The 144,179-nt window shown below is 38.9% G+C and overlaps 1 protein-coding gene and 1 pseudogene across 2 annotated transcripts; both read right to left on the minus strand.

Annotated features, from left to right (window-relative positions):
• Nucleotides 1-1,274: 1,274 nt before the first annotated feature.
• IMPG1 (interphotoreceptor matrix proteoglycan 1) lies at nucleotides 1,275-112,609 on the minus strand. Of its 2 annotated transcripts, XM_033103444.1 has the most exons (17): nucleotides 112,543-112,609; nucleotides 89,918-90,151; nucleotides 82,848-83,014; nucleotides 82,565-82,593; nucleotides 79,058-79,122; nucleotides 78,376-78,455; nucleotides 74,727-74,879; nucleotides 68,970-69,028; nucleotides 65,795-65,815; nucleotides 64,168-64,415; nucleotides 62,719-62,795; nucleotides 61,772-61,854; nucleotides 32,511-33,039; nucleotides 29,512-29,731; nucleotides 11,538-11,737; nucleotides 5,017-5,090; nucleotides 1,275-1,350 (listed from the first exon to the last, which is right to left on the minus strand). In XM_033103444.1, exons 1-17 carry the CDS (start codon nucleotides 112,607-112,609, stop codon nucleotides 1,275-1,277), a joined length of 2,382 nt encoding a protein of 793 aa, XP_032959335.1. The 2 variants fall into 2 exon arrangements, with proteins under 2 accessions (XP_032959335.1, XP_032959336.1); XM_033103445.1 differs by lacking the exon at nucleotides 89,918-90,151.
• Nucleotides 112,610-117,429: 4,820 nt separating this feature from the next.
• Nucleotides 117,430-119,410, minus strand: LOC117020653 (E3 ubiquitin-protein ligase TRAF7-like; annotated as a pseudogene).
• Nucleotides 119,411-144,179: the final 24,769 nt, after the last annotated feature.

Consider the following 144,179-nt stretch of genomic DNA (forward strand, 5'->3'; position numbering starts at 1 on the left):
GGATGAAATTTATGCATTTGTGAGACCAACATGAGTGAGTTTTCAAGAGTTTTATGACGAGAGGGCAATATCACTTCCCCAGAGATTGTCTCTATTGGAAATGTTTTGTTTTTATTTTTGAAATTTACTGCTAAAATGTTGCTGTCAGTGTTTAATATTTTGCTGTCTTGGCAGTATTAAAATCGTCGTATTATCATCATAATCCACAAAGCAAATCCAGGGAATATCTATTGAAACACAGAACCACCTTACTATAAATTGAGGAATATATTTTATTGAAATTAAGATTTTTGTAGCAAATACATTTGTGGGACATTAGAGATACAGAGGAATTCATTTCTCATTAAATAGCACATTAAAACCTGGCTGAATTGGATTACCTGGATGCCAGTCTACCTATGTACACACCAGAGTTAGTGTAAAGAAGCATTCAATGGAATTGTGAGATTATAGGAAGGCATAGTAATCTGGGGGGGAACAGAAATTGGTTATGTCACAAAGTACAACCTCACACTTTTTTCCCCAGTATAGTGTCTTCCTTTAAAATAGCTTTATGCAGTAACAAGAACAGTAATATTTTCTATTGTATGTATATCTGAACCTCAGTTCCTCTTTCTTTTAAAGGAACAAATTAGAAATTATTGGCAACAAAACAATCTGTGTGAGCAGTAATTTCTTGTAGAACTAATGTGCCTAAGAACTGAAAGTGTGTGTGTGTGTGTGTGTGCGCGCGCGCGCATAGCTACAAACATTGAAATGTGGAGCATATATACCCTCAGCAGTGTTTACATACTGTATACATCCACACATTCAGAGACCTGCATCTCCTTGCATAAGTGGTCAACTTTGATGTGCATTCTAGCATATGAAGAGCTTTGCTACCCAATATTGTTCACCACGCCATCCCCTACCCAACAAACAGTACGTTGCACTTGTGTAAATTATCCATGAGCAGCTGAAAGCAAACCTGCTTTACTATTATCTTGACTATTACCCAGGAAATGGCCAAACTGTTTCACTGATGGTGTTTGGGTTTTGAAAGATAAGCATCTTTTTCCTCAGAATATACCAGTCATCAAGTACACAATTTTTCTCTATGAAACATAGTGTGTGCTGCTTCTCAGGGTTGACTATATATATGCCTGGCTTCCGAAGACCAGTGAATATGCCTGCCTATGTTTTCAGAATTTTGACAGAGTGGATGCAATTTTCTTTGAGAAAGCAAGCCATCTCTCTTGAGATAGATTAAATGATAATCTGTACATTTTCGGGTTTTAATTTCCTTCCCAGTCTTGATGGTTAAATTCTTCATATCCTATAGTCAGTAATTCAGAATTTTTTTCCGAGTTATCTGGAAGAGAAATAATTTTAAGAGCTTAAGAAATGCCATCCAAGGTCAAATCATTGGTTCATTTCAAAAATTACCTCGGCTGGTGGATGAGAGAATTATGCTTGTTTATTTGAAAGATTGAAGATGCCCCCCAAAATAGTCCTAATCTTTTAACCTAATAGAAATGTATTCCATTTACTCTTTTAAAAAAATATTTTTATTAAAATATAGGTGACATACAATGTATTAGTTTCAGGTGTACACCATAATTATTCAAAATTTATATAACTAAAGAAGTGATCACCATAAGTCCAGCAGCCATCTGACACTGTCCCACACTATCAGAATATTATTGACTATATTTCTAATGCAGTACATTACATCCCCATGACTTACTTGTTTTATACCTGGAAATTTGAACCTCTTATTCTCCTTCACCTTTCCCCCCTTTTTTTAATTCTTCAATTATAGTTGACATTCAGTCAACTATTAATTTCAGGTGTAAAGCATAGTGGTTAGACATTTACGTAATTTAAGAAGTGATCCCCCTGACTAGTGCTCACCTGGCACTACATACAGTTATTACCGTATTATTGACTATATTTCCTATGCTTTACATCCCCATGACCATTTTGTAACGACCAATTTGTACTTAATCCCTCACGTTTTTCACCCTGTTCCCCAGCCCCCATCCCTTCTATCACCCGATAAATCTAGTACCCATCTAACACCATGCATAGTTCACCTTGCTCTCTCTTTGGTGAAGTTCTCACTAAGTTCCTTGAGCAACCATTGTTTTGAACTCTGTATTTAGTAGGTTGCTTGCCTCCATTTTTGTTTAGTTCTTTTTTTCTGGAGTTTTCTCCTATTCTTTCATTTGGGGGTATTTCTTTGTTTCATCTTTTTGGCTGCCTCTCTGTGTTTGTTTCTGTGTGTTAGGTAGATCTGCTTTGTCTCCCAGTCTTGGCTGGGTAGCCTTATGTAGTAGGTGCCTTGTGGGGCCCAGTGCCACAGGCTCCCTGGTCACCTGAGCCGGGTGCTCCAGACGTGTCCCTTGTATGGGCTGTGTGTGCCCTCCTGTGCAGGAGGCTTACTCCACTGAGTGGGATCTGCCCCAGTGGGCTCTGGGACCTGTTGAGACTGCCTTTTGTGTGTGCCACTTGTGGGGCTAATTGGGCTATGCTCTGGTAGGGTGTGAAGCCAACCTTCAAGTATATTGGTTCTGGAGCCCCTTGGGAGGGTCTCTGGTATAGGCCCAGGTCACCCACTGCCTGTAACCACCTGGGGACTACCTGGTAGGAGCTGCAATGTGATCTGCAGTTGTTCACTGCCTGTGCTAAAGCTGGAGGCACATGGGAGAGGCCACACTGTGAACTGAGGATGACTGCTACCAGTACCAGACCTGGGGTAGCTCTGCAAAAAGCCAGGACATTCCAAATCCTGCTGCCATCTGCCTGCTCCTGTAAAGCTCAGAGGCTGATAAAGCCTCGTGTGGTATGTGAGTTGGGTAGGCGGGGTCTCAGAGAGTCACTAGGGTGGGACAAGTAGTGTTTAGGTGGTTAATGTAGACTCTGGTTTGGTGCCAGTGCTGAGTCTGGAGCTACTCAGCAAAAGTCTTGGAGCACACCGAGGCAAGTCACTGCCTGCGGGGGCACATAGACCCTTGACAGTTGTCCAAGAAAGAGTGCAATGAGGGCAGGGCTGGCTGCTCATTGAGAAAGTGCTTCTGGCACTGGGCAAATTGAGTGGAACAGGGTGCCAGGGAGTCACGAGTGTGGAGGTAGCGGAGCTCACCAGACCAATTCAGATTTATATTTGGCCTGTGGGGAAGGGCTCAACACAGGAAAGATGGTGCCCACCTGCTGGCTGCATGAAAGGAGGCATCCTCAGGGAAAATGGCAACTGTCCCTCCAGTCCTTTTTCCAAAGCCACACAACTCAGTCTCTCTCCATATGTCTCTGATGCCTCTTGAGTCACTGTCCCTCTGCCAGAGCCCAGGGTGAGTGGCTGTAAGTGAGGCTCTGCTTGGATCCTTTAAAAGGATGTCTGAGTTTTCCACAGCCTTCCATCCCACCCTGATGGTCAGATTCCCCAGTTTTTCACAGCCATAGCAGACATCATTATGTTGTGGCTCCACTTCCCAGAATGAGTACTCCAAGTTGGGGAGCCTGGTATGGGGCTGGGGTGCCTTGCTCCTTCCAGGGAAACCTCTGTGGTTGAGATATTCCTCCCGATTCTCAACTGCCCCATGGAGGTTTCGGGGTGCCCGTTCCATGTCTCTGCCCATCCTACCAGTCTCAATGTAGCTTCTTTAGATCCTTAGTTGTAAAATTGAAACTTCTTTTCAGCTAGACTTCAAGTGGTTCTCTAGGTTGATTGTTTGAGAATTTAGTTGTAATTTTAATGTGGTCACAGGAGGAGGCAAGCAGAGTGTTTTTCTACCCTACCATCTTGGATCTCTTCTTCCATCTCTTCTTAAACCTATTTATATTCTCAGGTTGGACCATCTCTTGAAGCAGGGAAGACAAATAGTTGGTAAATTAAAGTCACCATGTTCCCTTCCAACCATATCAGACATCAGTATTCCATGCTGCTTCTTCATTTGAATTGTGGTCCTTAATTCTACTGGATACTTCAGGATTTATTTGGTGTCTGCCTCTCCTGGGCATTTTATTAATATCATATAGTGTGTGCCATTGTCATTTTATGGCTTGAGTCTGAACTTTTTCTGTCTTTCCAATGATCTTTGCTTCAGATGTCAAAATAGCTTACGTTATTCCCAGGTTGCACTTGGATACATGATATGATTAGCAAATGGTGTGATTGCTTCAGACTCCTTCTTGATTGTATGTTAACTATAATAACTTGTTTCAAGTGCAAGCTTAGGTGTGTTTGTTTCCATCTAACACTACAGATCTCAGGTAGAGTAGACACTGGCTGATTATCACTCAGTTTTACCATCAAAGACTAGGTAGAATTTTTGAAACTAGATAATTTTAGGCTAAAAATTGTCCAAAGTATTTCCCCAAAAGTCATTTTGAAAAAGCTCAATGCAGGCTACATTTAACCTGGTTATAGATAAGTTATTTCCCTTTGTAAAATAAAATTATTTTAGTAAAATAAGTTGATCGAATGGATGAATGCTTTAAAAGAGATATCTAGGACTGGAAGGAATATTTATCTGAGGATGAACTTAGGAATTTTTGAAGTTACTCTTCACGAATCATTTCTTCTACATATTTTTCTACATATTTTTGCTTTAGCCAATTATTTGAAATCAAAGAAGATATTTTATAAGAATATACATAAAATGATTCTGCTCCAGGAATGTAAATTATCATGAAAATTTCAACCTTGTTGAAAGACATTTGATAAATCACATGTATATTTTTATAAGAATATTATATGAAACTTAAGGATATTATAAAATACTTGGATTGTTTCTGTTATTTTATTGTTTTGTCTAGACATTTCAATTAATGCCAGTCATCTGTATTTCCCCCTCTTACACCAGGAAATGCCTCCCCACCACCTCCAACCCCTTAAAATACTAAATTAAAAAGCCTGGCTAGTAAAAGAAAAGTGCTTTTACTTATCTCTATTTAAAAACAAGAATCAGGCTCAGAAATGATTTAAATTTCCTTCAAAATTCAATACTTAAAACCAACATGTGAAAGTATGAGTTTACCTTGTTATTTTGCTGATGTTGGAACTTTTCAACACTACTTTTGTATGCTTGCCTTTTAGAGTGATTTAGTGACTTACAAAAGAAAGCAAAAAGATGATATCTTCTTTCCTGGCTTATCAACATTAACAGCAACTACAACTTTCTACTGTTTTGGTTTTAAAATTATTCTGACAAGTGAGAATGGATAAGGCATTTTTGCAGGTGACATCATTAGAGTTGGAGGAACTATGTTTTCTGCATCTCCCCTCAGTTTTGCCTTCCAGTTGGCTTACTGTTTCTTAAGCTGTGGTCTCGGAAGGATCAAACAAAGCTCATATGAAAGATGAGTGATAAGATCGTAGTGGAAAGGTGCTGGCTCAGGTACTAAATGGCCATCAACTGTGATTTGATGGTCATCAGCTGTGGCTAGTTGGCTGTCAGCTATAACCAGTGAGCCATCGGCCACTAATATAACTGCCGTGGCTATGCTAGCAGAAAAATGGGGCTAGCAAGAAGATGGTGGCTGAGGTAGCAAGAGCGGATTGCTGTTAGCATGGTGGATTGCAGCTAACAAGTGAGGTTGGTTGGCAGAGAAAGAGGGGATGGCAGGTTGTGGATCGTGTGGCTCCTGCTTCCTGTGTCTCCAACCCAACTGCCAGCGAGAATATAATGGTATGACTCCCCTATCTATGGCTCCATGGGTGTTCCTTTTTGGCCTCACCATGTCCTGAGTTCTTATGTGGGGAGTGGGACCAGAGACCCCGCATGGCACCCTGCATGACATTCGTCTTGCAAGAAGTGGAATTATTTTCAAGTCAAGTTCTGAGTTGTGGTTACTAAAACACAACTCTGTAATAACATTTTGTTCATGAAATTTAAAAATACAAATTATTTTAAAACTTGATGTACATAATTCCAGACTTGTCTATATACATATTAAATGATTTTTTATGATAGTGTATACACATTTTGCACCTTGCTTTTTCCCTCCTTACATTATAAAATGGGTATAATTTTTAGGGGTACTTTCTGATATATGCTCCCTTATCAGTAAACTGTTTTCTTTCTCACAACATTCTGTCTATTACAATTTCAGGGAAAGGGGGGAGGTGGGTATAGGAAGGAGGGAAAATTTTATTTTGGCCCAGTGCTTGATGGAAAGAGGCAGAAGAGAGAGGAGCGAGTTTCAGAAGGTGGAGTAACAAGTTCCTTGTTCCTCCTACCACAAGCTAAGGCAGCGTTTTTGGTTCCTGCTTATCCTAGTTGGGCGATTTAGGGGCTCTGAGAATACCAGGGTACAGGCAGATTCCTGTGGTTAGAACCAAGAGATCACAGGTGCGGGTAATACAGGAATAAAAACTTTCCAAAGGACCTAGTGAGATAAAGAGAGTCCCCCACACTCGCATACATGCAGATACCACCTTGGAGAAGAGAAGGGAAGGGGAAAGGATCTTTCAGTCTGGATATATATGTCAAGAAAATTGAGTTGCCTAAACTGGATATACTATGTTAAACTCCAGCCCCTTTCTCCTGGCTCCCACCTCCCCAATACAGTGGATAAAGGGCTCAAAGTGGGAGTGAGGAACAGCTACTAGAGATAAAAATGGACCTTTCCCCACTCATCTAAGGTGTAGCATGTAAGTAAACCTGTGATCTTACTGTAGTTAAAACAAGTACTTCCATATTATTAAGACCTCCTCAGAAGTCACTTTGTATCATAATTTAATTAATCTAGCCCCTATATTTGAAAACAATTTTCATTATCATAAATAATGTCATCGAGAACAAATTAAGTCTATTAAATTCAAGGACAAAGTGAAAATTTTTAGATCTGAAGAGGAAAAGTCAAATAATTTACTCAGCTAGCTCTACATTTTTATTTTCTCTGTATGTGTAATGATAATTGTGATTAATAAAAGTAAAAATCATTAAGCCAAAGCAGGGAACTTTTAAATGGAAAATTTGTTTATTCTTGGGAAAATTTTGCCAAGTTCCTAGTACAACTGAATCTATGTAGAGAATATCTGAAATTGAGTGAAATGAAAAATATATGGACTATGTTCATAAATACTGAATGGAGGAAAAGAATAGGAGGAAAAATAAAGGTGAAAATATAACGGATGACAATGAGTTAGCAGTAGAACTACAAAGAATTGAACTGTGGGGACAGAGCCCCAAAAAGCAGTTTCCAGGCTCTCGGCCTCACATAGAAAGGTGCTGGCTCAGGTAGTAAATGGCCATCGACTGTGATCAAATGGCCATCAGCTGTGGCTAGTTGGCCGTCAGCTGTAACCAGTGAGCCATTGGGCACTAATATAACTGCCGTGGCTACGCTAGCAGAAAAAGGGGGAGCTAGCAAGAAGATGGTGGCTGAGCCTGCAAGCGGCACAGTGAGGGTTGAGAATTGTGTTGCTCCTGGTTCCTGTGTCTCCAACCCAGCCGCCAGCGAGAGTATAGTGGTGTGACTCCCCTACCTATGGCTCCGTGGGTGTTCCTTTTTGGCCTCACCATATCCTGCATTCTTATGTGGGGAGTGGGAGCAGAGAACCCGCAGGCCGTCCTGCATGACAAACCAGTTGAAAATGCTCATTGTGTGTCAATGGACTCATCTTCTCAGTAAGGCCCTTTCCCTCAACATGATTTTCCTATCTCTTTCTTCACTTTCAGGTAGAATCACAGAAATGCAGCCGACTTTATAATTCTTTAGAGAATGCTGCTTTCAAAATTACAACATTGAGTATCCTCAGCTGATTTGCTTCTGAGTTTAGGTTTCAGTGCCAGGTAGGGAATCTCAGTTTTTATATCCTTATTTTTTACAGGGCTGCCCTTTGTTTATAATTATCAAACAGCTCCAATAATGCCAGCAGCTGAGAGTTTACACTGAGGAGCATCTGATTCATTCCTTACATAAACTTGTGACTTTATTCCTATTATCCCTATTATGAACATGAGAAATTTGAGACTTAAAGGGGCGGGGAAATGTTGCTCAAGTTCACCAGTTAGGGGTAGAGCTCGAATTTGAACTTGGGTCTCCCGTAATTTTAAAGCCTCTCAGCTTAATCATTGTCTTAATCTATGGTTGGTTAGGTCTTAATTTGTCACCTGATCCTCACAGAAGTAAATTTTCAGCGTCACATAAATGATGGCATCTTGTGAGGAACAGAAATAACTGCTGGGAGGGGGAGCAGGTGGCGAGGGATCCAGGCCCAACTCAGCACCACTGTGCTCAGGTTTCTTCTCCACTGAGAGGCCTTCTGAAGCAGCTCATCGGGGTGATGGGGTTTGTCCCAGTGCTGAGGACATCAGGGTTTAACATTTGCCGTTTAGAAAGAAATCTTTAATCAAGGAGTTGGAAAGGGCAGCCTTGAGGTGGTGTGGGGATATTTCTTTTCTCCCCAAAAGAAATTGAGTATCTTTCTCTCCCTCCGTCTTTCCTGCCTTCCCATCTTCCTTCCTCCTCTTTTCCTCCCTTCTTATCTATTGCCTAGCATCTGACATAGTGACTGCACATGGGTACTCAAGAGTGTTTGTTGAATTGGTGGAAGGAGCATCTTATTCCTGTGTATTTGAGTACTGGAAGTCCATAGTATCCCCCCAAGGCGGGCACAGGTGGGGGAGCAGAGCCCCGCAAACTGTCATAAGATCTGTTCATTTCCTGATCATCCTGTGCCTTGCTCTAGTGTTCTCACTTATGACAAACTAGCATTAAAGTGATACTAACCAATGTCACCCCAATAAATTTGATAAAATTAAAAGTGGTATTTCTTAAGAAAGACGGATGTTTAAAATTACAAATTGTACAGCCATCTGAAATAGCAAATAGGGCTGATTAAAATAAAAATAATAGATTGTTCTTCGTAAAAGCCACATGCAATCCCATTCTCCTTACTTATTTTACTAGGACCTTGCTTTTTCACCCTTTGTTCCTCCCCTCCCCCTTTTCTTTTAAATTACATAAGTGATACACGAACATACTCTCATTATTAATAAACTAGGACCCCACTTCTACTCTTTTCCACTGTTAACTGGAAAGATAGATGACTGTACCTTTCATTCCAAAAGTAGTACACTTGTGCACTAAGATAGCTGTATAATGAAAATGCACTACTTTTGTAAGAATAATTGTTTAAAAGTAGAGTATCTGAGTCATATTAAGAGTTTTATAGATAGTAATAAATATTTCTTGAAAAAAGGTATTTCCAGTTTATACACCCACCAGCAGTACTTGCTAGAAATAGTTTTCTCTGATGTTATTGACTTTCCTTCTTTTGCTAAACTCATGAGCAATAAAATATGTCTCCTTATTGTCTTTGATTTCCATGATCACAGTGAGATTGAGCATCTTTTCCTATGTTTTATTGGTCATTTGGATTTCTTCTCTGAATTGCACCTGTGTATTTTCTTTGCTCATTTTAGTATTAGTATGTGTATCTTATTGATGTGTATGAACTCTTTTTATTATGGATGTTCATCTTTTAAAGATATGAATAGGTTGTAAATATTTTTCTCTTACCTTGTTGTTTATCTGTTAATTTTATTTATGGTACTTTTTCCCTTATGGAAGTCCTCTTCTTAATGTCTTCTGGGATTGGTGTCTTAATTTTGAAAGGTTTCTTTTTTTTTAGCCCAAGACTATAGAAATATTGTAAAAATATTTTTTTCTCATACTTTCATAGTTTTGCTTTTAGGTTTGACTCAATTCTTTGGTAGAGAATTGACTTGAGCATAGTAAGAAACTAATTTTATTTTTTTCTGAAAGGAAGGCCAGTTGTACTCTAACCATTAGTGACCAGTCCATACTTTCCCTACTGACTTGAAATGCTTGTTAAAATAAATTCTCTAATATATAAGGGTCTATTTAGGGCTTATGTTTGTTCTATTTACCTATTGTCAATCTCTGTGTCTATCTTAATGTTCTAAATATTATTTTATGTATTGCTGTCTTACAGATCAACCTTCCTATCATTGTACTTCCAGGTTTTCTTTTGTACATTTTCATTTCCAGAGGAACTTTAGAACCAGAATATCAAATTCCATAAAGACTCTTGTTGGGATTTTAATTGGGATTAACTTGGAGAAAATTGATAGTGTCATCATAATCCTTACTTACCTGAAAGGATACTCTGTGCTTTATGTTCATTGTAAAGATGTTTTATAAACATAATTTCATGTACCCCTTGTAGTAGTCCAGCAAGCGGCTTTTATTAGTCTCATTATCCAATGACAAAATTAGGTTTAGAGGAGTTAAGGAATTTGTCCAAGGCCACCTGATTAGTAAATTGCTAAGCCAAAAATTTAATCACACTTTGTCTGACTAGAATACTGTTTCTTAAACACTATTGGGTAGTTTTCTTCAAAGTGTTAATACATTAAAGGAACAGGGTATGTTTCATCAAGAAAAAGGCTAAATCTCTCTTGCTTCTTGTTGATTGAGTGTGGAAGCAGATTGCCACGCATCCCCTGATGGGAAAATAGGGACTGTGGCCACTAGAATCAGTAAGAGGACAGTAAAAAAAAACCGAAACAAAACAGGATGATCTAACGAAGACATGGTCTGAGGTGAACAACACTGAGGAAATGCTCAGGTGTGTGTGACTGGAAGCTCATGACGGGGAAAGGCAGGACAGGCTCAGGCGGGAGACTTGTCTACAGTGTGGATCTTATTTGGGTGTCACAGGATGTGTGGAAAAATTAGGAACCTTTGTCTTCCTTGTTTGTTCATAGGGCAACCTATACTCTAAAGTCTGGTTTGTGAATCGAAGATCAACTATATCTCACCTTTTCTTCCTCCTAAAGTGCTTCTCTTAACCTTTCTGTTGGAAGTAAAAGATTGATGAACTATATCATAGCACATCTATGGAATGGGCTACTACGTAATCATTAACTATGATGCTACAGAAAATATTTAGTGACGTGAAATGTTCTACATCAAAAAGCTGAGTACGAAACAAGAAACCTGGGTGATTCCCTTTTGCTTTAGAAAATTCTATGTGAAGATTCTACATAAACATGTACACCAAAAGATAATAGCAGTTCATGTCATGAATTGCACATGACTTTTGTCTTCTTCTTCATAATATTCTATATTTTCCAGTTTTCTTATGATGAAAGCTATTGTGTTTGCAGACAGGGAAAAAACCAAGTAACACACACACACACACACACACACACACACACACACACACACCCCACAGCAACTAAAGTAGACCATGTGGTATTCTTTCTTAAAGCTAACACAAGCTCTTTTTTCTTCACTTATTGGCCTTAATTAAATATTATAGAAAGGCTTAGAGAGGTGGACGCCAAGGGTGGTCCTTGGACCAGCAGAATGAGCCTTACCTGTGTCCTACCCAGGTCTACAGCATCAGAACAGAGCCTAGCAGGGTCCAGCCATGTGTGTTTTGACAAGTCCTCCTCTGGGAGATTCTGATGCTCACTGAGGTTTGAGAACCATGGGTACTGTAGGAATTCATTCTAATGATAGGTTTCTCAGAATTGTGAGTAACAAATTCTTGGCTCTATAAAGTTAGTGTGCTTGACGTACCTGCACGGAGCTCCCTTTCCCTGGATGACCTTACCTTCCTCTCCAGGAGCACAGGGGCCCAGCTTCCGGAGGTCCAGGTGCTCCTGGCTTTCATACCCTGGTCTGCAGTGACACTCTGCTTCCTCAGTCCCTTCATTCTTTACACACTGGGCAAATTCACCACAGGCCAGGTATTTGCAGGGATCTGCTTGATCAGCTGGAAGAAATGGGGCAGATTTTAATGAACGCATGGGTGCCTGAGCAGTAGAACTGGCAGACGTCAAAGGCAAGAGACCAAATATATTTGCTATCACCCCATTTTGGAGTGGGTTGTACAGTAGTGATAGCAGACTGACGTGTAAAGAGAATGACACATTTCTGTATCTTGGAAAAATGAGTTTATAGACACAGGTGATAACATGTTTAGCTCCAAGTGTAATTATAACTAACTTTGTTGGGCATGAGCATCACCTAGAGGCCTTGTTAAAACGCAGTTTCCTGGCCCCATCCTCAGAGTTTCTGAGGCAAGCGATTGGGATGGGGACCAAAACTTTGTGTTTCTAAGGAGGTCCTCAGCGATGCTGATGCATCTGATCTGGCGAGCACATTTTAATAACCACTGCATTAGAGAATTAAGATTTTTTTTGTCTGCTATTTTTTAAGGTGAGTATTTTTTGCAGAGATGAGCTGTAAACATATATATTTAAGATCAGGTGTACCTCATAAAACAGTAGTCATTTATGTGGACAGTTTTGAGAACTCAGGATGATTTTCTTATTTAAAAAATATCTTTTTTTTAGTCACTTGCTGATCCCGAAGGCCCTAATGTTAGAGAGTCTTTCTTTTGGATTAACTGTTTTTCCTGTATTAAAATTCAAATAGACCTCTAGTTGGTTCCTTTTTTTTTTTTTTTTGGTCATTAATTATTCTCTTTTACTATGTTCTTAATTGTGTAGGATTGTCTGAAATTCTTTGTAAAGTGGATTATAAATCAAGAGAATCTCAGACTATTTAGCTCTGGGAGGCCTGTGGCTCCTGCCAGGCTTTCTGTCTTTGGAAAGCCGAGCACACTGACCTCTCAGGCAGAAACGTGAGTGGCCTGAGTCCTCACATGCTGATGACAGAACCACAACAGGCCTGTGGTCCTGAGACCATTGCTGTTTCTGCCCTGGGAGGGTTTGCTGTTGAATCACATCAGCCATTTTTCCTTCAGATTATTCTGTCAAAGAGCACTTATTATGTGCAAGGAACTAGGGGACAGGAAGCCGTGTATAAGGCCATTCTTCCAGGAAGCCTAGGGGAAGGGACAGAATACTCCTACACAAAAAGCCCAGTACCTTATCTGGCATAAGAGCCCTAAATACGAGCTGGAAATATTCGTTAGAGAAGAGATCACCATGGAGAGGATTGTTTGAACTGAGTATTTAAAGTGAGTTGCATTTGTATGAGCAAAGACTGAAAGAGACATTCCAACTGGATCCAGCAGCATGGGCAGAGGCACAGAAATAGGAAATCACAGGTGTGAAGATGGAGCGGGGGGAAGCCCAGTTTAGAGGGAGCAGAGAACAGTAGACAGAAGGAAGGGAAATAAAACTGGAAAGGTCAGTTAAGGCCAAGCTCAGCTAGGTCTTGAAAGCTGTCCTAAGGAATTTGGACTTTACAGGTAGTGGGAGTCACAGTGGATTTTTGGGTGAGGGAGGGGTATGACCGAATTGTGCTTTAGGAGATATGGAAATAGAATTTTCAGAATTAGGATAATTTCAGGGATAATGTGGTCCAGTATTTCCCAAGTGGGAATATTTTCAGAGCTCTAATTCAGCAGGACTTAATAACGTTTATACTGAAAAGAAACTTGGTAGCTCAGTAAGTTAAAAAAAAAAAATGCAGGGTGACATAAATATAACAGGTTTCTCTCTCTTTCCTTTGTTCTCTTTCTCCCTGTCCCTCCAACCTCACCTCCTTGTCTTTTTATTTTTAAACCTCTTAGGGTCATTAATAAGCTAATATCTATTGTGACTCTTCAATCAGAGAATTTAGCTGCTTTGCCAAATTTCCTGACCAGAGAAGCTCTGTGAATCGGTTGTCGTGGGGCATCTTGTGCGGGAAGAACTCCAAGGAGCCTCTATGTTCAATGACCTGATCCAGCGCCTCCTTGTGGTGGAAGAAGCGAGAGTGCGGGGGCTGAGTGAGACCAGGAGGCAAGAGCAGACCCTTGAAAACATTTTTTGGGGTTTCCCGGTATGGTAGGACTGTTAAAAGTCTACGTGAAGTTGTATTTCCCTGATCTCTGCACGCTGAGATTCCCTGATGGACAGCCAGCCTGGCTAATGTGAACGGGCTTTTCTTGACTCAGTTCGTAAAGCTGGCCATGTTACGGAATCGTTGTCACTATTGGGGAAATATCTCATATTTTCCCTGATAACCCAGGTAATTGATGCCCAGTATCTGGTTTAATAAATCACAGCTGTCAGAAAATTTGCGCTCAGGACTTTAGTCTCAAAAACAGAAGCCAGAAGAGAACAGTCAGAGGCTCCATTTCCCTCTCTGCAGTGGAGAAGTATATGTACATGGAAAGCTGACAATGCACGGATTATGCCCTTTTGAAGAGTAATATGAAATGTGTGATAACCAAATATGAGTTTCCCATTCCAAAAAGGTTTCTGCTCATTGTAATTTCCTTCAGCCTAGCCAGGCATGGTCTAAGCACCAGTAAAGCGAAACAGAACACAATCAGGCAACATTGCAAAACGGACTTTATCCAAATTTGGGAGCCCTGAACCAGGTATATTTGAAGAACCAATGGACCTATTTTATCAATTATTTGCTTTTCTCATGTTATTTATGTATTCAGGACCAGTCTACAGATAAGAAGTAGGAGACTTCAAATCACCTAGATGAATTTTTGGTTGCTGTGTACCCTTCCTGGTAATTAAGACAACATTCATTCATTCATTCATTCATTCATTTAACTAATAACAACTTGGCCTTCAAAATCTTTAGCGCTGAAAATTTCAGACTAATGGCTTCAGAGTTTTATTTTATCCATAAGTAAGATTTTACATTTTTGATAAAATTTTAGAGCCAGAACATATTTCATAGACTTTCTTGACTAATTTGCTCACTTTGCAGGTGAGGAAGCTCAGTGAAGCTGAGTGTTGCCAAGATCATGCCTGTTTGTGCCCAAGTCCTCTGTCACCCCATCCCCTTGTGGTCTGTGTGAGGAAAAGTTCCAGGGAAGGAAAGAACCCCAAGGAGGAGCTGTTGGACCATGGCCTATAAAGGTAATTGGATTTAATTAGAATCAAAGCAGAAGAGCCCATATTTGCAACAGTTTGTGAAGCAACTCATGCTGCTTCGTCTCTGATACCTTAAAAATATTTTCCTTAGGTATGTTGATGACCCTCTTTACTCACATATCGTTGTTTGAGGGCCACCTATAACTTTGGGCTTCAGGCAAAGACTGAGAACTGGATTCTGGATTCTGAGAACTGAGCTGATTCTGGGGAGAAAGCACCATGTAAGAAACGAGAATGACTTTCTGATGAATGAAATTTTATCTAGTAGAAATTTCTTAAGGAAGCTTTCCCTATGTTATCATCATTTTCTTCTTTGTCATATTCTAAAGACATTTCTCCTTAGAATGATAGACACATTCACGTTAGGCCATACAAGTATTTGCCTCTTCTTTAACACATCCCCAGGAATTTGCACAAATCAAATTAGTCTGAACTTCCCACTCTTTGCTCTTGGTTTGGTCAATATGTAGCAACAAACTCAAATGCTCTGTTCTGAATAAGATCTGTAGCTTAGAAAGAGGAAGGACAAGAAAACTTGAGATCAACAGTCAGTTAGGAGGAAAATAATTAGGTGCCAATAGAAAAATATTTTCAAATCATAATCAAGTTGTGTGTGGATTTGAAGAGGTGAAGTCCTTATGATTGATGTATAGACTAATTGGTCTATAATAACCTTAATTTATAATTGCCTTAATTCCTGGATTTGCTTTAATACCTTTTAAACAGATTATTTTTATAGTGGGTGCTATAAAACGCTTTCTCCATTAGCCTTACCACACTCACAATACACTCGGAACTAGTATGTTAGGGGAATCCTCTGGGCTTACGATAATTGCTTGCTGGCAAAATCATAAATTAGGCACAGTAAGAGATTAACAACAAAACTAATAATAAAATAAAACAATAATATACCGTAATAAAAGTTATGTGAATGTTGACTTTGTCTAATGGGCAGGGAACATATATAGTACGGATACATGGGATGATTCACATCCTAGGCGGGGTGCAGTGAGATGGCTTGAGATTTCATCATGCTATCAGAAAGATGTATAATTTAAAACATGAATTTTTTATTTCCAGAATTTTCTATTAAATATTTTCGGACCTCAGTTAACCTTGGGTAACTGAAACCGCAGAAAGAGAAACCGTGGATAAGGGGGTACTACTATATAAATAGGGAGCTCATATTTATTGAAGGCCATTTTATGTTTGGTAGTGTACTGGACGTTTTAAACAATTCTTCATTAATATTCGCAAGAACCTTCCAAAGTAGATATCACTGACCTCATTTTCATAGATGAGAAAATTAAAGTCCATTTTAGCTAGTAAGTATGACCCAAGATTAACATCTGTACATCTGTTTACAATGTTTGGCTTTTGACATCATTCTAGCGTTTTTCAAATATGGGCTTTTCAGGAGACACCTCAGGGTTCTCAAAGGCTAACAGAGGATGAAGACAGTGAGTGGGGAGCCCTGCCACTGCCAGCATCTCCACTCTCACTGGTTTGCATATCAGACTTCCACTAATGCTTTCCTTTGAACAAAGGCTCTCCCCACTAAACAAAAGCTCAAACCACTGTCTGCTACCACTCCTTCACGAGGCAGAATGTTTCCTTGTAGAAAGTACAGTCTGACACTACAGTAGCTCCACATTTGTTTCTGTTCAAGTGTGACATCAACAGACATGGCTTAAAGTAAGTGAGCTGCCATGTGGCACTTGGGAATATTTGTATCATTCTGAGATTTTCAATGTAAGCATATTTTCCGTATCAGTTTCTCCCTTGGATTTGCTTATATAGTGTCTTTTGTATGCATTCCAAAGAGTGTTCCCAATTGGCTGACTGTTTCTCAGCTCTCCATCATGTGATCACATAACATTCAAATGAATGTCCTCTGCCAGCAGGGAACACTTTGAGACATTTTACAGTTAGAGTTAAAAAGATTATGGTCCTGATCATCAATAAGTTTATAAATTCACAGAGATCACAGGTCCCTGATGGACTACGACTATCTTTTTCAAATCTCCTGTTTCTGGTCCCAAGTGCACTTATGCTTGTCAGGCCTGTAAATAGGCTCTCCCTCTCTTTCAGGTCTCTGAGGTTCCCAGGTCTGCATTTCACCAACTCCAGTTCCTTTCGCCCCACTCCCCCTTCACTTGACCACATCCTTGGGGCTGTGTATTGATTGCTTTTCTGCCCTATTCTTTATTATTTCGTTGTCATTGTTTATCATCTTATCATCCCCTTTCCTTGTGCTGTCTCAACACTCATGTGTTGCCCAGGAAGTGAACCATCTCCTTTGACTGGGCAGGTTCTAGCTCAGTTAGCCTATAACTCTGTCTTCACCTGGGCTGCCTTGAGCTGAGTGCCTTTTAGGTTTTTTGGCACATTTTTTTTTTTTCCATTTCAATACGATGAAACCTAATGTTCACTAGATGGCGCTCAATAGCAAAAGAAGTAGGAATAGAATCAGGATGAAATTTAAGAGCTCGAACTGATTTCTGTCTCCTTAAAAATCACCGTGCGGTGCATTGGTGAAGGAAAGCGAGGTCTGGAAGGAATTATCGCGGTGGCAGAAGCAGCTCCAGGGGACCGCTGATAGAGCCATTATTACTGCCTGATTACCGCAGCAGATCCGGCCTGACTGGTCGGGGGAATGTGCTGGTAACTCCTGGATCTTTTCCCGTTTCAAAAAGGCAGAGTTAGGGCTCTGGAGTTCTGTGGCAGGCGGACCCGCCGCCTCTAGCGCCCAGCGTGATGAAACCTCATGCCAGAATGGACCTAATAGATTTCCCAGGAGTCAGAGCAAGGTGCACCTGCCAAGTGCACCTGCCTATTACTACGGGAGGTGTCTGTGTGTCTAGGGGGGAGAGCAGCCGCCTCGCCCTTCCCTCGCCCACTTACAGCCAAGGCTTTTCGGCCCCAGTTTTGTCGGTGGGGAGAAGGGGAATGGTCATTCCTTTGCCCTGGGCATCAGAGAATGACCAACCAACACATCCCAATCAGTGGTTGTCTTCAGCTCTCAGGGCACAGGGCCTTACTTAGCCCTCCATACTTTTAGGGGCTCACCAACAGGTTTTAAATGCTTTAAAGTCAGAATAAAAAATAATAATATAATCCAAACTGGATTATATTAGTCTCTATGCCAACGTAGTCATAAAATATGATTTTTAATATTTTTATTAGTTAATATATTAATGAAGGCAAATGGGCCTAGAGCCCAGGGTATACTAAGGTGGCCCTGGTAGTCTGTTTCCTTCTCAAGTGTCAATATCACTTTAATACAGTGCTTGGGGCTAAGTGCTTAGTAATATGAATAAATATGGCCCTCTACTGAGGGTTCATCTGAGATGTACTGCAGAGACCGTGCCTTCCGCAGAGGCCCATTGGGCTTGTTTTCCCAAATCCTGAGAACATTCTGAGATTTGGCTGCACCTGCAGAGGGGGTGAACCAGCTCATCCCTGCTGTCAAAGCTGAAGCTTCCAGGAAAGCGCCCTATGAAGGAAGGACTAGTTCCCAGCAATTGTGAGTGGCCTTGGCAATGTAGGTTAGCAGCTTTAGGTCTCATTTTCCCCTTCTATAAAATGGGGTGTTTAAACCAGTTGATCACTAATGTCCCTCCAGCTCAAATATAAATCTCCCATTTTAGGTGTTATACCACAACGCAAACAGCAGGAGAGTTGGCTGGACATGCTGGCACACACCTCCAGAGCTGTTGATGCCGTACAGTGATTAAAAGAACTTAAAAAAAAAATCTATATTTAAGTTAATGTTTCGTTGTTTTATGTTATTTTATTATTGGCCAAAATGTTTTGTGTATGGCTTATTGCTGACGGGTAGGATTAGAGTGAGAATAATTATTCAATGATAACTAGCACACGGCATACATGGCGCCATGCATATGGTTGGAGTTAATACACATTTGTGGAATTGAATAAGGTATTAATGGGAGTTCTTTCCGGTTTAAAGGGGCATGCAATGTGCGAAAATTTGGGTTTCATTTCAATTTCATTGTTAAGAACCACCACCACAAACTGTTTATAGTAGGCTCATGGTAACTCTTTCTTACATGAGTGGGTGTGTGAATGACCATACACATCTTGCCCTGGATGGGAGGCAGAAGAATTATCTCTGCTCTCAGTCATTATTTGTATCTGCCAAACTGAGGTGTTTGGGTGCATTAGTGTTAGGGCCTGAGTGTCCCTGGATAAGCTGTTGGAGGGAGAACTCCGAAAGAAAGGGCTGCGGGAGGTGGCCCTGCAGCTGGACGGAGGCCCTAGTTTGTGTTAAAGGGTTGGATGAAGGGCCCTAGCAATGTCTTAATGAGACAGGTTAGTGGGCATGTTGATAGGCAGACAGGAAAATCCTTGGTAACAAACAAAGACAGCCATATCCTGAAACTTCAGGTTCTGAAACAACTCCTTCACTCCATGACAAAATGTAACAGTGCCTTGAGGTTCATAAATTGTCTCATAAATCCCTTTTGGCCTGACAAACAGAGCAAATCTGATAGGTAGGAATGGGTTATTTTGTTAATCCCCTCAGGATGGGCTAACACAACAAACCTGGTAGACGGAGTCCATTAGAAGGTGCCAGCTCCCTTTCCCCAATCAGGCAGGGCAAGGTATAAAAATAAGAGCTTTTGCTTCAGTCAGGGGGCACATCATTTGGGAACCCCCTCCCGCTCGGGAGCTGCATTTCTTTGCTTTTTAATAAACTATCCTCTTCTACAACTCCTCGCCTCTCCTTGGTCGGTGCTTCCATTCTTCGGTTTCAGGAGACATGATCCCTGCTCTCACTTACTCACAGGAAAAATCCCCTACATCATTAAGAAAGCTCCATAAGGTGGTTCTGATGTGGGATGACAGGTTGAAAGTCTGGAGAGTGGTGAAAGGTATCTGGCAGTACAACTGGTATTGGGGTTCCCTACTGGAAATAAGCATTAACAGTAGATTCCCTAATGGTGGCCCAGGAGCCACAGGGCAGCAGCATTGTAACCCAGGAGACAGGGCCAGACATAGGAGACTGGGGGGAGGGCAAAAGAAGAGGGGGCTTCTCAGGGAGGAGAATTCCTGTGACTGCCCCCAGCTGGGACAGGGCACTCCTAGTAGAGCTACCGGAACCCACAAAGGGGACATTTGAAAGTTTAGGACTTGTTTCTAAGAGAGAAAGTTGTTTTTGTTTGTTTGTTTGTTTGTTTGTTTTTTTCCCATTCTAAGAAAATGACAAAATATGATGGGAAAACTTACTTGCTGAACTGTAGAACCTAACAATTAATTTAGGATTAATTAAACTGAAATGTGTTGTCACTTTTTCTAAGTAGATTAAATAGCCTCTGTATATACCCAGTGGGGGGGTTGATACGACTCCCTTTTATGAAAAGGGAGCAGGTAGAATGGAAGGAAGCACAGAAAACTGCCTCTGAATTCCAGCTACAGCACTTGGTGACTGTGTAGCAGGTAAGACCGAAGTTACTCACGCTTCTCTGAAATGGTTTCTCCAACTCTGTAATGGGTGGATTAATAATACCTACTTTTCATAGTTATTTATTAAGATTGAAAATAGTGTTAATTAATAGCAGCTCTTACTGTGTTTATTGTCATTGTTGTGATAAGTGACGTCTAGCGCCTTTTCAGAGCTGGTGACTAAATGGGAGTCTTACAAATTATGCAACTTTCCAGAGAAAATGATTGATTCACATTCTGGCTGGAAGAATCCTGGATGCCAGACTGTAATTAATTTCAGTGTTTACCATTTACCAGCCTTCACGTCTGGCTTTTTTTTTTTTTTTTTTTTGAAGTCTACCCATTTTTGAGGTGGCTTCTTAGGAATTTAAGTAAGGCGTGAATAAGTTAGAATAAGTGGTTTTGCATATTTGAAATCTTCAACCTGCACAGCTAACTGGAATAAAAGCCCTACATACTTCTGAAGAATGTTCATTGCAGCCTAAAGGAAGGACTGCTCTAGTTGCTGGGGATGCTGGCAGAATACTGAGTGAGCCGTGATTTATTGGGTTTTTCAGTTGATAAATCACAGATAGTTCTAACATTGGTTTGTACTTTTTATATCACAGATTCATTTATTCAGGGAGTGTTCAAAAGGTGAATAGCAAACCACACACAGTAATAACAGTGTGTCATTTCTCCTTCATGTCTGTACCTCTGCAGATGTTATTTGGTCTAACTGATCGCTGACCCTCTTTTAGAGGACCCGTCCAGCAATTCAGATGCTGATGTGAATGTGGAATGTCACTCACCTAGAAATCTCATGAGAATTTTTAAATTCTCTCTTCTTCTCGTTAGTCCAAAAGTAGTAATGGAATACTATTTCCCCCAACCAGCATTACTACCACAAACTACTTTTCCACCCTGACATTAGGCCAAAAGAAAAAAAATGAAAAAGACTTGATTGGATTTCGTTTTGAATTTTGCAAACGGAACTAAATAATTGGTCTGTCTAGGCATTGCCTATAAATAAAATAAAACTGGGGCATAGAGAATAAATGCTAAATCCTCTGACCAAGACTGTCTTAAATCCCCCCTCAGCTTGACCAAGTTTTACACAGGCTTCTTCCCGACTCTTGTCCCCTGACCTCTCTAGTCTTAGAGGAGTTAGTGTAGAAACCTTGCAATTGTAAATTCATTCTGTGCCCCTTTTGGGATGTAAATCTCTTTAAAGCTTCATGACAGTGTTACAACTCAGGACTGTCTTTCTCCAGGACCTGGGAGCCAATCCTTTGAAATGTAACCATCAAGGAAAATAGTGCCCCTCGCTCCCAGTCTCGGGGAGGGTAGAAGCCTTGCTCCAAGTTGTAAGACGGGAGGTAGACAGGGGATGTTGACTTTCTCATTTTTCATTTCATCCCAATCTCACTGAAATCTGGCCTGGGCGTTTGCCACTCCACTAGATTACTTTTGCAAAGGGTTCTAATGACCTCCGAACCATCAACTTAAATGACCTCCATCCACTGCTTACTCACAGCTGCTGAAATTGCTGACCTGTCTCTCCTGTACTTTCCCTGGCTCCTGCAACATCTTCTCCTGGCAATCCTTCTCTTTCCCCATTAAGTGTTAGAATTTCTCAGGGTTCCATTCCCAGTTGTCTTTTCCTCCTACCCTACACATTGCCCTGGGCCATTTTGATTTTTTTTAACCTGTTCTCTGGTTTAAATTTGTATAGTGGAAATGTATACTTTCCCAAATGTGTACTGTCAGCACCGGCCTTGTCCATGGCCTTGACACCTACATCATAGGCTGGAGGTCTATTCGGCTAATACCCATTTCGTTAAAATTGGTTTGCCCAAAAAACATTTTGAAGTATTTTTATATCCTTGAGTTAGCTTATTAATTTTTGTTTTATTTTTTGTATTAAAAATTTTTTAAATGAATTAATCTATGTACCCTTTGTAACTATTTATGTATTTTCACTAAGTATTTTCTATAACATATAAACTATATGTTATTTTTATAATCTTGAGACTACTTAAAGGACTGGTTAGTATTAAGTTGGAAGACTTTTTGAGTTTTACAAAATTTTATTACAGTTGAACTTTAAAAGACAGTAAGTCACAAAAAAAAGAAAAGATAAGAAAAAATAGAACACCCAAGTAGATGCAGATAGATTGGACAGGGGCTCCTGGACAACCTGGCTTTATATGAACTGGCTCAGCATAGCTTTCCCTTCCTTCCAGGCTGAGCTCCCTTCGCTCCCTACTTACTATCCCTTCCTGAAATGTCTGCATCCTCCTCCTGCCCTTTCTGGAATAGCTTCTCCCCACCCTTCTCTGACCCAGCCCACCAAGGTATCATACACTCAGTATTGCCACCTGTCTAGGAAGCCTGCCATGACATCCCCTCGCCCCTGTAGGATTAATTTCTCTGTCCTCTGTGCTTCATAACATTTCATATCCTGATGATTGTATTCAGCAGACTCTATTGTAGCTTTTTGTGTATGTGTCTATTTCTCTTGGTAGGCATTTAGTTTCTTGAGGGCAGGGATGGGCTTGATTCCCCTTTGGATCCTGTGCCTAAAGTAGTTCCTTTACTGGTGGCAGATAATCCCTAAGTGCTTACTGAATGTGTGAATGAACAGAGCCCCAAATCATGACTGCATTATTATTTACTTGTCTAACTTTTCTATAAGAGCAAAGATAAGGGCCTGTGGGAGTTGGAGGCTTGGACCTCTTTGTTGGTTTAAGAAAAATCATCCATCATTTGGACGGGAGAAAAGCTGACCATATGACTTTCGATGTCACGCTAGAGCAGTAACAGTCCCCTTAGTAAACAGAGATCACCTGTGGGCCAACCCAGCCACCCGTCTGTACTTTTACAGCTGGCAAGCTAAGTATGGTTGTTTAGGTCTTTAAATGTTTATATAAGCGCCTTCATAGTGTCCTCGATTTTACCTTTTGTCTCACAGAGCCTAAACTATGTACTCTCTGGCTCTTTAAGAAACACTTTGTTGAGCCCTAGGAGGCAGTAACTTTGTTTGACTTATCGTTTACTATTGATTATGGCATTTTACAACTCTGTAAAGGTAGAAGTTGTAGTATAGAAAATGGGTAAGATACAATGATTGTATTTTTTTATTTTGTATTTAGCTTACTCTTATTTTATCATTCTTCTTTGTTCTCTGGCTACATAAAATTCCTGTTTCCATATCCTCTTTAAACCAGATTTGTCATTTTAGCAATTCTCTTATCAATTACGTAAATAAAAATTTGACACATTCTCACTATCCGTTGGCATAATAATTACGTTTTTCACATTTTGAGGGTTATTCTTTGACAAGGGTTGAGGGAGGATGTGGTGGGAAGGGACAGCGGCCCCCAGGCTGGAGAGACACCCCCTAGTGCTGCATAGCCCTGGTTCTACTCTCTTTTCTTCAAGAAGGTGGGACGTGTTAACACACCCAGGAACTCAGTTTTGCTTTATGTTGTCATCCTGGTTGGGAAAAGGTTAAAATTATAGAATGCTTTCTCTGTTTTCCAAGGATAGATTTTTGAGATTCTCTCCCATATACCAAGTATTTGACAAACAGTATTTCCAGCAGCTACCCCCTTTTTTGCAAAAGATTTCCCCTTTCTCTTTCAAGGAGAGTTTTTTCAACCTAGTGGACTCATGCCAATGAGTTCAAGCAAATAGTGGCAAGATCAAACCTGAATTAGAGAGTTTTCTTTTATTTGCTGAAATAACCTTCTGGTATTATTTGTGGTTTTGATTATCAGTGCCCCAGTTATCTTACTACACGCTGGGAGACGGGCATTGCCGTGCATCAACCCAAGCCTTAGATGCTGGAAAAGATCATGCCAGCAATAGTGCCAGGGGCTTTATAAACTGGAATTTGAGTCCTTGTTCTCCAGAAACCTGAATTACCTTCATTTGGGGGCTAGGGACCTGAGAAGCAGCACAATAAGTTGGTTGCACTGGTTGGTTGTATGAGGAGGACATTTTAATCAGCTCAACTGTTAATCACCATGACAGCTTACACTCAAGTATACCACCAAAAGGAGAAAATCTGGATCATTCAGTCCTGCTGAAAATCTAGAAGCAAATAGCTGTCATACTCTGAATTTTTTTTTCAAAAAAAGGACAAAATCTATCTGCATATTTTCCCTTAATTGTTTTAAAATCTAGACACCCATTTCTTCTATTAGAATGGTGCAAAAGTAATGCGGTTTAAAAGATTAAAAATAATTGCAAAAACCGCAATTACCTTTTACACCAACCTATTATGTAATCAAAATATCAATTTTGTACATATTTCCCCAAACTAAAGTTGTACAGGAGAACTGATGCTAGAAACACTTTACTGTAACTGTACAGGTTTTTATAGAAGAGCATTTTAAAATTCAGTTTCAAGAAGTTTTATAAGATATGCAGATTCACAGAAGTGAGACGGTAATTAGCACTGTTCAAAAGCTTGGGTATGTTTTGAGTTTTGGGGCTATCTCCACCCTGGTTTTGGGACAGGGAAGACGAGCTGTGAATAATGTGGGTCTGCCTGAGTGGGTCCGTAACCACCCTTGCTCTTGGGTAGCCACGTCTTTCTGTGTAGCAGCCTCCACCCTCCAATGGTAGCTTGTACTGCTGTCACCGCCTCCTGTGTGGCTAATGTCCTGCCTTTCCAGCTCTGGTGCCAACAAAAGATTCTCTTCTTGACCAAGTTCTCCTCAGGCTCCACTGGAATTTTCAACTCATCTTCTACTTTTGGACTTCTGTGTTGTCTCTTGATTGTACAGGTTTAGCAAGAATCCTGCTCAGTTGGTTTAGTTAGAATCCCGCATCCTCCATATCTGATCACTCGCAATATCTGAGCAGGTTCCTCATCCTCCACTGTCTCCCAGGTGATGTCTGATCACCCTGCCCTGCCTTTAGCAAGAATCCTTTTAGGTCCGTTTAACCACCTAAACCCACCTCTGATGTTTCCTCTTAGTAATTTTCCATTCACAGCCCCCTACCCTGCTGCTTAGCTGTAGATCCCACTTGCCCGTGCTGTATTACTCTCTCTCCCTCACCCCAAGGCCCCATTGCAGTGGTCCCTACACCCATCAAGATGGTCCCCCTTGAATGAAATCTTCCTTGCTGTCTTTAACAAGTGGCATTGAATAATGGTTTCTTTAATAGTCTGGTTGTCTTTGTGGCTGCAGCAGCCTGCTCAGGCCTCGCCACACCAAACACCACTGACCATCTCACTGCCCGAGACCAGCTCAGAGGGACTAGAATTCTCTACATTAATCTCTAGCCTGACATTCTCTCTTCTGTTCAGGCACCAGGCCTCAAGGAAATAGAATTTAAAGGAAAAAACTCAGAGCTTTCCTCATTATGGGATCTCACCTTAGTGATTCCCAGACTCACAGGAATTTGCAACCAGTTGTAGCATATCAGAAAGTGCTCACTAACTCTTTTTGAATGAACAAGGCATAGCTTTGATCCCAGCATCATTCTATGGTGTCCCTCTTTGTCCACATTGGAAGATCCTTTGGGAAGGGGTTGACTTCCATGCTTTAACATGTTATTCAGTGGTGGATGACTGCTTATTTTTTGTATTAAGCATGTAGAAGTTGGTCAAGGCTGAATCATCAAGCACTTGCTGGTTACAAGTGGGTGAATCTACCCTTTGCCTTTGGTGAAATAACTAAACCAGGATCCCTAGTTGTGAGTTAGGAAGCCCCCTCTACTCCTTCCCTGTCCCTCCCTGCTTGCTCATTATACCCCCCTGCCTCCCTTTACCCACCCTTGTTGATTGGGGGCAGCATGGCGTAGTGGCTTCTCACTCTACATAGGAACCCTTTGGGATGTTGGATTTATTTAGATTTACATAGAGAACTTCATAAAGTCCATTGCTGTTTATTTTTAACTTTTATAAAATCCATATTTGGGTTTCTAATTCTGCTGTCCTCAAGCCTTTGGTTCAGGCATGATTCACGTCCTAGCTGGCTCACTACAGTCATTTCTTGGCAGACCTCTCCTAGTCATTCATTCACTCATTCATTCCTCTATGCATTGTCAGTGTATTAAGAATTCAGATTTTCTCACTCTCCAAGTATCTGGTAAGAAAGAGTAAGTGTGGGGACAGAGGCAGGAGTGCAGTTTCCAGGCTCTCGCCCTCACGTGGAAAGGTGCTGGCTCAGGTAGTAAATGGCCATCAACTGTGATTGGATGGCCATCAGCTGTGGCTAGTTGGCCGTCAACTGTAACCAGTGAGCCATTGGCCACTAATATAACTGCTGTGGCTACGCTAGCAGCAAATGGGGGCTAGCAAGAAGATAGTGGCAGAGCTAACAAGAGCAGAATGCAGAGAGGTGAATGCTGCCAGTGAGAATATAGTGGTATGACTCCCCCATCTATGGCTCCGTGGGTGTTCCTTTTTGGCCTCACCATGTCCTGCGTTCTTATGTGAGAAGCAGGAGCTGAGAGCCCGCATGCCACCCTGCATGACAGTAAGGTAATTTCTCAGGTTGTCTGGGCACTCTGGCTTTACCGTATTAACCCGCCATTAAAAGATGATTGGGCATCCTACTCCACAGTACACTAGGTAGTCAGGGACACCTCTTGGGCTGCTTAGCATAAATTTGGCTCCAGCAAAGACTAGGGCTGTTGTTAGCACCATCTCTTTCCTACTGCCATTGGCTTCCTAGAGGAAAGCTACACAGCTGATCTCTCACAAGAAGTTAATGAAAACCTCCACATAAATACCTTGTCACAGTGCTTTATATTGTTCTCACTGGTACCCTATGCAGGTCACAAATTATTAGTCAAGTTAATAATGACCATGTTGCGATATTAACTAAACATTTACTAGTCAACTACAATATGTTGAATGTTATGTTAAGTGTTGTCAATACAGTCCCTCCTCATCCGCGGGTTCTGCATTTGTGGATTCAACCAATCATGGACCAAAAACATTCCAAAGAAAAGTTACATTGTGGCTGATGTGTAACCTGTACCTAGGCCTACCATAGTTGTGTCTGTACCGAACCTATACAGATTTTTGTCTTGTAATTATTCCCTAAAAAGTACAGAATAACAATTTATATAACATTTACATTGTATTAGGTATAATAAGAATTTTAGAGATAATTTAAAGTACACAGGAGGATATGCAAGGTTACATGCAAATACTATGCCGCCATTTTACATAAGGGACTTGAGCATCTTCGGATTTTGTTATCTTCGGGTTGCGGGTGGGATCCTAGAACCAATACCCTGTGGATACTGAGGGAAGAATCTGTTATTTTAGTTAATCCTTACACCTGTTACTATCTCTATTTTCCAGTTGTGGTTAATTGAGTGCTGACGATTAGCACACAGGTTTCACGGTCAGGACTATGACCCTCCAAGGTCAATGCTATTCTATTTTTTCCCACATCACCATGGTCCCTTCTGCATCCTCAGCAATGCACTACCAGCTCCATGGCCTCTTTCTAAGGCCGTACTTAAGTGGCACCTGCATTGAGAGGCCTGTCCCCGCAGCGGCACACCCAATTTCTCCCCTGCCTCAACTTGCTCCTTAAATTGACTTCCTCGTGTTGTTGGATGGGTCTCTCAGTAAACTGAGCTCCCTGAAGGAGTGAGGAAGGGAGTGGATTGGGCCCTCACCTCCATTATGCTTTCCAAGTTCTCCCTGTACACATCCTGTTATTGTTCTCAATCAACTAAAGAATTGGTCTTCTGAGTTCAACTGGCAAGGACCGCCCCCCCCCCCCTCAGTCTGAGGAAGTTTTCAGGGGAAGAGCCAGGTAGGTATCTTACTAGCATTTAGGAGGTCTTTGATTTCTTGGAGGAGCCCAGAGGGCTTTTGCACTCCCCCCACCCCCACCCCTTTAGAGCTAAATATTCCTAGGCTCAGTGCCTCAGGCCCGCTCACATTTTAATGATCATATTTACCAGGTAGGAGGCAATTTCCTTAAAGTTGCTAAAAGTTCTGCTCTGTCAAAGATAAGTGTCTCCCAACTGAGTCTTTTTGTTTGGATTTTGCCTTAGGCCTCTCCCTCTGCCTTCTTTGTTAGTCCACAGAAAGCCAGAGAGGATGTTAAAAGATTCACTTCACTAATTCATAGCGAATTAGGAAGCTTTGTTTTCAGCCTGACTGGATGATTGCATTGGCAGTAGATTTGGAACCTTGGCCACTTGCACTCCAGGGAATTGAAAAAAAAAAAAGAAAAAAAAAATTCCTTCAATTGGTTAGAAAACAGAATTTTTAAAATAATGATGGGAACAGCTCCCAATTTGGGCACAGCTGGTTACAATGGTAATCCATTATGCTTTATTATTTGAACAAATGCTCACTTTCTATTGTGTAGCTTTGGGCTGAGCCCCCATATCTTTTGAGAGTTTTCTTCACATCTAACTCTTTTTTGTTTTAATCTGCACATGGAAGCTGATCTATAGTACACAAATGGGAAGGGACATTATCTTCTTTCTTTGGTAAACTGGCTTTTCTCCAAGTTTGAATTTGGTCTAATGATTATTTTTCTTTCCTCAGGATGCTGTTTCATGCGGAACTTTGTTATAAAGAGGTGATTCTCATAGTTAACTGTGACTGGCAGGTTTCTAAGGTAGGAACCCCCCAGGTTGTTGCAGTTCAGAGAAGGTGCTTTTGACTTCCAGCAGAAGGTTAATTAGTTTGGCTGTGGGCTATATTTAAAAAAGAATCTCTTAAGCACTGCAAAAGTTTTGCTCTCAGGGGAAATTAAAGCTCTCAGATGGTGAGGCAAGAGGTATGCTTGTTCTTTGCTTTTCGTTGTAGGAAACCTAACTTTAACCTGAATGTGTTAGAACCCTACCTTTTGAATAAGGTGATCCATAACTTCCAAAAGGTTATTTTATCAAGTGTGATTTTAATTTGATTTTCTTTTTTAAATTAAATGTATTGGGGTGACAATGGTTAGTAAAATTACATAGATTTCAGGTGTGCAATTCTATAATACATCATCTATATATCTATCACATTGTGTGTTCACCACCCAGAGTGAGTTCTCCTTATCACCATATGTTTGACCCCATTTACTCTCTTCTACCACCCCCTCCCCCTTACCCTCTGGTAACGACTAGACTATTGTATGTGTGTATGAGTTTCTTTGATTTTAATTTGATTTTCATGACCTCAAGTTGAGCTGCAAGCTTAAACAAACCAACCAACCAACCAACAAACCCCGAAACTCTGGCAAATTTATGGTTTGAATTCTTTTACCTAGTTCAATGTTGAGAGAGGAGCTGTCTATTTCCAGATCAAGTTGTTGAGCTGCAGCAGAAAGAAAATCCTCCAAAACCCCATGCACAGCCTTAGTGAGGTTGTAGGGCACTGACTTAGCAAACCTCATTTTGCTATTCACGATGACACTTCCATTTCTGAAGTTAAGTATTTCAAGTTGCTTAAATCCTGTAAGATTGGATCGTAAATATGGAACCAGCTGCAAAATAAAACATGGTTTACTTTTAACTGTTTTCTAAGCACTCAGCTGTCACTAATTCCATTTATTCTCACTTTTCATTATCTGAGGTATAAATTTCAGTGCCTTTTTATTTATTTATTTATTTATTTATTTGTGTATTTGGATTTAATGTGAGATGAGAACACCATTATTTAATGATCTATTTGCAGTGATTACGTCTCCCTATTTCCATATTTCTATTTGTATATTGAGATGGATGGGCAGTGGTTATCTTCATGATAAATTGTGAGAACAGAGGATTCACAAAATCCAGTCCAATGCTATCAGCAAAGCAGCAATGCCAGGTTCAGTTTTTTGTTTTTAAATCCAAGTAAATAAAAACATGTTCCAAAGTGAGTCCAGGAGCTGACTGTGCCCTCTGCCTGTGTAATTGGAAATCTGTTTGGAAGTAACTAATTTGAAATGACCTACTGAAATAAACAACAGCTTAAACATCAGCTTGTCTGTTTATGCAGGAAATGTTTCACAGTCAACACAAAAGCAGTGATATGGAAAGAGCAGGGAACTGGCAGTCAGTCCTGGAACTGTCCCTAAGTACTGTGTTTCCCTGAAAATAAGACCTAGCCGGACAATCAGCTCTAATGTGTCTTTTGGAGCAAAAGTTAATATAAGACCCGGTCTTATTTTACTATAATATGAGACCGGGTCTTATAATAATATAATATAACATAACATAACATAACATAACATAACATAACATAACATAACATAACATAACATAATACAATACAACATAAGACCGGGTCTTATATTAATGTTTGCTCCAAAAGACACATTAGAGCTGATGGTCCAGCTAGGTCTTATTTTCGGGGAAACACGGTAGCTGTGCCACCTTCACTGACCTCCTTAACCACTGTGTTGTACCTCAGTACCCTTATCTGAACTGAGGGACAAGAAAAAGTGGTTCCCTAAGGACCTTTTCCAAACTACAATTTAATCTGAAAAGTATGCCCCACGGCACTGGGCTTCAGGTTACCACACCTGCCTCTTTTGAGCCACAGCCATCCTTGAGATCACTTATCAGAAATGTTTAAAAATCAGCAATGTCTGCCTTGTTCCTGGCCCCGAAAGTGAGCCCATCGTTCATGAATTGACGAGCCTAGGGAGCACTCAGATGCAAGCTGCAAACTCCCAGGCTTGGCCCAGACCTGCTTCATCTTTGTCCCTCTCCCCACCCTTCCAGAATTTTGACTCAGATCTTGACCCACATTCTGGTTCTGCCTCCCGCCCTCAAGATTATTGTGAAAATAAAATAAAATTTTATACAAAGTGTAGAACTTCTTTTTTCCAATCTGTTCTTTGCTGATTTCTCCTACTTACTTTGGGCTCATTCTTTGTGTCTTAGCATTGCTTTGGACTCTAGTGGGAATTCCTGTCTTCACCTACTGTGTAGACGACTAGCTGCTCCCTTCTTCCAAATTCATTCTCCTCTTTTTCACAGGAAGCCGACTGCCTAGCTAGAGACCACATTTCCCAGCCTCCCTGGCAGTAAGGTGTGGCCATGTGACTAGTTCTCACCAATGGAATATGAGTGTAAGAGATGTGGGCAACTTTGGTGTCACTTGCATAGGAAATTGCTTGCTCTGGGCTTTCTGTCTTTCCCCTTCTTACTACTGAAAGCAGGATGTACCAGTGACCTCGCTTTGACTGTGTGAATGAAGAAACACCCTTGGGGTTGGCAGAGTTACATGATGGAAGGAACATGGATCCCTGAATGACACTGAGCAGATCTGTCCGACTCACTAAGTGACAGACAAATAAAGTTGTATCTTATTTAAGTTACTATATTCTTAATCTCTTCATTATGGCAGCTTAGCATGTATCCTAATTACACACACTAGGTGTGTGGACTAGGTGCTCTGGGACTCTGTTCCCTAAAATTGTCTCAATTATCTACTCTCCTCACTGTGGGTGGTGGGGGTGTTAGGCTTCCTTTAAAGTTCACTTGAAGTATTAGTTTTTATATAGTTTTAATTTGCATAATGATTTAACTTATATGAAGCTTACAAATATTTTTCCTGTTATTTTCAGAAATTCTGCAATCTTTGTGATTCTCATATTGGCCCTGACTGTGTAGAGTTCCCACATGATTCAGCATTTCTTATTGGATGTGGATTTCTTATCGTACATGTAGAAACAAAACAAACCTGTGAGTTTTGGGGGTGTTTTATAATCAAAGACATACTATCATGATAATCTTCTCATTTTCTTTGTTTGGGATCAGGAATGGTAAGCCATTTAGACATTTTTTTAGTTTTACAAGAATGTAACAGGAACTGAAAAAAGAATCTTTACACTTGAACTTTTGGCCTCATCTGTGCTGGACCTTTCTAGCTTTGAGCCTTTCATCAGATGGCTGGAAAACAGCTTATGGCATTATAATTTAGGAAAAGTCTGCTCATATTACTTTTAAATCCCAAGTTCAGTATTCAAGGGGCTATGTATTATTCCTGGGAAAACTAAACTTGGAAGAACTGTAATGAAAAGACCATAAGGATAAGTTTGTTCCCATTAGGCTGGGCAGCGGTGTCTGCCTCGTATGTCCACCACAGAACTTAATTGCCTATTGGACCTGAATCCATCTCAACACTCTAGCTGAATGCCTTCAGCAACAGCCATCTCAGAGACTTGTCTCTTCCAACCTGAATTGCTCAAGGAAGCCAGTGATTATATTATAAAGTAATAAAAAAAAAAGAAGAGACACACAGAGAATTAATTGTAAGCAGTGACCACTCACCAGCTGTGTGAATCGGTGTTCCAGAGCTTGGTACTCCAGAGAGCTCTTGTTGAACAGGTCATTGGAGAAGGGCATGTTAGCAACACGCAGACTGAAGAATACCACCAGCTCGTGGCCCTTGGTGGTGATGGTCATAGAGCTAGTGGTGATATACTGTAAAGCTGGGACAGGAGTGGTATTCTCCAAGAAACGGTCTGGGATGGAAACATATCCACTGAACCCTGGTACCTCAAAGGAGATGGGAATGTTAGATAGATCCATTCCATCTAAGTCTCTGACTATATCTTGGCTGCTTGTACTCAACCTGCTGTTTTCTGAAGATGTAGACAAATGTGACATTTCCAGAGCTGACTGGCTGATGGCAGAATAATCATTGGTGGGACTGGTTAGACCTGGGATTAGTTCAGTCTGGTCAATGGACATTATGTTTGTGGCACTTTGATCAGTCAGAGAGAAGATACTTGATGCAGTGAAGAAAGGTGAAGTTTCTGACAGGGTGGTCGAGGCTACAGCAGGTGGAGATAAAGACCTGTCCGTGGAGAAATCTCCTGAGACCAATTCATTACGTCCAAGCATTCCCCCAAAGAATAGAAAGAGAAAAAAATCCAAAGTTAAATTTAACTTAAAAAAAAAATAACATTTACATTGATTATTTTAATGTCATGTTTTAAAAACAAGAAGTTTGTACAGAAAGAGCAGGCAGACCTGTGTCCAAACCGGAGACAGAAGGTAGATATTGTACCCATTTTATTCAGGCCCAAAACTTCCGGATATATGAAACTAAAAGATTACAGTTTACCTAGAATTCCTGGAATTACTGCCCAGCCCGACATAGCACGTCTAGGAACCAGTTGGTAAAAACTGACTAGGTCATCAGGTGGTGCCAAACCACTGATGGCATTGGAGTAGATTTGGGTCTCGTATTCCCACCTAGAACTCCCAGCCAACTAGCGATACAGTTTTGGCCCAGAAATGTTATTCACCTTCCAATCATGCATGCCTGCAATTTTTTTTTTGCAATTGGACTTTTTTATATTTTTGGAATCCCAGTTACTATATTTTGGTAGTTTTACTAATTAAAATTTAAATTGTGCTTTTCCCAAACTGAATAATCTGACTGAATAACTTGTCAATTTGCAAAATGGTATTGAGAGAATAAAGATGAGGTTGCCTATATAATTTGAAATTTATATTGACTATAAAACTTGCTAAATATTTGATAATATTTAAAAGTCTTATCATTTACAGGATTATACTTTCACAATTTCTACCACCATTTGGCATTGCTTTCTTGGATAAGTACACAATGAACTACTGAAGTCCATTCTTATTTTGATGCAAAATTAAAATCAATAAGCATTTAAGAAAGTGGTTATATGAAACTATCCGATAAAGAGATTGGTGTGTTATTAAAATATTCTTATAAACCTAAATATAGAGCCAGTGACAATATCTAAGGCATTGGAAAGCTCAAAACAGGGTTCTTCCTGTGATTGCTTCAGTGGCATTTTGGCAAATATATGGGAAAGCTGTACTGAAATCTAAATGCTAAGCATGATGAATGAACTGTCTGGATGCAGATATAATCTTTGGACTCTCAGTCAGCTAATTTACTAGAGTGCAATCACCCAAACTGAAATTCCAAGTGATAAACAGCTCTGAAAGATGGAATCATATTAGTTTTATTAGTTTCTTAGTTTCTGCCTGTTGGTGAATAGTACCCGGATTTCAGAGAAGCACCCTCTTTTCTCTCACCTGGGGAGGATGCCTAGGTATGTCTACCCATAATTCCTTCAACTGTCAGAAAGGATATTTCCTAACGTCCAAGATCTCTCTGGATATACACTTGTAGTTTTACTCAAATCTCCATTGCCATGGCCTGAATGTTTGTATCATCGCCAAATTCATATGTTGAAACTAATCTCCATTGTGACAGTATTTGAAGGTGGAGTCCTTGGGAGGTAATTAGGTCATAAGGGTGGAGATCTCATTAGTGGGATTAGTGCCTTTATAAGAAGAAACAAGAGAAGTGATCTCTCCTCTCCCTTTCCTACCCCTCCCCTCCTTTCCCCTTCTCTCTTTCTTTCTCTCTCTCTCTCTCTACCATGTGAGGGTACAGCAAGAAATCATCTATCTGCAAAACAGAGAGAGGGCCTTCACCAGGAACCAAATTAGCCATCAACTGGTCTCAGACTTCCCAGCCTCAGAACCGTAAGAAGTAAATTTCTGTTGTTTAAGCCACCCAGTCTATGCTATTTTGTTATGGAAAGGTCTGGGATGAGTAAATTGAAGGGCTTCAAGTGCTATCAGTAACTGGATTTGACTTCTTTGTGTCATGGGGAAATACATATGTATCTGTGTTCCTGTGATGTGATCTCTGTGCTCCCCAGACGATAAAGGTCTGGGAGGAAGCACAGTGACAGATGTTTTGCTCCTGGGCCAGCATCTCATTACTCACACCTTTTCCACTATATAGACTTCAGCCAGATTAAAATAGTCTGCTGGATTAGGTCATCAACCAATAAAACTGAAGTTCTACCTCTTTTGCTTTGTGGCATCTTAACATTAATCATTCACATTCGCAATAAACCTATCGAAGTTATTACACTGATAAGAATAATTGGATATTTAAAGGTAGGGTTGCTGGATAAAATACAAGATTCTTATTGGAATATACTAAAAAATTAATTGCTGTTTATCTGAAATTCAAAGTTAACTGGGTACCTTGTATTTTCCTTTGCTAAATCTAGCAGCTCTATTTAAATGTGATTTGAAAAGACTCCTACTCTTCCTTGCCTTGATATTGAAACTACTAAGACCATATTCCTCTGAAATAAAAATGTTGTCCAAAACTCACCACTACTTATAAGTATATTTTAAATAAGTTTTCATCAGATTCATATGTAGAAATTAGACATGGCAGTGGCACAGGTCATTCAAACATTCAGTTTTTCACATTACAATGAAACAAAAGCCAAGGTCATTTATTTCATCATGAGGTGTGCAAAGTAAATAGACTCAAAATAACTTGACTTTATAGCTGTTGTGTTTGAGTGTGTGTGTGGGTTCCTGTGAGGGTGTGAGGTATGTTTATATGTATGTACACATGGTGGAGATGCTGGTTAGAAGCCGAGCTGCTGGTTGTAGAGTAAAAGCCTATTTTGGTCACTTTCTGCGCAGGAGACTTGTCAAAAAGCAAAGACTGCAGATGAAATGGTCCAAACCAAAGTAGATGAACTCAGGTCTAGCTAAAGTCCAAAGTCAAAGTGATATAAGCTAATAATGGGTGAAGATAGGCTCAGTGGGGCCAGCCAGAAGCCCCATTAGTAGCCAGAGGGAGGTCAAGTAGAAGATGAGGAAGATGTCAGGGGCAAGTGCAGATGAAAGACTATTTTCAGTGCTGCTAGAAAGGGTCACATATATACACAGAGACACTAAATCATGAACATCAAGTGGTCACCTATTTTATGTTTAAAAATCTAAAAAGTTTCTATAATCTCATTTAGATCTTCAAGTGGAATGATCAGCAAGTTTTTAATTCTATAGCAAAGAAATCCACTCTTATCATAACAAGAAAGTTATTATCTTCTTTTTTGACATATTATAGAGATGAAACATAAGTGTTTATTATTCATTCATTCAACAAATAGATATTGATAGCTTAGAATGCGCCAGGCACTGTTCCAGGTGTTAGGATAAATCAGTGAATAAAACAGATAAAAGTTTCTGGCCCCAAGGAGCTTACCATCTAACGGAATAAGATGGAAAATAAACAAAATAAACATAGGGAGATATATAGTATACTAGATGGTGATAAGTGCTATGGAAGGAAAATGAAGCCGGAAAATGGTTGGAAATACTGGATTTGCAATTTTATCTAGGGTGGTCCCTGAGTATATAGTATTTGAGCAAGACCTGAAGATGGTGAGAGAGTGTAGCCATGCGGAAAATGTAAATGGAAAAGCTAAAGAAGGATATTTTTCATGTTCCAGGAACAGCTAGCTGGGAAAGCAGCAGGACTACAATGGAGTTCTATACTATCAATCAAGTGTAATGGTGACGAAAGATATTTTCAAACACAAAGTCTCAAAAAATTCCTCCCAGGCACCCTTTCTTAGAATGTGTTTACTTAAAATAATGGGGTAAACCAAGAAATAGGAGGAAATGGGTTACTGAAAATAAGTTAGGGAAATCCCCAGAAATATGGTGAAGGGGTATCATCAGGCGATAGGTAACCCAGGTGTAAAAGGCATCCAATTAAGATTCGATTAGTCTCAAGACACAGGTATACGGAATCCTTGTATCACCAAGCCCTCTGCCATTGTACCCAAATTTTAACTTGACAAAACTGCTGAAGGATGTGGTCTACAAAACAAGAGAGTAAGCCCAGAGAGAGAAGCCCTGAGATCTAGGGATCAGGGAATCCAACTAAGGAGAAAGGCCAAGGAAATTCTAAGGATGATAACAAAGGGAAGTGCCAGGTGACAGCTGTCCAGAAGGCCTAGAGAGTAGTAGTCCAGTGACAAAGAGAAAGCAGTGTCTGCAAACTGGAAGTGGTAAGTTACTTGATGTAGAAAATTATACTGGAAATTTTAATGGAAAATTTGGGAAGAATTGGCATTAAGAATAATGAAAACTAGGCAAATGAAAAAATGTCAAAGAAAACATTAACTCCAGGAAAACAGAAAGGAAACAGAGCAAATAGTTCAGCTCAATATACAGAGGGTGTATGCACATTTTAAGAAAGGAGAAAACTGAATTAAAATTGTAATAATATATTCCAATAACAAAAGATAAATACAAATCATGTATACACATTTTTTTTTTGCATCCCTGGTATACTGTAAACACTGAATATTGATTGAATAATAGTTATCACCATATAGAGAGCGGATAATATTGTAAGAAACTTAAATTCTTATTTACAATAATAGAAAGTCAATAAATGATATAGAAAGTTGATGACTCAAAAGTTATATATTATTTATTTTTATTTTTCAACTTTTTGAAATTTATTTTAAGTGTGTTTTTCTAGGACCCATCAGCTCTACGTCAAGTAATTGTTTCAATCTAGTTGTGGAGGGCGCAGCTCACAGTGGCCCCTGTGGGGATCAAACCGATAAACTTGTTAAGAGCACTGCTCTCTAACCAACTGAACTAACCAGCCGCCCCTGAAGTTATATATTATTTAAAAATATAGGAAGAACAAATGCCAGAAGAAATAGCTAATGGGGTTAAAAGGCACTACTTTTGGTAAGTGGGACTAAAGAGTGGGGAGGTATGAGATAGCAAAATGCTGTATTTGTCAGAACACTTTAATATGATTTAACTTTCAAAAAAATTAAACTTCATTTTGAGACAATTTTATATTCAAATGAAGTTTTAAGAACTAACAGAGAGTGGCATCAGTAAAAATGTCAGAGTAAGAAGCTCCAAAAGTCAAGTTATCCTTCACATTTGAAAGTTACAGATACCTAGTAAGTAGCTCTGATTTAATAAGAAATACACATTTGGTCTCTGGCTCCAGTTCTTGACACAGAGCTCCTAAATTTCTGACCCTTGGGCAGCAGCTGGGAAAGTGTGCTATCAAACCCATTCCAGGGGGAAGCTGGGAGCTGTGCATTTTTGATTGCTGCCGTGCTGAACCTTGTGGGGTAGCCATAGAAAGTACTTGCATTCCCATGTAAAACTGCCTCTTTGTTTTCTGTGGTTCCAGGGGACTTGTGAATGCTGAGCTGTGGGATTTGGAGCCATAAAAGTTGGGAACCCTCAACTTATAGTTGGTTGATCAGAAATGTAAGTGACAGCCTGGGACTTGTGACTGGCACGGGGTGGGGGCAGCTTTGTGGCACTGAGACCTGTACCTGTGAGGTTTGCGCCAACTCCAGGTACTGTCATAACCAAATTGTAGGACACCCAGTTGGTGTCTGGAGAATTGGTTGATGTGGGAAAAAACCCTGCACATGTCATATCAGAAGTGTTGGGAATAGAGAAAGAATTTTCCTTTTAGTAGCCAAGTCCTCGGGACCTTTGGAACTCATGAACCCTTCTTGAAACAATGATCTGATAGTATATTCCAGCCAACTAAAAGATAAATCAAAGCAGAAGACTCAGGAATGTAGAAGCAGTGGTAGAAGCTTTGAGAGTGAGCCCTAAATCCATTGAAATACAGAAATCAGTTCAAGAAGCTGAAGAGGTTGTGGTTACAGAACCAATTTTAGATTTATAAACCTTGACAGTGGTAAAATACTCACCTAATTACCAAAGCTTGGGGTGTGGGAGAGTGAAGATGCTGGATTATAAGTGTTCTGATAATTTTATCTTTCATAGCAATATATCAAAAATGCTGCCTAATGTTGATACATATAGTGTAAATGATAATGACTCCACATTAATATTTTAGGTAATCTTTCTTCTTAGCCTTTAGGGATCTTTTAAGAATGAATAGCTCATGATGTAAGGAAACATTTGCATGAAAATCAGAAATTTCTTGAGTGTCATTTCAGATGCTTTTTCTTCTGTTAAAAATCAAGTAAAATTAAATGTAGTCCATTTTATTAAAATGGCTGCATAGAAAAATTCTGTATTTGTGAAACTACTTCTATTTAGCCTATCTTTTAAACTGTATTGAGAGGACGGCTGGGTGGCTCAGTTGGTTAGAGCGCAGTGCTCATAACACCAATGTTGCTGGTTTGATTCCCACATGGGCCAGTGAGCTGTGCCCTTCACAACTAGAATGAAAACAACCACTTGACTTGGAGCTGATAGGTCCTGGAAAAACACACTGTTCCTCAATATTCCCCAATAAAAATTAAGACAAAACAAAACAAGACTTAAAAATAAATGTATTGAGAGATATCTGGAATGATAGGTATCATTTAGTTATTTTTAAGTAGCAAAATTTTAGCAACATTAATTTCCTGTTTTTTTGGGTTTTTTTGGTAATATTCTTCATCCTTTAACATTTTAAATAATGAGCATATATCATTTAAAAAATAATAGTAATTACTATTTTTTAAAAGCCTGTTGTTTAGTCCCTCAACATAAATGTACATTTTTTAAGGGAGTGAAGATTGAGGTTGCTGAAATCTCCAATGCTATCTCGTCTCCATAAAATACATAAATACACATTACATAAATGTACATTTACATAAATATACATTTTAATAAGTTTCTGTCATAGGTGTTATTTTCAGATTTTTGTAAACTTCAGATAAAAATAGCTCCTTGGTTATCTGGGGTAAATGGAAAATTTCAAATATATCTACATATTAACTAAAAGTCTTAAGCAGAGCCGCCACAGAAGAATCAAAAGTATTTCAGTAGCAAATCTTTGTTATTATTAACAACATTAAAATAACATATGGATTAAAACTGAAGCTGGTGAGAAACTTATTCCTAAACCCTGGAGCTTTCTTACTATTTTAGTTAGGTGTTTCAATAAGATTATAGCCTCAAAATCTAGTCTTAGAATCTTCAGAGGCTGGATTGAGGATGGAATGGGAAGAAATTAATATTTATTTGGCACCTGTTAGGTTCTAGGTACTATACAAGGGATATGTAAAAGATTCTCCATTTACTTTAAGCCATCTTATAACCTTCCAACTGATTATACATTCTGCACTTGCTACTCGATGTGAATTATTGGAGTCTTTGAAGTATCTGTCTAATTATGTCTTCTTAAGTGGATAATTCAAAGGGGCAGCCCAAGGCTACAAAGATAAGTGTCCTCTCAACCAGTGGTCATCTGTGGAATGAAATATGCATGTCTATGTATTCTAACATGAGGCATTTCTCTTCTCAAATCATAAATCAAAGGCACATTTTTTTCCAGTCTAGCATATTATGCTTTTCCTTCATAAATAAAAATGCTAAATCTATGAAATCTTATTTGACTTAATCCCTGCCTCGTGTTATATAAAAACTACAGAGCTCAGAGCCACATCACCCTGATTACTTTCTCTTCATCGTAACACGATCTTAATGGCATTCAATTTAGAGTCAGCCCTACAGAGGAAATAGTGAGAATGCGTTTGGAAAAAGAGCCTCATGGATATTTTTCCCTGGCTTGTTGGTGGCCTTAATGAATTGTTATTGCCATCTCTGAAGAAATAAACATTTTAGGACGGATGAAGTTATTGTGACATGGATTTGACCTGCAGTGATGTTGTAGCTTTTAATAGCATGGCCATAATTCAACTCTGAACGGCTTCTGAATTATGTATTCCAAGACTGTTGAAAAGGTTGTGTTTTTCCAGCTTTGACTTGCAAAGTGAAATAATCAATATATTTTTCTCTCTATTAATAACTTCGTATGTATCTGATGAAATAATAAAGATTAAGATTGCATAAAATGTGAAATTGGGACTGTGTAAGGCACACAAAACATTACATAATATGGTAGCCTCCAATATGGTCATTGATGAGCCTTACTTCCTATTATTCGTATCCCTGTATAGTCCCCTCCCACATTCATAGGGCTGACTTCCATGGAATGCTATGGAAGTGATGATGTATGTTTGGAGACTAGATCATACAAGATATGACTTCTATCACCTTGCTCTCTTGAATAAATTGTTCTGGAAGGAATCATCTGCCATATTGTGAGGATACTCAAGCAGCCATGTGGAAAGGCCCATATGAGGAAGTACAGAGGCCTTGTAATCAATTTGCCAGATGTGTGAGTAAGTCACCTTGGAAGTAAATCCGTACTCCCGTCAAGGATTGTAGTCTCGGCTGACATTTTATTTTTTTTAACCTTTATTTATTTTAAGTGTGTTTTTCCAGGGCCCATCAGCTCCAAGTCAAGTAGTTGTTTCAATCTAGTTGTGGAGGGCACAGCTCACACTGGCCCATGTGGGGATCAAACTGGCGACCCTGGTGTTACGAGCATTGCGCTCCAACCAACTGAGCTAACCAGCTACTCCTCAGTTGACATCTTGACTGCAACCTCACGAGAGACTCTGAGCCTGAACCACTCAACTAAGTCATTCCTCGATTTCTAACCTACAGAAAGTGGGAGAGATAATAAATGTTTATTGTTGATTTCAGCCACTAAGTTGTAGAGTCATTTATATGCAGCAATAGACACCTATACACACAGAAACTCTTAAAGGCCTGGAGTCTCTGACTCTGGCTTTTATCAGAACATCACAAAGAATCTGGCTTTTGGTTTAGGATAGTATTTTTAAAATACATCTCTCTTATTTTATGGGAATGCATGATAAGTTACAGAAAATATGGTGAAAGGTTGTAAAAGTATTCTGATCTGTGATAGGGACATTAAATGCCAATCTATTTACAGGGAAGCTTTTAGAACAGAATGTGTGTTTGTATTTATGGTAGGAAGAAGGGAAAGAGTGAATAGAAAGAAGGACAGAGACACAGACATAGATTACAAGTTCAGGAATATGGTTTCTAATATTGGTTTTGCCACTCTGAAGTGCATTTACCTAACCTAGTTTGCAATAGGTGATCTCCATGCCAAGTATTTCCAGCCCAACCAACTCAGTACCCTCTTTTGCTAACAAATATTTTGTAATGCTCCTTTTATGATCCCGAAATGAGCTTAATCAAGAGTATAATCAAGCTAATACACACTTTCAGTGAATTCAATGCAGTGTTCAAATTGTAACATAAAGGATAAATAAAAACAATTCATAACATGTGTATTTCAAAAGGCATTACTATACCATAAGACATAATAAAGCAGATGATTGTACTTATATGTAAATATCTATAAATATACTCTTTCATTTCTGGCGTTTTTTTTTTGTCTCTAAAATATTCTTCAAGCCAGGAAAAAAGCCAGTGTTGAGGAAAATACCACGAAGCACACAGTATTCCCAAACACAGACAGGGGCAAGGAATGGAATGAAGAAATGTGGGTTATATAATAAAAATATTCCACACTTCCATCTCTCAGTGAAAAGTACATCAAAACACTTTAAAAACTCTACCAAGAAGACATACATCATTCCGGGCATATTTTATTGTGGCTTTCTTTTACTTGTGCTCGTTTTAAAAATGTTCACATATATCTACTAACAGCCCTTTGAGGAAGGCAAGATAGGCGTTATACCCCATCTACAAATAAAGAATGTGAGACCCAGGAAACTTAAAAGTCCTTCTCAAAATTGACTAATGGCGGGTTCAGCACTAAAGCTCAATTTTCTTAACATATCCATTTTACGTCCACAAAAAAGCCAAAAGTTGATGTTTTCCTCTTTGCCAGGGCTTCATTAATTCATTCATTCATTTCTTCACGTGTGCACGCTTGCATTCATTCAACAAAAATTACTATCTACTATCTGCCAGGCACTTGTAAGGCACTGGGGCATCAGCAACAAACAAAATAAATACACTTCCTGCTTCAGGTGTCTATAATAGCTGAAAATACTGCAATAGCAATAACTCCAATTCATTGAGCACCTTCCATGTATGGTATCATACCTAAAGGTCACATACAAGTTACAAAGTACTATCACCTCCAATGTGCAGATAAAGAAACTAAGGCATGGAGAGATTAATAAACTCTTAATATAGTATCAGTGATAAGGTACTTAATTAAGCTTTATACTTAATGTGGCAATATACCCATGGTCCCAAAGAACAGCAGGTAGCTTAGCAAGATGCTAGGTCTAATATGTGTTGTAAGGAATGGGGATGGGAACATTCGGTATAGTGGCACTGCTGAACCCTTGTGAGTGACATGCTACTTACAGCACAGAACAAGGATCCTGCCAGTCAGGGTCACACAGGTTTACTAACGTGTGATGTAAAATAAAAAGGTCAGCTTTTTGCCCTTCAATAATGAATCTCTAAACCACTGATATCCTATTTTCCAGGTGGTGTAACTGTCTTCAAGTGCTGGGCGAGGGAGGTGTGCGGGCAATGATGCCCCTCTCTAGTTTGGTTAGGGAGAGCCCAGGGACTGAGATTTTAGCAATCTCTAAGCCAGAAGTTCAGAGAAACTGTTTTACAATGAAAACACAGACTGTAGAAATTTTGAGTTAAGGAAAATGACATCAAGAACCTTTTAACAGTTGTGAGTCTGTTTATAGTCCTCATAAAATTTCATGATAAAAGAGCAATTGAATTTATGAGCAATAAACTTTTACTCAGAACATCAACTCCCCCTGTTAAACCCCAGGTCTTGATGCGGCTAGTGCTGACATTCATGAGCTGAATGTAGATTGAAAGACTAAGAGTCAAGGTACTTGTGAGGAGCAAAGGCAGGTTAGATCACGTGTGACGAATGGGAATCTCATGCGACACTGGCGGAGAAGCTACTCAGTTCCAACCTGAGGAGTAGGTCTCTCGAACCATGCCTCAGTGTTCAAGCAAGGTAGTTTCAAACACAATCATACACTTATGGGATGGTGAATTTTTAAAAAGATGTAACACCAAATGAACAAATCTGAAGGACACATTGGATTCATGAATACTAAAAAGAGAACAAAATATATTAGATGATATGTGTAAGGTTAACTCATTCTGAGTTAATATTATATATCAAACCTTATGAAACATTTTTCCAGAAAGATTTAAACATGAATAGCAAGGTTATCAAGAAGAGAAAATACATGCAAAGGCACAAAAGTGGAAGAGAGCAAGATACTCCTAAGATAGGGAGTAAAAGCAACGTGACTTGGACAATGGCTGGATATGAGTGGAGCGAGAAGAAGGAGTCTTGGGTGACTTATAGGTTTCTGTTTCATTGATGGTGATTGTCTTCATTGTGACAGGGAATACAGGAGGAGAAGCCCGGTGCTTTTCACTTACGATCTGGAAAATGGAGAAAATAGCCATTTTGCGCACCTATGGCATGATGTTAATTAAATAAAAGGCATGTAAGAGCTTTGGAAATGCTAAAGCCCAAGTGGAAGTTATAGTTAGATCTATTATTGGGGAGCAGTGGTTTTCTAGGTGTGCCTGGAAACCCCAGCAGCATCAGAGGCCCTGGGAGTTGGTTAGAAATGCAAATTTGCCCCACCCAGACCTACTGAATCAGAAACTCTGGGGGAAGGCCCAGCAATCTGTGTTTTAACAAGGCCTCCAGGAATTCTGATGCCTGGAAACCTTTGAGAACACCGGTAGAGGTAATGTTCCACAATTTGTTTTGGCAACATTGTACAGTGACTGAGGCACAGTGATGCAGCCCAGCCTAGATCTGTCCCTGAAGAGGACGTAGAACGACATTGTTATTCCGCCCTCAAATCTGGTAGTTCCTACTTCATCCATAGGTGCCTCTTTATTAGATTAAGTTGGTGCAAAAGTAATTGCGGTTTAAAAAGTTAAAAATAATTGCAAAAACTGCAATTACTTTTGCACCAACCTAATATTTTACTGGTAAAGACTTGGGTCAAGAAGAGCTACGTGAGCATTTATGTTTAATACCAAAGGCAAGGAAATTCAACTTTAGGCAGTAGCTTTGATCTCTGAGGAGTAAGAAATCCATACGTCAACCCATCAAAGTTTCTTTTGAAATGTTCTACCAGTTGACATTTAAAATGCTTTTTATGTCAATGAATGCCATTTAGGGAAAAAAATGACATTTTCGGGTGTATATCTGTAGATCTTCTTTAAAAAGCAAATACATGTTATAAAGCATGTTTGAATTTCTAAGATGTTGTCAATTCAAGCTGGTTAACATCTTTCTTTGCTTACTTCTTAATGGAATATAAATCCCCCATAGGAAGAGACTAGTATGATAGTTTTTAGTGTTTTTTGCCAAATTATGGTTGCAGGAAATATTTGTATTTCAGCCACTTAAAACAATCACTCCCTGCCTCAGTGCATTCTGAAAGTTGGTTCTGTAAGTACATATTTTGAGGACACTCCTAGAGTATATCATATTCTGTCAGCTAGAGGGAATCATTATGGACAAAGAAGGGAAAATGCAATAGACTGGTTCTAAATTTGTTTTTTTAAAGATAGTTTAGAAGCATGCACTTTTGGGGGGGTACTTTAATAGTTCCTGTTGGAGCTATTCCAAACTCAAATTTCTAAGCATTATTCATCCTTGAGTGAGCTACAAAAAGCATCTGCACTGCCTTTAGTACATTTGATGCCTGGTTAATTTCATGCTCTTGGTATTGATGATTGTATACAAAATATGATATTTAACCTGCTTTAATTTTACACAAGATTTTGAAAAAATTGCAAGATTTATTAACAGTAATGAACTATATTTGTATAAATCATAGCCTAATCATATATTAACAATAAGTCATAAAAAAAATTCAATTCCAAAGGACATTATAGGTGGTGGTAGGGGGAGGATTAATGTATCCTGCAAAGGTTGAACGCAGAGTGAATGTGAACATTAAGAACAAAATCTGAATAATCCAGGCAATGGTTTATTATTTACTATCTGAATAAAGAAAAGGTATTCAGACTCTCCTTACCTGCAGTGAAGAATGCTGAATCATCGTTCTCTTTTTGAGCAAATCAGCTCTTTTTATTTTAACATTGTAACCATGTGAGAAGATAAAGTGTTACACTGATGAGGTTCACAGTTTGCATCTATGACCCTGCATCAACCATGGCACTTTAGAACTCCCACTGCCACCAAAAGAAAGGCTGGGAACATCCCCATATTTAAAACCAGTGTCACCGTCATTATCACGAATGTCCATCCATCATCTATCACCCATCCCTCCATCCATTTATCCATCCATTCATCTAGACAGTGTCCCTGGGGCAGAGGAAAACAAGATAATGGTAAGAGTTAGTGTAAAAACATGAGGGGGATTGCTTCATTTCAAGGCCGTGCTAAAATGGATAACCACATCCAGCACTCCATGGGAACGTTCCCAGATGACTATGCTGTTTATTACTGTATTGAAACCGATAGATTTGGATACACAAGGACATATTTTCATGGGAAAATTCTGTAGCAACTTTAAAATTAGTACATAGGGAGAGAGTCTCCTGCATTTAATAAAGTGCAAACAATAAGGGAATAATTTTGAAGTATAATGACCTGTGTGTTTGTGGCTCTCACAATGGTGGGAATGAAGTGGTTGGAGAGCGGGAGGTTTTGGTTGATGCCGGCTGAGCAATGTTTCATGATGTTACTACAAACGCCATTCTGCTGCTTGGTGATGGGACCCCTTATGAACGGGGCTCCGAGCTGATCCTGGGCTTGGTTTCCCTCAGTTATTCCTTGCACTTCCTTCTGCTCTGTTTTAGGGAGGTGGGGTTGGGATGCCGATCACTGTAGGTTGCATTTCAAAGACTTCTGTATCATCCGGTTTCTGGCTATGTTTGGCCAATGTAAGCATTGGTGGGCAGGAGTAGGAAAAAGTGGGGGCTATTTCTCCTCCTCCTTGTGTACCTCAGGTCATTATTCCGGCAACTCTCTCTCCTGTGTGTCTCCTGTTCCCTCTGCACAAGTGCTCCAGGATTCCAGAGTCTCCCCAGCTGAGCTGGCCCCTGGAGTCTGGTAATGCCTCCTCTTTCTTTTGTCTCTCTAGGCGAGGGGCAGGAGCAGCGTCCACTCTTCCTACTCTCTGGGTAACCTCTCTCTCTTCTGTTGGGCTTGTTGGCTCCTCCTCCACCTGAATAACACATTCCCTGCATTAAATGATCTTTCTTGGAAATAATAGTTTTAACCAGTATAAACTGCTTATGTACAACTGTTTTAACCTATAAAATTGGCAACCTAATGCTTGAAGCAGTTTCTGTTTTTGTTTTTTTTTTTCTGGTTAGATTCTGACTGCTGTGGTTTAACTAAGGAAGGGAAACTTCCCACCAAAAAGGGACATTCAGATGCAGGCCCTGGCAGAGAGGATGCAGTGGCGGAGAGCACAGGGGCCCAGGACACAGTGCTGGGCTGGGCGAGGAGGCAGGGAGCAGCAGAACTCCCTGGCCAATCCAGGGAGTTTGTTCAGGCAGCCAGCGTTTTGCAGGTGGGACCAGATCAGAGATTACAATTTCAAATAGACTGGCTGAGTCATTAGGGAAGAGAAAATAGAAAGCTGAACCCTACTCAAAAGGATTTATATTTCAATGAATATGTGAAAATATTAATACATTTCTCATTCAAAATAATGCTTGAGTGATTTACAACAAATCATTCTGTCATCATTATACATGCACCTGTCTATATTGTTTATGTTGTTATCTGGACTGTTTCACCCCTACTCCATTATTGAGCACCAGGCTGCTGGACAAAGATTCAAGAGCAGTTCCGCGCATAGAAGAAGGTTTTAGAAAGATGTAGTTCTGTTTGTGCCATACCCATTGGATCCAGAGGCAAAAGGAAAAATGTGTGTCTCTGTATATACTTAACGAAATAGCCTCCCATATTGTGAACCAAACAGAAAGAGGTAGTAAAAGCACTACGGTCAAAACTATGACCTCATGTTGTCCAAACTGCACCATGGCGACCCTCAGAAGCCTGCCTGCAGGGGTTACCAGGGCCACACAGGCTGTGAGCTGTGGGCAGACTAGACATCACGGTTCCTGCCGTATGATGATGCTAGGCTGTAAAACAAACGATAGCTTATCTTCATTTTTTTAATTGGCAATGTTTTTCCTCTCGCAATTGATGGTGTTTTTAAAATTAAATTTATTGGGGTAACATTGGTTAATAACATTACATAAATTTCAGGTGCACAACTTTATAACATGAGATTGTAATACTTTACTGTGTGCTAACTACCCGAAGTCTAGTCTCCTTCCATCTCCATATATTTGACCCCCAAAATTTTGATTTTGTTCATCTTCAGTGTTTTGCATTTACCTCTGAGTTTTTGAAACCTTGCGTTTAAATTTGATCTTGATTACTGAGTGTTTTTGCTCCCCCTTAGATTTTGTGGATTCTAAGGAGTTGAGAAAAAAATATCCCAGTGTAGACTAAAGGCTTTAGTAATTATTATAATAAAGTCAGAAGAAAAAAACCAGGTCCATGAAATCCTGGGCAGATTGGCTTTGAATTGGTGGTGAGACCACTGCAGACACAGATCTAGATAGCAATCTGCATAAAGATACTTTATTGTATGTAGATCCTGAATTTTCTGAGAAAATTTGAAATTGGGAAAATGGCTTTAGAGTAGAAGAGAATCACACTTGTAATATAACTTGTCCTCAAGCAAAGCAGCTATCAATAATGAAGACTGAAAAATACCATTATGGAGATATTGTTACAAACTGCATAACACATCAAATTGGATCTCTTGCCCAGCCTGGGTTTCATAAGAGGAAGAAGAAAATATTAGCAATGAAGAGAGAAAATGAGACTTCCCCCGGGAGAAATAAATTGAGAAATTCATTAGCTTGTGTGTGAAGGCTACAAACCAACAAAACCTCAGATGATTTTCAAGAAAACAGGAGAGTTTCATATCTTTTGTATATGATGAAATCAATGTATTAAAGTGCTCCAGAAAAAAGACTTTTAACACAGATTAAATTTCAGGAAAGTTTTCTCAAAATCATTTTTTCTCTTTCTCTTTCTAGCCAGAATTCAGGGCACTCATAGTTGACTCATGCCAAACTGCAGGTTCCATTTTCCATAATGAATATTAATTAAGGCAGTAGGGCCTAGGTATTGTAGCACTAGTTCTCTGTTCTTCTTTGGTTATTCTTAATTTCCTCTTTGCCTAAGAAGAAAAAAACCTCACCGAGAGGGGTATTAAGTGAAAAGGTTCAACTGGATGAAAAATACCTGGAGCATCAGTAAGGACCTCCCATAAGTCTTCCCCTCTCTGTCATTGCCCAGGAAGATGGCGTGTGTGTGTGTGGTCTTCTTTCTGGATGTCAGTCCAACATTAACGTCTTCAGTATTCTCTTCTTATTTCCATGGGAAGTCATTAGAAATACTCAGCCCCTTAGTGCAATGTGGGAATCGTGAGTAAAGTTTATAAGAATGTTAGCAGATTACAGGTACACAGCCCAGTAGCAGTGAGGCTTTGTCCAACTTCAAAGACAAATCTGCTTCCTTGCATTAGTTTCTGATTTTCTCCTTTCCCTGAGCTAGTATTCAAACCCTCCTCATAGAATAAATGTTAATCTTTTAAGTGGGTTCTCCCAGAAAATGTCAAGTTGCAGCCCCAGCTTCCCTTTCAGGAAGCCCCATTTCCAGTATTGTTGGTTCACCCTTTTTACCCAGCACCTCACATTACTATTCTATTCCCATGATCTCTATCCTTGTTCAGCTTCTCTTTTTGCTGTCCTCCAGATCCCATGATTAAGACAAATATTTTCCCCAAATTAAAAGGCCCCTTTAGCTATTTCAGTTGTTGTCGTTCTATCTCATTTTCCTTCTCCTGGCCTAACTCCTCCTTTCCACTACCCAGTTCTCCCAGCTGTAATATTTCTTGATCTGTTTTTTGAATATTGTAAACCATGTCTAACTACCCTACTTAAATTTAACATAAAATAGATACTTAAAACGAAAAATGGTGCACATAATTTGCTTAATATCCTTGAGTCATTCTGGCTTTCAAAGTTGAAGAAATTTACTGAAAGGTCACTCAAGAATGCCACAAATATGCAACTGAAAAACCTGATTAAAACTATTGCATACTCTCATGTAAGGACCGAAATCAGTGGGAAATTGGTCATCCTAAAGAATGAAAGTCTGGGCTTAGAATCTAAAGAGATAAATTTTCTTGAAGTCTAAACATATGCTCATTTAAAACAAACTAAAAATACAATTAGATAAATACAAATAGATATGTTCATTTACTTCTCTGCAAATGCTTTAATTTGTTCCATCTCTATAAATGAAGTTTGGTAAGTTTTGTAAATGAAGACTTTGGATGACATTTAGTAAGCATTTTATTAAACCTCTGTGCGTCAACATTCCAAATACCATGAAGCTAATACACGTGCTCTGGCAAGGATTTTATTTAACCTGACATATAGAGAACTTGCCAACGAGCAATGGAGAGTTGTTATTTTCCTATCTCATTCATTGCCAAGCAAGAAAAATAGAGATAAGAGAAACTGAAAATTCATCTTTTGGTTTACCCAATGGTCAAAAGATGTTAAATTTTCTCTGAGATTAATAGGACCGATGTAAGGAAGAAGATTCCCATTTTCCTGATATTTACATTTTTAAGGTCAGATGGATAATGTGATCTGTCACATTGAGCAGAAGTGCATGACAATTACCGAGGTTTGCTCAGTTGCCTGTGTAGACTCCCCTTCTATAAACTGACCACTGCATGCAACGTGTAATCTGCTGACAGCTTTAGAAATGCAGTTTCGCCTTCTTAAAACTTAAAAACTGAAGGAAACTATTCGTGGGAATTCTATCCCGGTCCCCCAAACCACTTATAAATGCTCTTAGTATTTCTACCTTAGGATTGCTAAGATATCACTTTCTCTCAAAGCAAGAGTTGTTTCTTTCATTAAAATGCTGATCATATTATAAAACTATGATTCTTCACAACAGGTCCCAAGGTGACATTTCTTCCCCATAGTCTCAGCGGTGGCCTTGTCTGCTCCTGGTTACTCTCTGGCCTCAAACCATTTGCATGAAGAGTGCCTTATACTCTTTGTAAAAATGGGTGAACGAGAGGCAGAAACATTTGCCTTCCTATCTGGATTTTGATGTCACCTCATGTGGGTGAAGATAAGGGTACATGGGGCACAAATCCTTGTGGCTATGGACACACCATGTCCCAGTCGTTTGAGAAGTGATAACATTGGGAATGGGTGACTAGAATGGATTAGAGTCCACTTCCTAATGCATATTAGAGAACTCCTGGTCTCTCACTTGTACTGATTTTTCAAAGAAGGAGCGAGGGGAAGAAAAGGAGGGAGGGAGGGAGACAGAGAGAGGGCGAGGGAGAGAGAGAAAATGTTGTTCATTGTTTTCTTTATGTTTTAAATTCCAGGTGGGAAGCAATGTGGTGTCCCATGTATAACATAGATGACCATGGAGGTGCGCAACCTCATGGCGATCCAGACTCTGACCCACTCCTCTCCTCTCCCCACCATTGTCCAAAATCGTCCCTGGTTTATTTTATTTTATTTTTAAAATAAAAATCTTTGTATCTCTTTTTTCCTCTCTTCTCCCTCTGCTCTCTCCTCACCTATGTCCTCAAAGCTTTACACACAGATGTGGGACAAAATCCCTCATTGTCCTACCTTTCATGTACCAACCTGTGTCCAGACTGACTTTCCTAAGCTCCATCCCCATCATCTCCCTTTACTTCTTGAAAACTCAACAAACTTTTTTTCCCTCTGATTTTTAAGGCCCTGCTTGATATATCTACAGATATATAGATATAGAGATAGATATATATCTATATAGATATATAGATAGACATGTCTATCTATATATCTATGTGTGTGTGTATATATATATATATATATATATATATATATATATATATCCTTCTCCTACTTATTTCTGAATCTCATTCCAACCTCTGCATCTTTGCTCATGAAACTTGTTCTACCTGGAAAGTCCTCTCCCTTCTCTTCAGCAAAGTCCTGTGTACCCACTGGGGCCCACTTAAAGCTGCTTGGATGCCTTCTTTGATGTCTCTGCTTCTCACTGATTTTCCAGTCCTCTGACCTAAGACAGTAATATACACATATTTAATCTATATGAAAATTTTAAAGGAGTCTTTATGTTTTATACATAAATCTATGTTGTTCCTACTTCATGTATGTAGGTCTTTTTGTTTTCCCCCCATGATCTAGGTCCTGAATAAAGGAAATAGATGGAAAGCGCACTGTGGTCTAGTGTGAACTTTATCTTCCTGCTCAGCCCTGTTCTCTCTGCTTGCTGAGTATAGCGATGCTAAAGTTGTGGTATTAGTTGTAATTAAGAATTCTCCAAGATGAAATTTTAACTTCTAAGTTTAGGCCTTGGAAACATCACAGACATATGTGACAGTGCTTTCTTATTCTAAAGATGGGACTGCATTTTATTATTATTATTATTTTTATTATTAGGTTCAGGTGTACAAAACAATGTAATAGTTAGACATTTCATCCCTCACAAAGTGAAGATGGGATTGCATTTTTGATGGTGATATATATCCTCCAATATTTTCCCCATGCATTGTCACCTTAGTCTCTTTGTTGCTTTTGTCTTACATTTTTTCCCCTGAATACTTTTCAATTATTTACATGTAATAACTGAATGATAGGTTTTTGAGTTAAGATTTCTGTTAAAATTGTCATCATGGCTTAATTTTGAAATGATGCACTTAAGGGTTTATTCACGCAGAGACATTGTTCTTGTCATTAGAGTTGTTTTCCACTAACGGATGATCCAGGGACTAGAGCTCAACAGGTTTATTCTAATTGTTTCAGTGCCACCAAGTGTGAAAGGAAACAGAGCTGAGACGAGACAGTGTGCAGATAATCTCTGTGCTCCGTGGTGTGGGGCCCACCTCTCCTGAGCCAAGAGCTGCTGTGCGCTGGTTTTCTGGTGCAGCTGAAGTACTGGCATCTCAGAAATAGTAAGATACAAACACAACTCCTGCCGTCTTTTAGCGGCCACTCCAAGAAATGAGAAGGGCTAGAATGCAGATGCTAAACCAAAAGTGAAAAACAAGATAGATGCCCAAAACTGAAATTCAAAAACCAAACCAAACAAAAACCGCTGGGTTGTTAGAAAGACACCTCTAAATTGGGATATGTAGGGGAACCAAGCTCTCATAAGTGCTACTAGATCCTTAGATTTAAAGTAATCTTGGAGATAGTTTCCTGGAGCAGGTCATAAAGAGAAATCCTGAGTCCCTATGAGTCATTTTATTTATCTATTTATGTGGCACAGTTTCCTGTATTTATCGACCTCTTCTTTTTCTCTTCTTTGGACAGATCAATAAAAAGCATTGCTAATGATGAATACTTCATCTTCCTCATTATGGAAATGTGAGCCAACAAAAATGGATGGAAGTATTAAAAGTGACCATGTCAAAGATGAGAACCAGCAAAGGCTGACATTTCCTAGGATGTGCTCACTAGTCTCATGATCATTAAGTGGTAACAGATAGGCAACATTTGGACATCTAAGAGGCAAAACCAGTTCACTGGCCTAGTACTGAACTGCAGATACTGGTATTACCGTGTCCTGCTAATGAGCCTGTAACAGATACTGCTCATTCATCAGTCCAGGCTTGCTTGATGAACCCATTCGTGGCTTCAGAATTCTTCATAATGGTTTTACCTCTTACACACCAGTCAATTTTACCTCTGTCCATCTCTCCTTCTATCACCAAGTCCAAGCTGTCAACATTCCTAGCCTGGATTGCTGTTAAGACTTCTTATTGATTACTTGCAGTTGCCTACCTCCAGCCAATTCTCCATAGTGCAGTCAGAAGATCTATTTAGACTCAAATCTGATGTGTCATCCCTTTGCTTAAAACCTTTCAATGATTCTTAACAGAGTTTATAAAGCTCTGTTTCTCAAGTTTCATTGTTTTTAACTCTCTCGCTGACTCCTTGTGCTCTAGTTACACTAGCTTTCTTCACTTTCCTTCAGTATGCCAGTTTCAGTCACTCCCTTCTGCCCAAAACACTCTTCACCATGTCTCCCCAGTTTTAATTTTTGCCTTCCTGTCATTTAGATTGCGGTTTAAATATTATTTCCTTAGGAGAATCAATTGACTATAGAATTGATAATAAAGAGTATGTATATTTTATTATTTGTAAATTGTGTGTTATATATCCTCTGTATCAGCAAAATTTTATAATAAACTTCTATATACCTGACTTTTCTTTTTTTTTTTTTGAGTTTCATTGTGAAACATTTACCAGTACACCACTGATTGGCTGTATTGGTTTCCTTCCTTCCCTGTTGCTTTACTGGGTTTCCTGGGATCACCTCCGAAACAAACTCCTTATAATCAAATCCTTTCTCAGGGTCTGTTTGGGGAAGTGTGGGGACAGAGCCCCAAAAAGCAGTTTCCAGGCTCTCGGCCTCACATAGAAAGGTGCTGGCTCAGGTAGTAAATGGCCATCGACTGTGATCAAATGGCCATCAGCTGTGGCTAGTTGGCCGTCAGCTGTAACCAGTGAGCCATTAGCCATGAATATAACTGCCGTGGCTAGGCTAGCAAAAAAAGGGGGAGCTAGCAAGAAGATGGTGGCTGAGCCTGCAAGCGGCGCAGTGAGGGTTGAGAATTGTGTTGCTCCTGGTTCCTGTGTCTCCAACCCAGCCGCCAGCGAGAGTATAGTGGTGTGACTCCCCTACCTATGGCTCCGTGGGTGTTCCTTTTTGGCCTCACCATGTCCTGCGTTCTTATGTGGGGAGTGGGACCAGAGACCCCGCCTGACACCCCGCACGACACATGGCGTAGTTGGCAGGATCCCCTGCATGACAGGAAGACTCAAACCATAACAGTCATAGAGTGTATCTGCTTTGTCCACTATTTTATCTCCTGTACCGAATAAGCACAACATAAATATTTGTTTAATAATTAAATGAATGAGCGCAGCGTCCCAGAGATCCTCTGCTAATTAAGTGAACCTGTTGAAATCTTTTTGACTGGTTTACTAGCACATTAAGAGTTTGCTTTGCTCTGTGGCCTCAAGTGCCCCCAGAATTTACCCAGGATGGACCAATCTCCCACCTAACGATGTGCAAAGAAGCTTTATGGAGCCCTTGGGGGAAATCAGTGTGCACTAGTGTCATACGAGGTAATGAATGAACTTCTGTGCTATGGAGAAGGAAAAAAGAGAGTTCCCCTGAGAAAGGAGGAAAGGAGAAACAGTGGCATTAAGGTGAGATGAAATTGCCAAGAGTTACTGAAAGTTACTTGATACACAGTATTATCTGTATATTCATGTGAGTGTGTTCATGTAAAGGACTGATTGTGGGAGGAAAGGAAAGATACAATTTTTAATGACAACTCTTTCTACCTGCTTTTGCTCTTGTAGAAATGGCAGAATTTATCTTAGAAACATGTGGCCACGGTTCAGTAGAATGTTGGAAGGAGATTAAATAGAACACTACTCTGCATGAAAAAATTGAATCCTAGCTTGGGGAGAGAATTGCTATGAGCCTGAAAAAAGGGTGGTCATTGAAGAGTTTTGAGAGAATGTGGGCTTAAGATTAAGAGCAGGTGGAGAGGGAGATGGGGTAATATCAGTTCAACAGAGGGGAGGAAAGTGAGAATGCAAATTTTCCTGGAAATTGCCAAAATTTGGGGCAGAGCATTGAATTTCCCAAACTTAAAATTTGAAGGACAGTTCTATCTCACCTGATATCTAAGTTAAATCTAGTCTTACCAAATTTGAAAGTTAGAAGGATTTCAATTTACTTCTCATCTTTCTCTGGGCATTGTAAAGATTGTATCTAGGAACAAAGTGTGATTGCAATTCTTTGCTGAATAGCTATCCCTTTCATCCTTTAGATGACATTTTCCTCCTGGACTTCTCTGGACAATGTTTATAAGCAGCATGTTCCTGTTAGGAAAACTTACTGTTTGGTCCTCGATTTAGAAGCACACAGAAGAAAAGGCAAAGTATTGGCCACAGTGGCTTAAAGTTCAGCTGAGTTTTTCTTACAAGTCTTTCCAAGTCTTACTATTATCCTTCCATCTTAAAGCAGAGCGATTTAAATAATGTCTTTGTCAGGCCTTTCTGGTTGAGATTTAGGATGTGAAAATTTTTTGGCTAGGAGAGTGGCTTATTGCATATTTCTTTCACTTCATGACTACAGACTAATCAGTGTGGTAGTTGGTATTCATGTGCAATGGAGCTGATTAAAGTTCTTCAGCACTCTCATTTTGACAAAAGTATTTACCAGTGAGGAATGTCACCTTACATGTAGGGCTGTCTCTGTAGCTGCGTGAGTACTGACAGAGGGAGCAGCGTCTCCTCTGGGAGTTTACAATCCAGGACCGAGAACACTGAGGGCCCCATCAGGTTGACAGCAGTAACAAATAGTTACAAAATCCTAAGCATGTGCCAGCCAGGGTGCTCGGTACACATTCTTTCACTTCAGGAATTCAGTCTTGAAGGGATCCAGACATGCACACAATACTGAGTAGTAAATGTTTGAGGGAGTTTTGTATACCTTTCTGTTACAGAGTCAGGGAACAGATGTAATTATAAGTTTTCACGGAGCAGTTGGGGGAAAGCTTTACAGAGGAAGTGGCATGTTAGCTGGAACTGAAAGTGTGAGTAGGAGGTCATCAGACTAGAAGAATGGAAGAGTATTATAGGCATGAGAGAAAATAATGCGTGCGAGGGCAAAAAAGCATGAATATGGATGACGTATTTTAGCAATGGGGAGTTGTGTGACCAGAATAGATAGCTGACTACTGTCTGGACTATTTAAATGATTTTCTGTGAGCTTCTTAATAGGTAGAGCAAAACAGAAAATAATGAAATTATTCCCATCAACTCTGACTTTCATGGTGGTATTATGATACAAACTCATTTGTTTACTCCTTCAACTCAGTCAACATATATTAATTGCCTATCTAGTATGTGCCAAGTATCTGGCGGGATACTGATGATACGGCAATGAATAGAGACAGACTAAGTCCTTGACCTTATGAAACATTAGCAGCTGGGTTCTGTACTGAGTTCAGTCAATTTAGCTCATCTCACTGATTCCTTTCAACAGAGTCAGAGGCTGAGGTGAGATTAAGGAAATTCAGAAAAGTGTGGTGATTTTAACATATTACCTAGTGGGGGGATGTGATGGCCAATTTTAAGTGTCAGTTTGGCTGTGCCATGGCAGTGCCAAGATATTTGATTAAATGTTCTTCCGTGTGTGTCTGTGAGGGTATTTCTGGATGAAGTTAACATCTGAATTGGTAGACTGAGTTAAGGGGATGGACCTCCCTAATTGTGGGTGGACCTCACCCAGTCCATTGGAGGCCTGACTAGAACAAAAAGGCTGAGGAAAGGAGAATTCACTCTCTACCTGACTGTCTTTGAGCTGGGACATCAATCTCCTCCTGCCTTACAGCTTGAACTTGTACTGGGACTTACACCATTGGCTCTCTTGGGTCTCCAGCTTATTGACTACAGATCTTGGGATGTCTCAGCCTCCATAACCAAGTGAGCCAATTCCTTATATTACATCTCTTTATATATGTATAAAATCTCATTTTGGTCCTGTTTCTCTGGAGAACCCAGACTAATACAGGAGAATAAAAGACAAAACAATGTCTGATAGCAGAAAATAGCTCTGTCTAAAGTTTGATTTGTCACCCCTTAAAATGTTGCAATTTATGAAGAGACCTGGCTTACATCTTAAATGGGAAGTCTAGCAAGTGAAAAAGTCTGTAATTTGGGGCGGGGGAGAACTTCTCTTTTCATAGAGAAAATGATCATTCTAATGAATGAAAAGAAAAACGTATTGCTGCCTACACACACCTAAAACAAATCAAACCAAACCAAAACACAAAAAATTTCTATTCTAATGATTTCATATTAGTTTTGAATGAGTTGGATGCATGTTATGTGGAGTACAGAATGTTGAGTTTCTCCTATATGTTTATGACTCTTATTTATATGAAATAGGAGTAATCTTAACAGATAACTGGCTCTGCAAAAAAGAATGGCTTGGGATAAACTACCATAAGAATATTAATAACAGAAGACCTCAGAATTCTATACATGATACCAATTCATTTAGTGTTCTAGAGGCACATTTTACAAGTACTTTAACTCAGGGGATTAACTACTACATTAAACTACTTAAGCTGAGAGATTTCTATGAGTGCTTTACTGAGATTTTAATGGCTTGGTGGGCGTTTGGTGACACTAAACTTAAAAATTTTCCAGGCTAAAATTATCTCAGTAATGCCATGGTATAGAACTTTGGAGTCCTATTTATCATTTTATCTTTGCATGGGAGAGACTCAGAACTGTTTTATGAAGGAGGGAGCTTGGTCATATCTAGAATGCTTTTTCTCTGCTCCATCCGCCGCCCCCAACCCCCCGATTTCCATGTATCTAATTCCTATTTATTAGGAATTTTTCCTAGTTAGCATCTTCATTTTTCATTAAGATATACCATTTCTATCCCGAGTTGGGCTGATTATGAAAGCACACGAATCTTCCTTTAATTGGCAATAAAATATTTGCACTCCAGGCCCATGTCAGCAAATATAGTGCTTCTTGGTCAATATTAATCAACAACTCAGTTATGAGATATAATTTTTATTTATGGAGCATTGACTGAATGTTATGCAACACATTCATTCCTCTAGATCAATGCTTGAATTAAGACAGATTGTCAGAACCTAGCCCCTCAGAGAACTGCAGTAAACTGGACTCTGATGTTCATTATGCATCTCTAGTGCGGGCCTTACAGGAAACACCTGACACTGGTTTTATACAGCAAGGAGGTTGACGCAGACAGGACATGGTTCACCATAACCCAAACTTTCCTCCTTCTGGGGACCCACAGGAGGTATTTTTTTTCCTCCTCAGCAATTACCATGTTGTAAACATGAAGACTCTAAATCACATGACTAATTGTGTTTTTCTCATTGCACAATCTGCTAAGAAGTTCAGAGCCAAATTTGTGAACCACCTAAAGCAAACTTAAAGAAATTTATGTTGTTTAATTTGTGCACAATTTTCCCTAAATTCATCTGATTTTTAAGAAGACATGTTGAGGTGAACCATAACATAAAATTAGCCATTTTAAAGTGAACTATTCAGTAATTGTGAATTAGTAAATTCACAATGTTATGCAACTACCACGTCTATCTAGTTCTCAAACTTTTTCATTATTCTAAGAGTCATTTGATTTATCTTTGTTTTATCTTTTCTTCCATTTTCTTTCAAATCTTTAAGATAAAATCATATTGTATTTCATGCACATCTGTAAATCATTACAATGAGGTAGGATTTTAATAAACAGATTATAAAAAACCTGGTAACAAGCCCCGGTGCAGATTAAGGAAGAGTAGTCAGGGAATAGAAGAACCAAGAAAAAGTCATTCTGTGGGAGCCAAAGGAAAGAGTTTCAAGAAGGGGGTGGTTAACAGGAGCCCCCTGTTTTGTGTTATCCACACCAGAAACATCAAGTAAAATGAAGACGGAAATGAGGCTGCTAAACTGATTCATTAGAAAGCCATTGGTACAAATTGTGTCCCTGTAATGTGTGATTGATTTGAAACCTTGTGGTGATTAGGAGGTGAGATCCTAAAGACCCAGAAGGTTGAACTATTAAAAAAAAAAAATGACAGCACAGTGAAATGGAGAAAGTAGAGGCTGTGGTTTGAGGGCAAAGCAAATATGAAAGAATATGTATTTTTTAATGATGGAGTTACTTAAGTCAAACATTTTGTAATTGGTGGAGGAAACTTGAATGGTGGTCCTGGTTTTGTGACCAGCTATGGTGTGACCTTGAGCAAGGCACTTCTTATCTCTAAACCTTGTCTTCTTATCTGTGAAACACAACAGCTTAACTAGATTATATCTAAGAGTCCTTCTAGCTTTACTATTATCCTATAGTATATTCATGAATGGAAGGAATGAATAAATGAAATGAGAACAGTAAAGCAATTTGAAAAATATAGTAATAATTTTATCACATACGTACTATTATTTTTATTAATCTACCTGAAATATTGATCTTATAATATTTTATGATATATCATTATGATATCCAGTGAGCAATTAATATCAATCATTTTACCAAAAGATTAGTTTTGTTTTATCCAACTAACTTCTAAATGATTCAAGAGTCAAAATACTGGTTGATGTGGATTGTAGTTGATTATATTTATTCGATACCTCTCCCATCAAGAGATAAGGTCTATCAGATGATGACAGATTATGGAGTTAGTAAAAGAACTTCAAAAGAACTATCAGAAATAATAAAAATATGCTCATTGTTCTCAAAAAAAAAAAAAAAAAAAAGAGATAAGGTCTATAATCCCTCCTCTTAAATCAAGATGGGCTCTATGGCTGCCTGGCTATTAGAATGTGAAGAACTGACACTGTTTCTTGGCCCCTTGGAGAGTGGCAGCTTTCACTGTCTGTCTCTTGTAATACTGAGTCTTTGAATCTAGCTGTCATGCTGTGAGGAACCCCAAACAGCTCTGATTTGCCAGCCACATAAGTGAACCATCTTGGAAAAAGATCTTCAACCCCAGTTGAGATACTCTAGCTTACACAACATGCGGCAGAGATGAGCTGTCCCCACTGATTCCTGCCCAAATTTCTGATTTATGGGAACGATAAATGGTTGTTGTTTTAAGCTACTAATGTTAGGGTTGCTTTGTAATACAGGAGAAGATAACTGTGTCATGCAGTTAATATTTATCATTGGTAATCATGTAAGCCAAATATAATCTATATAGGTGCTTCTGCTATTATGCCATATATGTAATTGTGACAAACCTAGTATTCCATAAGATTGCATACTAATTTTGCACAGCGTTTATGAGGAAAATCAGATTGAGGTGGACCACTCAAAACCTGTAGAATTTTGTAAAGAAGAACCCTAACTAAAACAGTAACAATCCTATTAAAAATTTCAGCTGTAACAAATCTCTACTGGCATTTGCACATAGAATCATGGACATCCTTACCAACCAGTATCCTGGGGTCATGTTTCCTTAAAGACATTTTTACCAGAGAGCTGCATAAAGTAGAAAGCATAGGGGTTCTTGAAGCCACTAGATCAGCCTACTTCTTGCATTAAATAGTCTCTTCTTCAGAATTTTCAGAGGTTTTTTGTGGGTCTTCACATATTGTTAAAGATTTCTCTTTAACTGTGAGAAAGTTTTACCCTATTACCTCAAAAATGAACATTCTTGGAAATTCAAAAGTGAACCGAGGGAATTTCAATGTTTACTGACATCCTTCTGATCAATTACATATGAGCTAATTCGTACTAAAGAAACACATGCAGCAGAGCAGACTGTATCAATGCCATGGGTGGCCAATAGGAATACATAGACTGATTGTGAAGGCCCAATCCTCTTTGCCATAGCCCCTTGTGGACTTGGGCCTTATAACCTATGTTATCCTGACAGACTCAGTTTTGAGCCCACTAGAGATGGCTGTTCTGTGTGTGCAGCAGCTGGAGCTGCTCTGGTTTCAGCTTCTTTCACTAGGTCCACCAGGAAAGGGCTGTGGCACCCTCTGTGGGCCTGGGGACTAATGCTGAGGAAAGGATGTCAAGGGTGTACTCATCCTCAGGGGAGGGTAGTTCAATGGACTGCTTTTCTGCTGGAAATGCTGGTTTCAGGAAACGTTCTCCTGGATCAAGGATGACATTATCACTGTTCTTTGAGGTAGTGTCACAGATAGATTTCTCAAAGAGGATGTTGTCATCTAACATAGACTTTGTGGGAAGAAAAAACTCACCTGGTCGACTGTGTCCTGCTCTGTCCACTGTCTCAAGCCTGGGTTGACCAAAAGGAAGTTCTGGACTCCAAGTAGCATCCTAGAGAATGAATGTAGGAAGACAGATGTTGAGAAGTGACATTTTTTTGTATATGAGAATGGCTATACTCTATATTTTTTTCTTTTCATTTAAAATTTCAGCAAATAATTTTGTAGTTGACTCCTTATGGATTCTGATGTTGTTCTGATACAGAAATATGTCCTGAAAGGAAAACATGCATTGACACAGTGGTAAAACATGATCTATTGGCTTCTTGGCTGAGCCTGCCTGTGTTAAGTCTTAACAGAAATACTTTGAATTATGTCAATCATGTTTGAATTTATGAATTCTTTATTTAAGAAAGAATAGAGTTTAGTTAGCACTTCCATTTATGAACACTCCACTGACAACATTTGATATAAATTAAATGGACATAGCTTTAATTGAAGTAAAAAAAAGTGATCACTGAATTTATTATTTTTACTTTCTAAGACATTAATTTATACTTATGAAACCCCCATAAATAAATATTTAGATAAGATTTTAAGACTTAAGACCCACTTACAAATTATGTTTATGTTTGTATTTATTTTTGAAACTTAAAGTTAAATAGTGCATTCTGCTTTGAGTGTTCTTTTCAGTTCATGAACATGTGTTTATTTTATCAAAAAGAGAGCAAATCTTGACTCTAATTGGGAACAAAGATATGACTTTGAATTTTAGGATATTTGAAATGTGAGTCGTGTTATATTTTATTAATACAAATACTAGAAGTGGGTAACCAAGTACAGCCTATAAAAAAAGGAGAACTATAATTAGCACTGCCAAAGGGATTTTGCTTTGTTTAGTCTTTAAGTTGATTTTTGTGATGAAGGGTTCAGAGGCGTTTTTTCTATTTGAAGAACAAAAGGACAACAAACTCACCTTTGTGATATCAGCAAGGAGGGTGGGCGGCACTGACTGGGTGTCAGAGCCGGAGACTGGCAGTGACCCAACAATTTCTGTGGATGAAAAAATCACAAGGTTGGAGTGTTTTCTTCATTTTCCTCTTGTGTTTGGGGCAGTAAAACAGTGAGGGTTGTAAAATGTGGCAATAATCAGTTCTTAGGGAGTGGTACAACAGATCATCAGAAGTCATTGTCACAGAAGCTAATGGTCATTGATCTGAATGATATAGTAAAGGACAGATGCACATTATGTGCACATTATGTGATAAGAATAGTCATTAAGGTGGATTTTTTTTGAGTGTTTAGTTTTATTGTACAGATTTGAACCAAGCAGGCAGGCTGATTGGCGAGGCCAGTGGGGATGAAAACATAACGAAGCAGACAAAGAAAGAAATGACCAGAATACTGGGATCAAGCACATTTGCAGAGTCTTACCCCTAAACTAAAGCCTCATTCTCAGAGCATCCCTGAGGATTCACCAAATAGACAAACTCAGAGTATCAGATGGTCGGTCTTTGAGATGAGTTTGAAGTTCACTTTTTCTTGCTAAGTACATTCCCCTGCCCTGCATATTGTACTAAGAGACCTTTGTGAAGTTTTCCAGTGTTGAATTTGACTATCTAAATAAGAAACACATAACTGACAGAGAATGCCAGTTTCATGCCATGTTATTCTAAAATGGCATTTCCATTGTCCATTTGTTATTCCAGGAGTACTGGGCCTACTGAGGAGTTGAGTTCCAGGCTTCTGGGTCCCTGCAGGCCTCCACTAGATCCTGAGTGTGCCTGATTTTCCTGTTGGTTTCTTTAGATCCACTCCCCTCTTCTCTCCCCACTATTCTCTGCCCCTGGAAGCTGACTTGTATGGGCTATAATAATGGCTGCTTGCCCTCTGTCTTTAGTATGGCTTAGTTCATTAGGCAACACTTTAAGCATAGAGGTAGTAATGGGACCTTGCTTCTTTTAGCCCCAGAGAACCATCCTATTTCTTTGAGTATTAGGGAAACCTTTATAAATAGTACCTTTATCAAACTCTCCTCAAATTATCCTAATTTGAATGTGCTATTTGAAACATAGGGGTCCTTTTGGGACCTGACCAATTTATTACACGAGGGAATCAATATTGTGCCAGGGGAACAGAACTGTCTGTGGGTCCTTCTCTCCACTGGATGACTGTGGTTGACCTGGAGTGAACTCGGCTTCTCCTAGAGCTATTCTTGGTATGAAGTGATCACCAAAGGCTCATCAAACGAGACACAGGTTGGAATGAAGAAAAACAGAAATGATACCACACGTAATGTGCCTGTCACAGAAATGATTGACTCTACAAGGCCCAATTAAAATGACAGTGACCATGAGACTTTCACACCTCCTAGTATTTCTGTCAGAAGGAGGATAAATTCAGAACTATGAAATGACCAACTGACCATCAGTGAACTGAATTGTCCCCACATCCAAGGATTTGTCTTCCTGTAGTGCTCTGCTGATCAACTTTTTGAGATCTAAAGCTGTGAGATAGATTTCTGGTTGCTTGTCCTCCTCCATCATTCCATGAAGGACTCCTTCACTTTCAATTTTGTTGGGATCAAAAGACAGCAGGTCACTTGCAGAACTTTTTGCTTCTGCTCTGTCTCTCTTAAAGATGGCCGTAAGTTGTATCTCTGTGGAGCTTGAACTGTAAGAAGCAAAGGACACATCACACCCAATGCCATTGTTACGTGCCTTGGAAAGAGAGTCACTATGTTGCTACAAAGCTTCAGGTCAGCTTCAACTTCTTTCCTGATGGGCTATTTAAAAATATCCCACTTCAAGAGTAATTTCACTGTTTATCAGAAATTTGAAATGTGGAAAAGGATTGACATATATATTTTGTTCGGAAATGTCAGGATGAGAGTTAAGTCCAGCTTGAAGAGTGACTACTTACTGAATCAAGTGATCATAGATTTTTTTACTTTAGGTCTTTATGAAAAAGTGTTAATTATCAACATTGCTGTTGTTGACCAGTGTTTTGGTGGTCTTATAAGTAAAGTCATGCAGTGCCAGTCAGAACTAAGAATTGTCTTTCTCCTACAAAGAACTTCCTTTAAAAAGGTCTATGAAACACAATGTAGGCTGTATCAGTGGGACAATAGTATGTATATGTTGTAACAAATTCAAAGCTTTAGTTCGTAAGGGTATTCCTCTTCAACTTTTTTCGATAAGTATTTTTTAATTAAAAAATAAAACCTTACATTAAACATAACAATCTTTTCCCTCAAGCTACTTTAAAAATAATATCTTCGAGGGAAGGTGTGAGAAAGGAGAAAGAGAAGTAGCACATGATTAACTACATTTATGATCATATTTATTGATTCAATACCTTTTTGCATGTAAAAATAAAACTGAATTCTCTGTAGTTCTGTCCTGAAGAATCAGATTTCACCGTTTAGTTTATGCTGTAAATCCACAGAGAGGGTGGGCAAAAGTGTTTTAAAGGCCACAGGAACCAATAATGTGTATTTTTGGCAGTTCTTTGGGCCGCAAAATCAGTCAGAGTCCACAGTTCATTATTTTGCTAGTTAATTATAGAGCCAAAGATGAATTCTTATTACTGAATTCTCCAAGGTATAGTGGGTTCTTTCCCAATTCAAACTGACCTTGGAACCAGGGAGCAAATTAGTTTCTCTGCTTTAATCCAGGCTTAGGTTAGTTGCATCTATGAGTGTTCATTAAGGCAGACAATTTCCCATCATAAATGACATTTAAGAAATTGTGAAAGCATGCTTGCATCACAGATACATGTTCTAATGTTTTTCTAATTAAATTTTGAGTTTTGTAGATACCGTTTTGCAGATCAAGTAATTGTTTACCTGCTAATCTCATGTAGTGATTTTGATTTGAGAGTTTTTCTTCCACTACTGAATAATGAATCAATTACTCCCATTTAACTAAGAAATCATTAAAACATCATTGAGTTATCCCAGACTTTATACGTAAAAATTATCTGTAAAAGATCAGCATATAAATCTGTGGGGGGAAGTGGTTTCAAAACATTAAAAGAAAAGTCCAAATTACCCATCTCTTCCTTTCGCTGGTCTTCATTTCACCATGCACAATGGAAACATGCAAAGAAGAAGAATTTTTATGAAATTTATCGAGACAGTCAATGTATCATTTCATATACCAAAAAAAATTTTTTTCTTTCCATTGTCTCCCATATTTGACCAAATTTTGAAGGAAACATAAACTATCATCAGAATTTGGATGGAAAATTTGAGAACCATATAAATCTCAGAAAGCAAACATCATTATATAATATTTCTGATTAGGATTTGAACTTTAGTTCAAAAATTATACGTACTTTTGTTCTTAAAATCTTTGAGTTCCTCATAGTCCTAAAGAGACTGCAATTGTATCCTCTACATCTTACATTTTGGGTAGTGCTGGTGCCAGGAAGTTTTTAAAGAAGTATTTTATAAATGAATTTCTCAACCCCTAAATAGCATTAAATGGTTAGCTTAATTTTGAAGGTAATTTGTCTGAGATAGGATCCTGGAACTGGTGTTGAGATTGGTTTTCAAATTGTTGTAATCAGGGTTACAGATATAGTTGAGGTTAGCTGTAGGTATAGGGTTCAGGTTAGGTGTAGGGTTAGGGTTCTGGTTAGGATTAAGTGTAGGCTTAAGGTTGAGGTTAGGTATCTGGTTAGGGTAAGGTCATGGTTAGAGTTACGGTGGCAATTAGTTATAGGTTTGGAGTTAGGGTTAGAGTCAGGTTTGAGGTGAGGGTTAGGGTTAGGGTTATGGTTAGGGTTGATTTTAGAGTTAGAATTAGGCTTAGGGATAGGATTGAGGCTGGGTATGAGTTAGGGTGAGGGTTAGGTTTAGGGTTGAGGTTAGGGTTAGGGTTGTTTATGTACTGCTTTGTTGATGGATATTTGGGTTGTTTCCAGTTCTGGCTGTTACAAATAAGACTGCTATGGACATTTGTGTACAAGCCTTTGAAGGAGTATATCCTCCAAATAGATAGAATGATTGTTAATAGTTTCCCAAATTTGCTTTATGGGATAAAACAATATTTATAGTTAATCTTTTACTGTTCATTCTTATAACTGTGTTGATAAAGATGTCCTAAGTACTTCCCAGTTGTGTTGAGAAAATCAAATGAAGTCACTGATATAAAAGTACTTATTAGATCAGATTTTATACAAATGAACTGAAATAAAGACAGTGCCAGGAGACACACTGAATTTTAGGTCTTCTATGGGGATCTGATCCATGAGAAAGACATTTCCTTCATGAGTTTACAATATTCTGAGTATCATTATTAAGGATTAAAAGTTTGTCATACTCAGAAGCACATTGTTTATTGTATTTGGGGTCAAATGTTTTCTGGGAGACTAAACCTTCATTATATAATAGGAAACCTTGGAAAAATGTGATCAAATTTCCTTTGGAAGCATCTTTGGCAGAAGAAAATAAATTCTTGCAGAGATAAACACATGGGAAACATGCAGCTTCAAGGGATATATCTTTAAAATTTTTACTTTGCAAAATTTCATCAATGTAACATTTTGGTTTTCTTCTGAAATAGAACTTTTTATTATTAGATCCTCATTTATTTGAAAGGAGGGGGTAACATTCACTAAGTAAACCATTCCTATCATTTTCTTCAGCTTTAAATTAAAAAGATGTTCTTTAAATGCAGTGGTTTATTCCGAAGGCCTTGCCATCTATGCAGAATATTCTCTTATCACTTTTTATTTCTCTCTAATCCATCTGATTTCACATGGAATACTGTAGAGCAACATCTTAAAATGAAGAAAAATAAGTCTGCTTGGTAAATATTAAGGGTTTCATCTTTTATAATTTTCACTTTTCAATGCTTCCTTCCTCTGGAGTTATACAAATCAGAGGGGCCTGATAGCTTTGAAAGAAAGAAACTGGTGGAGCTCCGCATAAGTTTTTCTTTGTGAGGAGGCAGAGCCCTGGCTCTGTGCACCTTCTTGCCTTAAGACAATAGATGGTGAAGGGGCCAGGTAGGACCTGGGTGACTCCTGCTGTACCTGCTTTACAAATCTCCCTTTGGAGCATGGAATCTCATTCTGTCACACTGGGGCTGATGTCTACCCAGCGGCACATTTTAAAAAAATACCATATTATGACCCTACTTGTAGATGTTTTGAAGAATGAGAACTTAAATGATGCAAAAAGTCTTGCCCCAGATCGTGAACCCACATTAGAATGTTGGGATGCTGATGGATATAGGCCTGTTTGTGTGAAAGCTGAGGGAACATGATTGAACCCTGCTGTGATGTGGTACTATTTTATTATTTCATTTCTTTTATTTAAAATTTTAATTGAGTTAGTTTTGCATGGTAATACATTACTCTAGTTCAGACATCAAAATGATATAAAAGATATATTTTGGGAAGTCTTGCTTCCACCCTTCCCCATCCACCACATTCCTCCATCCCCACTATCCCGTAAACACCAATGATTATTAGTTTCACCTGCCTCTCTCTAGGGTTATCCTGATTTGTTTAAACAGTGATGATATTTAGCATCAATAGGAAACCAGGCAATCAGGCACCAAGGTTACTAATTGCTCCTTTTTTTGATCTGCCTTTACTGAGGTACTTTCCTAAGAGGTTCATTAATAACATTGCCAAGGACAGAAGATGAGCTCTCTGCAGAGAGCAGTGTTTCTGACTCTGGAAGGAGGAATGAATACAATTTCTGTGTTACTCCTTTAAAAAAAATCACCTACAGTCATGTTCCAATTAGACAATTCCTTTATCTGAAACATATTCAGTTTTCAGGATTAGGCAGAGCTTAACAATTGGGGGGAAAGGGACCTTATAATCCTCGTGATGTCACTTTTTAAAAATTTTATTTATTTAAAACAATTTTCAATTATAGTTGACATTCAATATTATTTTATATTAGTTTCAGGTGTACAGGGTAGTGGTTAGACATTTATATAATTTATGAAGTGATCCCCCCGATAAGTCTAGTATCCACCTGGCATTATATATAATTATTATATTATTGACTATATTCCCTATACTGTACTTTACATCCCTATGACTGTTTCCTAACTCCAATTTGGACCTCTTAATCCCTTCATCTTTTTCATCCATCCCCCAGCCCCCCTTCCCATCTGGTAACCAGCAGTTCTCATGACATCATTTTTAAAAGAGGATACGAAGAAAGTAATTTAAAAATTGTGAAGAGTCTGATTCTCTTACCTAAATCCTAACACATGGATTTCTTTAAATCCTGGAAGTTTCTTAAATACCTTTTGCATCTGCAGAGAGGAAAAAGAAAATTATGAAATACTCTGTTTCTACTGGGTCAGATGAGTTAAGGGAAAAAAATGAAAATGGAAAATTGAAGCAATGATTGAGGCCAGATTTGTTCTTAGTTATTTCTAAAACCCAGAGGAAAGTATTTTGCTATTTATTTAAAATCTGTAAAGTTGTAATTGGATAGTTCTGAGTTGCTTTAGTAGTTATTTTACATAAAATATGAAATAACTTTAAGGTGGTACTTGGAAGAAGGTTTTTTTGCCACATTGTTTTCATTTATATACACAGAATAACTATGATATTTTATGAATTGTACTATATGATTTGGAAAATATCTACAACGTTAAGGGAGTTATTAAAGTTTAATGGCTGTTGTACCTAAATAAAACAGATTCTAGTTTAATAGATTAGGTGGGCTGTTAGATTTATGTGAACTTTAAAATAAATTTTCTTAACTACTCTGACATTGCCAATGAAGCGTATTATCAGAATATTTTACAATTTTACATTCAATTAGTCTCCAACCCACTACAGTCAGCTTCTGCTGCTGGATTCCCCCAGGAAGGAGGGTTATCTCCAGGCCATTGTCTCTTAGGTTTCTCCAAATCCAGTGGTATTTTCTGTTCTTTCTCCATGGTTTCCTTGCTTTTTTTCCTGGCTCTTCTTCCATCTCTCTGACCACTCTCTGAGTTTTTATCCTATTTCTGTCTCCACTTTCTACTTTAAATGTAAGGATTCTGAAAGTTTGTGTCCTCAGCCTCTTCGTTTCACTCATTCTCTCATTTACTCAATAAGCTTGACTACAAGCAGTGTGCTAGGCTTTTGGGACACATTGCCAAATAGATGGACAGGCACTGACCCATCCAGCTTACTTGTATGAAGGCTGGGAGGCAAGAAAATCCAAGTGGAAGAGACAGTTTAGTAGTGAAACTTGGGATGGAGGGGGAAAGTGAGGGAGGCTGAAGAGGCTGAACAAAGATGTGACCCGTTCTCTCTTCCTGGTGCCCACTTCCCTCTGCCTCTCCTTGGGGGATCTTGTTTTCTCCTAGGCTTCAATGATCACCTGAGACACAGCTCTGAATTCTCCACATGACTATCCCAACATTTGCCGCAACTAAATATGCCCAAACCAGAGTCATTCTCTTCCTTCCAAATATGCCTTTCCCCCTTGGCTCTCTGTCTCAGTCAGGGCCCGGAACACCCATCACTTTCCATGCCACAGAGCCCAGCATCTCCAGATACCTTCCCTCTGTGTCCCTCACATCCAGCCATCAAGTCCTGTTGGTTCAAATCCCACATGTCTTTTGTTTCCACTATGTTCTTATTCCCATGTCCAACATACCCTCCATATCTCCCTTCCTGTATTACTGAAATGATTTCTGGGTGTGTGTGGGGGGGCGGGGGAGGGAAGATAAGTAGTTTTTTGGGTGCATTGGGTGGAGGGAAGGAGACGTCTCCTTGACTACAGTATTTTTCCAAGTTCATCATCCCATATCTGCTGCTCTTCATTAAAATTCCTTTGATGGGCTGCACTGCCTACTGAATAAAGTCCAATACTTTAGAATGGCATTTAAGACCCTCCAAAATCTACCCTCTATCCCCCAAGTACCTTACCATTTGCACTGCCTCCCATCATTACCCCCTTGGCTAGTATTGTGTCCTCTATTCACATTAAACTAACTCCTATCTCTCCCGAAATACACTTTACTTCTTCCAGATGTCTATACAATTTTTTTCCTTTAGCCCAAGATGCAACTTCTTCGACCTTCTGCTCATTGACTATCTTCCTGCACCCCCCACAACCTTTCAAAACGAGCTCAAACATCTCTATTGAAAAGTGTTTGCAGGGCCTCAGGGGCAGGCTCGATTATCTCTTCTCCCTGCTACTCTAGAACTTATTACTGTGTGTTCCCTAAAATGGTCTATGTGGTGCCTGTTGTCTCCCTCATGAGATGATGCTCCTTGGGCTCAGGGATCGTGTCTTACTTATTCGTCTTTGTCTCCCTTCCTTCCTCCCAGTACCTAGAAGATTGTCATCCACATGGTAGGGACTCAGCACATTTTGTTTAATCGAGTTAGTGTGTCTCTTCTTCTCCATACTCATCATGCCACTGCTGACTCTACATTACCTTTGTAGACTAGAGCACTGATGCATAGATCGTCCCCACGTCACTTACACTGGGCTTCGGAGTGCACCATGGACCTTTTCCCCCCAGCAGACCAATTTTCCTTCTGCATTATATTTTCTTGCACCAATAGTAAAATGGTTTTTGTTGCCTGAGTATATAGTAACTACAACGATGCAGACAGCTCTGCTTTTGGGTGATAAAGAGATAGTAGCTGTATAGATCTGAGTTTAAATACTGGTTCTGTTACTTTCTAGTTGCATGACCTTGAGTTTATTGCTTAATTTACCTGAATCTTGTTCTCCTTAACCAAAATTAAATAATAACATCTATGTCATAAGGCTGCTGTAAGGAATATCTAATAAGTGGGCAGAGAGTCCGCGATATTGTATTATTTATTTACTATTCTCTCTCTCTCCTACTGGATTACTAGCTCCTTGATAGCCCGATTTTCTTTTACTTCTTTGATGGCCACATAGCATGGAGCCTGGCAAGGGCAGAGTAAGCCTTCAGTCAGTTGCTTTTGAAAGACTCAGTGGGGGGAGGAGACGATGAGGGTCTCCCCTCCCTGAGGGGTCAGGGACAGGGTAATAAGTTTCTGTGTTTCCTCTCCTACCAGGACCTAGCTTAGAGACTCGGTTCTGCAGAGCTGGTCTTTATTATGGGGATAAGTGGGAAGGAGCTGTGTAGGTGCTTCAGGTCTGCTCTGGTCTCCTGTGACAAATAGCTTTGGGGTCATAAGCATTTGTCATGGCGTTCTAGTTATAGCATCTACGTAGGACTGAAAGTTTAAGTGTGAGCTCTAATTTCTGGAGCAGAAGATTCAGACCCTGACTCCTTCTTGTCCAGGATCCCAGAGATGCTGGTACACATGTGAAAACAAAGAGTTAAGCACAGAACTGCTACCATAGAGACCCACAGCTGTTAGCATAGGCAGCGGGGTACATGTGGGAGAGAGGCATCCTCCCCTCCAGCAGTGCTCACAGCACTGGCTCCAGTGGACAGGATTTATGACTTTTGTGCATGCCCTCTTTGTGAACCTGTCTGTGATGGATTATCAATCAGCTTTGCTTAGGAGGGTGCACCAGGTATCTAGGGAGGAGGTGACAAAAGCCTTCAGTTAATTCTGCTAAATAATCTTCTGGGGACCTTCCAATCTTGGAGCACTAACCACTAAATTGCTAATTAAGTGCCCAGTTAACCTTATTAATAATACTAAACGCACAGGGCCTCCCTGGTTCTGCAGGAATGTATGGTAACAGGGCTAATAAAAAGGCAGCCGTATTGGGTTCTCATGAATGTTTGCACATGAGAAAGCATTCAGACAACAACTAAGCATTCCTTTTGACATTTGTATTAAATTGCTCATTAACTTTACTGTGGAAATTAAGTTACTGCAAAGCACTGACCATTAATTTCTGATTAGGTCCAAATGACTGTGCTAATGTAAGTGTACGGCTGTGGTGGGGCTCGTTGGTTAGCTGAAGGCAGGCTGCTAGGTGTCCAGACTGCGCAGGAGTCTGGGAGGGGAACAGATGCTCTGAGAAGAGGGTCTCCATCTTAGAGGAGCCCGTGACCAGGCCAATGGCAGAGCAATGCTGATGCGATAGGTCTCCGGAATGAGACCAAGCAGACATACTCTTCTTGGGCTAATAAATACTTCAGAGGTTAGAAGGGGCATGTTTACTTGATGATGCAAAAATCCTACCCCCATAAATATTGGGGGAGAAGAGAAAGTATAACATAATGGCTAAGAGCAGGGGTTCTGGTGCCAGGCTGCCTACGTTTGAATCCTGCCTCTGCTGCCTGGTAATAGGTGTGACATTGGCGGGCATGTTAATCAATCCCTTTTTGCCTCAGTATCCTCACTTGTAAAAACTGTAAATGTCATTTACAAGATTTGTGAAAAATGAAATACGTTAACACACATCAAACGTTAAGGACAGTGGTATTATTTCTATACATCGTATTTTAGACTTGCAAAGGGACTATGAAATTACTTTTAATTTCTAAATGAGGAATCTAAGGTCAGGGAAGAGCCCCCAAATTCTCGTGGCTAACACTTGGCAGGAACAAGACTAGAACTCAGATTTTAAAAATATTATAATTTATTTGCATCATTCTACCTCAGGTTGTCTCAGGTGCTTAGAAAATTAACAACAGGTAAGTGAAGGCAGTCTACGGCCAATTACCCAATTTTGAAGCTACTCCGATGATACTAAGGATTTGCTGAAGAGACTATTTCAGAAAACAAATAGAAAAGTTAACAGAGTATTTTTAAAATTCATTCTATCTAATAATCCATGTCTAAGTACTGTTCTGCTTCATAAACACCCCACGCTGATGTTTTCTCTTTGAAGTTTGTAGAAATGATTCTTTACATTTTATGGACTGAATGCTGATGCAGGGAGACATGGGAGGTGAAGACTGTCCTTCACTTACCCCCTCGCTAGTAGAGAGGAGGTAAACATTGAATTCTCAAAGCATGAGAGGTAGGGGCCTGTTTTTCCCCTCACCGTGCTGAGTAAGGGGCTTGGGCACCCAGGCTGTCCATAAATGTGGTTCCTGTTATGTTATCTCCTGAGTGCTCCTATTTTTAGTTGCATTTCTACATGACCGAGTAGTTAACTGCATCCCAAACTCTATATTACGAGGTAAGGCTGTAGAGATGAAAGAGACAGTTGCTGCCTGCAAGACACGATGATAAGTGTTGTTACAACACGGGGCACCAGATGTTAGCCTAGAGGAAAGGCACTAAACCCAGAATGGATAGAAGGAATTTTTCATGACTTGAGTCAAATGAAACTCAGGGAAGGCAGCCCATGTAGAGACTAAAGGAGAGAAAAGATTTGCAAGCAGTCTGTATTTCTGGAAAGTAGAATGCAAAGGAAGGGGAGGGTAAGGAGCTGGTGCGAAGATGAGGCTGGAAAGAAAGGTAGGGGTCGTATCATGGCATATAGATGCCACTTTCAGAATAGTAGTTTGGATTTATCCTGCAGGGAATGAAAAACCTTTTAATTTAATCAGGCAAAGCAGCCATGATGATGGTCAGAGATGGAACAGACAGCCTAGGACAGCTCCTCGGTTTAGTGATGGACGACATGAACAACATAACTGCCTTCCGCTTATCACCCATGAAAAGTGTCATGTCTCTAAATTGCAGCAGACTGCAAAAATGGAAATATTATGTAAGGCAAAGTATTAGGGATTAAAAAATTCATGTCTCAACCCAGCATGTTCCAAGCTGGTGCCCACATGGACATTTTACACATATAGAATATCTGTTTAGTGGCTTTCGGTTAAATGAGATTTAAAAGTCTACTAATATTTAAAGAAAATCTAAATGTAAATGACTTTTACGATGGAAAAGCTGAAATGGAAAATATTCCTGGAGATCCATTTGTCTTAACATTTTGGGACCCAGTGCAGTTTTTGATTTCTTTTCAGTGGTTAAAAATGAACGCCTGGTCGTAAGAAGTTGGACCCATTAGTCAAAAGGGTTTATGTCATGTTGACTCCCAGATTCTGAGTCATGACTTGGTCGGTGGTTGTGTATGGTGGCTTCACTCACCTGAACTTGAGACTTCACTGCTAGCTCCTGGTAATATGGGGACTGGGAGTCAGCGAGCTCTGCCTTGAACTTCTGGTTTGCCAGAGAGATGCTCAGCTCCACATTCTGCTCCAGTGGGCCCTCGGATACCTCAGTTAATTCTATTTCTCTTTCCTAAGTTGAAAAAAAGGTCTTCTATTAATATAAACCACAAGTAAATGGCTATATTATATAACATACATTGATATTGTCTCAAGAAGTGGATTAGGAAGGCTCTTATGTTTTTAGAATAAAAGTCCTCTTAACTAGAAGTGGCCTATGAATTTCATCAAGAGACTAAGTACCAAAGATCCAATGAGCTAACTACAGAGAATCTTTGCAAACACTGTCATTTTATCACTGTGTGCTCTTCATGAAAGCATTTACACACACACACACACACACACACACACATACACACACAATTATATACTTTGTTGGAGTATCACTAGGATTGTGCTACATCCTTGTAGAACTTTATAAATACTTTTTGATGGGGACTGGAGTAGACAATATAACCTACGGATGCTGAGGTATTATTTAATATACTCCTTTTTAGAGAAGAGTCTAGACTGGTTTAATAAGCCCATTTGTGCTTAAATTTCACATTGAAATTAGTTAGAAAGCACTGTCAGGTCAAGAGAGGGTTTGACATTTCTCTCAGAAGCAATGGCATATTTGGGCCACCTTTGGAAGCCTGTGGCTAAGAATAGCAGGTTCTGAGGACCTGAATTTGGCCTTTGCTCACAAAGAGCCAGGGCTCATCCTTCTTGTCCTTTGGTTTGAGAACAAGCAGGAGTGTCTCATAGTTCTCAACTCAGGAGAAGTTCTCCCGGCACAGAGAAAGCCTAGATCTGGGTTTCAAACTCGGAGTTTGATAGATTTTCAGCCTTGGGTACCCAGACAATCCTGAAATCTGCACAGCTTTCTCAAAAGAGTAAAAAATATGCCTGTGGAAAATTAACTGTCTCTGGCAATGTACATGATCTCTTATAATGAAACTAGACTGTGGAAGCCAATAGAAGAGAACAACCAATGGAAAATGCCATGAAGGGCAAAAAAACTGATATGAGTGCTAGCTGATACAGTTTTTCCTCATTTCTCATCACAAAGTCCCCTCTTCCATAGGTAGTGGACAGCATCACAGCCTCTAACTTTAATGGGATTGGGGGAGGACATGGATTCACACTTACTAAATTACTGATATTTGTTTAACAAAAAGGTTCTCATTCACTCATTCATTCATTCATCCAGTCACTCATTCATTCATCCATTCAAATAATACACTCTGAGCACCTGTATGGATATAGCACAGTGCTAGGATCTATGGGAAGTTAAAAGAAAAGGATGGCATATGGTTTTATTCTCTAGAAGCTTACCATTTCATTAGGCAGATTCGAAGTTCACAAGAAACATTTAGAATGTGCATTAGTGACAAGGTTCCTAATTTGCCCTCAACCACTGGATTTTTTCACACCTCTCACTCAGCACCCTCAGTGACTCCCTACGATCTATGGGATAAAACCGAAACTCTTTTTCCTGACACTCAAGACTCTCCTCCATCTGATACGAATCTGCCGGAAAAGTTATAGCCTGTCTCACTTCCCCCTGTCCTGTCCAGCAAATGGTTCTATTCACTGTTGCTGAGATAGAACATTGTTGTGCTACTCTCCCAACTGGATTCCCTACTCACTGATCCCCATGTCCACCTCTCACAATAACACACATACGAGCAGACACACACACACACACACACACACACACACACACACACTCCACTTTTTACTTCATACACGCACTTTTTTACTTCTTACCAATATCTCATAGTTCGTTTAAAATAATATCTCCTCTGACCATCTAAGGTAGAACTCTTTGCTTCCTCTGACCTCCTATTGCAGTGGATAACATCTGAATTGCTTGTTTGGGACCTATGATTTACTCACCTGGAGTCTTCTTTTTATATGCTAATGCTGTCACCCTACATATAATTTTCTTGAATCCAGCATGATTCTCACACTTCATGGAATTGCCCAAACTAAAATATATGAGGCCATTTATGTACAAAACTCTCATTGAATACACATGACTAGAGGTCACATCTTTGCAGCCTGTCCTGGTGTATCATTTTGTCCCAATCCATACATCTGCCATCTTCGCTCATAGCACTTAGATGATTTTGTTGTACTTATTTGCATTATACATTTCTTAAAGGCAGGGACTGTGTCTTGTTCATCTTAGGATCGTCGGTGCATAGCCCAATGCCTGGCACATCAGTGGATTTCAGTTAAATGTTTGCTGAGTGAAAGAATAAGTAATAGATGCAGTTCATAAGAAGGATGCGATGGATGTGAAATGAAATATTTAGGGGATGTTTACTTCAGAAGGAGGGAACTATATTAGATTTTGAAGAAGATAGGACTCGGTTAATGTGAGAAAAGAGAAGGCAAACTGGAGTTGTCTTAGAAATTTTATAGTGAATATGTTTAATCGATTATTATTTTCAACATCACTTTTCATTGTTGGTGGAATAGTATTTTTGAGAAAAATAAAACATTTTTATTCTTTCATAACAATAGCTCCACGAAGTCTGTAGCCATCTGGCCTAAAGGCCAGAGAGAGAGTGGCCAGCAGGGCTCTCTCATCCCTGAATTTTCATGTCTAGCTGGTGAGACTGAATTTCCTTCCCTCACCATCTGGGCTTTGAGCTGCACCTTGGAGGGCAGTTCACAGGAAGAGGAAAAGGCTAGCGGAGTCGCACAGACCACAGGGCATGGCAGATCTGGTTGTGGTGGCAGTGTAAGCACGAGAGGATCCAGGTTCTGACGCGTCATTCCATACTACCGCCCCTTCAGAGCCTGCTGCCACAACTCATCTGCTCGGGAGTAAGGAGGGTGTCAATTCCCTACTTCAGCACTGAGTCTGGCTCAAGGCTTTTTGGAGGGGTTTAAAATGGCCCCCTTTTCTGATAACCAACACTCAATTCTGTAACAATCCTTTCATCCTGGATGCCTTTTCACTCAAACAGAGTGTCTGCCAGTGCTCCTGTTTGCCGGCAACATTGTTTTTATTTTCCCCGCATTTGACACGGCAGGATTTCGATCATTTTGTTATTTATCTGATCTATTCACGCGGAACTATTTATCTGATCTATTCACGCGGAACGTGACTGAGAACAAAACTTCTACATTGTTGTCAGCATGAGATTACACTTCAGTGAGAAAGAACCTGATTGCTTGATAGATTCATTCATTCATTCATTCATTCATTCATTCATTCATTCATTCATTCCTACATTCTAAAACTTGGTGAGCATCTGCTGTATACAATTATCTGTTAGGTACTTGCCTTCCTGGTGTTTATAGTTAAGTTACTTCTTGCAATTCCCGTCACCGTATCCTAGTTTCAATCTATTTTTGCCCCTTAGTCTCTAGGAAGAAGTGACAATACTGAATAGAACAAAGTCACTGGCTTTTAATATGAGTGATAAAAATGCAGCATTAATAATATATTCTAAGGGCAGATTCAAGGTGATGGTTATAGAATGGCCAGTCCATCCATTCTTTTATTCTGTTTTACAAATGAAACAAAAACAGGCAAGTGAGGTGCTAGATTGACTCTCAGAACTTCTTACTATTGTAGGCGTCTTGGTATCATTGAGGAGTGTGTCATCAGGAGTGAGAAGGAAGGGCCAGAGTGAGACACCAGCAACATCTGTGGAAGTTAAAAAGATAGTAGGCACACAAAAAAAATGAGACTGGAGTAGTTTACATTAGAACAAGGTCAAAATTTTATATACTTTTTTGTCATTCTAGAATTTACAGATGTTAGATGCATTCTGAGCTCATGTTTATTTTAAGATCACATAAATATGTTCTTCAGCAAAATATAACTCACACTCTTGATCCCATTTGAATTCTTCATTTTTCCTTTCTAGGACCCAAGATTGGTGTTTTTCTAGGTATGTTAAAGTGAAATGGTTTTACCTAATGAGATCTGGTTAATTTTTCTTTTTGCGACTATATAAAGGATGCATAGACGGATGTATATCTTTAATTTGATTGTTTCAAAATATTGGTAATGATTGCTTCCAAGTTGTAGGGTTATGGGCAATTTGGTTTTACCTTTATTCTTTTCTAGATTTTCCAAGTTTTATACAATGAATTTAAATCATTTATGTTAGAAATGCAAGTTAGATTTGAGAAATGACATTATAAACTTTGTGGACTTCAATTAAGGATTGCTTTTGAAATAGAAAGCTTTCACAGCGATTTGAATTAAGGTTCAGAAGCAGACAAAATAAGATCTAAGCTTACCTGTTGAAAACACAGGCGTTTCATGGGGTTCTCTTAATATCTCCTCTGCGGCTATTTCATCCTTTCTATTAGTAAAATAGAGAAGAAAGAACAGGTACTGAAAAGGAGCTTGGCAATAGGGGCAAGGCATTTAAATTTGCCTATATTCAATAGACCTAAAAATTAGGGAAAAAGTGCACTTTAAAACTGGGTTTACCTATTTTATCATTACAGAAGTAATCTAATATATTTACATTGAGGCAAAATTCAGACATCCCCTCAAAATGATGATGTTTGACCCCAGGACTTTTCATAAGAATCTTGAGGATCAAACTTTCTGTGGTCCTGGGAATCATTTCCCTAGTAGGCAAAGATGGTTTTTGGGGCCTTATATTTTATAGTCCCTTGTGCTTAAACTGTGTCCTTGACAGCAAAGATAATCGATGACATGATCTATGACTGAAATATTCTTGCTAAAATCTCAGACCTTCAAATCTGCAAATCCAGAGAATCATTAAGTTTGTCTAATAAAGTAACTCTTGTGGTTACAGTAATGAGAGAGAAATAGATTTCTGGATAATGCAGATGTATTAAATCTCTATTTTGAACATAACTGTTGCCTTCAATGGTAACTAGCCAGGAAGATGTGGGTTGGTTTGCAGTGCTATGGAGTGGCAGTGTGGAATATATTCTAAGGGCAGAGCCAAGGTCAGGGTTATAGAATTGACTCCATATAATGTAGCCCATTCTAGGAAGCTTTACTTAGAAAGGAGTAGCAGCAGTGATCTCTTTTGAATCTCACTAAAAGGTTTGTTACTATAAGCTAGTAGGTCCCGAAGGATTGTGTCTGTGTTAGTATAATATAGTCATCGTTGACTAACATATTTGATCCAATTTTCTGTGGCTCATGATGGAAGACAAAAGGGAATGGCTAGGTACTCTGTTGTCGTAAAGTCATAGAGATTGGCTATAGCCAATAGGACCATCTAACATATTTCTACTACACTCAATTCTGCCGAGTGCTAATAGGGGCAACGTACAACATGTATCAATCAGCCTGGCATGGTTCTGGCCAATCAGAATGGGTGTTAGTTGTAAACATGGGTGACTATATTGGTGCACATAGGCTAAATTAAACTAATTTGGAATTAGCTATTCTTAGTTGTTTTTGTTGCTATTATGCTATGTGCTTAATAAATCGTTTTTAGGGAGATAATATTTAGTAAACTCATATCAAACATTATAGCATTTGTAACGTAGGCAATATTCTTTCTCTTTTTTTACTTTATAGAGCTTTGGTTATGGTAAGGTCTCCTTTCTCCTGTTATCACTTTAGTATCCTTGTTTTACCTTGTAAAAAGGAAAATAACCAAGAAGAGTAGTTCTTAAAATGCTGGCTATTGCCTTAGTTACAAGTCAACAGCTCAGTTTGGACAGGTGTGATTCTGCCACTGCACTGGCAATCTAGACCATCACCCAGGAGCTACAATTTGGGAAGCTAGGCTGCTGGGTTCTTCCAGGGGTTTTTATCTTAAAGTCATTTGAAACTGGCTGGTGAGAAATTTTTCATGGGCTAGTCAGGTGAGAAATTTTTCTGTTTTCTTGGGAAGGTTTGAAGTAAAAGAGAGGTTGTTTTCTGTTTTTCTTTCTTTTTTTAAAAGACAACTTGGTAACCATAGGTAGTGTAAAATGTTTATCTCTTGTTCCTTCTTTCTCTCTAGCAATGCTGGTAGGTACATGAGTACATATAATGATTCTATTTCTTTCTCTTTCTGGGTTGGATGATCATTTCCCGTAAGTTCTTAATGTTTTTGTATCAAGTCTGGGTACATTTTGTTGAATTGTTTCTTATGAATGGCCTCTGCTTTCTTTTTCTTTTTGGAAAATGAGGAGTCAGCATTATTCTGTATTTAAATCAGAGGAGTCAATATCTCTGTGTCTTGTGAACAATATTAATACTCTAGTACTATTTTCCTAAGTCACATTATTTCTTTTGGCAATAACTTTTAAAAATTTATAAAAGTGTGGCTAGATAGACATATTAAGGACAGTTGTATATTATAAATACATGAAAATTTTGCTCAGTGCTGTAGCAGTTGGTCGAGAAATATAAAACGGCTCCTGCCCTCGAGGTGTTTACACTCTCACAGGAAACAGGGTGAAGCAAGGAAATGTTAAATAAAAATATAAACGCCAAAAAGAACACAAAATTCAAAGCAGGGAGAGATTGCACTAGGCTCAAATAGGTGGTTAAGACGTCATGAGGAGGTGGGACTCCACCTACAGACTGAAAGGAGAATAGGATTTAGAGGGATGGAGTGGAGAAGGCAGGTTCTTCCAGGAAAGAGAGAAAGTCTTGGAGTCAGAATCTGGGAGTTATCACAAACCACAGACAGAGAAAGCTCTGTGCTTCACAGGAACTGAGCTGAAGTTAAAGGAGACCAACAGCCCTCATAGACTTTGCAGGTTATGGAGGTGATAAATTTGCTTACCTCATTCTCCTCCCTTACTCTGATATCTTACTCCCTATTGGCGGACCCTACCCAGAAGTCAGAGGGCAGGGTTTCAATCTTACCCACTCAGCCTTCTGCACAGAACAGGTGGGGAAATGCAGGGAGGGGATATTTAGGGTAAAAGGAAGTTGGGGGAATCTCTTGAAAGCCATTGAACAGGGCTCAATGTAAGGAAAGGACTATTTCAGACATATCAATCCTGCAGCAGTTATGCACGTTCAGGTGGGGAAGAGGTTAGAGCCAAGGAAATCTGTTAGGGAGATCAGATTTGACGTTTTTCCTGTGTAAATTAATAAGATCCTGGACCAGGTTGTTGGCAAAGGAAATAGAAATGAAGGAACAAATGTGAAAAGCATGATAAAGAATTGTCAGTAATCATACAGCCAAATTTGGGTCTCTTTAGTATTATTATTTTCAGATTTAGATTTCTAAATGTTATAAAATATATGTAATTTGTGAGGTTAGAGTTTGGCAATGGCCTCGCTCTTCTTTAATTATTTTTATCTAATGTACTTTTCCTTTCTTTTCTTTTACATTTTGATTTTCTTACTTCATATTCAGTTCCTGTTGAGGACATAGCTCATTGGTTCAGTAATTTAGTTGGAGAAATACTAACACTTTACAGAATACCAAAAGGGAGTTCAAAATTCAGGTTGCTCTCTGATTTATTAAATATTTTCCTGATGTAACTAATAATTTATTGTAAATTCTAAAAATCATACTATTTTAATTGCTGTATATTTTATAACTGAAAATATACATTAGATATTTATCACATAGTAATGAATTTATTTTAACTGAAAACAGTGCAAACATATATCTCAGTCCATAAGGTCTAACCATTTCTCTTCTTATCTTCATTTGTCTTTATGACAATAATGTATAAATTGTCAGAATAACCTACACAGATCTCAGTGGTTGACATAATATCGTAAAGGTACAAGAGCTGAGACTCACTCCATTATGTGATCTTTCAAAAGTCAAGAACATGCAGTACTCTATTTTGGGTACTTACCTCTCAGGGAAGTGTCTCTGTTTTATTCTCTGCAGAAAGAGAAAAAGTAATTTTACCAAGAGATAATGCCAATTGAAGAGCTAAAGTCTATTTTCAGTCTCTTTTCCTTTAACTTCACTTCAATCTGCCTGTACAATGTTATTTGTAAGAATAAAATTCCTGTTGGCTTTATCATACATCTCCAAGCAACCCTTTTGCGGTGGAAACCAGTTCAAAAGGAGCAGGGGCTGGAGCTCTGGGAGCTCTTGGGGTAGTGTTCCAAACATCTAGTATTTAGGCTCACCTGCTGAAGAAGATTCAGGTGCTCCTGAGAGTTGCTGAAATTTTTCCCAATGTCAAAGAGGCAGAAAGTCTCCTGCTGGCAGATGCTGACCCAGTGCTGGTACTCCCCTGTGTCAGGTATGTGATCCAGAAAGATTCGATATGCTTCCCATACTGCTTCCTGACACACTGCAATGCAGCACCATTAGGAGTAGAAGATCTGTTCACAACCCAAGTACAATCTTATAATATAGAAAGCCCTTTTATATCTTTTGTTGACACTCTAATTCATAGCCCATAGAAATGAATTCATTTAACAACTATGTATTGAGCACCCATGTGTGCAATGGGGAGAAATAAAATAAGGAAGATAGACAGTATGAGCGTGTGTGTGTGTGTGTGTGTGTGTGTATGTATGTGTGTGACTGCAATTTAAAGTAGGGTGGTTGAGGAAAGCCTCATTATAAAGGTGACTTTTGAACAGTTTGGGAAAAGACTCCAAGGTTGGAGAATGCTACGAACATTGAAGGGACAGCAAAGATATCAGTGTGGCCAGAGCAAGGTTGAGAGCATCAGAGGATGAAGATAGAAGGATGTGGAGAGAGGACCACAAATTGTGTTGGGCCTTGTAGAGCAGTAGTCTTCAAACTGGGTATAGGTACTGGTTGTATTTGAAGACTTTCCAAAGAATAAACAGGCATACAAACAGTTTAAATATAATCAATTTCTGTCTCAACTTTCCTATCATGTTTCCAGATATTGGTCTGCCTAAGGGCACACCTTTCCTCCTTCACTTTCCCTTTGGTTGTCATCTTTCCTCCATTCATTCATCCCTAATCTTCCTGCGGTACAGTGCCCCTAGGCTGCCACACAAAGGGATGATTGGAAATCATCCCTGAGATTAAGAAAGCAAGTGAACTTAGTCGAGGGGTAACACATACATGTGCAGTTAGGGTGGTTTCTCATTCTTTGCTTTTAACAGGTTAGGAGTCCTGATGGAGTTGACAGCTGATAGGTTATTAAAAACAATGATGACAGCTCATGATGTGATTGTTAGCATATAATGCCAAAGGAACTTAAGAATAAAGATATTACTATGACAAAACTCCCTCTGTTCCTGTCTTTTCATTTATGTAACAAGTTTTCTCAGTGAAACTAGGTAAAATAATAGGGATAAAATTGATGCTAAATACTGTCTTATTTTAGCAATATATAATCTGAATAATAAGTAATATTACATGAACTAATAGAGGAACAATACCAAAGCAACCCCATTTATCCAGAGGCAGAAGCTAATGACGCTTTAGCTATGGGCCCTTCATTTACATCGGCTCCTTCCAGAGCTTTGCTCCTAATTTTGTATTCATAAACATTAGTACCCACAAAACCAGTATCTGACCTCATATCTGTCTGTTAATAGCAACTTACTTAACTTTTTGTGAAATTTGTATCTATTTGTTTTACTCAATTATATATTAAATGTAATTACAAATGCAAATTAATCCGGAAGAAATTTCTTTGTACACAAAAAGTCTGCAGTCACAGGAAATAAATATATATATAATTTCAATTTATGTATATATTTTTGTTACTGAGAATTATTTTTGAGCAACCAATAATAAACTTTCAAGCTTAAAATAAATTACGTTAGGTAAGACTTTGAAGTGGGAAGTAGAAAAGAAATGTGGGTATAGGGAGAAAAGGAATTACATGACATTTCCTACTGTTAAGAAGAGTTCTTTCTGTAACAGCTATATATGATGTCAGAGGGGTAGTAGATAGGGGGAAGAAGGGTTATCACTTTGTGAGGGGTGAAAATGTCTAACTATTACATTGTTTTGTACCTGGAACTACCTGGAACTACCAGGTGTACCTGGAACACCTGGAACTAATAATAATAATAATAATAATAATAATAATAATAATAATAAAAAGAAGAGTTTTTTGAGTATTTGATGGAAAGTAGTGAGTGGTTATGGTAGATTCCATTGTATACATATAAATGCTCTAATTTTTGTTTTATTTTCAATCCCAACATTTACAACTCACCAAAAATTACATCTTATCCAAGTGTTTAAACTTATCCAAGTATGAAATTTTTAGGTATCAATGGAAAAGCATGCAAAAGTGTGCACCGTTTAAAAATTATGAGACTAAATGAAAAAACTGTTAGATGAATTCTGTTTTGAGCAATTATGGTATATTGTATTTTTTTTAACCTCTAGAAGAATGGGGAGCAATTGAAGACTTTGGGGCACAATCTGACATCACATGATTTTCTAAAGAATCTTTGACTGATGTGCTGAGAAAAGGGTTGTGGGGAAGAACAAGGTGAGAAAAGGGCAGTTTAGAAACTCTTACTCCTATGCTTTATTCTCCCTCAAACCTCACTTATTCTATGCCTGGATTTCTCTTAGCTTTCTGTTTTAAGGGGCAAAGAGAATTCCAGACCACAGAGGCTCAGTTCATTTACCAGTAGCAACCTGACCAGAACCCACAAAGCTGGGCGTGGGTACAGTCCCCACCACTTCAAATGTGCACTGAGTTTTCCACATTTGGGGAAGTAGTAGGGTCAGCACAGCTGGAGACCAATATAATCATCTTTTCTAGAGAACCCGTGTTTGTGAATATAATCTCTCTCCTGCCAGGCAAGGATCAGAGTTTTAATGCCTTTCCCAATACCAGTCATTATGTAGTCTTCAGATCTTCATCTCTAGTCAAGAGTCTACATGCTGTGCACGAAGGAAACATTTATTCAAACTCTAGGAGTTGTGGGTCTAGTCCAGGAGTGTCCAAACTTTTTTCAACGTTTTTTACCAAGGGCCATATGCGGTAAAATACACAAACAGCCGGGCCACTCACTCAAGGTGAGGTACGTATTGCCTCACCTGGTTTATTTAGGTAAACTAAACTTATTTTTGGAATTTGCTGCGGGCCAATTAAAAATGGATTGTGGGCCACAGTTGGCCCACGGGCCGCAGTTTGCCTTTGCTTTCCTTCCATCTGCCTTTGCTTCCTTCTTACCTACATACTCTGCACTCTCTTGGGGGATGTTACTTTGCCCTTCCCTGTTTCCCCAATGTACCTGCTAGTTTAGTTCAAAACCTGCTGGAGTGCCAGATATAAAACAATACATAAAATAAACTGGCTTGCCTTTGAGGGCTTAGCGCTGGTGACGGTCCCTAACAATACGCATGTGTGAAACATCTGGGAGGACATGATGGGATAATCCTTCTGTTTACCAGTTTCACATACTCTCACCTGTGTTGCTTTTGGTCTCAGATTAAATTTTCCTTTTATTTCCATTTAAGCCTTGTTTTTAGTGCCTGTATCTTTCCTAGCTCCGCCTACTGCCCTTTCTTCTACCTCAGGGGCACAAAACACCTACAGCCCCATTAAAACCTACTTTTCACAAATCCTCTGGAAGAACTTTCCCTCAAAGCTTCTTGAAGAATGATCTCCCTGGAGCATTGTAGTTTATAGGGATCGGAATATTAGAATGAAACAGGAACTAGTAGCTTTTCTTTAGACTCATTGTGAGGGGCAGATTTTTTTTTGGTGAGTCCCCTGATATCATTTTTCTGGCCTCCTGGAAGCTTAACACACACCAGGAGGCGTGGAATCCTTCTGCGATTGGGAGAACAAGAGCAGCAGCCCAAGACCCACGATGAGAGTCTCTTGTCCTTCCCTCAACATCAAAAGAACTTTTGAAAGTAGAGGCTTCAAAGGATCTCGGGGCTGGGAGGAGTCTAAAAACTTCTTAAAGTTGGATTTTTCTGACCCCTTGATTTATCTGTTCTGCACCATCCTTCTCTGAATCTACTGGGAAGGGATTACCATAGGGATTTTGGAGCAATCCAGAGCCCTGCCTCCCCAGTCTTCCCATAGTTGTTGGCCACTGCCTGAATCTGACCACAAAACCTCAGCCTTTCTGCTTAATGTCATACTCTACGCTGTTGGAAGATACAGGAAGAACCCCAGGGAACACATGCCCTGGAGGCCAGACATACTCCAGGATAGTTCTTCACATTTGGAAGGATTAAATGGAATGTGAAAACGCCCACCACGGGATAGGGCACACTTTAGATGGAGAGAGAACACAGTGACATGGGAGTCAGGATGCTGGATTCTAACTGCTCTGCCACCAACTGCTCTGCATATCCCCCAATTTTTCTTATCTGTACATTGGGGGTGCTGGCTAGATTTTGTTTAGACTGGTGCTTCTAGAACTTGAAAATGCAAGTAGATTACCTGAGGATCTTATTAAAACACAGATTCTGAAAGTAGGTCTGGTGTGGGATCTGAGTATTTGCATTTCTAACAAGTTCCCTGCTCATGGGGATGCTGCTGATTTGTGGACACTCGGAGTAGCAAGAGGGAGGACTCTCCCTATCTCTAATTTTCTCTAAGACATACATTAATGTGAAAGAGACATCTAGCTTTTGATATTTGGATTGGGAGAAAGAGATAGAGATAGAGAAAGGGAGACAGGGAGACATGGGGGTGGATAGTTTGAAAGGAAGCTGTTGCAAAGGAGGGAGTTTTCTGAAGAAGGAGCACAGGATTCTCCCTGGGAGACCACCTGAAATAAATTTGCCAATTCTGTGTCTCTGCTTTGGGATAAACCTGTTTATGATTCCACCATGAAGCTCAGAACATTTCACTTGTATTGCTTTAAGCATCAGGAAAAGAAATAGCTCAATATTCAATTTGATTTGAGGAGTATAAGAGCTTTCTTGCCTAAGTTTAAAAGATGTCAACAGATAATTTTGTAAAAGCAGCTACAAGAATAATAAGTGGGTTTCTCTGTAAAAGAAACACTGCTTTCTAGCTTGGTCTTATTTCTAGTTACTTTATGAACCTATTTGTTAGACTTAAGAAACCCATGTTAATGAATAGTAAAATTCATATCACCCAGGGGCAGCCATAAAGATAATGGACTATCATTGCCAGCGGTGGGGGTGGGAGAAAAACAGTGGTTTGTTTCATATAGGGAAGCAAGAACGAAAGAGGCAAACCTAACCAAGAATAAAGAATTAAGAATAAAATTCAGAGCTAAAAATTAGGTTGCAGCAATAGTCTTTTCTTCAAATACTTGTGATAAATCCTATTTGTGAATGTCATAAAGAATTCAAAGTTACATGAAAATAGCAGTAGGTGTGTTCGTATTCAATGGGATTCATATTCTATATAATATATAGAATACATTCTATATATTATATCTACATATATTGTTTTCTATATATAATATATATTCATATTATATATATACATATATATGTATGTGTATATATACACACACACACACACATACACGCACATATATATATATATATGTATATATGTATACCGGGGGTGCCAAAAAAATGTATATAAGTGGAGACTTTGCTTAACATTGCTCAAGTAGTAGTTCGCCATAATCAGAAGTGTCTGGACACCTTTGAGCACCTCTTGTAATTGCAAAAGTCAGATGAATTGTATTCATCTTTTGTTATCGGTATATATTGAGTATTACAATTATAATACAGTTTTCCTTTTTTAAAATGTGTATACATTTCTTTGGTCTCTCTGTCTGTCTATCTGTCTGTCTGTCTATCTATCCTTCCATCCGTGAACAAATAAAAAATTCCATTTTATTTGTTCATCTGATCAATGTGTAGGCATATTCAACATGAATATTTTACACATGCCACTGTCTTTTCTTTGCATTCCCATTGGCCTGTTTGCTTCCTGTATTCATTAATAAGCATTTACCAAGAACCTGTTATGCAGAGGTGCTGCGCTAGGACCTCAAAATATTAATATAGTACACTTGATTTTCTATAATTAGAGTTTTCCTTATAAACTATGACTATGATCTGGTACTTCTCATTTCTCTGTGGGTGTGGCTTCTATGAGAATGCAAGTATCTCTTTACTTCTACATAAAATGAGACATATGAGTTACATAAGTCTTGATATTTTTGATACTGTTAATTTATTGTGCGTCCAAAACTAAGAAGAACTCTTCAGATTAATGCAACCCTTGCATGTATTACAGATTTAAATACTCAAGAACTATCTGGGATATTAGTATTGTGAACTTGTTTTCAGTTGTCACAATGTACAACACATCGCAGGCTACAATTGAACCAGCTTGCTCTAGTGAATGGGCTTGAAATAGATCAGGGTTACTGTGCTTTTTGGAATGGAAGCAAACATCTAGTATAATCAAGATGGAAATTAGTAAACCTCCACTTTCACATGTAAGATTGAGTTTAGGCTTCCCCTAGACAAGATACTTTGCATTATTTGGAACTACCTGGGGAATTTAATAGCAGCTTCCAGAGATTGCTTTTTTCCTTTAAAGAAGATGCCATGGGAATTTTTTCATCCATGGTAAGTGAATGAGCAGGACAACTACTGATAGCTGTGGAATGACTGAACTCCGCCATGATTTCCAGGAATGCTGTAAGAATCCTGTGATGCTGTCTTGGGAGTAAACTGCACTGTAACTCTGCTGGAAATCACAGTAATTGTGTTGTAAATCCCCTTAACACCCCTGCATTATAACTTTGTACCTCCGCTTAATTTGTGACTCTTCTGCACTCAGATGTGCTTCCAGGTTTCCTAGTTTCAGAAGTTTTTGCTTAATCAGTAAGAAACCACTTAAACTTATCAAGAAGGGAGAGCGTATCTGGATTGTAATGTTGCTTTTGAAAAATAAAATCTTAAGTCATAAATCAACTTGCTCAGATTCCTGACAGTGCAATCATCCTGTGCTTCTTATTTCATAGTAACAACATTAAAATTCAATATTGGGCTTTCACAAAAATAAAAGAGGTAAAACCCAGATACTAACGCTTTTTGGTGACTTGTTAAATACACTAATAGTTCTGTGTTGTACAGGACATTATTTTAAAATACAAGAGCAAACATCTACCATACTTTTAAATGTTAGTTATTCATTATTTTCATAATAGTTGGTTGATTTTTATAACTCTTGTGACTGAATGAGAGAATGGACGTTTTGGTCTGAAAACAACCTATGGATGAATGAAAAGGAAGGGATGAAAAGAACAAAAGACTAAATAGGTTTCATCTCTTTCCTTACCTCTCAATCTATAATAAGCTTGAAGATTGGCTAAAATCTGTTTCATGGATTCCTGCGGACAGACTTTAACCCTCGCTGGGAAAAATGCTGATCGTTTTGTTCGATGCTTTGCCAAATCGAATATTTGTCTCATGGTTGACAGTTTGTACATTTTTACAGTACTTTCAGTTGTTTCAATTCTCAGGGCATTGCCTGTGTGTTCAGTTTCAGAATTGTTCATCTTAATGGAGAGATCTGCAAAAGAAAGATTGATTTCCTAGTAAATATATACATTTACGTGATTTATGTGAAACATGATAAATGAATGAAATAAACTAAAAATTACAATCCTCTGGTTTATGAAAGTTCTACTTTGGTGCAGCTGCCAAATGTAATAGTCTAATGACAAGGCATTTTCAGAAATATGAGCTCATCAAGTATTTTAAAAAAACCCAACATCTCAAATCATCTTGCCTTTAGGAACTGCCAAATATTGAAACCGTTTCCCACATATCTCTCTAAAAATCACTCCCCACTTAGCACTCAAGCCTCCCGAGAGATGGCTCTTGTGATAGACATTATAGTTCAAGTGGGGAATCACATAGCATAGTGGTACCCAGAGGTATATTCTTGATGAGGAAGTGGAGTGCTTCTAAAAACCTAGGGGGAAAAATGCCACAAAACAACCTTCCTGCCTCTTAGTGACAGCCCGGATTTCTATACGGGTGAAGCCAACCAGAGGGTGACTGCTTGTGAAAGTGAGTTAGAGCCAGGATGTGTCTTAGAGTTCATTTACAGAGCAAGCTGGACATTTTATGTGGGGTGGTCAGAGGAAGGATGAAGGGGCGAGGAAAGAGAGTTAGGATGGCCAAGGATTTAACTCTCCATGCCATTTCATCCTGCTGGCTCTGCTGTGTTGTTAGGGTTAGGTCTCGACTTCATTTTTCATTCACTAGACCTCTCATAATAATAACTTATGTTCAGCAAGCACTTTTTCATTTTGAGTTTCTTCAGTTGTATTATCTCATAGTGTTCTCACAAAAGCTCTGCTATATAGATGAAACAGATACTATTTTTCTCATTTTACCATGCTGTAGGGTACTGAGTTTTAGAGGCATTTGAGTTTAACAGTGTGGTCAAATCTTGAGTTCTCCTTTCCCTTTCCATCTGTCTTTTTATACATTACTCCATTTAAAATAGGGAGTATTATTTCTTTATTTTCAGTGACATATTTTATCTCATTGTTTACTTCAAAGTTGTCTTTAAATTAAGGTAGAAATTATTGATGAACAGTTGGGGCCACTCACTATGACTGCTTGAGACCCTAAGAATGTGATTTACAGAGATTCATATTCCCATTTTAATAAGGAAGGCCCTCAAACTCATATCTTCTGATATGTGGTACAGACAAGGGAATCACGCAGAAACCCAAGCAGGGAGGCTGGAGAGCAGCTATAGTCTTGCTGCAAAGCAAAAACGTCCCTCTTTCATTAGGGGGGGAGGACAGAGTCCTGGTGGGAAATCATACCCTCTGCCACTTTGAGGAGTCTCCGAGGACTCCGTCAGTCTTGGGCAGTGATACATTCTTAGGAATCTCCAGAAAGGAAGGGAGCTGAGAGACTATTTGCTCACCCAGCAATACATACCACCAATAAGTCACAACCTCTGAGGAGAACATGGGCATCAGCATCTTTGGAAAATCTCTAGGTGGTTCCAATATGCAGTTTGGGAACCTCTGTTTAAGGATCTATAAGGCTATTTTCAGCTGAAGAATCAAGATAATCTGCCTCAAACTGGTTTAAACAATAAGGAAGTTATCATATACGAAGGCAAGCGAAAGGTAGGGAGTGCCTGGTGAAAATAAAGCTCTGGCTCTGCCTTTCTGACATTCTCTTATTCTCTTTGTTCAGTCCCCTCATGTGGTGACTTTATCCATAGGTTGGCATCCACTGAATGGAACATGCTTGCTCTTGTTCATGTTGAAAAATAGCCTTTCTTTAAAGTATGGCTGATTCATGCCATGTGCCTGGACTGATACCAGTCGCCAGGGGATATGCCAGCGCTGTTGGCTCGAGCTGAGTGATCACAGGGCAGCGGACTGGGATTACGCTGAGGGGCTCGTTCTAACGTTGCCTGAGTCAGGTTGGCTGCATGGCAAAGTAGAAGGTGCCCATTCAACATTGGGGCAAAGTGCAAGAGAGAGATGGGAGCTGCATACGCAGCCATTAGTGCCCATTACAGTTAGTAAATGGAAATTTCAGTTTAGGAATGTTAATTTTTAATAAACCTTTCAAAACACATAGTGATTACAGTGTGGTAAGTTGTAAAATTTTTGTAATCATATTTCAGTTGCCCTTAAGAATGGAAGAAAAAGTGTGTATCATTGGATAATTCTAGGCCTATCTAGCATGGGAAGCACGGATCATACTTAGGGAAAATGCGCTCCCCATACACCCTGTACTTCTCCATGCTTTTCACAGTGCCTGCCTGCAATGAGGGTGGAGTCCTGCTATTACACTGTTCCTGCTCTCACTTTGCCACTTCAACAATCTTTGGTCATTTGGGGTTGGCTCTGTTCTTACTTTTTTATGTTACGCTCTGGTAGAACCCTCTGAATAACTAGGTTTGGGAATAGTATTTACTCCACCCTGGCTCTGGGAACAATGCCCATCCTGGAAATTTTCCCAGTTGGATCACTTTGGATCTTAACTCTTTGCTTATATCAAGGCTTGCTTTCACAGATCCTGCTTGATCTGGGTCTTTGGACTTTATCCTATCAGGGTGAGAATATAAAGGGTAAAAGGTCACAGTTTGCCCTTTTTCTCAACATTCCCACAAGCTCTGACCTATTGCTTTTTCCCTACTAGGGCCAATCTTTCCCTATTTTCAATAAGAAAAAATTTCCAGCATGACCACACAGCTGGTGGTCAATAACAAGGGTGAATTAGGGTGACGTGAGATAGGTTTGCTTGGGAAATCCTGGTTTATCACTGTTATCCTTTCATTCTCAAATGTGTCCCCATTTGAAAAATAAATTATGTAAGCACTCAGTTTTTAATGTCTCCCGGCTGGGGGAAACCTAACACAAATGCTCTACAAATGACTGCCTCCTTCCTCTAGGAAGCACCTTCCATTTTTGAATATCTCTATTTAGATATTTTTTCCTTTTAGCTGAAAATTGCCTTCCAGTGGCTTCTACACATTAGTCCTATTTCTACCCTCTGGCATAGCAAACACCTAGTTACAGATATTTCCATAAAGAGTTCCTTATATTTTCCCTATGTTAGGCAGTTCTCTACTTTAAGCTAAATATCCTGTACCTTTTCTCTGTTTTTTTTTACCACATGAGTATCAGATACCTTAGCTTGCTGTGTTCCTCCAGATTACATAAAGCCAAACCCACAGGGCATTCCCTGTAATAATGCTATCACTTGAGCAGGGATCAGAATACTTGGCCTGTGTCCTCACCCCAAATCATTGCTAGAGAAGATGTGGGGGCAAGATCTCTGAGAACAGGGACTTAACGAGTCCTACGTCCAAGCATATTGATGGGACAGTCCACACAGACAAAGTCTGTGTCTTTTCCAAGGCTTTCAGATAAAATAACCTAAAATAAATTGAAGAATTGAAGCATGGAATATTAAAGATTTCAGTGAGGTAAAAAGAGCTGTTATTTATTGGAGCTAATGAAATCACTCTTGGTAAAGCATTTAGATCATATTAGATGCTGTCCTCCAGTGTTGCATATTTGTAAATTATAATGTTGATAGTGAACTGAACTCTGATTCTTTGAATGTATTTTCATGAGTTGATATTTTTACTTTATGTAAGTATTCAGAAAAAGTAGGTAAAAGTTTAACGAGAAGGAATTGATAGTTGAAAGACGTGCTATTAAATGGGAGCATATTTAGCAAAACTTTCTTTTTTTTTTTTTAAGGAGGGCACAGCTCACAGTGGCCCCGGGGGGATCGAACCGGCAACCTTGGTGTTAGCAGCACCACGCTCTAACCAACTGAGCTAACTGGCCACCCATAAAAGGGAGCACATTTAATAGACGATTGGAAAAAAATTTGAGGCAGAAACTATTTCTCTAAGATGATAACAAAACATGAGTATAACCTGTATGATGACGAATTGGCTGCCATCAACAACTGTCTCTAGATGAAGTTCAAAGTTACAAAGACAAGAGAAGGGCACAGTGATTTCAGAAAAAAAAAAAAAAAACACAAATAACCAAAAACCAAAAAGACCCTACCTTTTCCAGAGTTCAATATTAGAAAATTTTAGTTAAATATTTTATGAATTTGTACGAAAAGAAATGCAATTATACCATATTACACTGTAGATTAATATGGAAAACAATGCTTAAGCCAATAGTTTTGGGAAGTAGTAATATCATTGAATGAGGGAAAAACAAAAACTGGAAATTAATACATTTTACTATTGAGAATTTTTAAATACAGATGAGGAACAGCTAATATTCATGGTGCTTGCTTTCTAAATTTAACTTAAATGTGCTTATTACTTGTGAAAGAAAAATGTAGTAGCAACACAAAGCCTGTGGCACTCACCTATTCAAAATGTTTTAATTCTGCTTATGGCACCCCAGGAACAGGCTCTATCACTTATTAGGTGTATAACTTGGATATACTTGACCTCTCTGTGCCTGAATTTTCTCACCTTTAACATGGGGAGTAATTGTGCCTCTCTTACAGGATTTCTGTGATATTAAATGAGTTACTACATGGGCAGCACAGTACTGGGCACAGTGTAAATACTCAGTCAGGTCTCCTTTATCCGATAACCCACGCATTCACTTCCAGCATCGCTGTTCCTTTCTAATAGGCTGTTTTATGATGCTGTTCCTCAGGAAACAGAGCAGACTGCGCATGCCCCTTCGTCTTCCTGTGCTTTGCTGCCGTGCTCGTCTCATGCTTGTCTGTTACTTCGTGCTGGAGGGCCCTTGTCTTCCTTCCTTGTCGGGCTCCTACTTTTTCTTCAAGAGCTAGCTTCTAAGCTTTCTTTCCGTCTCTCTTTAGCTTTCTCAGATCCCACGTTCAGAACTGATTCATTGCTGCCTCCTGTTCTAGCATGGCTCTTATCTCTATTGAATTTACTGATTCACCATAGTTTTTATGTGCCTATTGTGTTTTAGGCCCAGTATGGTCTCTGGTGGTAAACTAGATGAACAAATGTCATGGAACTTGCTTTGTACTGCTTGTGCAATAATTTGGTGTAAATATACGAGTTTTCCCGTTTCAGCTGTAAATACCTTTGTATTTGCAAACACCTAAGGACTTTTAGACTGAAAATACCTCAGTATTGTACTCCTGTCCTCTCCCTAGTCACCTTGGTGCTTGCCTAGTACAATGTTTTGTACACGACAGATAGGCCATACATATTCATTAAGTGAATTAATGAAAACTTCCTGTGGAAATAGTAATGGGTCTTTTACAATATATGTATAAGTTAGGATTCATTTTCAAAACCATTAGACCATGAAAAATAGTTTCATATGTCCTGTCCACCTACATTATTGCACCCCCGCCCCCTTTAAATTTATACTCCCTTCTACACTGCCTAATATCAGAGGCTGTGGACACAGCTATCTTATTAAAGACAATATCCTAAGTGAAAAGAAAAAATTCCTTTGGGAATGAAAACCAAAGAACAGAAATGGTATGGTGTAGGCATAAAGTATATTTTAGTAAAGTCAGCATCCCCAGAATCTTTCAATTTATCGAAGAGTATATAAACACATAAATAACAAATGAACCAATTAAAAACATGGGTAACAATGGGAGAGAATATTAATATTGCCTGGCTTTCTAGGATGGCAAGCTCTGAACTCCCTGGCTCCTCAATTATTGCACCTGGTAGGCAAAACCATAACCATGGTTGATCCAATCCTCTGCTTATTTCACACCTGCACCCTTGTAACTGAACATCGCGGGAGGAAAACAACCATTAGGACTCATTTTAAATTTATGATCCTTAAATAATATTGCACTACATATCCCTGGTTCATTAAGTTTCTCACTCTCTTGGAGAACTGCACACAACTTTTCTCAGATTTCCTGCATTTCTTGCCAATTCTCACTCTCAGTTGATGACCTGGCTTCACATTTTATTGAGAACAAGAGGAGCCAGAAGAGAACTTTACGAATTTCCAGCATTATATCAGCTCACTGGCTGCATCTGTGCTCAAATACTCTACTTTCCCTTCTGTGACTATTTGATGAGCAGCCTGTGCTATCTAAGGGCAGTTCCTTTACTTATGCAATGAATCCCAGCTGTTTGCACCTCTCAAGGACATTGTCCCAGAAACGCTCATGTGCCTGTATCATTATTTTTTCCTCTTTCTCCTGGATTATTCCTGTCATCCTACAAACATACTATTATTTTTCCCCTTATTGTTTAAAAGATACTCTCTTGATCCCACTTCCCCTGCAGCTACTAACCCACTTTTCTATTCACCCAGCAAAACTTTTTGAAAGATCTGTCTTTATGTCCTTTCCTAAAACAAAACGAGCTCCTATGTGTGAGGATTCCTTTGATACCACAGGCAAAGCTACCAACATTTTCTACCTTCATTTTCTCCTCTTTTTTCCTTCATTCTTTTTTTATTTTGATGTTTGCAATGTGCTCATAGAACCTGGTGTATTCAACATGCTAATGGGACGCTTCACCAGAAGGTGTCTCTATCTAACAGATAGTATACTGAAAACTGAACTTGGAAAATATGACTCCAATAATCACTTCTTTGAATTGAGAATTGTACATGTTGAGTATTGACATTTGTTGATGGGGGGGTGGTAAGTGTGGTGATTTTGTAGCAAACAGACCCTTTGAGGAAGGGCTGAGACTTAACATGGTGGGATGGATTCCCATTTGCCTGGGAGTTTCTCATGAGAGGCCTGGCAGATCAAAAATATTTAGGTGAGCAGGAAGGAGGACGACATGTGTACAGGCAGGACAACTTCCAGAAGGCTAAGGAAAGTTGTTAACATGGAAGGTTTCAATTAAATTTCTTTAGCCACTCTATTCTGGAGCTGACCGAGATCCTGCAACCCCGTATAGCTATGACAAGTTTGGAAATTATTAAATGTATAGAAAGGGTAATGAATGAAACAACCACTGGATTCAAACACTGAATTCAAATGTTAGTTTATCCTAAGCAAAAGTTAAATCTGGCCAAGGGTGGAGTGGCAGCTCTGAAATATGGGACTTTTGATCCTTTGTTTATTGTTTTAAAATTAGATTGCTTAAACATTGCCTAAGCATGTCTACTAACTAATGTGAAGGCCAGCCCTTCAGTCAAAAGTATGTTTTCCATTCTAGATCTAGGCTGGTGGCCACATGGCTTTGATGTTGACTGACATCCTGGAAGCCATTATAGGCCACACCATCTTCCTGGCATATCACTGAAAAGTATATTTTTATCCTTCCTGTACCAAACGTGGCCTCTAGTCAAAGGTTGCTTAAAAAGTTTCCATGTCACTGCTCAGCCTTTCCCTCAAATCAGTCTCTTTCTTGATTATGTGTCTGTATTAAAGTGGATCCTTACTAACCTCACAAACTCTTCTAGAGGAATATTTTCTAGCCATTTAACTCTGCAGGCTTACAACACAGCGTTCCTGTATACATCTAGTGACAATAACAGATAACAGGAAAAGGAGAATGGGGCTTTCACAGAAGCATTGTTATGAAAGCAACAGCCACTGGTCTAAGCACTTAGAGATCCCATTATGTTTTCCCAAAGGAAGAAGCTGCACTGTCTTAATGAATGAATTAACAGGAGTAGAGACAAACGTTACTGGAATTCCTACAGAACAAAAGTCTCCATTTGAAGAATAGAACTCCATAGAGAGAAAGTAGATAACATTTCAGGACGAGATCAAGGAATAAAAGTTTTAAAAAATAATAATTTAATCTTGTATAAACTTCCCAAACTTACCAAAAAAAAAAAAATCCAAAAAACAAAACAAAAAAAGAGTGAGGAGTTGTGGCTTTTACGCAAATCCTCAGCTTGTTTGTGACCTATTATGTCTAACTCCGTCTCCCTCCTTCCACCATCCACGGCTTGCATTAGTAGAAATGGTCAATTACACACCTGAAAATTTTTCTCTAGAGCAAGGGCAACTAAATGTACATTGTACTAAACATACCTGAATATGCCTCAAAAATCATGCAGATATACTGAATACCTTGTTTAACGCTGTTCCAGAAAATTGCATGGAGTTTAAGCAGTTTCCTGCATGATCAAGCAGTGAACACAGGAGCTTCTACACCTCGCTTTCCCATGTCTTCCTACCTGTAATTCCCAATAAACATCCACAATGCTAACTCCAGTGAAAGCATGTGGGAATAAATGATATCGAAGAGAGGAACATAGAAATTAAGGAAATTTCCAGAGGTTTTCTTTAAAGAAATAGGAAATGATTAAGTTCTCACGATAGTCAGCATACAGACTGATTATCAGTGATGCATGGGATGGTTGCTACACCATTGCCCTCTCTGCAGCTTTTTAAACTTGGATGTCATTGCAGCTTTCCTTACCTCCCAAATTGGCATTCGTTCAGCAGCGCCATTCACTACGGAGTATAAAAATCAGTGATCCCTTCTCTCAAAAAATTAGAACAGTCACATCATCTTTTTTCTCATTGCCAAAGTCAGATTTAGCCCTTACACTTGATCTATCAGAAAGGAAAGGGATAGAAACTTAAAAAACCATTACAAGAAATAAAAGTTGCTAACATCTATTTTCTATTCTTTCTCTATACCTACGTATTGAGGCCCTTTTCCACCTCACTGCACTTAAAGAAAGAGGAAGAACCCAAGCTACAGGTGAGATGCTGAGAAATTTTGTTGATGGCATATGCGCCTTGGTGAGTGGGCAGTAGGAACAACGAAGTTGAAGGGAGAAGTAGAAAAGAGAAAGGGGCTTGTATCTTTTGTGTCCAGAGGGGGCGGTCCTCTGAGAGGGTGGAGCGGCCAGCTCTCCATGTCTGGTAAGTGTCAGGGAGTGGAGAGGCAGGATTTCAGCAGGGCAGTGTGTTTACCTACACCCAGAACAGAGATGTGTGCTAACTCCCACCCTGTTTGTGGGGAGAGAGAGGAGGGTATATTGAGGAGGGGGAGAATATTCTCAAAGCTGACTCTCCTTTCTCTGTCCTGGGGAATAAGAGAAACACAACTGAGGGACTTGTCATAGAGTGGCTTGGAAGTCTCATACGCAGCTGTCTTCATTGAAGGCATGAAATTACTTCATAGTGCAGTCCCAGAGGCCGCTGTTCCTACTGCAATTCCAGAACCACAGAATGTCCTTGATTCTCAAGTGCCTCAAAGTATGCAGTGTTGTGTCAGAGGCTGTGAGAAATCATGGGATCAACCCTTTTGCTTCTTCATGGAGTGCTACATTTACTTGAGAATTTTAGCAGAAAAGTTTAAAATGTTAAGAACTGTAAATGATTTTCACATGAATACATAAGCAAAATCAGCAAAATCCTTTCTTCCCTAAATAAGCCAGTCTTGAAAGTTAGAAGAGTAGGATATTTCTATAAGCTGTGATTAACTGTAAAGTATATTACTTTGAAAAAAATGGTGAGTGGAGTTGGTTTATTGCTGAGGATGGGTTGAAGTAAACAGGATGTGAAACAGAAGTGAGAACAATTATGTTAAAGAGGCTGGCCAGCCTAGCTAAGGCTTGTTTTCAGGAGTTGAGAAAAGAAACCAGTGCTTTTTCCAGCAGCTGGATTTTTTAGTACCCCTCAAATCATCCTGGTTGGGCAGGTAACTTCTCTGAATATACATAGAACCAACCCCATTAAACCACTTTCAATTATCTCATCCTTACATTAATTTAAATTCTACTAACATTTTTGATTGCTTTGGCTTCCTAATTTTTAACTTGTCGTGTGATATTTTTTGGCACCATCTCCAAAGATTTCAAAGTGCGGAGTTTACATAAATACACAGGTTATGGATAAGAGATTCAGAATGGAATTTTACAAGTGAATCTGAGACATGTGGATGATGAGCTGCAATTGTACTTCACAAATGTATGGGATGTAATAGTTTCTAGAGCATTTTTGTAGCCTGCTTGACACAAAAGTTGACTGATATGAAAACCAAGGGGTTATGCTGGAACAGTACCAGGACTTCACAAGCCAGAGATAGATTCAGTCTGTGATCTGTTTGGAAGTGGGTGGGGAAGACAAATAGCAGGAATTCACAGAGACCTATTCACTAAGAGCCTACAAAAAGAAATTCCCCCAAACTCAGGAAGAAGCTAAGTTCAGAAGCTGGGGATACACTAGAGAAATATCAGAGGATAAGAATGTGAATTTGCTTATGGGACACATTAATGATATGTACCAAATGCCCACTTTCTTTCTGATTCCAGTTGTGCTGGGTAAATGGAACATGGAGTATCTTTCTCTCTGTGATTCTTAGGGGTGTTATTTATTTTGGGCATATTTATCTCATTAAATTTTTACCATATCTGAAGTACTCAGAATCAGCTCTAATTTAGCCCAGCATCTTTATTGTCTGAATCATTTTGCTGCCCATAATTCTAATATTACAAACCATGAAAGACAAGTTTTAGTGCTCTCATGTAAACCTGATCTTGGAGTATGTTAGGAGATCTGAGTAAAGAAAATTACATGTATAGCATTGGTGCAATATTGCCACCAAAGAATGATATTTTAACTACTCAAGGAGAGCAGAATTGGAGCAGATTAAACAGAAGCAGCTGCAAATCTCTGCCTGTTAAACTTTCTGATACATAAGGAACTATCATAGTTCATGCAGAGAAGAAAGTTAAACTTTGTTTTGTGTACCTGAGGGGCTGAAGTTACAGTAATATAGCTCTGCCTTCCTAAGCCACTTCCTGAACTTGGGCAAATAATCTTTGTATGATTCAGGTTTCTAATGAGGGTATAACAGTAATTCTAGCACTATAGTTTTGCATTAATGTCTATATGTTATACAGTTTTGCTTTGTTTTAAAGATTAAGTGAGAAAATAGATATCAAGAGTTTGCAGAAGGCCTGGCACATTGGTAGCTGTTATTATGATCTGGTACCATTCTGTTCTGAGGTTTAGGGCTAGGAATAGATAGAAATAGGATTGTCTGATTCAGCAAATAAAATATAGGACTCCCAGTCAAATTTTAATTTCTGATAAACAACTAATAATTTTTTTTTTAGGGTAAGTATGTCCCGTGCAATATTTGGGACACATGAAAAATGAATGGACAAAGTGCTCCTGTTAAAAGACAAAGATTGTCAGACTGCATTAAAAAAAAGAAAGATCCCACTATATGCTGTTTTAATAGGTATCTCTAAATGAAATTATAGAGATTAAGTGAAATTAAAAGGATGGAAAAAATTTATAATATGCAAACACTAACCAAAGGCAGGTTGGGGTAGCTATATTAACATCAAATGAAGTCAGAGCTTTCTGGTAAATGTTTAATAAGCAACTCTTGAGGATGGATAGGAAGGACTGATTTGTAGCATTTGCCAATTTCCATGTGTTAATACTGCTCCAACAGCTGATTTCAAGTCACTAATGTGACATACTGAACACGGAGTTGGGAAGAGATGTGTGCAATGGAGTCTTGTAAGTTAGTAAGGGCCCGTTCCAGCACATCAGAGGAGTTCCTCATTTAGCAGAAAGCCTTACAAAGATGAAGACAGTCACATCATAATGGTAAAAGTTTAAAAGTCACCAGAAAGATGTAACAAGTTATAATTTTATGTACTTAATAATAACCTTAAAATATGTAAAGCAAAAGTTGAGAGAACAATAAAGAAAGTAAAATCAACAATAATAGCAGGTAGATTTTAAGAGATCTTTCTTGGTAAGAACAGATAAAAATCAATAAAGATACAAAAGACTGAAAACATAATTGAATTTGACCTGATGGACATATATGGAACATTATAAAATAAAAAATATAACATATATTTACATTACATATAAAATGTACTTTATTTCAAGCACAGGGAGAACACATACGAATAATGACTATATATTGGACTATGTAATACATTATGTTCTCAGACCAACAGGCAAGTAAACGAAAAAGCAGTTTTATAAAAAATAACTGGAAAATCCTCATATGTTTAGAACTAAAAAAAAGCCCTTAAATTAACACATAAGTCCATGAAGAAATCATGCTGGATATTAGAAATATCTTTATCAAATGATAAACATACTACATAATAAAACTTACAGGATATAGCTAAATCAGCACTTAAAAGGTAAATTTATCGCATTAAAAAGACTATGTTAAAAAAAGAAAAAGTTAAATATTAATGAGCTAAGCATTTGTCTCAAGAGGTTAGCAAAAGAAAAAAGTAAATTCAAAGAAAATACAAGAAAAAGTAGAGTTGAGATTAATAAAATGTAAAAGAAGGTAATAACATAAAAGAGAAGAAAAGGAAACGTAAAGGCCAAATGTTTTTCCTCTAAAAATACTAATAACAAAACAAAAAACAAGATTTATTAAATAAGAAAAGGGAGATACAATGAACTACTCTCAGGTTTGATAAAGGAGGATATCATTTTATTTTCTACAGACATGAAAAACATAACAAGAGGATGTTATGAGTAATGATTTGTCAATAAATTTGAAATTTTATATGAAATTTATATGAATAAATTCTAGAAATATAGAACTTATCAAAACTAATATAAAAGATAGAAAGCCTAATCATTATTATGACCTTTAAAAAAATTGAGTCAGTATTTAAATATCTTTCTATAAATATAATTCTCTAGTTTCACCAGAGAGTTCTATCAAATATTCAAGGAAAAACCAATTCCATTTTCATACAAACACTTACAAAACCTCACAAAGAAAGTGTCAGGTAAAATATCATGCTCCAATCTCCCTTATGAATATGAACATAACAATTTGAAATAAATATTAGCAAATGGAATCCCGCAGTGTGGGAAAAAAGGTCATGACCAAGTTGGATTTATCTCAGGAATGTAGGATTGGTTTAATATTTGAAAACTGATTAAGGTAATTTATCACATTAATGAATTAAAAGAGAAAAATCGTTTGGTAATCTCAATAGATATAGAAGTACACAATAAATTTCTATATTTATTTATGATTCAAACTCTTAGGAATAAAAAGAAACAAAAAACAAACAAAAACCTGATATAGGGCATTTGCAAAAACAAAACAATCCCTGAATCTAAAACAAACATCATACTTAATGGGGAATTATAAAAGCATTCGTTTCAAAATCAGTAACAAGTAAAGGATGCATGAAAGCACCGTTTCTCTTTAACATTATACTGTGTGGCCTATGAAAGGCAGTAAGAAAATCCAAAGAAATAATAGATACAAAGACAGAAAAGGAAGAAATCAAATTTCCTTTGTTCACAAATAACATAATTTTTAGGTAGAAAACTTGAAAAAAATTGCTACTGAACTTTCAGAATTAAGACTGTTCAGCAAAGCTATGGGATTAAAACCAATTATTTTTCTACATAGGAAATGTAGTAAGAATGCCATTTATATGATCACAATTAATATAAAGGAGCTAGAGATAGGTCCAAGATGTGGAAGCCTTTTATTAAAATAATTATGCAACTTTATTTTAAGGTACTAATAAAAGGAGAGATATTCCATGTTCTCAGATAGAAAGACTTAACATTATAAAGTTATCAATTCTCCCCAAGTTGATCTATAGATTCAACACAGTTCTAACCCAACCTCAATGAGGTGTTTTGTGGAACTTGGTGAGTTAATTTTAGAATGGATTATGGAAGAGTGGAAGGTCAATAATAGTTCAGACACTCCTGTAGAAAAAAAAAAAAGCTAGGGAAACATGGTTATAAGACAACAAGGTTATTGTAAATGTGTAATAAAGCAATGTGGCATTGGCTCACGGATAACAAAATGGATAAACTCATGTTCATGACAGAAGGGGTATCACAGAGCAGAGAGGAAAGGAGAAACTGTCCAATGAATAGTGCTAAAACACTTGATTATCCATACTAAAAATTTGTTTTCCTACTTCACACACACATACACACAATAAATACTGGTAGTTTGAATATGAAGGCCAAAACTATACAACTTCTATAAGACAACATAGGAGAATATTTTTATGACTTTGAGATAAAGAAGGATTTTTAAAATATGACAAAAACCCCTACAAACCATGAAGTTAAAGGCTGATAAATTCAACTATATTAAAATTAAGAATGTTCATTAGAGGTTACCATTAAGAGAGAAAAAGATAAACTACAAAGTTGGTGAAGATATTTGCAAGGTCGGCAAAAACTGCAAAGGATTGACATCCACAACTTTTAAAGAACTAAATCAGTAAGAAAAGACATACATTCCAATGACAAAAGGGGCAAAACACATGTTTAAGCATTTTCTAGAAAAGGAAACAGAAAAGACCCAAAATATATGAAAAGATACTCAAGTTCATTAGCAATCAGAGAATAAAAATTAAACCCACAGTGAGATACAATTCCACCCCCCAGCAGACTGGCAAAAAATAAAAAGTCAGGTAATACTAAGTGTGGATAAGGGTTTGGAATAAGAGGAACTCTCACTCAAAATGGAAAGAACACCGAGGAAAACAGTTTGGTATCACCTAGTGAAGTTGAAATCATGAGAGACCTGCAGAGCAGATGGGGCTTCTAAGGTACTATTAATCTTTTATTATTTAATCTGGAAGTGAGCATGTCAGTATTATTCTCTAAATGCCACAGATATGTTTTGTACACTCTTGATGCACATTTCCCAAGTAAGGAGAGCTAAAGAAAACAATGAGTACAGATAGCCCAGTGCAGAGACTCAAGCAGTCTCTACAAGTGAGGCTGGAAAGGACGGTGGAAGCCAGATCATAAGAACCCTCAAATGAAATTACTGGACTTCATGCTGAAGACATCAAGGAGGCTTTGGAAGTTATTTTCCTTCCTTTTCTTTTTTTCAAGCAGAGGAATGTGGTATACAATGGATAACAAAGCTAGTTAAAGCTAGTGAAATACAGGGATATTTATGAGCTAGTACCGACAGGGTTTGCCACTGACTGACTGGTTATCAGGGGTTTAGGAAATGGAGAGGTCAGAGGTCAGACCCAGAGAGGAGACTGTTACGCTACATCCCAGGGCAATGGGGATGAAAAGATGAAGCTAGGCTAAAGACGCATCTTGTCCTAAAACTGATAATGCAAGTTGTGTGCTGAAACAGGTTCACATTTGCTTCCGGTTCCTGAGAGTCGACTGTGCACACCCCTATTAGATGATGTCATGTTGGTAGTTTCAAATTGGCCATGGTAGGAGTATTTATTTACACTATGGATATTGGCAAACTCTATGAATTAGGATTTTTACCCCCCAGAGAGATAATTGCTAAACAGTTATCAGCATACCATTTAATATGATTTGATAACAAATTTGATATGAAGAAGAGAAAGAAGTTTTAGATGCTATCAGAGTTCCTGACTTTAGTAATAAAAGATGACAGCATGAAATGAGACAGAATGCAAGAAGCAAAGTGATTTGTGCCAGAAAGGAAGTGTTGACCGTATTATGGGGAACAAGATGGACGTGGTCCCTGCCCGCATGAAGCATTTGTTTTCGAAACAGTGTGCATTAGAGCATTCTGTGCAGCTTTTGCAAAATACATATCCCGTAACTTGTCTACGCCCTAATATGAGCAGTGCTGTTTTATGTAAAATGGTTAAAAAACGAAACAACATAATGAAGGACAAGATTATACAAATCATTCTATGAGCCCTATTAAATAATGAGAACACTCCCTCTAAACATATATTATGATATAATATTTACTAAAAAGATGGAGATTAAAACAAACCCCTTGTTAGACCATAGTGTAATGACCCACGTATCTTTACAGAAGGGCAATAAATCATGCTGCTCCAATCTGACTGTGTAGTAGAATCACCTGGAGAGATTTAACAATTATTCTAGCTTGGGTCCTACTCCAGACAATTAAATCAGAATCTTCAATGCGGGAGCCCCAGCAGAGGTGTTTTTACCGATGCTGAGAAATGTTCCAGTAAAGTCTTTAGGTTGGGAAAAGGAGGTTTAATGGAAAAGGTGACTGACAGAGGAAGTTCTTGGGGGAATGGGTTGTAAATAGAAATAAAGTCATAGGTAGATAGAAAGAACATTAGCAAAGATATGAATGTTTTTATTCTGTCTGAGACGAGAGAATGAGAAGAGCTTGGATAAAGATTCAGAGAAATTTTGAAGCGGAAAGAAGACATGTCAAATTAAATCAAATGGCTTCAATCTTCTCAGTTGGTAGGAGGAGCTGGTGATAGTAACCATAGTCATCTTAGGAGCGAGCATTTTTTGGAGCATTTTTGTAGAAGATACCTCACTAAGAGCTTTGTAAACGTTGTTTCATTTATCTTCATTCCTGCTCTATGAGGCAGACACGGCTATTATTATTCCCATTTTATAGACGAGAAATCATATGATGGAGTATATATGAGACTGAGCAATTTGCCACAGTCACCTAATTAAGTAGGTGACAGATCTGTTCTGGGCAAATGTGTTCTGTGCTGAATGTGGTCTTGTGCAAACCTGGAAGTATTTGCTCTTAACTATACTGTTATGTGAATGAGGGAGAATCAGACTGCAGGCTTGAAAAGAGAGGGAATGTTTGGAAATCAAACTGGGATGCTTAGGGAATCAGAGATGAATATGACATGGAATAGCTTGGAGGGCCCAATTAAGGTTCTACAGTACATGAATTGTCTCATAGAAGCACTTGGTTCGTTAATAATACTTGGCAGCTCAAGAATGAGAGTGGGAAAAGTGAAGGTTAAGTTTACCCAAAGTGGAACAACCAAGCAAATGGGGCAGAAGGTCGAGGAATAAATTTTCTGTTACTAACAAGAAGACCATGGAGAGAGATTCCGGTGAGGACCCAAGGACCTAGGACTAATGTGTAGGACACCTGAGTTGGCTGAAGAACTGGACAAACTGGGAGAGGCTAAGGGACTGGGGTGTTTTGGTGAGAGTAAACATCAGATTCCATGGAAGGAAGGAAGAGAAATTATTAGAAAGGGGTATTTCAGAGCTGTATATCTTAAGTCTGAAAATATTGCAAACTTGGAGGTGAAATTTCAGTGTTCTGATAGGAAGGTAATTTTGGTTCGGAAGACGCTTTCCCACTGTGTCAAACCACATCCATTAGGCTAGGTACTGCCTTCAGATACATAACATATTCTTAAATAAGCCACTTGCCACTTTAATGGTGTGCATTTAAAATGACACTGTGAATAAATGACTCCACTTCTTTGAGGAGTTCAAAATATCACACTTCTTTCTTAAGAGAACTCTTAAAATTGGTGCTTCCATTTTTAGGGTAGAGCTGAATAATATGGCCAGGTATCCTGAGATTAGTCATGCATATAGATGTTAGAGAGATGGCATGAAGCAGCAATCAACTGCTGTTGTTAGCAGAGCAAAGTTGGCTTTTGAATTAATAGTAAAAAAAATCACATTAATTGCACTCATCATATGACACTGGACTTCTTAATAGATTAAGCAGATGTCAGATAGGGCTAGGTATAGCTCAAATCCCAGTTTTGGTTCTCACCTTCTTATCTCAAATGATTTTAGGAACATGATTTAGCGTTCTCTGCCTCAGCTTCCTGACCAGAAATAAGCACATTGTCTACCAACCAATGAAATCTTAGAAGTAAGATTAATTAAAAATTTGCTTGAGCTTTTATAAGAAAAGCATTACTATGATTATTATCTACAAAGTATTTTGATCAGGTCTGAAATAACTACAATGGATTAGCGCTCTTGGGTTTCATACTAGGGCATAATTAAGTGTAACTTTTGTTTACTCATTAACACAGCAGGAACTTAAGATAGACAAATTAGCTCTACATATGTTATTTTCTGAATGAAGTTAAAGTATTTCTGAAGTGGAAAATTTTTTATTAATTTTGAGGTCTTGACTTTTCTGCACAAAATTCCTTTTAGTTTCGTTTCCTTTACCCCGTCTCCTGGGGAAGCAATTATGAACATAAGATGTTGGCTGTGGTGGGTGAGGGGACACACGATGGCTGAGGAAAACCCGACTAGAATGAATTAAGATGACTTTACAAAAGCACATAGAAATACACTGTTTCCTCAAATAAGATAATATTATCTGTTATCCTGTAGATAAGATAATATTTATCTACTGAATACAACCACATGCTTGGAAGAATTTATCACTGTTCTGTAGCTCTTTCCTATTCTTTCCCACATTCACTGTGGCCAGAATATAGGTGCAGCTGTGGGAGTCTATTTTCAGTAAATAATTAGAGCAATGCATGTGTAGTTCCGACTTGACAGTGGCATTTCCACATATGAATTCATTCTCATTACTGTGGCTATGCCAGCCAACCACATCACCTCACTGTAGGATGAGCTTTGGCGTGCAGCTTGCCTTGGACCCAGAGCAAAAAGTGTACCCCTCGCCCTTATTAAAATGGTTCCATCTGACTTGGTGCTCTTCATTTGTGAGGCTGAAATCCCAGTGACCCTGTTTATCACTCTCAGATAGTGGGCTCCGACCCAACGGTTCCTTGCTGAAAACTGTCTGCTTTGGAAAATTAAAACTCACATTGTGGTTAGAGGTCTTCCTTTTTCCCTTTCGACAGTCAGTTCCCTCCCCACACCTGCAGAAGTGTCTTCCCTACCCTGAAGCAAGAAGAGGTGGTGTGGACTGACACCCTGGAGTTTGATACTTCACAATATAGTAATGAGGTTAGGACTTTTATGATGGTCATTAACACATATACACTGAATTAAAATATAAACCTGGAGAATATTGTGGAAAACAAACTTTCTTGCCTCAGATGGATTATTTTAAAAGAGTGTAAGATCTGTGAGCATGATTGAGGCACTCAAGATATATAGGATCTGAATTTTCAGAGAGGATTCGCATGCAAATACAGTCAATATTTAAGGTGTCTGCATGCATTTGGTTGACAGAAAAGGCCAAAAAAGCAGTAGGTCATGTCACTCCTGCCTAATTAGCTCACATGTATAATAGTCCTTTAGTGTGATCAGTGAAATATGCATAGAGGGGCTACAAGGCAGCAATTGCCTTTTATTTTTAAAGCAAGTATATAATCTAATAAATGGCTTGAAGCATGCTGCCACAGTTTTTTCAGCTGGATGCAAAGTGTTTTTAATTTACACAGACAGCTTTGATTTTAAGGACATCTTCTCAGATACAATTGAACAAAAGAAAAAAAATCTGCCTTGAGACTTTAGAATTATACCGTCCTGAAACTGTAGCAAACATGAAAAAAATAGAGCAGCTGCAAAGTTAATGGGACTATCACTGGGTATCTATCTCAACTATACAAATGAAGCCTTGCTCTCTGCTAATGAAACCACAATGAGGGAAAATACCTTCCTGGGCAATTTTATGAAATGAGAACGTATCCCACTAGTAAAGGATTAGTGAGAAGTGTAGTGTCTTCACATGAGAATTTCCTGATATTTCACAGCTACTAAAATAATTACCCAGCCTTGTGAACTCATAATAACTTAGTTAAAGGTTTCATTTAGTATAACCAAATGTAATGCAAAAGGCACATATGAACAACTAAAGACACTCATGAAAGAGGATTTCCAGAACGGCTTCAGAAAGTGGCAAGGATGATGGGATAAGCGTGTTGCAAGCGAGGGGGAGTATTTTGAGAGGAATTAATGGCAATGTGTCTTTTACTGTAATAATTTTTAAAAATTTAAATATTCACCTATTGTTTGATCACATCTCGTACTCTGATAAACACCATCTCCATTTTAGGGGCTTGCTAAGGGTGGATTTTCTCTCTTCTCTCTCTCCCACACATCAGAATGTCATAAGCAATTGGATGAAATTATTTATGCGAAATGAAAAGGTAAGAGTTTAAGCAGTTTTGTGCATATCTGATGCAACTGGCATCCTCATTATGAATACCAAAGAGAGGAGATTTGGTACGTCCATGAAGTAATTGCTCTTTGAAACTACTGAACTGTCTTTTGTTGAGCTAAACAATTTTATTTAATGAATGTTTTAAAATTAAAACCATTTCACTTTGATATATCAATGGAAAAACTAGATTCAGAATCTGCAAAGCTTAAAGGAGACCTTTTAAAATATCGCCATGTCTTTGAATCTCTTAATATTCTGTATTGGATACATGGTAAGCACTCTGTTTGTGAAATCATATGGGAAAAAATCACCTAAGGGGACAGGAAACCTTTTGAGAAGCAATTTGGCAATCTGAATCAAATACCGTAAAACTATATTGCTTAGACCCAATAATTTTACGTTAGTGTATTTATGCTAAGAATCTTAAATACTGAGCCTTATGAACAAAGATGTTTATCACAATGTTATAATAACAAAATAATTAGGAACAATTATTTCTCTTTTGTTGAGCATTTAGGTAAAGCTAACCATGATATATCAATAAAAAGGAACATTATGCATCCAATAAAATGATACTTATCAAAACTAGAAGGCAATGTAGAATATTCATATGATGTAATAGAAGTGCAAAAAGCCTGATATAAAATTGTGTGTGTGCTACAACTGCAATTATGTAAAAATTAAGTAAGCATACATAGAAGAAAGACTGAGGAAACATATGAATGTGCTAGCATAGAATGTGTTTGGATAGAAGCACTATGGGTATTTTTCCATATCTTTTTGACTTCAAAAAAGCTATAATTTTTAAAAAATAAATTTCTGAACTTAAAAACCCAATTGTTATGCTTAACAGCTGTGTTGAATTGAACTCTTTTTCTCTCCTGAAACAATTTTCTATGTAAATACACTCATGATGGTTAATTAGTCACAAATGGAAAACCAATTTGTCTTAAGTAAATAAACAGTAATTAATGTAGATTATTAATTGAAGATTAACAGAAAGTCACAGATCTGAGAGTCTTATGGAATAAAAAGTCCCAAACGAGTAACAGGTTAGGATTTTTTATTATGTAGTTGTAATATTTTGTTTTATAGAAATAAGCATATATCAAATTGTAGCTTTTTGGTGACCTTATTTCATCTAACTTTCTGTATATAATTATGCTATTTGCAATTGTTTGTAAGGGCTGATATGTAATATATGAAAATAGAAAAAAGTAGTTAAATTAGTTAACATAATTAATTAAACAAACAAACAAAACCAAAGCTGATTTGCCTGGTCAAGTTTGTGAAAAAGACAAATTGATTTGCTACAGCAGATTAAGTTCAGAATACACTGGAATACTGTTATTTGCTTCTAATTAAAATGTTTTTTATTAATGTAAACATTTATATGTAATTGACAATTGAAAGGAAAGGTAAGTAAACTTTTGTTTCATCCACTATCATTTATGTAGCAAAACATAAAATAAATTTTTATATAATATTTTTCAGAAATTTTTTTCTCCCTTCAAATGCAACCACTAAAAAATTACATGTAAAATAACTGACAGAGTCAGTTATTTTTGACTTACAAATGCAACTAACTATTTATTTTACTTTTCTATGGACATTTTCAAACGAATGCTTCAATTAAAATGTTAACTGTCTAGAGCGATGTCACCCTTAAAGAAGAACCAAACATTATTCATTTTAAATGTCTTAAAAATTTATGTTATATACTTACATACACATATATATATATATATTTAATTATAGTTGACATTTAATATTCTACTTGAGCTTCAGATGTACAGCCCAGTGCTCAGGCATCTACACAGTCTATGAAGTGGTCCCCTCGACAAGTCCATATAGTCATGGGATTTAAACACAGCATAGGGAATTCAGTCAGTGGTATTGTAATAGCTATGTGTGGTGTCAGAGGGGTAGTAGACTTGGGGTGGGGGGTTGTCACTTTTTGAGGGGTATAAATGTCTAATCATTATGAAACTAATATAACAAAAAAAATTATGTTATCATGATCAGGCTGATTCTTAAAAAAAAGGAAAGCTCTCTTCAACAGTTTTTAAAATATATTATTTTTCTTAAATATGCCTGATTTGTGGCTTGCTTTAGTTTTAGAGTCATTTGAAGATTTACCAAAAGAACATTCAGTGCCTAGTTTTTTTTATGAATACAGCTTCAAAATTACCAAGTTTCTAAGTTGATTGTAATCATAAACTACTCTGAAGATAAAACACACTTGCTATTTTCTAAGGGAAAGCAACTCATGATTTAACTATGAGAAGGTAAGAAATACTTTTATTGTCTGATAATAAATGACTTAAAATATTAATTTTATTCTTTGGATTTCATTTGTCAATTTTAAGGGATAAGTGGTTTCATGGATTTACTGTTATTGATAGTAATGATATGAATTTGTATTCAATGCTTAATAAAATAAAAAAGGATGCATTCATCTCTCCTATTTTGTTAATATAAATTGCACTTAAGAGTATGTAGTAAGTATTCAATAAAATGAAAACCATTTCTGACAATCATTCAATCGATAAATCAATCAATCTTTATTCAGGGCCTACCTTACATATATACCAGCCCTCTGAGATTCAGTGGTAACCTTGTTGATTCTGAATGTTCACTTCGATAAGTAGATTTTATAGATAAGCAATTTAAAAATAAAGAGTATTTTAATAACTTACCTTTGGTTCCTTGAACTTGGAGAAAAATCCAAAAAGCAAAAATAAACGTTCTAGTTTCCAAATACATTCTGACTTTTGTGCATTGGTAAATCTGGTAACAATCATGGAGCAGACCCAAATTTCATTAAAAAAAGATCACAGAAATACAAAGAATAATTAAACATTGATGCCAGCTAAGTATGGATAACCTTCTTGGTTTACCTTTATGAGGGTGCTAATTTATAAGGAACGTGAAGCAGTGGCTGTTTCTGGAATAATCTGTTTATCTTTCCCTCAGGTGTAATCTCTGCTTAAGGGCCAGCTGGAGGAACCTTTATCTCATTAACCTTCTGGAAGAGCATCTGTCAGCCTAGCTCCGGGACCCTGAATGCCATTATAAACAAGTGTCCACAGACAGAAGGAATGCTTTTTTTCTTAGTAATTCACCTGTTACAGTGACACAGAGAGCCAGGGGAAATCCTGCCAGATGCAGAAGAAGGCTGACAGGGTCAAATGTTTTCCACAATGACACACACAAAGAACATCCACTGAGAGAGCTTAATTGCTATCCCTGGAAGTATGTGGTTATTCAATATGTGTTAGCCTCCAGAGACAGCAAGCCTGTCTCCATTCTCGTAGAAATGCCCTGCTTTGTAAATTGCTTTCTTTCTGGCATTGCATACAGATGACTTTTTTGGTTTAAGTCTGGTTTTAATTTTTTAAATTTGTTATTCACGCACAGAGGGTAAAAGAGTCAAATAGCTCTACAAAGTTTGTAAAAGATAATGGTGCCATATTTCCATTCTGAGGCAATCACTTTTAATTCTTTAAGCTAATTCTAGTATTCTCATTCATATCTGGAAATAGTATGCTCCTATTACTTTTTTTTGGTTTTTCAATTTTAGACATTATTAAATAATCGATATTGACCTGAGTACAATGACTTCCTTTTAAAGAGTCCAGTACAGAAAGCGGGAAGAAAAGAGACTTTACAGTAGAGAATTCTGGCAAATATAATCTTGATCAAAGTCAACATCAATTGTGAAGCCATGTTGATAATATGCTTCCTTCATATGGTGTGATGGGAATGGCACTGTACCTCTGCGATCTTCCTCCAAAACCCATAGCCCCAGCCTAATCACAAGGAAAACATCAGACAAGTCCCAACTGAGGGACAATCTACAGAATACCTGATCAGTATTCCTCAAAACTGTCAAGGTCACCAAAACAAGGTAAGTCTGAGAAAGTGTCACAGCCAAGATTTGCCTAAGGAGACATGGTGACTAAATGTAATGTGGTGTCCTGGATGGGATCCTGGAACAGAAAAAGGACATTAGGTTAAAAAAGCAGGGGGAACTAAGAAGGGAGGGTAAATGAGGGTTAACCGGGTCAAATATATGGTGATGGAAGGAGAAGTGACTCTGGGTGGTGAGCACACAATGTGATACATAGATGATGTATTACAGAATATTCAATTGAAACCTATGTAACTATGCTAACCATTGTCACCCCAATAAAATTTAATAAAAAAAAACAACTAAGAAAATCTGAAAAAAGTATGGCTTAACTGAAGTTAATTATATCAACATTGGTTAATTAAATGCAACAAATGTACTGTAATAATGGAAGATGTTAATACCAGGGGAAACTGTGTGGGCTATATGGGGATTCTGTACTATCTTCACAATTTTTCTGTAAGTCCAAATCTATTCTAAAATGAAAAGTTTATTACAAAATACATGTTTATAGAAATAATTTTTTATTACAAACATGTATTACAAAATACATATTTATAGAAATAATTTTAGACTTATAGAAATAAATCTAGGATATCTCCTTCCAGAGAGCATTTTCTTTTGCTTCTTCCAAGCACTGGGAATTACTAGCATTCCAAGTTCAGCTTAAAATTTCTGAGTTGAAGATTCAGTGACACAGAGAATTCAAAGCGGGGTGTACTTGGTGGAGGCATGGTACACTTTGTGTTCAACTTTTGTTTCTACTATGCAGCCCTTTGGAGTTTACCGGGGCTTTACCATGGCCTGGACTCCAACTTTTGTCCCCTTCCTACCAAGGGATTTTTGAAAGCACTACTCAGCCTCTGTCTTACAGATCAGCCCATCAGCAAATGCTCCAGGGCAAAAGTGGCCCCCAAAGCTAGGCTCGCTTGCCTTGATTTTGACCTCTTATAAATCTCCATTCTGGCAATGCTTCACTGTTCTTAAGCTCTCCATTCCCTTCAATCAGATGATTTTACATTTCATCCAGCTTTTCTAAATTTCTTCAGCAGGAGGATTGGTCCAAATGACCTAATTGCTTTATCTGCTACAGAAATTCTATAACTTTATTACTGATGTCTCCTTTCTCATTCTATTTATTATTGTGGCTTCATACTTAAAAAAAAAATTATTTTCTTGGGGGTATCCAGAGGTAGCATAGGGTAATGGGTTTTCAGGTCTCATCTTTAACTATAGCTCATTTTGGTGATATCTAAAGAAAATTAGAATCCTCAAACTGGTGTAGAATCTTACTAAGAACAATATATCTGAAAATGAGAAATGTACTAGGTGAAAGATGAATCTACTTTTAAATAATCACGTCTAGAAGAAATGATATGAGGGTTTAGAATAGATACATACTTATATATAAATATTTCTAATGTATATTCATATGGGCTGGAAAGCTGGTAGGTGCTAACAAAATACTTTCTCTCTTTGCTGTATGTCCCTGTATTATATTTATGTTTCTAATCCTGTTGTGAAATATCAGTTTTCTCTAGGAGAGAAAGCAGCAATTTCAAGTTATATAAACAATTTCCACTTAATAGCCTCCTTAATGAAACATACTGCTTAAAGGAAAATGTGGTATAGACTTTGTGTTCTTAAAAATATCCTATATCATTTATATGATTATAAAGACATTGAATTTATATTAAAATGACTAATATTTAAAAGCTTCACTTGATAACACTACCTTATTATTTTTTCCAATTTTTAATTAAAACTCTGGGTAACTAATGTTCATAACTGCCACTTTGGAAGCAAACAAGAATGATAAACACTCATTATTCCTGAAACAATGCTTTCTGGGATCATTGGGTCTTTTTCTAAGTACTGTTGTGTTTAATTATGGGTCACTGTTAATTAATCTAGAAGTGCTTCTTCATGTTGGTTGACTGTCAACAATAATTATATATTCTTAAAGAGGTAAAAGTTCTTTATTTTCTGGCAGAATTTCAGTGGTGCATTTAATATCTACAAGGTAGGGTTAAAGGACAGTGTCTTTGTAGATATAGTCTTTCATCTGAAACGAGTAAGAATGAGAAATGGTTGCCAAAATGAATCCGTTGCTATCATAAATAACAACAACAACAACAAGAACAAAAACTGTTCCATTTGTTAATCAACAGATATAATTTGTGAGTTCCTACTAAATGCCAAGCACTCAATTAGGTGCTTTATATGCACAGATGATAATTTCCCAGCACCTCTATAAGGTAAGTATAAGTTTTATTTCTGACTTACAGATGAGACAATTGAGGCTCAGAGATGGTAAGTATATATTTTCAACTATACAACTATTATATGTGGGTAAGGTGGCTACATAAGCATCTGGAAAGTTTTCATTTCTAGGATCATGTGCTCTTTTCTTTGGTGGACAGACCACTGCTTGCTTAGTGCTCTAGGGTTTTTTTTGCTCACACTGTCGATTTGTCTCTACAACTTAGGCAGGCAAAGGGAATTCTTGAGGTATTTCCATCACTATCAAAACGAGTGACTAACCAGGAATGGCTGAATTACTCTTAGAAGGAACCAGTTCTAAGAGGGGTAGGCAGACAGTGTCGTGTGTATTGAATCTTTGATCTGGGGAGATAGGTTCTATTACTTCTGATAAAAACTCAGTGTCCTCGTCCATATTTCTGGGTGTCTTGAATACGTGCCTTTCTTGTTAATACAAGATTCATCCTGTGTAGTTCAGAGAGTTTCCCCTCTATTATTACCCATATCTTAGGGAGGAGGGATATAATACACAGAAAGAAGCATAAGGGTAATACCCATCAGAATGTCATCTAAGGTGGGCTACCATCCTCTGCATTTACCCCTCCAATAATCATTTCATTTTGGCAGGTAAAGACTACAGAATTAAACAAAAGGGCTGCCTCAAGCATAATGAAGGGAGGAGCAGCATATGGAAGCTGAGGAAAGCTAACTGCATAAGGGCAAGAAAGGAGGGAGGCAATTGTAGGGCCCTGGGATGACAGTTTTAATGAAGATATGAATGATAGCAATCCAGGGGAGGATGTCCTGTATCCTGATTCATCTTCATTATTTTCTCAGAGACCTTTTTCATGAATCCTGGTGTGACCCCATCCTCTTGTGGAAACAAAACCAGGTCAGCCTTTCTCCAAGGGCTCTTAGCATAGAGCTCTTCCCTGTCTCTCCTCCTTACCCCTTTCCAAGTCCTTGGTAATATATATAGTAACATAGAAAAGACTGAACTGGTCTCTCCCTGGGAAAGATAATTATAAGCTGAGCACTAGAAAAGCAGGTAACTTTCTTTTTTTTAAATCTTAACGGTGTCAATCTGTGTGCATTTTACTTTTTTCATAGTCTGTGCAGCTTTTACTGAATCAGGGAGTGATCAAATCTATATGCAGTCTAGAAACAGTAGAAAAGGTGAGTAAAATGGCCACAGTCCATCTGGGGTGACAATGGAGGGTGAGCCGGGCCAGACTTGTACGTGCCCAGAAAGAAGGGACTAGGCATTTTCCTGGCAGCAGCAAAGGGCCAAGCAGAGGGAGGCTTTCTGGGCGTAGGGCAGGGACTGCACTGCCGGGCTGGATGGGCCTGCTCACCTGTCCCACGGGGCAGGCAGAGACCCGGAGAACGGTTGTGTGGCCATCCTGTCCCTCTAGGACAGGCCCAGAAGAAGCCAAGTCCTGGCCTGGATTCTCTGTGGGCAAGTCCAAACCTTCACAGTGATGTCCACACCCCCTGAGAAGAGCTGGCCCCAGGACACGGCTGGCCCAGTCACACTGCCCTGGTGATGCAGCGGGGGCTGCATGCAGATCATGTTTCTATATTCCTACTGAGGGATGGTAGGATGTGCTGAAGACTTTGGTTTGATCTGGCATCACCGTGACTGCCAGGGCATGCGTGGTGGCCACTAGGGTCTGCACCTGCTATTTGGATTTTATATCCCGCAAGGGGATGAGGGTTTCCTACATGCCTCAGTTGTGGTGATTCCTTAAAGTGACAGAGTAGATGCTGCCGTGGACATCTGCTGGACATGGATGCAGTCAAGAGCCCCGATGTCCCAGATCTTGACTGTCTGGTAGGAGCTGCTGTACAGGTAGCTCGGGGCAGCCACCAGGGTCTACACCCAGTATGAGGCCAATGAGCTCCTTTATAAAGGAGTCCACTACATCCTAGACATTGATGGCCTCCAGGGGGCTGCTGAGAAGCATGCTGTGCGAGGAGACAGTGTGCACTCCAGTTGTCTGGGCCCAGCTCATGTTCATTCTCTGCAGGTTCTGCATGTCCCGCATGGTGATGGTGCAGTCTGTTGAGCCAAGGCAGAGCTCTCACCCTTGGCTGCAGAGCACCAGGACCATGCTGTCATGGCCCTTCAGCATCTTCTGGCAGGTTTAGATGATACAGGTGTCCCACAACTTGACGGTCTTGTCAGAGGAGCTGCTGAAGAGTAGGTTACCCATGGAATAGATGACAGGGTGCTGGTGGCCCATGCAGGTTCCTTTGCGCTTGAAGATCTGCTGAGGTGCACAGGATTCCAGGATGCCCATGTTCAGCTGTGTACTGATGTGGAGCAGCTCCTTATTCAACAAGCATGCACCCCTCCGGAGCTCCATGAGTCCCTCACTGACATTGCTGTAGTTTTTGTCCGGAACATCAGACAAGCTCAAAACTCTCCTCCAGGTGGTCAATTTTCTCAAGAGTTTGCCCAGCATGGAGCACAGAAAAAACCATCTCCTGGTCCTTCTGGGCCAGTGCCGCGTGTATCTGGTGGAAGCTGTCGAGTGTCTGCTGCAGGAACTCCTTTTGGCTGTCCCAGTGGCACGTCTCCAGGTACCTCACGCGTGTCCTGGTTCCCAGGAAATGTGCACTACTACTTGGAATGGGGGCACTTGATGGGCACACTCCTTGTGGGCCTCCACATCTTAAGGAGGGGCAGGCAGCTGGGGTTGTTGGGGCACTGCACAGGCTTGTAGTCACATCTGCCCTCCTGGTGCTTCTGGCTGCTAAGCTTGGTGGTGAAGGGACATCCTGGGGGGTCACCTCAAAGACAGTGGGCTTCCCAGCCCCCACGGCCTGGACAGCCATGCCTGCAGTGGATGAAGAGCTCCCGGATCTGCTCAGCCACTGCAGTGTTTGTTCACCAGGATTATTAGCATGGTGTTGTTCCCCGGGACACTTCTGTGACTTCAAGGTTCATCTTTGACTGAACATGTGCCCACATGTGGTGATCACAGGTCCTTGAACACACTGCAGCAGAGCTGGAAACACTGCTTCACCGAGGGCTGCTCAGCAAACACCAGTGACTCTGGCTCCTCTTTATCCTTGGACCCACAGGACGTGGAGTGCAGGCACAGGCTGGAGTAGAGGCCAGAAATGGCCCAGTCAGAGTGGTGCAGGGTGCATACTTTCTTCTTTGTCCCTTGGGGAATAGGCTAGGGTGCTAGACGAGGAGGGTGTCCTGCAGTGCTGTTTGTGTGTGCTGGTCCCATAGGCTTTGCTGATGGTGGTGATCACTGAAAAGGTGGGTCCCAAGGTCATTTCCATTCTGGTGGTGATGCCTGCGGTGGGAAGGTAGGTATGCCCCCCCCTCCCCCCGGGAACTGGCTGTAGTGGGTGCTTAGTTTGCCCAAGCTCATGCTCTAGAGAAACATCTAGGCTACTTGGGTAGCTTCCTGTCTGTGGCTCCCTGAGAGCAGTAGCGCCACCCTCTCGCTTCATCATGTCCCCTGGGTCACCAGCTGTGTTTTTAAAATAAATATCAGCACAAGGACAGACTGCTAAGTGAATCAATAAGGTCTGTTTAGTGTTAGCAAATTATATATATTTCCTTTATATAAGGTCATGATAAATGTTGCACTTTCATCAATGACTTGGGTTTTAGATACTAAGCCCAATTTGAACGATGCTAGTGAGTGAAAGATTTTCAAGGTCTGAATTCCTCCAGTGCTCATTGTCTGAGCACTTAGACACCGAGCAAGAAAGAGTGAATGGTCAATGGCTGAAAAGAAATCAAGTTGAGTGCTGAGGAAACACTGTCGGATCTGTTATAGAGAGGAACCCATGACCTTTGGGTGAGTATTTCTGTAGCACAATAGAGAAGGAAGTCAGCTTGAAGTACATTGCAGAATAATTGGGTAGTAGAAAAGAGACAATGACTGAGACTTCTCTTTATATAGTCTAGCAGTGAAAGGTGAGAGAGAATTAGTTTGACAAGTGAGCTGGGCCAAAGCACGTTTTTTTAAATATATATATATATATAAAGGATTGTTTATAGGCAGAGCACAAGGCATGGGACAGATGTGTATTTGTAGCAAAGTTCAATGTATGGAGGGGAGAACAAGACTAGAGCAGAGAGAGGCGGGAGAGATGGAGGGATGGAGAGGAGAGGACAGAGAGAGAGAGGGACCAACTTTCTAGCGCAAGATTCCCAGTAGCAGGTGCTCCATCTTTCTAATAAGCACTTACCCTAAAAGGAAGTTTCCAGAATTGCCTGTTTTGTAGGACTCAAAGAAGTTTTAGAGCAGGAAACACATTTGCCCATTGTATCATGTAAAAGTGACACAATGCTCACCCAGATAATGAAATGGACTTACCAGTTCAATACCTTTCAAAATGATACCAACCAAAAGACGTTAGCCAAATCACTCTAATCATGTTGGATGATTTTGTTAAATTTGTTCACATATTATCCACATTAGGTAGATACTATTATCATTTTTGCATTGAGGAAACTGAAGCTTAGGCAGGCTATAGGCTAAGGAAGTTCTTAACATCTCATAGCTAATCAATGATTTAAGTCCAGTCTCTAATTACAAAGTCCAGTCTCTAATTACAAGTTAGGATCCTACACCAAGTAAGTATCAGTAGAAATATTGAGTGAAGCTCGTGACCTCAAATCTCAAATGAGAATTGAACAACATCTGTATCTTACTTCATGTAAGACAATGTCTATATTTCATTTTAAAATATTTTGGAATAGGCACATATGATTGTATGTGCGTTTGGGTGTGTAAATTTGAGGTACCCTCTAGGTATGGCCAGTTGCCAGAGTGCAACACACATGAGGTCTGACAATTAAGTTTGTGAACTTATTGCAATGATGTTGCTAACCATTTTTAATATCAGAGGGATTATTCCTTATGAATTTGTACCAACTGGACAAACAGTTAACCAAGTTTACTATTTGGAAGTGCTGAAAAGGCTGCATGAAAGTTAGACGACCTGAACTTTCCAACAATTCATGGCTCTTGCATCACGGCAACGCACCAGCTCGCACGGCACTCTCTGTCAGGGATTTTTTAGCCAGTAAACAAATATCTGTATTGTAACACCCTCCCTACTCACCTGATCTGGCCCCCAACGACTTCTTTGTTTACCCAAAGATAAAGGAAATATTGAAAGGAAGACATTTTGATGACATTCAGGACATCAAGGGTAATATGACAACAGCTCTGATGGCCATTCCAGAAAAAGAGTTCCAAAACTGTTTTGAAGGGTGGACTAGGGGCTGGTGTCGGTGCATAGCTTCCCAAGGGGAGTCTTTCGAAGGTGACCATAGTGATATTCAGCAATGAGGTACGGAGCACTTTTTCTAGGAGGAGTTTGCGAACTTACTTGTTCTACCTCATACTCTAGGAGGAGGGAGGCGATGGTCAACATTAAACCAAAAAAGGCCACACTCCAGAGGTAGCTACCACGATCTTTAATATGTAGTTCCCATTAATACCAAATTTTAAAGTAGTAGTATAAGGAAGGATCAGGATTGGTATTCATTGGTGAAAATAGTGGCTTGGTAATTAGGTAATAGATGTTGGAAATGGGCATTCAGTAGTGAGACTAGGGATAGGTAAAATTAGTAAATTAACTAAAATAGTCTAGAAACACTCCTTGCCTTGGCACGAGTCTAGTAAGCCATCCTTCACCATTAGAATAAGGTGGGAAGCTTAAGCCCCAGCAGTTCTGTACCCAGGCATCTCCGGAGGATGCTGGTTGGCTTGCTGATGACCATTTAGGGTAACTGAATCCTGCCGTAGAATGTTGTTACGTCTGTCCTACAGGAAACTGTCATGCAAGGCATGATTGGAGCACCAATAAGAGATTTTACTGGGCTTACAGAACAGGGTATACGGCTTCTGTGGGGTTTGTTTACTAAAAATGTTCACTTAATAATGATTTCTATGTATGGGAGATTTTTGTCTGATTCTTTCTTTTAGTGAAACTTGGTAATAAGTTTGTAGGGGAGTAGCAAAATCTCACCCACTTTCAACTACCAGTGCCCACTGTTATCTACTAAAATTAACCTATTTGTGTATAACCAAATTGGCCTAGGTTAGTTAGAATTTATTTCTAGGAGTCTGCTGTAAAAATTCCTTTTCCCACTCTTAGAGACATTATTCATCGCCTTCTTAAAATTTCCACCCTGGCAACCGCTCCCTACCCTCCACCTGTTTGCCCTCCAGTTTTACTGAGAAAATAGCTATAGACAGATGGGCAGTTCTTCAGCCACCCTGTCTCCTGTCATCAAATCCTCCTACTTGCCTGCCTCTGCCCTTACCTTTTGTCTTCTCATTACCAGAGGGAGAGTGGCTTTTCTTGTGAATGGTGAGTCTTTTCACTTAAGCTACTATCCTGTCCTGCTTTGCTGCCTAAGGACTTCATTCCCTTGGTTTACCCATTCTATTTTGAATCAGTGTCTCTTTTATGCTAGATTATTCTCATCAGCAAATCAAAATCAGCCAGCATCTTCTCAGACAAAAAATTTATGTTGATCCTTTAAAGCAATCACTCCATTTCTTTATCCCTTCATAGTAAAACTACTCAAGTTGTTTTTATTGATCATTTTCACTTCCTCACTTTTATCTCTCTTTTTAAATTACGAAATAATTCAAACACAGAGAACAATTAGGGAATAATAGAATAAACATCTATGAACATACACAGTCAATGTCCAGCTTTATAAAGTCTTAATGTTTTTCTGTATTTGCTTTATTTTTTTTAAGAGAAATATTATAAATGGAATTGAAACCCTTTTCAAATGTATTCTCTCCCATCTTCAAAGGTAACCATTAACCTGAATTTGGTGTTCATCATGTCTATACATGTTTTTATAATTACACAAGTATATTCACAACTGATATATAGCATTTATTTTTACAAATTTTCAAATATTACATAAATAGTTTATTATACATGTCACTTTATAGTTCACATCTTTGATCAACATTATGTTTTTCAGATTTATTCATGTTAATATATTAATTTATTCACTTTAGTTTTGTCTAGCATTCCATCGACTATCTACTGTATACTTCATTCTCTACTGATAGATGTTATACCAATTCCCACCCCCACGAACAGTAAATCAGAAGTTCCTATTTCTTCATATTCATGCCAACACTTGAATTGTCAGAATTCTAAGTTTTGCCAAAATGATGAATTTGAACTGGTACCTCACTGTGATTTTAATTTACATTTTCCTGACATCTGGTAAAACAGAGCATCTTTTCATATGTTTATTGCCACTGTTGTTTCTTCTTTTTGAATCACCTATTAATAACTTTTACACAGTTGTCTTGCCATCCCGACTGAATAGCCCATCATTTCTCAACTGCTTTGTAATGTTACGCCTATCTTGTACTGTTTCCTGGATCTCTATGTTATCTCATTGGTTCAACGGTTTATTTGTGTACTTCTGAATCCAGAGGATGTGATCTTATTTACTGTGGCTTTATGATGAATGGTAGAGCATACCCCTCAGTATATTCTTCAAAGTACTCACAGACGTTTTTACCTCTTTGTACTTTCATATGAATCTTAGGAACTTTATGCCAGGATCATGAAATCCTGGGGAGATTTTCACTGGAATGTGTTTGAATTTGTGGACAAATTGAAATATTTTTTATCTTTACTCTTCTTATCCTTAAACACAGACTATTTCTCTATAAAGTACTCGAATTAGCTGTCTTTCCCGAACACTCTATTGACTGCTGGTTTGGTTGTCAAAATCATGAACAACTTCCAAGTCTTTGATGAAGGCCTTTGCACCAGCTCAGCTTCCCTAATGTCTGTTTAGATGTCACCTTCTCAGAAAGTTCTTTCCTCATTATCCAATTTAAAAGTAACACAATAACTTCTTTCACATTGATTTATTTTAGTTTTTTGCATAGCCCTTTTCCTAATATGGCTTCTATTCTTTCCTAATATGGCCAACTTCCTTGACTTATGCCATTCCCCCCTTGCTAATTATGCTTTCTATGATTCTTTGAACACATCAAGCTATTTCTCTACCTTTATTGGAAATCCTAGACACAGCAACCAGAAAAGAAAAAGAAATAAAAGGCATTCAAATTGGAAAGGAAGAAGTGAAACTCATTATTTTGGATGAGATGATAATGTAGATAGAGAACCCTGAAGATTCTACCAAAAAACTATGAGAACTGATAAATGAATTCAGTAAATAGCAAGGTACAAAATTAATATTCGGAAATCAGTTCCATTTTTATACACCAACAATGAACTGTCAGAAAGACAAATTACAAAACAATCCCATTTACAGTTGCATCAAAAGAATAAAATAGAAGCCGAGTACAGAATTAAGAATGGAGGCACTGGAAATACAATGGCTGTGTGCGATGTCAGAGGGGTAGTGGATGGGGGGAGGGGGGTTGTCACTGTGTGAGGGATATAAATGATAAATGTCTAACTATTACATTGTTTTGTGCACCTGAAACTAATAACAAATGTTTTTAAAAAAATAATAGAATACATAGGAATACATTTAACCAAGGAGGTAAAAAACCTGTACTTAGAAAATTGTAAGACACTAAAGAAAGAAATTGAAGAAGGTACAAATAAATGGAAGCATATACAATGCTCATGGATAGGAAGAATTAATATAGTTAAAATATCCATACAACCCAAAAGAATCTATAGATTCAATGCAATCACTATCAAAATATCAATGGAATTTTTCACAGGACAAGAACAAGTAATTTTAAAATTTATATGAAACCACAAAAGACCCTGAAGAACCACAACAATCTTGAGAATGAACAAAGTTGGAGGTATCAGGCTACCTGATATCAAGCTATACTACAAGGCTATAGTAATCAAATGCCAGCATGGTACTGGCATAAAAACAGACAAACAGATCAATGGAAAAGAATAGAGAGCCCAGAAATAAACCCACGCCTATATGGTCATTTAATCTGTGACAAAGGAGGCAAGAACATACATTAAGGTAAAGACAGTCATTCAATAAATGGTGTTTGAGTTTTGGAGACAAAGAGGAAAAACTGAGGGTTGCTAGATGGGCGGGGGGGGGGTTGGGGGTGGGGGGGTGAGGGGATTGGAGGGCAGTAGGTGACCACAGGATGGCCACGGGGTTTGAAAATTAATCTGGGGAACGTAATTTAGTGGTTACCAGAGGGTAAGGGGGTTGGGGGGTGGGAGATGGGGGTAAGGGGGATTGAATATATGGTGATAGAAGGAGAACTGACTCTGGGTGGTGAACACACAATGTAATTTATAGATGATGTGATACAGAATTGCATACCTGAAATCTATGTAATTTTACTAACAATTGTCACCCCAATAAATTTAAAAAATAATAATAATAAAAAAAATAAATGGTGTTTGGTAAACTGAACAAATACATGCAAAAAAAAAAAAAAAAAGAGAAACTGGACCACTTTCTTACACCATATACAAGAATGAACTCAAAAAGTTTTAAAGACTTACATGTATGACCCAAAACCATAAAACTCCTAGAAGAAAAAATAGGCAGTAAACTCTCTGACATTGCTCTTAGTAATATTTTTTCTCATATATCTCCTCAGGCAAGGGAAACAAAAGAAAAAAAATAAACAAATGGGATTATATCAAACAAAAAAGTTTGTGCATAGCAAAGGAGACCACCAATAAAAGGAAAGACATTCAACTGAATAGGAGAAGATGTTTGCCAATGATACATCTGAAAAGGGGTTACGATCCAAAATTTATAAAAACACTCGTACAACTCAACACCAAAAAACCAAACAATCCAATTAAAAATGGGCAGAGTACCTGAATAGATATTGTTCCAAAGAGGACATACAGATGGCCAATAGAGATATGAAAAGATACTCAACATCATTAATCATCAGAGAAATGCAAATTAAAACTACAGTGAGAAATTATCTCATACCTGTCAGAAAGGTTATCATCAGTAAAACAACAAACAACAAGTGTTGGAGAGAATGTGGAGAAAAGGGAAACCTGTGTACTGTTTGTGGGATTGCAAATTGGTACAGCCACTATGGAACACAGTATGGAGGTTCCTCAAAATATTAAAAATGGAACTACCTTATGACCCAGCAATTCCAGTCCTGGGTATTTATCCGAAGAAATCCAAAATACTAATTTGAAAAGATATATGGGCCCCTATGTTCACTGATACTTTTGAACTCACAGCAGTGTTCTTGCTATGTGCCTACTGGAATCTATGATACTATTTCATGGAATATTCAACATTTATTTAGCATGTAGCATGCCCTTTGCTAGATTGCAGAAAAATTAAAGAAAAACTTTGACCACGTTCCCTCACACTTTCTTAAACTGCATTTAAAAATCAGACCAGCAAACACCTTGATTTTTCTCTCAGTCTGAGTTTATCCATAGATTTTTTTCCACATGCTAATGTCACTGTGCTGAATTTCTTCTTAGTTGGTTGATAATTTCTCTTTGATTTAAAACTGATTGATTACTGACTCTTGAAAATCAAGGGATGTTTTTATGTGTGAATACGTAACTTTTAACAACTTTTTTTTTTTTTAAATTGTGGGTCAAAAGTGCTCAGTTATGGCCTTTGCCAGTGAAAATTAGGAGCAATAGGTTAGAAAAATCTGCCTGTTTGGATTTATTTTGTGTGGACCTCAATTGCTCTAACTTAACTTTCCATTTTTCCAAGAGCTTCTTATGATGGTGATGAGCACAGTTCTAATGAGCTGGAACCTTCTTCTTCAGCTACTGTTTTGACAGATTGTTCGTGTCTAGCTTGACAAACTCTTATTGAGGTTAAATAGAAGAGATGCGGCATGCAGAGAAATCTGAAGATTATTTTATTAAAATGTGTCTGCCTCTTCTGTTTTCAAATAACTGCTCATGGCAGTTCTTGGCCTATTTGTTGACAAATCACTCCAGAATGACTTAGACAGGAGGCAGTGGCATGCACACTTTACTCAGATGCTCTTGCCCCAAAAACTTGATCAAAAACTTTTCATTGACTTACTACTGTGAACCCAATATGCTATAATTCTCCTCTTAATGCATTTGACTTTGTAGGCATATTGAAAACTATAAAGGATTAAAAAGCAGGGAGAAATAGATAGGTGTGGATTTGTGATTGAGGCAATATGGTAGTGACACGCTTATTCAGGCATTTTTGCCTTTTGCCTGTATAAAGAACACTGGCTTGATGTTCGGATACTTATTTATATGTTTGGTCAGGTTCTGTGCCTTGACTCCACTCCCAGCGTTGGTGAAGATTATTCATTTTTATGCATGAGTGATAACCAAACATTTATCTTACTTTAAAATTGGAGGACCTAAAACTCTTTTCAAGCCTGTTCCCAGTTTACAGATATGGCTTATATTTCCTCAGATAATTCTTAACTTAGCTCTTTGGAACTTGAAAATCAGTTCTTTATGACATTGTGTGATTTTTTTTTTCCTCATAGTAGTCTAAAAGCACCTAAGATGTACACCAGAGATGGAGGAACTTTTTCTGTAAAGGGCTGATAGTAAATAATTTAGTCTTCGAGTGTCATAGTGTCTCTGTTGCAATTACTCCTGTTGTAGTGTGAAAGCTGCCATAGACAGTACCTAAACAAATTGGCATGGCTATGTTCTAATAAAACTTTATTTAGGGACACTGCAAATGAAATTTCATGTATTTTTCACATGTCATGAAATGTTCTTCTTTTAATTTTTCCAATGTTTTAAATTATAAAAAAACAGTTTTAGCTCACTGGTCATACAAAAACAGGCAGCAGGCCATATTTGACTCCTGGGCAGCAGTTTGCAGACCCTGATATGCACAGAAGTGTGCTGTATATATGTTAAAATACTTAAGAAACTTGAGGTTTCTGTATGAAAAAACATTTTATGTCTAATTGGAAATGTCAGGGACACATCTGTTATAAAATGATCTAAGTCGAGTAGGCTATGAATAACCAATGGATAGGTTTTTATTGATAGATGTGAGAGCCAATATTATTTTGATGTAGGTTAGGGCTATAGGTCTCCCCCAACCCCACCTCCATAGGCAGGTTACAGAGAAAGCGAGTAACACACCAGATTCTGTGTGTATATAAGCATCAATTAGCAAGTGGCACGAGTGCAGGCATGCACCCTGTCCTTGCAATCTCAGTGTAGTCTCACTCTTAGGCACTGAATACCTTGCATGGAATGTACATTAGAGAAAGACAATATTCTACAGCCAAGATTCAGATAACCTAGGAACTGGGTGACAGAATTCTCTGGTAATGGCAAAACCCAGGACATAAGAGAAACTTAGGCTAAGAATTTACTCCAAGAGTGTAAGTTATGGGGTAACCTTATTTACATACATGTAATTGCCCAGGCATTTATACTATAGCGAGTCTATATCTTGAATATCTCTTATTTGACCAATGAAAAGTCATTTCTAATGTCTTGTATGCTAATTAACAATACCTCTAGTGCTGGTAGGAGATTGAAATAGTTAAAAATGCTTGTGGTAGCTGTCTCTGGAATACAGGCTTCTGATTAGCAACATTCAAATACTAACCAACTACCCACGGAGTGAGCCTGATTAGAGACCATCGAATATAAGTTACTATTGAGGTGTAGATTAAAATTAACAAACATACACATCACAGTTTCTATGCTCAAGTATTTAAAAATAATTTTCATACAATATAATATTGTGGGGACAGCGTCCCAGAGAGCAGTTTCCAGACTCTTGGCCTCATGTCGAAAGGTGCTGGCTCGGGTAGTAGATGGCCATCAGCTGTGACTAGTTGGCCATCAGCTGTAACCAATTAGCCATTAGCCATTGATATAACTGCCATGGCTACGTTGTGGGGTTGGTTGGTTGGCAGGCAGGCAGGCAGGCAGAGAAGCGGACAGCAGATGGCGGTTCCTGCTTCCTGTGTCTCCAACCCAGCCACCAGCGAGAATATAGTGGTATGACTTCCCTATCTATGGCTCCGTTGGTGTTCCTTTTCGGCTTCACCATATCCTGCGTTCTTGTGCGGGGAGCAGGAGCTGAGACCCCGCATGACAAATATTCTTTCAGAGACAACTGCCACAGCAAAATCAGTGATTCCTTTCCCCCTGCCTAGTCTATCTATGCACCACAAACTGAGAAGACGGCTCTTTCCGCACATGGCTGATTTGGTTATCCATTGGAAGGGGCAAGGAAAGGATTGGATGGGAGCAAGGGTAGAAATTCTAAGAAATTGGAGTTGTGAAATCTTTGACCACTGGGCCTCTTTAAGTAGAAACCTACCTGGCTATTACCACGTCTGGTGTTCAGGTTCAAGGTGGAGACGGGGCATCCTGAACTCATCTCTTCATGCAAACACAATGCATTTTTGGTTACATATGGAACAACTTCCTGTGCAAAAAACCTGAGAACTGCTACATGTTGGGTGAACTAGAGACAGCCACATGGAAGCAGGTAAGAGAGGGTGGGACACAGTCTCACCATAGACCCCAGAACTGGTGCGGTGAACGTGTGTTGGGATGGAACTCAAAACCCCAAGCTTCCTCCTGAGAAGCAAAGGGTGTGAACCCTACATTCGGCGCCTCCAACTTTTAAGCCCTACACCTGAGAGAAAACTCCTCCAAACATCTAGCTTTGGAAACCAATGGGGCTCGTGTCCAGGAGACCCACAAGGCTATAACAAATTGAGAAATGGCTCTTAAAGGGTCTGCCCACAGCTCCAGGACTTACCTGAGGCAGGATTCACTGCCTCAGGACTTACCTGCCCCAGGACTCACCTGCTGCAGGGCTCAGCGCAGAAAGGTGGCACCTTGTGTGGAAGAGGCTCCTGTGCTTGGAGCATCTACCTGAGGGGCAGGCATCGGGTTCGACTCACGTTTGGAGGTCTGCTTAAGTGCTCTCCGGGACCAAGACGGGTGAGTACTGTCTTTGTGCTCTGCCCCATAACTTACATTTTTTTTCTTCTTTCTTTCCTTCCCAGTGTGTTCCATCTTCCCATACTCCCTCTGCCTTGCTCCAGAGAGCCAGTATCTCCCAGACGGGAGATTTTACACACATTTGGTGCCTCGGTTTTATGTCTAGTGCACCAGGTTTTGTGGCAGCCACCAGGGGACACGGCTATATCTCCTGACTGTCACGCCCATTGTAGGGGCTTTGCTTTATATCTGGCTCTCCATGGACTAGAACAGTTGTACAGTTTTTACTCTCCTCTCCTGACCCTGAAATGCTACTGAGGTTTGTTAAAAAAAAAAAAAAAAAAAAAAAAAATTTCTTTTAAGCTTTATAAAGTGGAAAAGAGACAGTGGGTGAAACTAACAAACAAAAGTATTATTACTACATTTCAAATCGCAGTAAAGCTGATTCTGTGATGGACTTGTGGGTGATTTTCCCTTTCTGTATTTTTAAAGATTTTTTTTAAAATTTTTTTCTGCAGTATAGCATTAACTAGGATGTTACCTGACTGTGCTCCTTCTTAGTTCTTCCTTTCTCTATAACCACATCTTTACAATTGTATTTATTAATTGTTGAATATGTAAAACATATCCAAAAATAGAATGGACTTCATGTCTAATCTTGTTTCAGCTACTTGTAAGTTCACGTACCTGATGATTACTTCATTATGTCTTCTCATCTAGGGCACTGCCTCCCAAACTTTAATGTGAGAATGCTATGGTAGTCTGCCCAAGCATTTCTGTTGTGAAATAATATTACGATTTTTAATATCTCCTATTTTTTATAGTTGGGGCATTATATAAACTGTTTTGAAATAATGGGCATATGTAGGTTATGTTATCTATGAATTTTATTTCAAGATGGTAATTATGGGACTACAACATATTTGTTTTTAAAGGGGAGATCGAGTCTAATGGATTTGAGCCTTATAGACTTTGAGGGGAGAGTCAAGGCTGCTCTGACCAGTCAGGGATCATTAAATACATGAAACATTTTAACAGTGGAGTTTGTATAATAATCACTGACACTTTATGTAGTGCTTGCTTAATATGCCAGGAAATCTATTTTCTACCTAAATCAACTTTAATGGTCACAATAGCCCTGGGAGGTCAGTAGGAGTTATCACTCTCGCCATCTCATAAATGAGAAAATGAGGGTCCCAGAGGTGAAGTAATTTACCCAAGGCACATAACTAATAAGAGCCATAGCTGGGATTCAAACCCTGACAGGAAGGCTACAAAGCTTATTCTCTTAACCACTGTATTTGATTGCTTTTCTTACAAAGCGTAATTCACTGAGCACTAAGGAAGGAAATGAAGCATATTGGCAGATATATAGGTAATAGATACGAAGATAAAATGGATATGCAGTTGTGCTTCTTAGAGAGTAGGTGAGCTGAGTTGGTGGTAGGGTGAGAAGAAAACATTTAAAATACATACCGTGTTTCCCTGAAAATAAGACCAGGTCTTATATTAATTTTTGCTCCAAAAGACACATTAGGGTATATTTTCAGGGGATGTCTTATTTTTTCATGTACAACAATCTACATTTATTCAAATACAGTCATGCCATCTTCTTCTGGAACATTGTCATAACGTACTAAATGTGTACATCTGGCTGACGATCTTAGCTGGAGCTTATTTTTGAGATAGAGCTTATTTTCGGGGAAACATGGTACTAGCCCCCTGTAGGAACTCAATAAATTTTTGTTGAGTGGGTGAATGAAGTACTTTCGAGGGTTGACTGCACTCACCTTAGAATAATGGAGAATAAAATTATGGAAGAGTTTCAAAATTAACAAAGAAAGCAAGACAAAATTTGGGCATTTATACTACACAAGGAATTATAGCAGGTGCATTTGTGAAGTGTCACACACATAGAGACGAGGCCTCTCTAGGAGGCAAGACGAATTCCATATGGGAGTTGCTTAATTTGCCCACTTAGGACCATAGAATTTTAACTACAATTGTTAATTAAGATACACCTGATTCAAATGTCCATTGTGATACTATCTGATTGGGGCTGGGGTGGAAGAAGGGTGTTTTGTTTAACAGAAAGTTTTAAATCGACAGAATTCACATTATATGATGAACAATATACATCATATTAAAGAGCTTAAATATGGAAACATTTATTCCAATTCTCCCTGAACAGGAGTTGGCAGAACTGTTCATTTAACAGCGCCAGGAATAATCTTTGTCTTATCTTGCTGAGTGTCCTATTTGGTTCATCCCTTGATCCTCTGTAACATCCTTCATAAGTCTGGGTTGCGTGCCAGCTCTGAATGACCATTTCCCTTTGCCTGCTTCTGTCTGCAATGGGCCAGTGTTTCAAAGTTCAGAGTTTAATTATAGATTTTTTTATTTTTTTAATCAATTGCATTTCTGTAGCTCTAGCTATTGTATAGGTTGGTATAATGGAGGAACTTCAGGAAGCTTACTTCCTTCATTTTCTTTCATTTTTTATGCACTCCGTTCCTAAGTCAGCGAGTCTTCTTAATACCTTGGTCAGCTTTGGTTGTAGTGTGATACGGTACAAATAGAAGATTTTGACATTTGGCCATGTTATTGGGATTCCACTTCTAAGTCACAGAATAAAGCAAATGATATGAGTGATTATTCTCAATTCTACAATGTGTGGTAGATTCACAAATAACACTTTAGATACAAGGGAGAGAGATTAATTTATTACATACAATAAATGACCTAGGATGGTATTAGTGTTTAATTATCTCATGGAACTTGTTGAGGGAAGTTCCAAAAGCCCACCCTTTGCCAGCAATTTTCAATGAGCTGCTTACTAACCAGCTATCTTGGCTGTTGCTTCATGGTTATTATGGAATTAGTTTTAGAATTGCACCATTGGGTCCATTTGAACATCACTTCATCTCTCAGTCTTCTTATGGCTGACATGAACTTGTTCCCTAGCACTTGATTTGCTAAGTACTTTGATGTGATTTTTAGTTAACTTCTTGCTTCTGACTATTTGTTTAGTATTTTATTACCAGTAAACCCTTTTGCTGTTTGAGGTGAATAATGAGTAGTGAGCTTCATCTTTGACATGTCTCTGGACTCTTCCATAATAAGCTGCTAAAACTTGTGGGGAACTCATGCTGGGTGTGGTTTTGACCTAGGGTTTGTCTTGCCTAGAAATCTTCTTGATACAGTCAAAGGCTATGGTTCTAAGTTACTTCCTATACAAGACAAATCGCCAGCTTGCTTTTAGAAAACCGTTTTTCTTTCTAGTCTTTATAAATCCTTTTTGTTAGGTGTTCACTTTTATATGTATCGTACCCTTTATTGTCACAAAATATTGCGAGGGAGAAAATATCAACCCTTTCTTAAAGAAGAGGGAACTAAATCTCCATGGTTAAGAAGCTTTAAGTCATTTTTCATAGACCTTCAGCTTTCCTGTGTCATTTGTCATCATATCCTGTCAACTCTACCTTCATAGTGATTCTCCATTTTATCCCTTCATTTCTATCCCTACTGTAACTGCCCTGGTGTAGCACCTCATTAACCTGGAGAACTTTAATAGCGTCTTAACTGGCTTCAGAGCCCTAGTCTATCTGTCTTCCCATTCTGCCTGTGTCCTGTGGACAGAGGTATTTTTCTCAAATACAAAATTTATCATGTCATTAAACTGCTCTAAACCCTCACCTCTGTCCCTCCCCCCAACATACACACATTGACTATAGATTAAAGTTTCAGAAAACTTAGCGTGTGGCTTAAGGCCTTCACCAATCAGTTCCAAACCTTCCTTTCTGGTCTTTGTCTCGCACCATGTCTTCAGGCATTTTACACCAGGCATTCTAGAACCACACTCCTACTGTTTCTAGAACAAATCCTCTGTCTTCTATGCAGTTTCTCTTGCCTGGTTGGCCTTCCTGCCTCTTTCTTACATCTCTGCCTTTGCCAACCTCTCAGTATCTACTCAGTGCTTTGAGAACTTGTGGACTTTCACTGAGCTGAGTAATCTATCCTGTCTTCACACCGCCTCAGTATTTGTACTTTTCATGACATTTACCACCGTCATTGACCTTTTATTGTAGTAATTCGTGCGCTTCCCTATCCCATCATTAGAATGCTACTCGAATCCCAACTCCCATGGCTAAGAATGAGGTCTTCTACCTTTAAATGTAGTGTAGCACTTAGGACAGTTCTTTGATTACATCAGGTACTCAGCAAAGGTTGGGTGAGTTTAAAAAGCATCCTCTTTTAAAATAAACATATACTTAGAAACCTGTAGAAGAAAGCCCTTGGGCATTCATACTTCTGTTTAGTTGTTCTCAACTGAGGGTTCCTTATAGTCTGTGAAGATGGTAACTGTGGTCCTTGAGCTAATTTCAATATTTCAATAAGCCTGATGGAAATCATCCCTTTACCTATAATGAGGCTGGAAGGCTAATTAAAATATCAAGTTTCTTTATTTTCGTTTGTAATTATATTAACTATAAAAGAATAGTATTAATCTTTTAGTCTAGGATTGTTTGGTAGCCAGGTAACAGAATATACTCCAATTAGTTTAAGGAAAAGGGGAAATTTAATATAATGATAAGGGGTATCGTATAAGCTCAAAGTAGGAAGTACAGCTAGGTCTCACAGGATTGAAACTGCAGAGAAGAAAATTACCAAAAACGAAGGCAGCTGTGTTAAGAGTTCTCTCATTGGAGCCTCAGGTTTCCCTCCTCTGTTTCCTTGTTGGCATTAGTTTCATCCTCCTCTCTGCAGACTGGGTACTTAGGCTCAGCTAGCACATGGCTGTTATAATGTCTATAGTTATTTTAAAACATTTCAGTGAAGATCATATGTGTATCTATCATCTATATTCATCTATCTACACACATGTATGTAGACACATACCTACATACATGCACGTGTATACGTATGCATACATCTGTATATACATAGCTGATTTATACCTGAGGGCCATTAGTTAAATTTTAAAGTACTCAGTCAGGTTGTTGGCAACATGCACTAGTTAATATTTGAAAGAACTTAACCCAAAATCCATACTCCAAAGATAGTTGCTATAAGTTTCAAACATACTCACTTCAGCTTGGCTCTGGACAGTTTTAAAATTAGCACAAAGGGTATTAGCAATGACTTTGCATTACTGAAATGTGTGGTGTTCAAGATTGAGGATTGGCTAGAAATATTGTATGTGCAACTCTTTTATACGAGCAGGTGTAAGGTTACGTTTTTGGAGGATCATTTCTTGTCTCAGGAATCAATTTGGCTCTGTTTCTGGTTTCTGTCGTCTAGTTGTGGTGAGAATTTTAGCTCAATCCTGATGCTGAAATATTATTGCCTCTGTCTTCAGTGAAAGAACCTAATAGTAATAAATGGCCAATTGGTTTTAGGCCAGTTTGCAATGAGGTGTATCTTCATTGCTCCAAAACTGATTCCATCTCAGTCTTTAGGTGTACATAAGCATATAGGCTATTAGATTCCAGATGATTGGAATCTCTTAAGTTCTATTTCTAGTTTCTCTGGGAAGAGAATTGATTTGCTCATTTTGGTGAAGATGTCCTGGCCCAATGAGCAGTGGCCAAAGAAGTCTCTGGTTCGTGTAGTAGTCAACAGTGCTAAAGAAAGTCTCTCACGAGGAGCTGTGGGGATGCACTGTATGAATACGGGGTCCAGACTGGGTTGTAGGTGAAGGGTAGATTTCATAGAAAGGGGTATTGACAACGTAAGTGTTTTGTGAACTCATGTTAATTTGATGCAAAGCTATATGTATATGTCTTGGATCAAAAAAAAAAGATATAAAATTCTTAAAAATTCAGTAGACATTTTTAAAGTAAGTTAAATTTTATAGACAATAGGTAGATTGTTAAAATAATTAAAGACTTTTTATATGCAATACTTTTTCTTTTAATATCTTTATTAATCAGATGAATTTTCCAGTGAATGGAGACTGATACCTGGAAGAAGGAGGCACTTCCGTAGAAGGCTGGGAAATAGACCACTTGTTCATGGGACGAAGGGCCCAAGTGGGATAGATAAAGGGAGAAGAATAAGAAAAGGAGCAGGCAGAACTTAGTTGAAAGACTATTTTCATATTTCTATCCAAGGCCAGCTCTGCCTGCTTACAATGCAAACAGCAAACAATACCCAATTAAATGTTTTCTTCACGGAGAGTGATTGTGACAAGGCCGTGAAACAGAGCAAGTGTTTGTTGTGCAAAATTTGTTTTGACTGGACCAACAAGGCTGTTTGTATGGGCCATCTGTTGGGACATACAGCTCTGTTAGTCAGAATCCTTGTTGAACCTGCATCTATGAAAAAGGGGTCACTAAGTAAATTAATAGAGTAAGCAAGGGAAATGTTATGCTGATTGAGAGCAAAGCCCTTCAGCTAACACATTTGCTGTTTCAAACAAAGGAAGTGCTAATTGTAAATGTTATCAGTTAAAGAGCTTTCACAGTTTCCCTTACTGTGACAGTGGTTTCATCCCTTTGTCCTGAAATGTTTTGAAACACAGTTTCCTTAAGAGAACTTTCTTCCCTAAAATTTTCATTAAGTTAAATGACCTCTCCTCTCCCAATTATGATGAGTTACAGAGATTTTACCATATTCAAAGACTTTGAATCCAAATGTCCACCACTTTCAGAGAATATGGTGGTTGGAGGGAAGGGAGAAAGGAGGCTGAGGCAGGAGGGGATGAAGGAAGGACTTCAGCAAAATGGAGCTTAAAGTGGGGAAGATAGAAAGGTGGAGAGAGGAGGGGGCAATTAGAAAATAGTGTTGATCAGAGAGAAAGTGGGATAAAGAGAAGCAAGGAAGGAAGGATAGATTTAGAGGAAAGGGAGCAGTGGCAGTGCATGTAGGTTTTGTTGAAAATGATTGGCTTGTAATATTTATTAATCACATGGAAGTGACGTTGAAATAGAATTTGCAGTGAACTTAGTAGGGAGAAAAATCTTGGAACTTGGCTCTATTGTTACTACGCTAGGAAGCATCAGAATGCTAGTGCAAGATAGGTACCTGCACAAAGGTTACCCTTTGCTCTGTCCTTTCCAGCTACGTGGGTTAAATATCTCTACTTAGACCTAGCGCCCCAACAAGACCTCTGTCAGTCAGGCTTCCTATAGGCAAGGTGATTGGGACTGGCTGATTTGGAATGTAAAGGAAATGACATGACAAAGGACAAAGGATACACATTTAGGAGCCAACTGTCTTCTTATGCCATTCTCTCATCCCCTCTGCACGCATGTTCTCTCTCTCTCTCTCTGTCTCTCTGTCTCTCTGTCTCTCTGTCTCTCTGTCTCTCTCTCTCTCTCTCTCTCTCTCTCTCTCACACACACACACACACACACACACACTGGATTGAGAGGTATGGAGTTACTATAGGAGAGGGATGAGCCTGGTGGGAGTAGCGACATCCTCATAGTTCTACAGCTTACACACGTTATGAAAAAAACTGTCAGACTCAAACAGGAACATTGCATATTCATTTGTCTCTGCCACATTGGTGCACTTCTTGGTGATTATAATATAAATATCAGTTATTATTTTCTCTTAAAGTAACTGTGGTGTGTGAGTCAAAGGCAGACTTCCTGTCATTGTTTTTCTTTTCCCAACCTGGGCTGCCTAGGGTGGTTCCTATCCCAAAGCAGAGGAAGAGGCAGAGGGAGTGTTCTTTTTTGCTCATTGAGATTGATGCTTGGTTGTGAGTTTTCCAGGGAAATCTCTACACTTGAAGACATCATTTGGAAGCAGGAAATTAATGGCAACCTCTCCTATTTTTCTCGACACTCTGAAAGTCCAGGGTGTTTGGTGGATTAGGACTATATTAGTAGCTTTTTTTTTAAATCTGTGCATTCTGCACTCATTCCATGGGACCCATCATGCTAATGGATGCTTTTTTTTCTCGTTTCACTTCCCTGTTAAAACAATTTTCCCTGAAGCTGGTTTTATTATAATTTTAAAAATACCATCCGTCTGTCTAAGAGTTTTCCCCTTTCTTTTGGACAGATTTGAATCTGATTTCCTTCCCACGGTTCTATTGAACTTCTCCAGGTGCAGAATAGCCACTGAACAGCTTCTCTTCAAAGTCATCTTTTTTCACAGTATTGCTGTGCAACTATTGGTGGCGTTTGTCACTATTAACCTTGGGCTTTTGTTGTAGCGATTAAGCTTCTTTATGGGTTGATCCAGCATGACACCAGCATAATTTAAATCACATCCTCGTCTATGTACGGTTCACCGCTTTCACCCCTATATCTACAGCACAGCTTATGAGTTTTGTTCCCCCTCATAGTGCCTTAGAAAGATATCCTTGGGTCCTTTGTATTTTCCACATGGATATTTTTTTTTGCTGGTGGTTTTCTTTACTTGTGTGTTATATGCACTCCAGTGACCTATGTATTACTGTGTTGGTTCTAGCCAGTGCTCACAATGGCTTGAAATAGATTGTTTAATTACCTTTTCAGCTATTAACATTTTTGGTTGTGGTATCTGGAAATAAAACACAGGAAAAATGTGGCAGTTTTCTTCTGTTTTTCTTTGGTTATTTCCTATTAATATTTCCCCTTGCCTTCAGTCTTTTTAAGAAAACACACTTTGCTTCCTTCTAATAATTTCAGTCATTCCTCTGTCCTTTATTCTTCTCATTTCCCCCATCATTTTCAGCTCAAATGTAAAGTGTGTTTTTATGAGATGTTTTTGTTTCTTTTTTAAAGAGGAAAAGCACATCCAAAAGCTTTTGTCTTCTTGCTCTGCCCTTTCATTATCCTGATTTTAGGAGTCAGAATATTTGTAGCCAGAATAACTTGCAGACAGACCCATTTCTCTTCATGCTTTAAACAAAGCAAAATCAATGCCACTGATATTCGTGGATAGATGACTACTCAGAGGTCTTAATGCAGAGGGTGAATCACCATCATTCACTCATCAAATTTTTTTTAGAGTGCCTTTTATATCCCTAGCATTTGTTGTAGAAAATAAATGTCGCAAAATTCATAAACAAGGCTTCCTTTTTATACACCTGCATTGCAGGAAGAAGAGGGCTCACTAGCTAGTGATTGGGGATCATTATACCTAGTTCCTAAAAATGACAAAATAACAAGCTTTCTTTGGTTCCTGAAGAGAGCCAATACAACCTCCAAGATTTGTTTTATGGTCAGCAGGGGAGATGTTATTATCTTCATGACCATTAGCTAGGGAAGATGACATATCAAGATGCTCAGCAGCGTTGGGCAAAGTGGACCTTGTATCCCATCACACTCACTTGAAAAAGACTCTTTGAAAGCATTTGATGGCAACATTGATAAAAGGTTACAGTATTTGTCTGGTAAGATATTTAGGATCTGCAAAGAGGTTGTAGCATCTGTCAAAGGGAGTAGATATGAAATCTCCTAGTTAAGATCTTTACTCTTAGAAGATATGCTATGAGGTTCTGTTATTATGGAGGGGTGTTGATTTCTCATCACATTGTACTAGGTACTGGGAGTATGCTGGGGAGCAGAATTCCATGGAATAAATTATAAAGTTATAAAATAAATTGCTGTTGTACCTTTGAAAGTGATGCATGAAATCTTGGGCAGTATAAAATTGCTTTCTGCCAAATCCGGGGGACTTGACTAAGTTATTTTTCTCCTGATTGACTAGCATGGAAACATCTGCCAATATGGAATGTTTTAAAGTTTGTCCTTCTTTCAGTTCTGTTTCTCTCACCCTTCTTGTACTTGTTTCAATAATTTCTGCAGGTGCTGAATGCCAACCCTGTCCAGGGCTTTATATTAGTCCCTCTTTTCTCCTTCTGCTTTAATCTGGATTGCCCATTAGTCACCAAAATTCTGGAGACTATTTTTTTTTTTTTTAACACATCTCGTTTTCTTCCTTTAATGTCAATGCTTACTGCCATTGTCGATGATTGCGGCATTCTCCCAGGTAGCTGTATTTCTTCATATTTTCTCGCCCCACCCCAAAAGGCAAAAATTTGTGAAACAAGGCTTCAGAGAAAATTACCCTTGTTAACTTTATTTTCTTGCTAAAGAATCCTTCTATGTTCTCTATTACCCACCCATTGAATTCCTGCTTTCAAGTACCCTCCTGAATCTGCCTCTTTCGTTCAATTCCTATCCAACCACATTCTTGTTGCTGTCCCATACACACCCTCTACTACACTTGACCTTAGCACATGCCATGCCAACTCTGCCTCTTGCTTTGTTCTCTATGTAAACCTATTCTCCATGTAAACTCTGAATTCACGTAAGTAAAGAGGATGTCAGGCCATAACTCTTCCTTGACATTCCCCTGATTACTGTAGACCTTTTCTTGTGGAAATTATGAGAGAGTTTTGTTATCTGAGAGATTAAAAGCATAAAGTAAGGACAGAAGAAAGGATTTGTAGCAGAGAAGAATTTTGCCCTGTTTGTGACTTACACTGGATGGCTGATTTTTCTCCTTGTTTTGAATCTCTAAGGATAATTCAGTTTTTGATGTTAATTGATTTGTATTGTCTCTGTGATTTTGTTTGAGTTTTATTTGGAAGATTCCTGTTAAATCTGCTGAATTGGGACCCCACTAAATATGTGACTATGTTAGGTGACCCACTCAGGCAGGACCAGCTACTTAATTTGTGGAGCCCAGTGCAAAAGGAAAATGCAGGGCCCTTGTTCAGAAATTATTAAGAATTTCAAGACAGTGATGGCAGAGCACTAAACCAACAAGTCAAGACCCTGTGAGCTGCACAGTTTGCACACCCCTGAAGTTAGTAGTTCATTTTTTTTTTTTTTTTTTTAAGGAGGGCACAGCTCAAAGTGGCCCATGCTGGGCCCGAACCGGCAACCAGGGTGTTACAAGCGCTAACCAACTGAGCTAACCGGCTACCCCCGATTAATTCATTCTTTATCAGTAGAATTTATCTTTCCCATGGTCAGAAGGTCCAAATCAATGCATACATTAATATGTTTATTTTACTAAGTTCCTAAACCCATAACTTTGAGCTACTGAACTATCTTATGATATGAAAATTTAAAACTCGTAAAAGATTGTGGGAGATCATGAAGTCAGAGACTAAGTTGACTCCATCTTTGGAATTCCAACAGCAAGTTCAACATTTCACACAATAATACAAAATAAATATTTCTGGATGGGCAATAACCTTGAGCGTGTTTATGGTGTGTTAGGGGCTTCTAGAGGAAATCGGCTGGAGATATTTAGTAGCTCTTAAAGCCTTTTGACTGAAAGGGCCATCCCAACTGAGGAATAAGGTCCGGGGAGATGAGAGGGATACCCAGGTGCACACTCCAGATGCTGTCTGGTGGGCAGAGCAGTGGCAGTATTTGGACACTGTGGTCAAGGGCAGGGGTGCGGTAGGGAGGAACATCCAAAGCACAGCTGAGGCATCTGAGGTGACTGCTGAAAAGAGAGGTGGGATTCAGGAATAGAGACCAGGGACTTGGATGAGCTATCAGTAAGGCTTGAATGATCTTGGAAAGACAAGGCGTAAGGTTCTTTGACAACAATATCATGCTGCCATTCGTTTTATTTATGGATGAGGAATGAGAAATATAAGTATCAGGGGCATAGATAGGATGGGCTCACTTACCTCAAAGAATATATATGTGGAGGTGTTTTTATTCTTCTTATAACCTATCCTAGAACTCCTTGTTATCACTGGAGACTGATATCCCCAGTTTAATCCACACAGGTGTAACAAGTGTTTCTCTAGCCCCAAGGTTCAGTAGCGTCACAAAACCAGCTCAGCCTCACAGACTACTGGAAGTCCAGTTCCCCATCAGCACTTTCTCCTCCCTAGAAGATTGTGAAAGTACACACCCTCACTGAGTGCAGGTGCTGCGTCTCCTTTGCTTGGCTCCTCCTCGGCTGCTTGGACCTTGGGGTTCCTGCTCCCCTGCCGATATCTCGCCCATGGTCCCTAATACAACTAATGTTACTTCCACTGAAATTTCTGCTCTTACCGGCTACCACCAGTCCCATCTATATGATCATCACCACCACCTTTTGCCTGGGTTCTCAGTCTTTCACCAGCCTGGGCCCTGTGCTGTGGCAGCTATGCTTGATGTGCTGTAAGTGGTGTGTGTAAACCTGGGCCTGGGTGGCCAGGTGGGTGACTGACTCTCTCCTAACATGTCCTGGGACTGTTGCTTGCTCTCTTTCACCCTCTAAGGCAGCTGAAATTGGAATTGTTAGTCTGAGAAATGCTAGGTCTGCTTCCCCCCGCCCCCTTTTTGAAATCCTTATTATTTTTACGATTCCTGGCACCTTACTGGCCGGAGAGTGAGGACGCTCCTCTTCTGCCTTCCCATCTGCTGGCCTTGTCGCGGGAAGCTCTCCCTGAGCCTCTGCATGTGGCCTGTCATCTCTCAGAGGCCACCTGCCTCAGAACCCCAACACAAAAGGGACGATGAGCATGTAGATGGCAGTGGTGGTTGCAAGAAGAGTGGAAATTGCAATGGCTTCTTGGGCAGATTTAGACACCCTTATTTGGGGGCTTTTTCTATACAGGAAATTTAGGAGAGCCACTGGCCAAATTAACTCAGCACGGAGCTGTGAGAGTAACCTCAAAGGTGGTTCTGAATATATTGGAATAATGCTGTTATTCTTATTTCCAAGGCAATTTGGAACCTCTGTGGGTGATTTGTGCTCTGAAATCCATCGTTGCTGACTGTAGCCATTTAGACTGAGTGCCCCATATCACAGACAGGAGGAAATAATTGTGGAACTTTACCTAGGAAGGGATCTATAATTCAGTTTCCTAGGACTGGTGCTGGAGAATATCCAGGTAGTTTGGAACGATCCTCCAAAACTCTTTTTGAGAAGGTCATAATCATTGGAGCCTTTTATTATGCTGACCTGCTTCTAGCATAAACTTGAGCAAATTGATTTTCCTATCTTCAAAGCATAGATTCAAAAATTTCCTCATGTTTTTATATAGTCAGCTCTCGAAATTATATAACACTCATGCCAGTTTATTATTATTTTGCTTTATCTTCCCTAGTACAATGAAAGCTCACTGAAGGCACAAATTACATTGGTCTTTTTCACCACTGCATTCCTAACATTCAGTAGAGTCTGATAAGCAGATGCTCAATAATATTTGTTGAATGGATAAATGAATGACTTATGGTAACCCAGCAGTTCCTTGAATTCAGACATTATGGGACATGGCTACAGGACCGGAGAGACAAGTCTACCTTATTCCCTATAGGAAAGGAGAAACCTCTTTGGAGGGAATTCATCCAAAGGAAAAGAACATTAAGACATAAACTTTGCTAAAAGGCCTAGTTTCTTAAAAGAGGATGGATTTTGATGATGGCAAATGTGATCATTCAGATTAAACCCTAATGCAGCTTCCTTGGACTGAGCTGTGGGGTGAGAGAGCTCCCGTTAAACTTGAGTGAAAATTAAAGGAACTGTAAATCAAATATGAGCTGCTGCACTGATGCCAGTAGCTTTCACAGTGACAGCAGACAGCATCGGAGTCTCTGCAGGGATGGCACTCTTATGACACAGCATGGTTATTAGCAGGCTCCTACTGTCAGCACCTGGAGTGGGTAGCATCTGCTTGGGTACCGATGGCGTCAACAACTGTGGCCCTGCCTTTAGTGAACAGAGCAGCAGAGGTGCCACTTATAACCTGATTCTGGGGAGGCAGCATAGACTAAGAGAAGAGGAAATGGAGGATGCCATGGACAGCTGAGGGGATGTCTTAGTCTCTGCCATGAAATACCTGGTGGATACCACTGGGGATCAGAAATGTTGGTGGAGAATGTGAGGGGGACTGAGTACTCCCAGGTTAGCTCTGGGGCACGGGGAGGATTGTGATTCCGGATGACTGACTTCCTCTGCCTATTGCTTTCCCCCACTCCCTTTTCCCCTGGATTGATATGTCCTGGAAAACATGAATTAATAAAGGGAAACTGATTGGTTAAGGATGGAGTTATCTCTGGCTGGAGTTTCAGCACAGGAATCCCAGCACCCCAGTTCGGGGATCCACAATGCTTCAAGATCAGGGAACATAACTGACTCCCTCACTCCAGGAAAACACAGTCTTTGTTGAAAAAAAAATTCCCAGTTTATCATAACTAGTAAAAGAAGCCCTGCTGCAAACCTCCCTTGTTTACGTGGAGAGAAAAATTGAACGGCTTTTTTGGTCAGGCTCGAGATACCATAGCGCAGTATGTACAGTGTTGGGACTCCACATTCTAGAAGGGAATCATTTCTACTAATAAC

This window comes from Rhinolophus ferrumequinum, chromosome 3 (assembly GCF_004115265.2).
Source record: "Rhinolophus ferrumequinum isolate MPI-CBG mRhiFer1 chromosome 3, mRhiFer1_v1.p, whole genome shotgun sequence".
Taxonomy (NCBI): domain Eukaryota; kingdom Metazoa; phylum Chordata; class Mammalia; order Chiroptera; family Rhinolophidae; genus Rhinolophus; species Rhinolophus ferrumequinum.

Bases quoted from the DNA above. Each gene is read 5' to 3' on its own strand.
- IMPG1 (XM_033103444.1), bottom strand. From the start codon at position 112,609: ATGTATTTGGAAACTAGAACGTTTATTTTTGCTTTTTGGATTTTTCTC. The intron at 62,796-64,167 runs GTCAGTTGGTCA...TTTCATCCACAG, and splicing joins GACAATTCAGTTCACTGATG to AAATTGTTGGGTCACTGCCA. The intron at 5,091-11,537 runs GTCAAGCACACT...TTCTTTTGTAAG, and splicing joins AGGGAGCTCCGTGCAGGTAC to TCACTAAATCACTCTAAAAG.